At 38.7% G+C, this 144,179-nt stretch overlaps 1 protein-coding gene across 1 annotated transcript; it reads left to right on the forward strand.

The window, feature by feature from the left end:
- Positions 1–2,431: 2,431 nt before the first annotated feature.
- plpp4 (phospholipid phosphatase 4) lies at positions 2,432–120,377 on the forward strand (the record flags this gene model as incomplete). The annotated part of the gene is made up of 7 exons (XM_079436453.1): positions 2,432–2,520; positions 61,518–61,626; positions 78,131–78,221; positions 91,921–91,984; positions 93,884–94,008; positions 114,283–114,453; positions 120,166–120,377. 7 exons carry the CDS (start codon positions 2,432–2,434, stop codon positions 120,375–120,377), a joined length of 861 nt encoding a protein of 286 aa, XP_079292579.1.
- Between the last annotated feature and the right edge of the window lie 23,802 nt (positions 120,378–144,179).

The raw sequence follows: 144,179 nt of genomic DNA on the forward strand, positions 1-144,179 counted from the left end.
AAATGGGCTCAGGAGAGTGAAATGCAATAATCTGGGGGAGTAAAAAGCAGTGGAACTGACATTAGCCTTCACCAATTAAACATGAGGATACAAAATTATGCATGAACCTGATAAACGATCACATTCTAACATGTATTTTGCCACCACTGAAACTCTTCTGATGGAATCTTTGCAATAAAATGTCCCTGAGAAGTTCTTTGTCATTTGTGGCGAATCAGGAAGGAGACAGGCAGTCTGTTTTAACATTGCGTAAAATATTCATGAGGTTGTATGAAGTGGGAACAAAGCTGTGCTGTTGCCTGCAGGTTTAGTTCTCAGATCTGCTGGGCTTCTCCATCATTGTCTCCATGCAGTAGTTCCTGTACTTTCTTCTCTCACTAATAGGCAACATGAAGAAATGCACAGGGATGTGTGCTCTCCGCCTGCATCTGTTACAGTGCTCTATGGCCATTAGGAGCAACGGAAAACAGCAATCAAGACTGGTTTAAAAATGGTGTTAATATGGGGTTTTTGGTTGCAATAAATAAGGCAGAAAAATAGATCCACGCCACTTCTTTCTCTACACCCAGCAATCGTCACAACGCAATTAAAAGTGCCCCCCACTATGAAGAATAGGTTTTGGATAATGACTGGTGCGCTTGATTGACATCTGTTTTAGGCAATTAGCAAGGCTGTCCCAGACATTTCGTGCCAATGATTTGGTTTTTGTTCACCCATCCAGACAGCTGTAGCCTACTTTTGCGACTGTGTATAAGAAAATCTGCCATTTGAGCAGAAAGTGACGTTAAGCAAAATTCTATAAAATACTACTTAAAAAAATGTGCATTAACTCAGTTAACACAGTTCATTCTGTAGTCTCATGCCATCCAGTCTAGACCAAGGGAAGGTAAGCCTTGGAAGAGGCCACACATTTTTATTTTTTTCTTCTTTCTTTCGTGATCTCCAAATAAACACAGAACCCGACAGCAGCAGTACCTAGCACTTTACTTTTGCTGTAGATTAATAAAATGAAATGCACAAATTTTATAAATTAAAGTTACATTTAAAATGTAACCAGCAATTTATGTAATTAAATTATGAGTCTGTTATGTGTAATTAGCACAGTGAATTATCATTATAAAAAGATCGTTACCTGTTATTTGTTATTATTATTATTATTACAATTTGTTATTATTATCATATTAATTGTTGTTTTATTGATTTTTGGTAGCCTACCTAGAATTTTTTTTTTATTTTGTCGTGTGAGATCACAAGAAAACAGGAAAGAAAAATACATTAATAATGCATGTTCTTAGGGCTTCTACATCTTCACGCACATGTTTGGGAAAATCATGTCCAGGGGTGGGATTTGCTGATGAGTTTTAGGGATTCTGCTTCTATAACAAAACAAGGAACAAAAGATTGAAATGGCCTGAATATTGAGTGGTTTGGATTTTGGCTATGAGGATAAGTAGGGTAGTGAAGAGCCCTAAGTAAAAGTGCCCACTCAATTTTACCTATACACTTACTATAAGGTTTATGGCTAATACAGTATAATTTACTGTTATTACTACTTACACTGTTTACTACTGTTACTACTATTTCTTTTTGTATTTTTTTGCACATATTGGTAGCCTAAATGATGTATATTTCTAACCAGTCTAATCAGGACTTTTTTCGATGAACAATAAGAGTTCTGCTTTTTATTTTGTGAGTATGAATGCATATTTTAATGCAAAATTTGATGCAGTGTATAAATTAGCCCTATACTGTGCAATATCATGCATTCATTTGAAAGGATAAATACGGAGGACTGAAAATTAATTTCAGAACATTTATAATCACAGATATGGTAATACTTTAGCTGCAAGCTATTGCCATCTGAAATCGTTACTACAGAATGGTATTGCCACAGATCCTGGTACACTAACAGTCCAGATACTCAAATGCAAAATAGCTATTTGAAGATCCAAAAGAGTGAAACGAAAAACTCATTATCTGGCCGCATAGCCATGATAATGTAAATCTTAAGGAGAGAGGGAGGAAGAGAGAGCAAGAGAGAGAGAGAGAGAGAGAGAGAGAGAGAGAGAGAGAGAGAGAGAGAGAGAGCGCACTTCATCTCAGACACTTTCATCAGAGAGCATCACCTGGCTTAGATGCTGTTGTCTGGTTCGGTCCAGCTCACAGACGCGTCCGCGTTCACTCATCGCTCTACATTCTTCTTCTGCACCTTTAAAAATAACAAAACTCGCGAACTGTACATACTTCAACTGTAGTGCAACAAGGGGCATTTCAGCGTTACCGGGTATTTTCCAAATGAACACAAAGCGACAGACAGCTGTAGCTGCCAGACGCCAAAGTGTTGCGTATTTAGGACAATAGTGGACTACCACCGACTTCTCTGGTTTCTGCTTTTGGTTTCTTTCAGGCAAAATTCGATTGTGTGAACAAGATGAAGATGTCTCCCGCAGATCGACGGAAATACGTGCGCGATCTGGCGCTGGAGATTGCCATAAGAGTGCTGCTCTTCGGAGTTTTTGTGTAAGTAGGCTACCTGCATTCGCCAGACATGCATTCATATGCGTGCACATTATAATGCAATGTCATAAGCAAGATGTGCAATATATAGTGAAAAATACGACGCGGTAGTGGAAGCGTGGCTTAACCAAGACACCCATCCAATTAAACTGGTGTAATTGTAAATAAATAATAGTATTAAATATGCTTGTAAAAACAGCAGCATAATTATTTTGATATTGAGGTGTAGGACTTTTCTTTACATATATCCGATTGATAGGGTGTTTCAAAGTTTTGATTGTTTATCAAATGTAGCCTATCTTCAATAACCAAGGCGGTGACGAGGGTAATATTTTACTTGCAGATTGTATACACTTAGATTTTAAAGCATTCTTAATTCATTGATAATACTTTACAATACCTTATAAGCTTTGTAAAATTATTGTCGATTACCTACCACTTATTTAGTAGTAATGTAGTTAAAAAAATAAATGTGAAGTGTTTTAACAAAGATAACAGTTATTTATAAATATGTAACCATCTAAAGGATTACAATTTATATTATGAAATCATTATAATGCCCACATACAGGCTTCAAGTAAGTGTTACCAAGGAGATTTCTTGAAATGCACAGTACAAAGGCAATCACCAACATAACCTGCAGAAAGAATAAGATGAGAAATTCTGTCTATAGCAAGAGACAGCCTTGTGCTTTGTGTGCAAACAGGTTGTTGGGGTTCTTAATTCAAGGATTTCTGATAGGAAATGCATAAGCAACATTTATTATTATTATTTTTAATAAGGCTGTGTTACTATAGCAAGAGCTGATGTCCTATTTAAAGACCTACTGTTATAATATGTTGGCAATAATGAAATAAGATGGTTTGGGTGAAGTTTTTAAGAAATAACGCCTGAGACTTGCTGTAGTTTCATTTATCTTTTGGTAAATGTCCTTGGCTTCTGCCATGCTAAATAATTTTCAGTCCCTAGAACAGTACTGCCTGCTCACAGAAATATAATCAGCTGTGTTTTTCAGTTTATGCCATGGTTTGATTGAAATAGCTGCAGATAAATGTTCAGATAAAGCCAAGCAATGCATGCATGCCTCCTGGAATTTATTGTGATGTTGCAATTTGAAGAGGAAAATTTGGATGTGCTGTGCTGTAGTCACAAGGGGAATAAATGTGATGTCTTAGACTAGAAGAAATCTGGCCATCGGTCATCCTTAGTTACGACTTGGAACTTAATTCTGTCTTGAATAAAGAAGCATTACACAGAAATATAACATATTACCTAGAAAGATCAGAAAAAGGCAAGAGTTTCAGGGTTGAATAATGAGCAGCCGGGCTGCCTGATGTTGATGATGATTGCCAAGAGTATTTACTAAAGCAAACATCACTATTACTACTCATGACTCATCCTGCAACGTTTGTGTTATGGGCATGAATGACACCTTGAGGATTTTTTAAAAAAGAAGGAAAAACCAAAGTAATTTCCCGAAACCAGAAAACCATGTGACTTCAACCACCTAGCAACTACCTAGAACATACTAGCAACATAACACCTACTCAAACCACCCCAGCAACTGCAAAGCAATACCCTGATAACCACTCACAACCCTCTAGTTTTGTGAATGAATGAACAAATGAGGCATTTTATACAGCGCTTTATTGTGTATTGTTGTACACCCAAAGCGCTTTACAATCATATAGGGGGTCTCTCCTCAACCACCACCAGTGTGCAGCATCCACCTGGATGATGCGACGGCAGCCACCGCACAACGGCGCCAGTGCGCTCACCACACACCAGCTACAGGTGGAGAGGAGAGAGAGTCATTGAGCCAATCAAGTGGATGGGGATTATTGGGAGGCCATGAGTGACAAGGGCCATTGGAGGGAATTTGGCCACTCTTATTTTCTTTTAAGTTATTACTGTAATGTATTGATATTCAGCTTTGATTGTGGCATTCGTCATGTGTAACCCAACATAGTAAACGGTAGCACATTTGTACAATATCTGTTCTCTTTTCTACTATTCTGGCACTTGATTATTTTGTATCTGCCAGGTGTTGTCTGCTGCAACAGGAATCCAATGAAACTCATTGTATTTACAATATGAGTCCATGACTAGAAAAGCTGGCCTCCAAGCACAACATCTGCTGCCTGTCATGACCTGGCCCAGATTTGATGTGCCCTGAGATATCAGCCGTCAGGAGACGGCATGCCTTCTGAATGCTGATCGCGAGATATAATGTCCATAGTGAAAACGCTTTTTTATTTTATTATTTATTTATTTATTTTTTGAAGAGCAAGAAAGCATATTAAAGCATACATCTAAAGGAATAGTTACAAATTACAACCTCATGTCATTTCAAAACTGTAATTCCTTTTTTTTTTCTTTTTGGAAAACAAATCAAGATATATATATATAAAAAAAATCATCTGCTTATTATTATTATTATTATTCACACAATGATGTAATTTTTTTAGACACTATACTGTGTCTGTGTTTAACCGTATGAACAAAACAGTTTATCAAAACATTTGTCAAAATATATATAATCGTATTATTGTTATTATAATAATAATTGTTATTATTATTATTTTTAAGCAGAAAGAAAGTGATACAGGATTGTAACAACATACGGGGAAATGAGAATGTTTAAATTATTAAATGATGACAGAATTAATAAATGATGATGCAAAATTTCACTATACACAGTAAAAATAATAATAATAATAATAATTTAACCCATAAAACATTTCTGTAAGTCTGAATGATTATTTTTAGGTTGGTTAAGTGACGTTAAATAAAACTTTTTGACTTGAATAAAACCAGTTAATTTGGATGTTACAAATTAGGTTACCATTTTTTCAGTATAGGCTAGTATACCATCATAATTATGTACATGCTTACTATACATACTTTGAGAAACTTCAATAGGGAGCATCTCTGACACTATATGTTTCATGATCTTGGAATTGATCATGATCTTATTTATTACTGATTCTGCTATAATTGACCTAATATTGCATATTTAGACATAAAATCATTCCCCATAAGCTAAGGTTGATGTTGAAAACCATTATTCCACTGGTTGACATCTTCCACTGGTTGTTCTGACTAACGGGGCAGTGGGAAACAAGCCAGAATCTGTTCCAGCAGCCTTGCAAATGAAACACTGGAGTAAATCAATCTGGAACACGCAGATGAAAGTAGACCTGAGGGTTTGCTTGCCTGAGTTTAACCTGGTTGCAAATGTGTCTACAGTATGTCTTCTGCCTCTCTGGGCCAGAAACTCACACTTAATCAACACAGAACTTAGTTGTAATGTCTCTACAGACCTGAGTCTTTCGAAAGGGTACATTTATTCATTTCTGATGAGGAGGAGACTGCAGCCAGGGGTGTTGTGATTAGCTGTAGGCATCAGAGGTGTTACCACAGTGTGGCCCAGCCTTCTTTCCCCATGTGAAACTCATTTGTATAATAATCTAAAGCATGCCATTAGAACAGTGTCTTCAAGGTTTCACCTGCGCATTGTTCAATTCTCAAACAACCGCCAGAATGCCTCTGAAAGCAGGTATAAATAAACATGATAGAAAAAGTGTAGACTGTTAAACTTCACATAGCTGTCAATGGAAATACTTATTTCTCTGATCAAGTATGAGGTGGATGTGTTGCAGTTTTTATTGATTTTTAGATTTCCAAACATATGAATGGATTTGGATAGATCTTTGTGTCTTGCCTTGCCAAATATTTAGCCAAATTTGTAGCCAAACAAGCTCAAATTTTCAATTTTACCTACTATGCCCACAGTATACACACTTGCCCTTTGCTGAACTTTGTATTACGTTTTTGTTCGCTCAAGTAAAGTTGTGAATTCAGAAAAAGTGGTTTCCATTTTTAGGAAATGACATTTGGTTCCATTAACAGAATTGAATAATGGGTCTGCAAGAATATGCCATTGTACACATCATCCATTAGGACAGCATATTCTGGACACGGTTTCTCTCAGAGTAATCAATCTGACATTGCTCTGCCACTTTATGTTTTATAATCAATGTGATTCCACAGAGTCTCCAAACTTGTGTTGCATCGCACTCCTGTATTGCATGATTGACTAGCCATGGGTTGACAATCTGTCACGTTAGAGAGGCACCTTTTGCTTCATCCATTGTTTTCTAACAGCTTTCACACTGTTTTTCAAGTCAGTTTTTGTTTCTTTAATCGATGACATTTGCATCTGAATACCTAAATCATCCACTCTGCTTACCCAGGGACACTGGCTTTGGTACAACGTGTAGAGTAAATGTGTTGAAATACATTCTGTTCATTAGTGGGCTTAATGAGTCATGCAACTGTATGCTGCCATCTTGCTTGCCAGAACCATGTGACTAATATTTGAGTTATTGTAATAATAATGTATTGTTCAGAGTGTTTGGAACTAGTGTTGGGTCCAAGCCTATCTTGTCAAGTCTGAGTCCAAGTCTAAGTTAAGTTTAAGTCAGATACATTTATTAATGTCTTGTTATCTTAATTTTATGTAGTTACTTATATTTTATCTTTCATGTTACACACAACGTGGATTCGAGTCCAAAATATCCAAGTCTGTGTCGAGTCCACGGTCCACCCGAGAGCATCTGAGTCCAGTTTGTTCATATTTGCAGTCCGAGTCCAAGTACCTCAACTCTGTTTGAAACTAAGCTAGATCTTAAACATTAATCTTAAACATAAAAAAAAAAAAAAAAAAAACTTCTATTATAGTCACTATTGTTGTATATCTTTTTATTGTATACATACCAGTCAAACCTTTTTTGATTTCTGGATTCACAAGGTATGCAATAAGCCATGATCTGTTCTTGCAGGGTAGCCAGTCTGTTTCTCATTTTCTAGCTCCCTATTCTTTTCTTAAACGATTCTTAAATAAATTTATAGTGTATAAAATCTTACTTGGCATTTGTTAACGTGCAAATGAGACATAAACAGGATTTGTTTTCTCTCAGGCTTTCCCAAAATTAAATCTCAACAAGAGACAGATTCATGCTCCAAGACAAATGTGAAAGGTAGCATTTACATTGTCACTAGAGGAATACACAGGAAATAGAGAGAAATGAATGACTCTGTCCGGGCAGCATTTGCTATTTAATTAAATAATTATGAAACCCCACACCATGAGAGTGTGATTTTGCTTTTAAAACATAGCAGAAAATGGCATTTTAGACAAATGTTTTCCAGTAACTGAAAGCACGTGTTTGTGTGCTGTTTACAGTACTTTACAATAATAGAATCCATGTTGTCACCAGTTTGCATGAAGTTTCATGAAAAGTTTTCAGCTGGGCACTGGTCCTCCAGGACTAGAGTTGAAGAACACTGTATGTATGCTGTAGGCTTTAGTTTACGTCACATCCTAACCAAATCCTCATTTGCTACTTGTTGCTCCCAGTTGCATACTGTAAAACTTAAATATATAGTAGTCAACAATTTTGAAAGACTGTACATTTGTTTTATCAATTATTATTGTACATTGGAAAAATGATGGTCTCAAAGCGAACAAGACAAGATTAAAAGCCATAAAGTTCCAATTTTGAATTCATGGCGTCTTTTACCACAGAGAGTGTTTTTTGAGTGGTCTTGCATGAGTGGCTACTCTCAGTGTCCAGCCTCTGTGCTAAAGCCTTTCTGATTGAGTGGGTGTTTCATCACATCTATCAGCTTCACTGTTGCTCTGTTTATTCTCCATTCTATGTTTAAGATAACATATGCCATTTGACCTGTTGGGTAAGCGAGCATGGTAAAGTCCACCCTTACAAACTTCAAATAGGTGCTTGTTGAGAGGCTGTTCGGGTTGGACACATTGTACAATATTTCTTCCATCATAGCAATAATTATCAGTGAACCAGGAGATAAAGAGTGAGGATCTCAGTAAAAGCTACACTACAGAGCAGGAGACCAGTCTTCTTCACAAAGCTGCTGTTCTTGAGATGAGTTTTTAAGGAGTCTTTTTTTTCTTCATATCACAAGAGGTATTTTAGATTTTATTTTAGGTAATTTAGAGGTATTTTAGTTAAGAAAGTATTTTGTTGGCACCAATAGCCTTGTAGGCAGCGTTGAGTCACGGCTCATGGACCTTTCCCGATCCCATCCCCCTCTCTCTATCTCCCACTTCACTTCCTGTCATCTCTACACTGTCCTATCAAATTAAATTTGGCAAAAGTGCCAAAATTGAATCTTAAAAAAAAAAAAGAAAGTGTTTCATTATCTCTGGTACTCCATCATAACAATCTAATGAAATAATGCAAGGCTTTTCAGTATAATTTTTAGATCAGTGTTATTTCTGAAAGAATAGTTATTTCCCATTATTTACTCATTTCTGCCATAGACATTCTGTTGAATATGTTGGCTGCTCATTTCAGTATAATGAAAGTAAATGAGGACTGTGGCTGTCAAGTTCCAAAATGACAAAAAGCACCATTAGTGTTGTGTGTAACAGTGGTCAAAAGCTACTGTATATAAGTCATCTTAAAACATAAGATAGCTTTGTGTGATGAACAGCCTCACATTTAAGCTGATATTCACAACAAATCTTGAAATGAGACCTATCTTCATAGTTGTCATGAGATTTAATAAGAAAGTACGGTCACATTGCTGACTGTTCACTGGAGGACAAGATTGAATAACATTTTTATTGTTACTCGCTCAAAGCTATTGTCTAACTTTAGAAGGCTTGCAAAACAGCACGCAAATCATAATATTGGCTACTTTTACGGTATTTTTTTTATTCTTTCTAAATCTAGAAAGCCTCAGTCTCCATTAATTCTCCATTTGGAAGAAAAAAAAGTGGCATCCAGAATGACTTTAGGGCCAATAAATGACAGAATTAATATTTAGGGGTGAACTAATCCTTTAACACACAATCATTCTGCTCCCAAAAGAGTACTTATCTAAAAATCTGCTTGTGATGCTAAAGATGCAGTGCATTAGTGGGTTTGTGCCAGAGTTGGTCAAAAAGCGCAGCTCTCTCTATCTGAGGAGCCCCTTATCTGGCAAGTGAACGAGGGGACATTTCTTTTGCTCTCCAAATTGTCCATTATGCATTCGTGGAACCGGTGTTTTTGCTAAGAGAATGTAACTTTGGCTCATTCATACTGAATTCGTAAAGGGCTATTTTGTTAACAAAACACAATTAGGAATGCATTTTCCTTTTTTATTTACAAGGATCAATAAGGGGAAAAAAAGCATCCACCTTATTTTCCCCATAAGAGCGGGTGCGGCCATTTGTAAATTTAATGGGTCTGGCTTCTGGTGTCTGGTGCTTCCAGCTATTTTTAGCTTTACAAAACAGCTTGTTTTGCTGCTTGATATTGCAAACTGGTGTGTCTTACCATATTATTTGAATGTATTATCTTAATTATGAACACATTGGTTTGTAGTGCAAACAGTTTTACAGTTTACTGCACTTTGTTATAGTGGCTAATAAACAGGAAGTCTTACATATTCAAAGAAAACGACTTCCGGGGAATCACGTGACGTGCTCATGAACCTAGTCGCACTTGAGTAGCGCTCCATACGTTTGGCCTCTTTTTGCAGATTTTTTCGTTTTGTTTTAAGTTTTATTCATTGGTTGTGCTTTACCTGATGGCATGCAGTCGTAAACAGCAGGAGTTGTCTCCATCAGCTTCTCCGATTAAGAAGAAATCCAAGCCACCGACCGCGAGCGATATGATGGATAAGATGGCAAACACTGTTACACACTTTGAGGACATTCTAAGAACCGAGTTGACGGCGATGCGGAATGAGTTCGCTTCTCACGTGTCAGTTGTTCAGTCGCTATGCTCTAAACTGGATCTTCTTACAGGGGAGATGACAGAACAAAAGAAAGTTGTTGCAGATCACGATAGGCGCGCTCGCGCAACAGGCTGTGGACTTACAGGATCGCAATAGGCACAGCAATCTGCATCTGGTCGGATTGCCTGAAGGTTCCGAAAAGGACGACCCTATGGACTTTTTGAAAAGATCTCTACTGACGTGGCTCCCGTCTCTGGCGGGCAAAGAGATTGAAGTGGAGTGAGCGCATCGCGTGTACTCAAGGCTCTCCTCAGATCGTGCTAAACCACAGGTTTTCATATTTAAGCTGCTGTGGTACACGGACAGGGAGCTCATTCTGCGGGCCGCCAGACTTCATGCCCGGTGAAAACTTCCAACGGAACAACGCTGTCTTTCTTTCCAGATTTTTCTCTGGTCACCGCAAAAAGAAGAAGTGCATTTGCGCCAATTAGGAAGGAGATGAGAGATGCTCGCATCCAGAATTTTGTCCTTTATCCTGCAACGCTGAACGTCATTCTCAATCAAGGTGAACCTAAAATGCTACACTCCCCAGAAGAAGATTTTCTCAGATCCCATTCATCCACCAACTCTCAGTGAGTTTCAGCTGGTTATTTGCCGTTTAATCGGAGAAGAGATGCTCTAAATGGTTAGGTGACTGTCTCTTTCACTGTTCACTTTAATGTTCACTTCTTAATTCATAGTTCATTGTGCATACAGTATGATATTTTATTTGTTTTCGTTGTATTCTTCATCTCTCTTCTCTTTGTTTTTTTTGTTTTAGTTTTTTGTTTATAGAAATTGTTTATAGAAACTACCTAGTCAATATGTGACTATGGGGCCAATGTTTGTGCTACAGTAATGTGCATGTTTTTGTTGAAGCCATGGACCATGTTAAGGGGTGCTGGCAGATCAAGGTTTGTTCTTGGTTTGATCTGCCATATCTCATGGGAATGTGTTTATGTTTTTTTGAATGGTAATGGGGAGGGTGGGGGGTGATTTAATGGTTGACTCAACTGGTTTTATTTTCAAACTTGTATTTTGTCTTATTATGCAGTAATTCTGTTCGATACCTATGACTGACCTTAATATGCTGAGTTATAATATTAATGGGCTAAATGGCCCTCACAAACGTACAGGTTTTCTGGATTTTTTGCGAAGAAGAAAGATTGATATAGTGTTAGTTCAAGAATCCCATTTGAAAGAGGAGGATATAGTTTTATGAAGTGGTATCTCACTCATCTTCGGATACTAAAACCAAGGGTGTCCTAATATTGGTGCGGAAGACTTTAAATATTACTATTTTAGCTGTGATACAGATGGTAGAATAACATATAAAAACAATAGTGGAGAATAGGAATATTGTATTTCTCTCAGTTTATGCCCCTTGTACTCCTGACCCTACTTTTTTCTCTGTTTTGTCAACCTATCTCTTGAAATTTTCAGATTTTTAAATTGTATTGGGTGCAAATACGAATTCTGTAATGTCTCATATCCTAGATAGATCTGGACCAAAGGAATCACACTCTCAAGCTTTGTGTTCTGACAAACTTCGGCAATGTGTAACCTCATCCTCGTTGGTGGACAGTTGCCGTTTATTAAACCCTTCTGCTAAGTTTTTCACTTTCTTTTCCGTGAACTGACTATATTTTCATTTCTACTTCTTTATCTTCAGCTGTTCGTGATGCCGATATCTGTTCCTTATCTTTGTTGGATCATGATGGAAATTTGTGCAGATTATCTTTGATCCCTCGGTCATCTCGTGCCACTAGATGGAGATTTAACCCTAAATTGTTACAGGATGAAATCTTTTGCAGTCAATTCAGAAATAAATTAGCTGAGTTTATTGAAATTAACCAAGGTTCAGTGGATGATCCTCGAACACTTTGGAATGCAGTTAAAGGATTTATGAGGAATAACTCAATTTCATATACCTTTTTCCTTCAGAAAAACCTGCACAAAAAGATAGATGAACTGGAATCACAGCTCCAGAATCTGACTAGAGATAATCAGCGTTGTTTCTCAGACAATACACTATACACTAAAATCATGGCGGTTAGGTCCGAACTCAATTCATTACTGAGATCCTGGACAGAATTCCTGATCCAAAGATCCAGGCAGAATTGTTATTTTCAAGGGAGTAGACCAAGCCACCTTTTAGCCCTAAGATTACGCAACGATGAAAAGTTTGCTAATATTTCAGCTGTGAAATACCAATCTGGGCTCATTATGACAGACCCAAAAGACATTACTATAGCCTTTCACTCTTTTTACTCTAACCTCTATACTTCTTCTGCTGATGGTGACCCTGACTCTTTTGCATCTTTTCTGTCCAACCTTGATTTACCTAGACTGTCAGATTCAGATTCGGAATACCTGCCTGAACCGACCACTCTTCAGGAGCTGGAGTCAGCAATTCAATCTATGAACAAGGGGAAATCCCCAGGCATAGATGGCATTCCAATCGAATTGTATACTACTTTCTGGTCGGATTTAGGCCCCCTCATGTTAGATATGATACATTTTTCAGTTTCCCAAGGCTCATTTCACCCATCCATTAATATAGCTGTTATTTTCCTCTTGTTAAAAAAAGATAAAGATCCGACTTCCTGTTCTAGTTACTGGCCACTTTCTTTCATAGGGACTGATGTTAAATTATATGCTAAAGTACTATCTCGTCGTCTTTTGATGAATTTATGAATAGACTAGTTCATCATGACCAAACAGGATTCATTAAATCTCGCTCAGCTTCGGATAACTTACGCAGGTTATATCATATTATTAATTCAAAGAATAGTTTGTCCTCTCCTTGCTCAGTATTATCTCTAGATGCGATGAAAGCTTTTGAACTGATAGAATGGAACTATTTATGGCCGGTTCTACAGCATCTGGGTCTAAGATTGAGTTTCATAAATATGATAAAAGTTCTGTATGCCAATCCAGCAGCCACTGTTCTCACAGGTGCTGTTCACTCTAACCCATTCTTTATAAATCAAGGTACTTGTCAGGGTTGCCCGCTGTCTCCTTTTTTTTTTTAAAGGGGAAAGGGAAGTGGTGTGTGGCGGCTCATACTCTGAATTTGTGCTCTGCATTTAACCCATCCAAGTGTACACACAGTAGTGAACATACACCCGGAGCAGTGGGCAGCCGATGTTGCGGCGCCCGGGGAGCAGTTGGGGGTTCGGTGCCTTGCTCAAGGGTCTCACCTCAGTTGTGGTATCCGAGACTCGAACCCACGACCTTCAGGTTACAAGTCTAACTCTCTATCCATTAGGCCACAACTTATTTGTCCTATCCTTGGAACCCTTAGCTCAAGCGGTCTGACAATCTGAAACTATTTCTCCCATAAATATACGGAATACTCATCATCATATTTCTTTGTTTGCTGATGATATCTTATTATTTTTGGAGAAGCCGTCACATTCTATTCCTCATGTGCTGAATTTATTTGACCATTGTGGATCTCTCTCAGGGTTTAAAATTAATTGGAGTAAGTCATGTTTACTTCCCCTCAATTCTAAAATTTATTCCATGTCCCTTTCTATGTCTATTCCATTGGTTCAAAACTTTAAGTACTTGGGGATAGATGTTTGTCCTTCCCTGCAGGAAATCGTCTCAAAAAACTATAATGGTATTCTAGCCAAAGTATCCTCAGATTGGGAAAATTGGTCTCGTCTTCCTACTTCTTTTCAGGCCCGTATATCGGTGATTAAAATGATTGTTGTCCCACGTATCGATTTCTTTTCTTCCATGATTCCTCTCGCTCCACCGGTTGGCTACTGGAACAAACTAGATGCATGTGTTTCACTGTATATATGGGATGGGAAATGTCCTCGTATTAAACTGACTACCTTACAACGATGTAGATTACATGGAGGTCTTTCTTTCCCTAATTTTAGACTGTATGCTCAAGCCTTTTCCCTCAGCCCTTTAGCAGTTTGGTTTGATCCTGATGCTTCTGTGTCTTGGAGAGCAATTGAGGAATCTATTGTTTATCAGTATAAATTGATGCATCTTGTTTTTTCGGGAGTTCCGCTTAGGCTGTGTAAATCTCGGTTTGGTCTCATTGTAACCCACCTCCTCTCCACATGGAGGGATGTTGAAAGACGTTCACAACTAGCTACAAAATGGCATAGGCATTTAAATAGGCCTATTTTCCACAATAATAACCTTTTGTCAGGCAGTACTCCATTTCATTGTCTGAAATGAACTCATAGTAAAGTAAACACTCTGGGAGATATCTATGATAATAGTGGTTTAAAATCCTTCCAGAATCTTAAAACTCAATATAATCTGCCAGGCACCTCCTTTTTTATGTATTTGCGTATTAGATCGGCCCTACGGGCATATGGGGTGCCTTGGAGGTCTCAACTGCCTGTTCACCCTTTGCACAAAATAATCCTTCCTTCTGAGGAATCTCCCTCCTCTGCTTCAGTCATCTATCTCTTTCTTCTTGAGCATTCATACAAACCTTTATCTATTACTACTGTTTGGGCTAAGGATCTTAATGAGGATGTGCATGTTTTATTTTCCGATCAGGTATGGGGTATGTTTAAATTGTCTTCTAAAAACCCTTATCACCAAATGATTCATTGGAAATTTCTGCATAGGGTTTACTTGACTCCAATGAAACGTTTTTATATGAATCTGTTGTCTTCTTCTAAGTGTAATCTCGGTTCCCAAGGAGTTTTAGGCACGTTTTTGCATTTTTTGCCCCTCTCACCTTTTTGGACTCTTTTGGGCCTATCATATTTGTTGGGTACTGAGATATTTTTGACTCCATTTTTTCATGAATGACTTTTGGGACTTCACCTTGTCCGTCCAACAAAGATCTTTACTGTTAGCTGCTCTCACAGCAGCAAAAAAATGGCTGGTCAACCGTTGGAATGCTCCTCACACAGATGAACACACAGATGAACCTGGACGGTGTATTTGTTGGACATTATCTCGATGGAACTCTCTACTTCTCGTACACATGGATCTAACGTGAAAACTGTTAATTCATGGCATTCTTCTTTTCTAAAATCTTTGTAAAAATTATTTTATTGTTATTTTGTTTATCTATTAATATTAATTAATATCATTTTATTATTATTATTTATTTTATTTTTATTTTGGTGAGATGGGTTGGGTGGGTTCTAAATTTATACAGCTGATTTTTGCTTTGTACTACTGTTCCACAGAATAAAATTCAATAAACAGTTGTTAACAAAAAGAAAATGACTTCCGTGTTGAAAAATAATGTGGATATGTTTTAAAAGTTGTTTTAGCATAAGGTGTTGCTCCCTGAAAAAATCAAACTAAGGTGTCTAAAGATTCATTCGTTATAAAGGATATTTTAGTTATAGAGGGGCTCAGTTGCCTGTGGATTATGGGATGCTGTGGTTTTGAGGAATGGTTTTACAGTATGTGTCACTGACATGAAGTGGAGGTGAGCAGCAGGTTTGCATGGGGGATTGTGGGATTTACAGAAGAGCACAGCAAGCAGTGACAGTGTCACAAATTAGAAGTGCCAGTGTCAGTCAGTCTGTAAAGTGAAGGCAGTGACATCTCAAAAAATCACACATTGACATTTTGACATTTCTGAATGTTTTCCACACCAGTAAACATATAATATATTGTTATAAATACATAATCATAATCTCTTCAGAAATGCTACCTCGTCTGGTAGTAATAATAATTTGTTTCTTGCAAACATGCAGCTTTTCACTTCAAGTCAAGTCAAGTCACCTTTATTTATATAGCGCTTTTAACAATGTAAATTGTGTCAAAGCAACTGCACAATATCAAAAAAGGGAAATAGTGTCAATAATGTAAAAAGATTTTCAGGGCTGGATACGGACCGGATCGGGTGGCTACGGTGACTGGGGATATGTCCCCGGGGCTCATCCAGGTGTCCGGCCTCCGCCGACGATCAGGGCCACATACATCATCTCCCGGTGCCGATCCACCATCTGATCTGGACACGGACTGAGAAACAGAATAGAAACATACAAATATTAGCGTAGATACCATTCTTCTTATGATGTAACGAGTACATCATGTGTTATGGGGAGTGTTCCCGGTTCGGATGATCTAACAATCCAAACGGATTTGAATAATAGAAGTGTATTAGTGTGTTATGTGTAACCCAGGTTAAAGAAATGTGTCTTTAATCTAGATTTAAACTGACAGAGTGTGTCTGCCTCCCCGACAGTATTAGGTAGATTGTTCTAGAGTTTGGGTGCTAAATAGGAAAAGGATTTGCCGCCCGCAGTCGATTTTGATATTCTAGGTATTATCAAATGGCTTTGAGAAAGCAGCAGACGTGGAGGACTATAATGTGATAAGAGCTCGCTCAAGTACTGAGGAGCTAAGCCATTTAGGGCTTTATATGTAATTAACAAGATTTTAAAATCTATACGATGTTTGATGGGGAGCCAATGCAGTGTTAGCAGAACCGGGCTAATATGGTCGTACTTCCTGGTTCTAGTAAGGACTCTAGCTGCTGCATTTTGGACCAACTGTAATTTGTTGATCAAGCGTGCAGAACAACCACCCAATAAAGCATTACAATAATCTAACCTTGAGGTCATAAACGCATGAATTAGTATTTCTGCATTTGACGTTGCGAGCATAGGTCGCAATTTAGATATGTTTTTGAGATGGAAAAACGCAGTTTTACAGATGCTAGAAACATGGCTTTCAAATGAAAGATTGCTATCAAACAGCACACCTAGGTTCCTAACTGATGAAGAAGAATTGACAGAGCAGCCGTCAAGTGTTAGATATTGTTCTAGATTATTACATGTGGGGTTTTTAGGTCTGATAATTAACACCTCTGTTTTCTTCAGAATGTAGCAGTAAGAAGTTACTCGTCATCCAGTTTTTTATATCAACTATGCATTCCATTAGTTTCACAATTTGGTGTGTTTCACTGGGCCGCAAAGAAATATAGAGCTGAGTATCATCAGCATAACAGTGAAAACTAACACCATGTCTCCTGATAATATCTCCCAAGGGTAACATGTAAAGCGTGAAAAGTAACTGCCCTAGTACTGAGCCTTGAGGTACTCCGTACTGCACTTGTGATCGATATAATACCTCTTCATTCACTGCTACGAACTGATGGCGTTCAGATAAGTACGATTTGAACCATGCTAATGCACTTCCACTAATGCCAACAAAGTGTTTTAATCTATTTAAAAGAATGTTGTGGTCGATAGTGTCGAACGCAGTGCTAAGATCCAGTAGAACTAATAAAGAGATACAACTACGATCAGATGATAGAAGCAGGTCATTTGTAACTCTAATGAGAGCAGTTTCAGTACTATGATACGGTCTAAATCCTGACCGGAATTCCTCACAAATACTATTTTTATCTAACAAGGAATATAATTGCGAGGATACTACCTTTTCTAGTATCTTTGACAGAAAAGGGAGATTTGAGATCGGTCTGTAATTAATTAAATCTTTGGGATCAAGTTGTGTTTTTTTAATGAGAGGCTTAATAACAGCCAATTCGAAGGTTTTGGGACATCCTAATGACAGTGATGAATTAATAATAGCCAAAAGAGCATCTATGACTTCTGGAAGCAGTTCTTTTAGTAGTTTAGATGGAATAGGGTCTAACATACATGTTGTTTGTTTAGATGATTTAACAAATTTATAAAACTTCACACTTCACGTTAACCGATGACTAGAGTCTTGGTGATTTCTTGTGGATTATTGTAATGTTTTTATCAGCTGCTCAGACTCTCACAGCACTCATTCACTGCAGATGAGCCACTGGCGAGCAAGTGATGTAATGCTAAATTTATCCAAATCCATTATTTATCACAGCACCTTCAATAAAATATATCTGTGGAAAATGTAAATAAAAATTCTGAGGTTTCTCTTTTAAGTATAAATAATGTTTGCCTAGTTCTGATAAGATGCTGATAATATTCTGAAAAAGAAGGAGAGAATTAAGACACTTACTGTACTGAAGACTTTAAAAGCTTTATACAGTTGGTATGCTCCTTGTTGGAAAGGCTGTTCTAAAATATTGTTTATTTTGATCAAATTTTAAGACAGCATTTGATTTGTTAGGCATGAAGTGCCTATTTGTTAGGCATAAAGTTACGCATAAGGTTGGACAAATGTGTGTTCCAAATTGGCTTTTGCAATGGGAAGAAAGTGGTGACTAAGAACCTATTGTACTCTGTCAATGTCACTTTTCAGGATGAAGGTTAAAGTAAGATTGGAGTGGAATTGAATCAAGTTATCCTCCATCTGATATGAGACCACATGTGATGAAGAGGGCAATTATGTTGTCTCAATCAAGGAGAGTTCACACCAGAAACAGAGGAAACGTTTAATCAGACTCTAAAGTAGAGCTCTAACCCTACTGGCAAAGAGAAAATCACCTTAAACTGTGGAGCCATTTACATGACACCATTTTAAATTAAACATGTAAAACGTTATATGAGTTATGGCCATTCATTCACAAAACAGCAGCATTTTTGGGGCCTGAAAACACAATAATAATAAAAAATTGGATTTCAATGTGCAAGTTTTTGAAAAAATACATTTTTTTCTGTGTAAACTACAAAAACATTAATTTTTGAAAACGGTGATGTCATGTGCATCCATTCAGTTTTAGGTATGTGCACATCACAAACTACTGGTCTGGGATGCATAATACAACGTTTTAGTCATTTTTGCAGAAATGGGGATTGTTTTGACAGCGGCATTTGTCTGTACTTCACTTTTTAGTTTTTAGTACATTGTTGTTGTATAAATGTACTCTATAAAACCAGAATGCTTCATAGCTCTCACCCAAGGTCACACAGGATTTTTTACTTTTGGCAGGATTCGGATAGATAGTTATTTGCAAAAACTGTCTAATTTTGAATGACTATTAATGGGGAAAGACCATTTTTAGCCTGCAGGTTTAGTTACGATGTTATGATTTATAATAAAAGCTGAAATGTTCAGTGTTCAAATTTCAAAAAATAACTTTCAATTTTGATTCCATGGTGACTGCATTTGATTGGCTCTGTACTTGTACTCTGCACAGTGACAATAAATTTGAATCTAATCTAATCTAAACTTTAAGCCATTTGATGCACAAGGTCAAGCATACGTGATCAAGTCTGTCTCATTTAAAAAAATGCAACCATTACATTCCATTCCAAACTAATTACACCTCACAAGAAATAACAGTTTAATCAACTTTATAATGGCTGCTTTTCAGAAATGAGACATGATGATGCATGCAGCTAAATGTGACTTCTGGAGGGCGCAGACATTGAAATCACGGCTTTTGTATGTCTCCGTTATTCAGATCATTCCCACATGATTCAGATTATCAGCTCATTAGGAGAGCGCTCCATGAACTGAAAAACATGTTTCAGATAAAATATATAAGATGTGGTCCCCAGAGCCAGGACTGAAAACCGCTGAAGTTCCTTATTTAAAATACGACAGCAGTTTTTAGGCCACCCATATGGTTAGAGTCTTCTATGTGTGTGTACAATATTTATTTATTTTTATTTTTTTACATATTTTAAGTGTACAAAAACACTTATATTTTTGCATATGTTGAATAATGCATTACGTTTTGCTCCAAAAAGGCTGACAGATTAGTCCGTTGTAAAAAGTTTGGTTTGTGTGAATGCTGAAAACATCATGTTTGACTTTGCTGTCAGACTGTAAAATTTGCATTGTAACATGTCTGAATGTAACTGCTACAGTTAAAATGTATGTTACAGCATACGATACTATTGTGTTAGGGTCATGGAGAGCAGTGATAAAAACGATGCTGAATGTACAAAAATAATTGCAACTAATCATGTTTTCAGGCCTGAAAAAAAAAAAAAAATCAAATTGTTCAAATCAAGGTTAACAGTATTTTGGAGAAAACTCACTTGGTAATATTACTAATAGTAATATAGTACTTTTTGTTCCATGTGTTATTCTTGTAAATCACACTTCTGCTGTTGTTTATGCACTTAACAAATTACCAGCTTTGCTACCATGGGATACATAAAGGAAAAAGCAATGACTCAAGCACAGAAGCTTCATTTACAAGTGCTTCATTTACAAAAAGAGCAAACAAAAGAAAGCACAGGAGGCAAAAAGAAAAAAAAAACTTCAGAGGGCAATAACAATGTCAGCACACAGGACTAACTTGGCGACTGGTCTGGACTGGACTGGAATTGATGCAGGATCAAAAACAGGGTACTGACAGGACAAGACTGACAAAAACAAGAAAAAATAATGGAGGTTAAAATAGGGAAGGAACCAAACAGGGTAGTTGTCACGAATCCAGTCCGTAGACTTCCGTCTGCTCACCACCAAATGCCATCTTCTCTTTACATTGACTCTCAGGCCGTTTCTCAATATGCGTACTTGTCTGTACTTGTGTTCTTGTGGACTTGTGAAACGTCATCAGTCGCTGCCGAAGTACTGTTCCAATTCAAAGTTCACATCTAGCCAAGTCCAGTTCAAATCCCCGGATGTGTTCTTGATCCGCCCCTTTTACCGAGGATGCATCGAGAGGTGACTTGTGCGGACTTGATACGGGCCATAACCCAGAATTCAGTTCGTCCTCGAGAGTTCGTTCTTCTGAGTCGAACTTGGCAAGTCCAAACTCGAAAGGACGGAAGTCCAGACTCTGCGAACTTGGTATTGAGAAACGGCCTCACACTACACAGACTTTTACATGTCACTCCGGACTGTAGTCCCATGATCCACTGCACTGATTGCACACACACAGCTGAAGGCACTGATTGCACATACACGTTTTATAAGCCTTGGACTTCCTCATTCAGATCGCTGAGTATTGTTCTAGTGTTTAGCACTCTCCTAGTGATAGCTGCTTTACTGAGTCTAGTTTCCAGTTAGTCTAGTCATTTCGTTGCCTTGTTTCCTGCCTGTGTATCTTGGATTAACCCTTGTCTCGCCGTTCGGACTCTGAAAGTGATGTGACATACGGCCAAGTATGGTGCTACAGTTGACCCATACTCGGAATTCATGCTCTGCATTTAACCCATCCAAAGTTCACATACACATACATAAGTAGGAAGTGGCAAGGGCAACAGGAGCAGCTTCAGTTCATAGGGCTTTGTGAAAAGGCATCTAGTAAGTTAAGATTTGCATGTTTGCAAAGAAATGACAAAGAAAAACAGCTTTACCTTGTGTCATCTTTCTCTAAGACATTTAAATTTCACCTACCATCAAGCTAGTGGTGTGATCACGGCCTTGACATGTCAAATTAATCAATGAAGCACAGCAAGTGTGTGACTGTGGCCTTTTTGATTATGAGAACAACCTAGTATTTTTTGTTTCTACAGCCATTGTGGCAAAAAGCAAATGAAAACATTTACTGTGCAACTACAGAATGTTTTCTTTAGTAATTACCTGATAGGAGCACAACAGAATACAAAACTTTATAAAACAGTTTGATCAACTTTGGCTCAGAAACCACATTTGGGTTACTCCGAGTACGAAGGGGTTGAGGGAGTGCATTGTTTCAGTGACAGTGATTCAGACTACCCCAGAAGATACAACTACAAATAAACTACTCGACACAAAATAACCCAAGAGACTGAAGCCAGCTGAAATCAACCAAAAAAGCGATCACCCAGCATATAATTATTTTTTTTAATCAAATAGCAAGTCCTTGTCAATCGCAAGCGCAATTTAGCACATATGGACTAAAGTATAATAGTACTGTGTTCTCACATTTTAATTTGTTGTGTTGCATAATACAGCCTTACAGAATCATAGGCTTTTATGATGTGCAGCATCATTTAACAGATGTTCAACTGGCTAAATGATAGATAAATTGTGTCATTTTTGGGGGGAGAGAAAAAGTGTGAAAGTAGGCCATGTAGGTTGGTACTGTCATTATAAAAAGGGAAATAATCAGTTCAGGAGTCAATTCATCAATCAGTGGCTCATTAAAAGGACATTATTTTCATGCTACTATCCACTTTTTGGAGGCTTTTTTATTTGAGCCTTTTCTTTGAGTGCTTGCAATATTTTTATACAGGGCATATATACTTTACATAATGACTGCCTTTCCTATTTGATGAGCACTTGTCATTTGTTTCAGGGAGCATCAAGGAGCATGTAGACCAGAAGCAGTGCAGAAAAAGAGAAACACTTTTATGTATCAAAAGATATTAAATGGGATCAAAAATATTACTGCAATTTTAAATGCTCTATGAACACGACTGAAGTTTATGTTGTTAAAATGTCTTCAGCTGATCATTTTCTGGCTGAGAATGAATCCTAAAGTAGGATGCATGCTCAGCTTTGCATTGCAGCTGACAACACAACACATCCTAATATGCCAAGAAGTAGTAAGTTCTTCTTCATCTTGATTTGTTTAGGGCATGTCCCACTCTGCTTTTCACATAGTTACATAATGTTTCCCCCTTGCTTTGCTGTAAAAAATGTAGAGCAGTGCTACCCACTGAGAGCCATGCAGAAATATCTACTTTGCTATATATCACTTCCAGCTGACATAATTTGTGCTTCTAGATGAACAGAAATTCAGATCAAAACGTTTCACATATATTTGACACATATATTAAATGTGTGTCACTTTGTTTGACACTTGCATCTATGTGTGTCACATGGGGTAATTCAACATATGTCCAGGAGAAGCTGGCTTGTCTTTTGGTCTTTTTGAGACAGCTTATGGCGAGCAATTCATTTGCAGCTCTGACTACATGGTTCACTCACTCTCGTTCAACACTACTATAAACCCTATGCATACTAGTGGTAGAGTGATCGATTGGTGTAAATATCCAGTGACACGGTACAATTGCTGATTTATCATTTTTTAACCAGACATTTTTATACTTTTTTTGTCACGTCTGTTCAGACTTTCTGTTAACATTTCTTGTTTTCATGGTTTTTAGTCATGCTTATATTTTCATGTATTTGTTTTTATGTTGTCTCTGGCCTTGTTCCTGTTTTATGATTTCCATGTTCCCTTAGGTGATCTTGGGATTTTTTACTTCCAGAACCTGACTGTTGCACTCTATAGGAAATCAGTGTGCATTGTATACTTTACACATTTAATATGTATTATAGCATAGAGGGGGTGGGGGATGAAAGTTGTGTGTGTGAGTTCCTTCATCTGTGAGTCTCTCTGTACTAGGGTTGCCAATCAGGACGATTTATGTAAAAAAAATAAATAATAATAATTGTGTGTCATAAAGTGTATATGAAAAGATTATTTAATATGTAGTCTATGAATGATACATTATTAAATAACATTATTTATAATCTTAATACCAATCTAATAATAAAACATTTATGATCTCATAGCCTACCAAACTAATATCTAATGTCTAAATAATTCTATCATACACTACATGACTAAGGACCGAACACTACAAGACTTTAAAGTTGTTCTGATCACAACAAATTCACACAGAAATGTGCACACTGTTGCTAGGAGTCGCATGACAAATAAAAACAATATGTGTTCAAAAATCGGCTCAAGATATCAAAAAGAGTCTGTGACAATACACTACGGGATTTACTTTGGAATCTGTCAACTCAAATCTGCAGACTGGTTCTGACTTTTTAGAATTAGCATCAACTTGTAGTCGTGTAGTCTGTTCCAGCCTTAAGAATTTAATTTCTTCCCGCATAGTACTGGGTGATAATTTAATATTGAGTCACGATAAAAATTTACGATGAAAAGCTCTGGATAATTTTACTAGATATGAATTAATCTAACAGCAGAAATAAATGTGATGACAGCCAGACAGTGCTTATCATTAATAGGCTAACTCTGCATGTTCTGCGAGTCCCTGTGTGAATGAATGGCGTGGTTTCGTCTGATACACAAACGATGCCCTTGGTGTTTTTTAAAGTGAAAGTGGCGTGACATACGGCCAAGTATGGTGACCCATACTCGGAATTCGTGCTCTGCATTTAAACCATCCAAAGTGCACACCCGGAGCAGTGGGCAGCCATTTATGCTGTGGCGCCCGGGGATCAGTGCCTTGCTCAAGGGCACCTAAGTCATGGTATTGAGGGTGGAGAGAGTGCTGTACATACACTTCCCCCACCTACAATCCCTGCCAGCCCGAGACTCGAACCCGCAACCTTTGGGTTTCGAGTCCGACTCTCTAACCATTAGGCCACAACACTTTTTTTAGCATCTCAATATATGAGACAGGAACATATGAACTTCAATCCCCAGAGCTGCTCTAAGAGTCACTTCACAAGCTTTTTACCATTTCATTTGAGAAAAACTATCAAATACACACTAAGATAAAAGTAAAACTGAAAGACCCTTACAACAACCCGTCAAAATAAATGTCTGGTCTAATCTGAAGAAATTCTCACAGTAATAATCATAATATTTCTAAGACATATCATACAGCTAAGGTATTTTTTGCATTAATTTAATTTATACAGTACTGTTGAGCAGGGGCGTAGATTACGCGGGGGACGCGGGGGACGTGTCCCCCCCACTTTTTATAAAAAGTAAAGTCGTCCCCCGCACTTTTTCATTGGACAGTTGTGTTCTCAACATGTTGAGGTTTTAATGGAGCAATGTATATAAAAGCAGAATGATTTAAAATTCAAAAAGACAAGATCATTTATACATGACGTTTACGTTTCCATGGCAATCAGTCACTCAGTTTGTGACGTCACGACATGCCCAGGCTCGCGCCCGCGGTCCCGCGATGTATATCCATCATTCATTAGAGCTCGAGATGAGTTCAAAACTCTTCAATCCTTTTTTACGAAGAAGTCAAGCAGCGTAAGTTGGCATGTGGGATCCGAATAGTGTTGCACGGTGTTCAGTGACTCTGCCTATTGCTCTTGTTGAATAATTAGCCAGTTTTGATGTTCATTATATGGAGGGGAAAAAGCTGCCTGGACAAACATGCACTTATTTATTTTCAGTGTATTTTTCCGTAACTCTTTTGTAACGTATTTTATTTTAACACGCATTTAACTTATGTTATTAGAACCCTACAAATAAGAATAAAGATAATGTTGAACTGAGATTTTACAGCGTTTGCAGCATTGTGACACTCTGCCAATTCTACATGATGTATTTCAATCAAGTATGCAAGCACTGATCTGATACAGGACCAATCTTCATTTAGGGGTGCTCTGGCATTATTGCACTAATTTGACATTTTTGTCTGTTGTCAAGAATGAACAAGAAACAGTCAGCCTAGGTTTGTTAGTGCAGAATCTGGACGACACGCAAGAAAAACAAACTTAACAGGTGAGAAGAACTGATAGAGTGGTTTTTAACACCCGGCTGTTTTTATATTGTATAAAATCTATTAATACACAAGCGTTTGTAGGATTATATATGGACCAATCATAGAAAATAATTAGTCAAATATAGAAAAATAAAAAATAACATTAGTATGATGAACAACTTCTCAGCTCTCATTTTTAACTACAGTAGGTAATTATTAGCTTGCATATTGGTTGTTTATTAGTACTTAAGCACATATTAATTCTGTATTCTTCATGACCATATTCTGCATCCCATAATTATACCTAATACCTAAACTTAACAACTACAACGACTACCTTACAAGCTATTAATAAGCGGTAAATGAAGAGTTTATTGAGGCAAAAGTCATAGTTAATAGTGAATATGTGTTTATCATTCTAAAGTGTTAAATAATAATTTAGGATACAAATGATTGGTTATTGTCCAGCAGTGTACTTATTGTGTTATTTTCTTCTGTATGTCACTATTCCCTGTGTGTACATGTTTCAAACACTGCTTTATTTGCTGTAGACAGAGGCAGAAGTGCATTCACAGCTGAGAGTGAATGAGGCAGAAAGTTTCAGTGAGGCTTCAGAGGTAAAGATTATTTACAGCATTGTCTATGATAAGATATTTATTTTAACATAGACTAATCAGACTAATGTATAATAGAACAGAATAAAGGAGTATGTGAATGTGCAAGTATCCATTACTGTGTGCCATGTACTCTACATACAACACTCACAAAATACAATCTGAAATATGTAAACAATAGTACCCTTATAAGGACATCTTTGTAACTTATACTCAAAAAGGTGCACATTAGTACCTTAGAATACCAATAAGTACCGTAATGACTTTTGTACCGTTTGACTTATATTTCACTGCTGGTTATACTCTTTATAATGGTGTATGTGACAAATAAAAATCTTGAATCTAATGTACAACTATGAAACTTTTTGGGGTAAATAAGGTACAAAGATGTCCTTTTAAGGGTACTGTCCCAGTGACAAGCTGTTGTATTTCTTTATTTGTCTTTTTTCTCTCTTTCTTTCCTTCTGTTTTATAATCATATAATAATATAATCATAAAGCATATTAAGCAAAAAGGTATGATTAAAAATAAAACCTGTCAATTAGACAAGGGTTAACTGGAAAAAAAAAAAAAACAGGTATAACCCTAGACATTCCGTCCCCCCCACTTTTGAAATGATGGCTACGCCCCTGCTGTTGAGCAGCATCCTATGTGACAGAAAATAAAAATGCAATGTTTTGTTTAATTATCCCTGCTGAAAAAAACTAAACAAACAGAGATGTTTTCATTACATTTTAAAAGATTGATTAAATTGTTACAGTTTTATTAATTCATTTAATTAGACTGCCTTTCTGATTTACAACTGTAGACAAACAAGCTTCAGTTTATATTGTACAATTTACGTATATACTATACACTTTTTAAGTATTTCAGTCAATGGAGAGAATACGAAAATTTAATGTGATCTGAAATTATATTTTTATTTGATTTGATGTTATTGGCTAAAACACATTGGCTGAGCAAGTGCAGACCTGAGTAATTTTTTCATTCACATGAATCACAGTATAGTTCTATTGAAAATGAACCAAAACCAAAAGGTACTCACGGTTCAGTACTGTGGTTTACTCACCAGTCCACATGTCATTTTGCACCCAGTGGTGTGCTTAAATGGAGTGTTGATTGAGCAGAAACGAGTAGGTGTTTTCAATTCATTCAATTCAATCAGGCTAATGCAGTGGATTGTGGGATTGACGGTGGATCAGAGAAAGCACTGAAAGTGTCTGAGGACATCCAACAGTAGAGAAATGCTCATTTTTATGGAAATGAGGAACCACAAAAGGCTTTTTAGTCGGTACATGTTTGTTAAATATTGTAGTATAGGTGCTGTTTAGATTAAGTTTATATATATATATATTTATATTTACACTGTATCTTTATTTTGAGCATTCAGAAGCAAAGCAACATATATCTATATATATATATATACAGTGCCCTCCATAAGTACTGGAACAGTGAAGACAAAATTGCTCTGTTGGCTGTGGAGTCAAGACATTTGCAAATATGATTAAAAGAAGAATATGAGACAAAACTACAGAATGCCACATTTTATTATTAGCCGTTTCAACACATACATGTTTTAGCAAATAAAAAAATCAGCACTTTTAGAGTTCATCCCACTCATTGATGTGAGCATAAGTATTGGGACAGTTGAACATAAGGCAGATATATAAGATTAAAAGCTATTATTTAGTTGCAGATCCCTTGCACACAATCACAGCAGTGAGTCTGTGACCCATAGACATCACCAGACTCTTGGTCTCATCCTTTGAAATACTTTTCCCAGCCTTTAATGCAGCCAATTCCAATTGTTGCTTGTTTTGGGGAGTTTCTGCCTTTACTCTCCTCTTCAGCTGGTGAAATTCATGTTCAATCAGATTTAAATCTGCAGATTGACTTGGGCAATCTAAGACTTTCCATTTCTTTGCCCTTATAAATTCCTTGACTGAACTGGCAGGGTGTTTTGGGTCATTGTCCTGATGCAATATGAAGCACTTCCCAATTAATCTGGTGGCATTTTCTTGAATATTGGTAGTTAAGATGGTTTTGTACCCTTCCAAATTCATTCTGCTACTGTCATCATACATTAAGTCATCAGTAAAGTTGAGAGGGCCTGTTCCAGAGGAAGCCATGCATGCCCATGCCATGACACCACCTCCACCATGCTTTACAGATGAGGTTGTACTCTCAAAGTCAGCTCCCTCGTCTTCATCCTGGTTTGTGTGTGTCATCATCGAATGCAAGATTCAGAATACAGAAGTAATGGATATAACTGATACGACACATTCCCTGCTTTTAATATCTGAAGAATTAATGCAACAGGACACAGCTGATCACTTAGAAAGACCTGTGAGGCAACTCTTCCAATACTTATGCTCACATCAGATAGAGGGATGAAACTCTAAAAGTGCTGAACTTCTTAGCTGGTAAAACATCTATGTGTTGAATCACCCAATAATAAAATGTGACATTCTGTAGTTTTGTCTCATATTCATCTTTTAATCATATTTGTAAATGTCTCGACTCCACAGCCAACAGAGCAATTTTGTCTTTACTGTTCAATACTTTTGGAGGGCACTGTATATACACACACACATATATATATATATATATATATATATATATATATATATGAGATCGTATTGATCGTAGGCTACCGAAAAACAAAACAAAAAAACATAGCCTACAATTTCTAGAGACACCTTATGAGTGACACTGGGCAGTGCAGCAGTGCAAAAGCATTTTTACTGTTTCAGTCTAAACTGCCAGTGTGAAAGCTCCCTAAACTGATCTCTAAGCTGATCTCTAAGCTGATCTGGGCTCTCAATCAATTCAAACATCTCTTGTCCTTTGGAATCAGTCACTCAACCTTTCTCTGGCTATTGGGATCTCCATGAGTGAGGATGATTCTTGATGTAATAAATTAGCCAATTAATTAGTCCTCTGTAATTACACCGAGCTATTTTTATCATCTGTAGATTTTTTCTCTGAACTTTAGCTTCAAATTCAAACTCTGTTGACAGGCATGAAACATAAAATACCAAATCTAAATCATGGTTTTATCCTTTAATCTTGTAGCTTAACAGACGATAGTACAGCCTCTTTGTAATTATAACTTGTCTTCTCAAATGTGTCAGTTAAACAGCATCGAATGAGCAGTATTACTGTAATTAGCTCTCTACAGCTCCTATAAACAACACTTAATCACTTCACTAATACTTATGCCCAACTCAAAGTAGTAGTTTACTAAATTATATTATATAACTGACTAAATTTCCTTCCAACTAAATCTCATCCACAGCTGAGAAAATATTGTAATGTTTTTGGCATTTCTTCAATTCTCTTAATGGATTCACTTAAACTGTAAGGAACTGCTTCAAAATTAAAATATATGCTTAGCAAATGAAGGATGTGCATGTGTACTCCATCATTTTAGCTGCGAACAGATTGCCATTTTAGAGTTCACGGTTACGCTGTAAGAGACTACGATGTCAACAGTTCAACTGTGACCAATCATTAATCACGACAGGTTGAATTATGTTGTAATCAGTTTTGTTTAAGGCATCCAGTACATTACTTTTTCCAATAACAAATTATGTGCCTATGTACATAAACATTGTCCTAAAAAAGTAACATTATCCTCATTTCTGCATAATTTCTCTCTCAATATAGCCTTTAACTCTTTAGTCTATTTATTTAGTGCATTTCATGTACTTGACTTGGTACACACTTTGTAAAGTTGTTGAGATCTCTTCTAAAGCTTCACAGGAGACAAATATGAGACCCCCAGTTTATTTAGCTAAAGAGAAATATCTGAGCACAGCGTGTGATGTTGTTGAGATCTCTTTTAAAGCTTTAAAAGAAACAAATGTGAGAGAACCAGAGTCTGTAGCTAAAGAGAAATATCTGAGCACAGTGTTTGATGTTGTTGAGATCTCTCCTAAAGCTTTAAAAGAGACAAATGTGAGACCACTAGAGTCTTTAGACTAGGAGAAATATCTGAGCAGAGTGTGTGATGTTGTTGAGATCTCTCCTAAAGCTTTAAAAGAGAGAAATGTGAGACCACTAGAGTCTTTAGACTAGGAGAAATATCTGAGCACAGTGTGTGATGTTGTTGAGATCTCTCCTAAAGCTTTAAAAGAGACAAATGTGAGACCACTAGAGTCTTTAGACTAGGAGAAATATCTGAGCACAGTGTGTGATGTTGTTGAGATCTCTCCTAAAGCTTTAAAAGAGACAAATGTGAGACCACTAGAGTCTTTAGACTAGGAGAAATATCTGAGCAGTGTGTGATGTTGTTGAGATATCTTTTAAAGCTTTAAAGGAGACCATTTCGAGAGTGTTAGAGTTTTTGTCTCAGGTGAAAAGTTTGAGAAGCAGGAGACTCAAGCAAAAATCTTAATTCTAGGAGAAATATTTGAGATGTTAAAGAGATCTCACTTTTGATTTTTCTTTCCTATGGGTACTGCTCCATAAATCCCCTTTAGACATTAGAGAAAGTAGTCATTTTGAGTCAGTTTGGGTCTCTTCCTCACACAGCAAAATCTCCAGTGTTAAAATCCTAGTGTTGAGGACTTTTAGAGTAAAGTGTTAAAGTTGTGGTGTTGAATTTTATAGGATTAACAGCAGCTAGTGTAAACAGCACCCTCTGGCCGGAGTAAAAACAGAGAGTCACCCTTATTAACACTGTGGAGTGTTATTAGTCACATCCGGGACATTTGCTCATGTACGCGCCTGACTCATTTGAAATATTTTTCACAGGCACCATTTTATTTGCACGAGATGCGGAGCATATGAGGACGAAAAACTGCTAAATTAAGTGTTTAATCTTACTCATAAAATGGGTTTTGTAATGTCATATCGTTTTATAACAATATTTAACGTATTTGAGGTGTGCATAAACGACTTTTCCTTTCACTCGCGACGCTGAACAGAGGAGGACGTCGTTTCTTTTCTACAAGGGAAATCCGAAAGTAAGTGTTTTTATCTAATTTAAGATATGTATTTTATAACAGCATATTTGTCAGGATTGTGGACTGTTTTGTGTGTGTTTTGCTCCCCGTGTGACCCAGTTTCCCCGTGTTAATTGATCCCAGGTGTGTCTCCTTAGTTCCCTGATTATCCTATGTTTAAAAGCCCCAGTCCTTCTATGAATGTTTGTCGGTCGTTGAATTGTCTTCCCTGTCCGTGATGTGTTTCCTGTGCCTCCCATGCTCCTAGTTGGATTAAAGATTCTCGTGTTTGTGAATTCCTCGTCTCCTGGTCTCCGTGTTTCCGTGCTCCCGGGCAGAGTTGTGACAGAACGACCGACCTAATACAGATACCTCTACGTTTACCTTCCGTTTTGTTTTCCGTTTTACCCAGTGTTTTTCTTTCCGTTGTGACCCATGGATCCCTATGTCCGGCCCGAATTCCTCCTCCTCCTGCTGGAGCAGGGGGACCGGTCTCTCGAGGACCATACAAGACTGTTCCTGATGTTAGCTAACGCCACCAGCTACCCGGACGACGTGCTCTGCTCTTTCTATTATGGAAGCCTGAACACCGCGTGCAGAGCGCTGTCGTCCGAAGATGGTCCTCGAGAGGATTTCGCCGCTTTTGTGGAGTGGATTCTGGTGAGAAACGGATCGCCTCTCACAGTCTCCTCAGAGGAGGATCTCGCCAGAACCACTCCAGACCCAGAGCCCAGCCCACCATCTCCCCACGGTGCGGAGCACCAGCCCGAGCCCACCGATGACGGAGAGCCATTTCCCGCCGCGATCTGCGAGCCAGCGCGAAGCCGAGCGACTGAGCGGATGATCGCCCCGGAAGTAGAGCCCAACCCGTCAGACCAGGTGCGAGAGCCGGCGTCAGTGCCCATCACGAGGGAGCAAGCCGTGGACGGTGTGAGCGCGGAGTGGAGCTCCGCCCCCTGCACCGCGGCTGAGGGTGAGCTGAGGACAAATCTGGGACTGCTGGACAGAGAGGGGGCGTCCGACTTTCCAGTGCCGGCTACTCGCAAGTGCCCTCCAGTGCCTGCTCCTCGCAAGTGCCCTCCTGCATCTCCGCTGGTCCCGTCCAGCTCTCCTGCGTCCCCGCTGGTTCCGTCCAGCTCCGTGCTGCAAGAGCGCCCCCGAGAGTCTGCGCTGCCCGAGCGCCCTCCAGTGCCGGCTCCTCGCAAATGCCCTCCAGTGCCTGCTCCTCGAAGATCCACACCCTCCCACCCGCTCCTGCCTCCTCCACCGCTGTCGTCTGGCAGCCCCCCCGCTCGCCCTCAGCCCTCTATCTGTACGGTGCGAGCCCCGTGGGTCTGCCATCCTCCAGCGTCGCCGGGGCTGGAGTATCCCTTACCTCCGCCTCCAGCCTCCGAGGCCCGGACTCCGCCTCGGCCCGTAGACCCAGTGGCTCCACCTCGGCTCCTAGCTCCCTCGCCTCCACCGTCACCCCTCGATCCACCAGCTCCACCTTGGTCCTCAGTCGCTCCGGCTCCGCCGCGGATCTCCGGGTCTCCGCCTCCACCTCGGTCACCAGAGCCCTCGGCTCCACCCTGTCCCCCCGGATCCTCGGCATCCCCCTGGCTCGTTGGCTCTCCGTCTCCGCCTCGGGCTCCTCCACCACCTGCTCCGCCGCCGTTGGTCGGCCCCCTGGAGTCGGCGGCCATCCCTCCTCCATGGCTCCTCCCTCCGTCGGCTCCACCTTGGGCCATTTTCACGGCTGTGGCCTGGGTCCAGCTGAGCGCCTCCTGCTCCGGGTCCCTCCTGTCTCTTCCCTGGCTCCTCCCTCCTTCGTTGCCTCCTTGGTCTCTGTCGGCCGGCCCCCTCCTGGATGTCCGTCCTCCTCCTGAGCCGCCTCCCTAGTTCCCACCCGCCCCTCCCCTTTGGATGTTTCAACGGTGCGAGGACGCACCTTCCGGGAGGGGGGCGATATGACAGGATTGTGGACTGTTTTGTGTGTGTTTTGCTCCCCGTGTGACCCAGTTTCCCCGTGTTAATTGATCCCAGGTGTGTCTCCTTAGTTCCCTGATTATCCTATGTTTAAAAGCCCCAGTCCTTCTATGAATGTTTGTCGGTCGTTGAATTGTCTTCCCTGTCCGTGATGTGTTTCCTGTGCCTCCCATGCTCCTAGTTGGATTAAAGATTCTCGTGTTTGTGAATTCCTCGTCTCCTGGTCTCCGTGTTTCCGTGCTCCCGGGCAGAGTTGTGACAATATTGATTTATAGCTATATTTATGTGCTGTGCTCTGCTAAACTTTTTCTCAGAGAGCTATTTTCTTTCATTCGCGATGGGGAGCAGATTTGGAAGTTGGTTTTATCAAGGGAAACACCAAAAGTAATTGTTTGACCTCATTTACATCATGTATTTTATAAGATTATATTACTTTATGACGGTATTTCGGCACTGCCTCAGTGCAGTGAGATCAGCATGAAATTCAGGAATTGCGACCCATTTTCCAGTAAGACTGACTTTCCTTTTACAAAAAAAATATACACTTACAATGAGTTAAAGCTTAAAGGGATAGTTCACCCAAAAATGAAAATAATCATATACTCACCCTTGAGTTTGTCTAATGTCATATGTCCCTCTTTCTTTTTCGGGCCACAAAAGGAGATTAAAATATAATATCCCGATTGGGATATTCAGCTGTCAGTAAAAATGACAGCTGAAAGATGAACGTGATAACTTAAAGGTGCCATAGAATGAAAAACTGTCTTTACCCTGGCATATTTAAATAATAACAGTTCTGTACATGGAAATGACATACAGTGAGCCTCAAACACCATAGTTTCCTCCTTCATATGTAAATCACGTGATTAAAAAAGACCACTGAAAAACAGGCGAATCAGAACATAACACCGACTGTGACGCAACAGTCGGGATCACTACGCCCCCAACATTTGCATAAACCCACCCTTGTTCTAAGCCGGCCGAACCATCAGAAGCTCTGCAGGTATTGTAAATAAACAAGCGCTGACAACAGCGAAAATAACAAAATAAATTTTATGTTCCAGGCCGTGCAGGGGGTGTGAAGTGCAGGGATGGGTTGGTGTCTGTATTCAGAAAGGCACAGAAAGCAAATAACGCGAGCCACTAAAGGGACATGGTTAGCTCCTTGCTAGCGGTAGCCTGTGACAGTACATAAGATTTCACTCTCAGTAAGGAGAGATGAGGATGATGGCGAATGACTTACAGATCCTGAGCACCACTGACAAGCATCTGATCTTGTGAAATGTGTGGTAAGTACTGTTGCTCCATAATGTAAACATAGTTTGTGTGATCGCGTCTCTTGAAAGTGAAACTATAACGCGATCGATGGATCGTTCAAAAGCAGTTTCAATGCCTCGCATATTAATAACGGCTCCCTGATGCCCGCGTTTTATATACAGTATAATTACCCGACGATATAACTGCGAGAGAAAGTATTTAAATATATATTTTCCTCCCTGTGCTTCCTTCTTGCTGATGAGCCGTACTGTGAAACAGCCAATCAGAGCAGAGCTCATTATTATTCATGACCCTGCCAAATAAGACAATAACAGACCGTTTCATTCTAGGGAGAAATCCTAGGGTTGTAAATGGACATGTAAAATCGTTTCTGGAGATTTTTTGCCCTTACCTAAGCCACATACCTTCTGTGTAGATATCAGAGAACAATTTAAAAATACTGTATCAATGCATTCTATGGCACCTTTAAGTTATCTATATATTTACCTCAGAGAAAAAAGCACATAAATTGTATTTCATGTTGTGTTTTTATTAATCTTAATTGTTCACCACTTGTGTACTTTTCCTGGTCAAGTTAGACTGAACTACTTTGCTAATAGAGTCTCATGAACGCGTGCATTCATGCACAGAGACCAACAGTCAGGTCAGGATATTCTGCAAATAATATGTTCAGTTTGTTTCTCACCATACCCTATCGTATATACCCAGAACACTTTGAATATACGGCACATGGGACCACTCTGTGATACTTTTGCATGTTTTTTTTTAAAAGCTTGATGTTAATCGCCATACTGCCATTATATGAAGAAGCACGTGTGGGACATAAAAAAAAAAAAAAAAAGAAGCTTTTCATGTTCCGAAAAAGGAGGAAGATCACGGCATTAGAACAAGAAAAAAGGTAAATAAATGATGAAATCATTTAATTTTTTTTGGGTGAACTATCCCTTAAAACAAAAGGCCCTTTCATAGGAACCTATACCCGAACTAATTGTGGAACTTCCCACTTTTTGGCGTGTTCGCACTGCGGGAACTAGGAACTGTTTTAGTTCCCGGAACTCCGTTTGGAGGAACTAAATTAGCTCCTACTTCAGAGTAGGGTCTAAAACAGTTCCATAGGAACTATCGTGACATAATGGCGCTTTTCCACTGCATGGTACAGCACGGTACGTTTCCGTACAGCTCACTTTTGGGGGGTTTTCCACTGGGTACAGTACCTGGTACCTGGTACTTTTTTTTAGTACCACCTCGGTCGAGGTTCCAAGCGAGCCGTACTGTTACCAAAACATGACGTGTAAACTCTGCTGATCACTGATTGGAGGAGAAAATCGTCACTGCCTGCGTCATTCAACTTGCGGCACGAGACCCAACAGACTCGCTAGATTTAAATCAGCACAGGCAGCGAAGGATTGAATGCAACTGTTTTGAATGAGCGCACCTTTTTTAAACAACCAAAAAATGGCTGTTTCGTTGTCTGTTGAGGAAGTACAGACGATCCTCTCGTTAATAGCCGAGGAGCGGATCCAGCGAGAGCTTAATGGAGTGACGTGGGATTAAAAAGTTTTTCAGGAGTCATGGCAGTAGAGGCGGCGCAACTATAACGACACGTGAATAATCCCGCCCACTCGCAAAATCGTCCCAGTACTTTAGTACTGTACTTTTAGTTCTGGAACTAAAGTGGTGCGAAAGGGGCCAAATTGTTCACCTGAATTGTTCTTTACTTATACTCATGCCGTTCCAAAGACACTATGTATGACATCTATGCCATACAGGTTTGGAATCACATTAGGATAAAAAAAATAATGACAGAATTTTTGGGTAAAATGTTTTGAGTAAACTATTATTGTAATTGATACTTGTCTCTGATATTTCACCTGTTAATAGTTTTGATATGATTCTGCCCCCCACCCTCCCCCTATTTTACTGGAGCTCTTTTGTGATGCTGTAAGTGGGAGTGGATTTCTTGCTTGGCTGAAAACTGCAGAGATCCACATCTTGTCGTGCTGAAAAAAAGAAAGAGACTTCTCCAAGGAGGTTCAAACGCCATTGGCACAGACTTTGTTCAGTGAGCATTAACATACATTCAGCGTTGATGGTAATGAATGAGATGCTGTTGTTTAAGCAGATAAATGTAAGCACTACAAACCCAATGACATTCAGGATACATATGGATCAAAAAAGAATATGTATTTTTTGCCTTTGCATTGATTTGCTGACATTACGTTTTAATTGTTGTAAGAACATGTTCTTTACATTTATTAAAAAGATTTGCAATGTTTCAATTAAAATAAATAAATGTAGACATGCATTGTTTTGTGGATTTTTTAAATTTTTAAATTAAATTATTTTTTACCTGAGCACGGAGCACACAATTAACTCAATTTGAGTCAAATTTAACACTCCTGAAATGTATATATGACTCCCTCCATTGTGGAGTTAAAATAACACTTTCAAAAGTGTGAAATATGTACATTACTCACAGAGTACATTTTAACACCATAAGAGTTTAAATGTACTCCGTAAGTAATGTTTAGAAAGTGTTATTTTAACTTCACAATGGAGGGAGTCATATATACATTTCAGGAGTGTTAAAATTTGACTCAAATTGAGTTAAATGTACACTGGCTTTTTTGCTGTGCACACAAACCTACCATATTTATTCAGAATAGTGCATTAATCACATGGACTACTTTTATGGTTCTTATATATGGCCAATACCAGTTTTCTTCCACCATTACTCTAATTAATATGCCACCAAGTCGGACAGTCAAGGTTTACAAAAAACTTTTTTTGGTTTCTGTGTTCATATGGTCATTCTGTATACTATATGCTGGTAGATAACCCAGTTAATATAGGTATCTACTGTAGATGTAATAAGAAAAGTTACCTACTCTCAGTAAGGTGGTATGTGTATGTTTTGTTTTAGTTTTGGTCATGGTCACACCCAGTGTTGGGTGTAACTAGTGTTGTTTTCGAAACGAAATGTTATAACGTTATTTCGTCTCATTTAGTCGCGTTATTATTATTATTTTGCAGTATTTCTGTTTCCGGTGTCTCACTTCAGGGGCTGCATCAGGTCGCACTCCGCAGACGCAGGTGACGTCACTTCCTCAAGCCCCACTCGCGGCATTATTTACAAGACGATAACAAACAAAGTTAAGTCTGACACAGAGAAAGGGACCGATGGCCGGCCAACCGGGGTTCGTCTTTGGGAGATGTGTGTGTACTTCCAACATGTTTGGTTGGTAAAATAAATGTTGTAAATTCAAATCAGAGCGTCTTCCGTGTCTGGAATGGATGTATTCTTGAGTCTATAAGGTAACAATAATATAATAAGATAACCTTGTTTGAAATGGGTTTGGCTAAATAAAATTTTTGGTTTCGTCTATACTACTAGGTACTTATACTATATTGACTGGGTTAAATAGAATTGTATTACTAAAAAGAGACTAAAATACAATTTTCATTGACTAAAACTAGACTAAATGTCATCAGTTTTCATCGACTAAAACTAGACGAAAATAGTCATGGATAATTCTGACTAAAGACTAAAATGCTCAGACTTTTAGTTGACTGAAACTTGACTAGACTAAAAAGAGTATGAACGTGACTAAAACTAATAAAAACTAAAATGACAGCTTCACACAAAGACTAGACTAAAAATAAATTAAAACAGGCCGCCAAGAACAACACTAGGTGTAACGCGTTACTAAGTAACACGTTACTGTAATGAAATTACTTATCCACTGAAAAAGTAAAGTAAGGGATTGCGGTTCATTTTTAGGTAATTTAACTACAGTTACTTATAAAGTACTTGCGTTACATACAGTAAATAATTTCAACACTTCTAAAATCAATACTGAATTTGAAATCTAAATTTACTTTCTAAAGATAAAATTGAATGCAGTGGCTTTAACCTTCCGGGCGCCAGCGCGTTCACTTTCATATTTTCCTGATTCACAGAGAAACCTTAAATACTCAGATACATATAAGACTAAAATCAATAGAATCTAAAAAGCTTGAAGTGTGTAATTTTAAATGACCGAATTCAAATCAAAAACTAATATTTCTGATTATGTAGTCCCTATGAAAGTAAAGCGAGACCAGTCTTTCCCATATCTGAAAGCTTGGAATTTCTATGTTTAAATGAACGAATTAAAATCGAAAACGAGTATTCCTGATTATGTAATCCGTATGAAACTGAAGTACAGTCTTTCCCGTATCTGAGCTCATTATATGTAGTCACCTTCGCTCAAACGCCCTCACCTAGATACCAAAAAAATAAAGGGACATGATTGGGTGTCTTGTTGTTGTTGTTGTGGATGGTCTTTAAAACAGGTCTATTCATTTATACTGTTATCAGCACATGTTGAAGTATATTCGTCTCTTGTGTCTTAGAGAATATGCGCTGTTAATGCAGCGTTAGAAAACTCCATCAGTTTTTTTTTACTTTCACTTTCTGTATGACTGAAGTTTGCACAAAGTTTACACGTTGCTTTTGTGATATCCATTGGCTCGCCTTCATGGTTTAAAATAGAAAAATAATTAGAAAAATCATTTACGCACAATAAATAACAGAGCGGCATATGTATACACATTTTCCCCAGAACTTTCTCGCGACCCGGTAGGAATTCTTCCACGGTGGTTGGGGACCTCTGCTTTATATTACCTAAAACGGGGTTTCTAGAGTATGCAATTTTTTATGAGCAGACAAATATCTTTAGACAGGCAAGAGTGCTGTCATGTGTGACATGCTGTTGTCATCTCTGACATTTGTTTTGATGAGAATGAGAGTGCAAACAGTGCTAAATGTCATCAGAAGTGCACCGCATGGCCTGACATGAAAGCTAGGAAAATCTCAGACACATCTGTTCCTCTTCCTTTAGAACCACACCATCACAGGCTTTGAGATCTCTGAGGAATTGTCAGGGGTATTACAAATGCTGGTGCTGAAAGTGAAATCGAGCTCAGTCTGTGACAGATCTTTGTTATTCAAGGCTGATTTTCAGTGCTCTACACTGGAATTAGACTGTAACATGCAGCACAAATAAGAAAATCTCAGAAAGACAGAGTCTTAATAGCTTACTGAGTGTTAATAGCTCTCTTTGTTGTTAATGTATCTTTCGATAGTTGAGAAGTCTTTGTAATTCTACCTTCCTGGAAATTCCTCCCAGAAAGTGCATAAGTCATATATGTGTCATGATATCCACTCAAATGTTTTTATTTGGGAAAAAGTAAGACACTTTTTGTTTTTTCAGATTCATAAACTCTGCGTCAAGGTCATTTAAGTAATTGATGCCAAAAAAGGCATTATTTAAAAAAAAGTATTTGTGTAGTAACTGAACATGTATGAACACAGTTTATACGAATTTCAGTGGAGAAGATTGTCAGTGACAGTTTGGGTCTGTTCCTCACACAAAACCATAATATTTCTTCAGAATACTGCATTAATCACATGGACTACTTTTAGGTTCTTATATATGGCCAATACCAGTTTTCTTCCACCATTACTCTTTAATTATTATGTCACCAAGTCTGAAAGTCAAGGTTTACAAAAAACGTTTTTGTGTTAATATGGTCATTCTGTATACTGGTAGACAACCCAGTTAATATATAATCTACTGTAGATGTGATAAGAACACTTACTCACTCACTCACTGTTTGCACTTACACTCTCTAAGATAAAATAACGGAAGTAATATTAGATACTAGCAAGAATAGCAAGGAACAGCACAGCTGTCAGATGCGGTTTCACCTGGGTTTGTGTGGGCTGAGTTGAGTTGAGGATTCCACGCTTCCACTTGTACGTTTAGCCTGAAATGTGCAGTAGTTGTATTTCCATTGTTGACACTGAAATGTCAGGTACGTGCAGAATCAGGAAATTCATGAGAATTCCACCAGTTATGACTCCTCTTCCACTTTGAAATGCACATTCACCATATGCAGTCTTGTTACTGGAGTTGGTAGGTTTCACTTTTAGAAATTTTACTTCCGTAATGTGACACATTTTAAGTAAAACAGGATATTCATGAGAAAAAAAGTTTTATTGAATCATAACAGTTTGTAACCATGAATGTGTAAATTTGAGATCACATCTACTTTCATTCTAACTATAGACTGAATGTCTCATGCAGCTATAGGTCAGTCTGTGGCCTAGTTGAAATCAGCTATGTTTGACATACTGTAGCAAACCCAAAATTTATCATGAAAATCAATCTAGTTCTTAAAAATTCACCAGTTGATATTTTGACTGTTTTTATCCTTGATTTATAACATTGTTATTTCCGTGTGTATTTCTGTGAAGCTGCTTTAAAACAATTTTTATTGTATAAATAGCCATAAAAATAGAGGTCACTTGATTTACCATTTGTTCATTAACATACACTGTTAGTTTTGATATTACATTGAACAGCCAAAAAGAGGATTTGAATGGAGCCCTTTTCATGTATTTTTCAGATCAGTTGGAAACTGGAGTAATTTAGTATCCTAGCTTTTGTTGTTCAGTCTGCCAACTCCATCCATTTATTAAAGTGTAATCCTATACTTTTCTAGTTTGCTGTTGCCCATAACTTTGATGGGCCAAGCAATTAATATCATTGTGATAGAAATTTATCTGATGCCTGCTGAAAAGCAGAATAGTTAGTCACAAGAATATGTTGTGCTTTAGAAGTGGCAGCCCACAACACCTGGAATTATCTGTACTAAATCAGTAAATTGCTAATTATTCATTCAGTAAATTGTGAAGTAATTGTCTGCTTTGAGCTATGGGAACACTTTATTAGAACATCAGAAACATTATCAGAATGTATTTTTGAAACAGAATAAAGGGTTTTTATTCATATTTTGTCTGCTTGTTTGATCTATAAGCAAGGTAGAAATATTAAAGTGTGAAGTAAGATTTATTACATGTGTATTGAAGAACATTCATTAATAATTTTTCGACATTTATTTTACGTGTGGGTGTTCAATCACTGTATTCTGTCCCAGCTGCAGTCTGGCTTTCTATAAGATAATTGGGCAAGTTCTCAGATGGGTAGGAAAACATTACTGGCAACAAATGTCCAATAAAGTAAACAACTAAACAATGATACACATAAACAGTGTTGGGGAGTAACTAACGGAATTATGGAATTTAATTACAAAATAAATGTAACTGTAATCTGTTCTTTAATAAAGTAATTGAATTAGTTACCCTACTATTACATTTTAAATAGGGTAACTTGTAATCTGTAACCTATTACATTTCCAAAGTTACCTTCCCAACACTGCACATAAATGACCCTTGCAGCTGAAAAAAAAAACCACCATTGTACATGAGAGCTTGGAAATTAATGTAAGTCGCTCCGGTTACTAATGTAACCTCGGGAAGTAGCACGGAGGATGTAGTAGGAGGTATCACTCATTTAGTTTTGAAGCATCTGGAGGACACTAAGGCATATGCACGCCTCCTTTTTATTGATTTTAGTTAAGTTTTAATTCATTACAGCCTTATTTACTGTTGGATAAAGTAAAGAAGATGCAGGTAAATCCATTTATTATTAAGTGGTACTTTTCCTTTTTAACAAATAGAATACAACAGATAAAGGTTAATAGGACAATAGCGGATTCCAAATGTATTAGTACAGGAGCCCCACAAGGATGTGTGAGCTCCCCAGTCCTCTTCACAATTGTACACAAACTGTTGTGTGAGGAAAACCACCAACAATTATGTTGTAAAATTCAGTGATGACACAGCCATACTTAGTTTGTTATACAAAGACCAAGATATATCATCTTATCATGATGAAATTAAACTGTTTGTGGAGTGGTGTGATGCACACCATCGTGTTGTCAATGTGAAGAAAACCGAGGAGATGATTTTTGATCGTAAGTCAATTGGAGATCACAGTCCTGTTTTTGTTCATAATGTTCCTATTATGCAGGTGTCCTCTTACAAATACCTCGGTATTTATATTGAGTGTTCATTGACATGGAATGTCCACGTTGAAAGTCTGTGTTCCAAGTTACAACAGATACTGTATTTCTTGAGAAGGCTGAGACTCTATGGTGTTAACAGTAAGATCATGTGGTTGTTCTATCAAGCTGCACTGGAGAATGTGATTTGTTATGGTATTCATCTTTGGTATGGTAACTTGACAGTGCAGTTAAAGACTAAGCTTACACAGCTTATTCATTGTTTTATTAACAAAGTTCGGGAGGAGCATATTCAGATAATTAAGCTAATTAACACGAGAGGAGAACAATCAGTAATCAACCCAGTTAACAAGATAAGGGGCGTGTATATATATATATATATATACACAGCAGACTTACCTCTGTTCATTGGCAGTTTTCCAGCATCCCTCCGTCACCCCTTTTCTGCATTTACAACTATTCCTGTCCTAACCTGAAGGGGGGGTACTCTGGGTTCGGCCAAAATTCTGAGCTCGGATCCCTCCCCTTGGACAGCATGCCAAATATGCATAAACTTTATTCTATTTATTATATGCAAGTGTGAACTCGTGAAACAAGCGTGTGTTCAAAAAGTAAAGAAATACTTATATATTACTTAACTTGTCAACGGAGCGATCCAACCTCGTGACGTCACACGTGGTGGTACTGCAAGATGACGGTTGCCCTTGCTCTAAAAGCTATAACAAAACATCCTTTTTTTCTTTTAAATGGTTTCATTAATCGTGTTTGTTATATACTTTTTTAATTAATGTGGAAAATAATGACTGAATTACTAAATAATGAAAACGTGACTGACTGTTCCACTTCCACTTTAAGATGTTTTGTGAAGACAAAACAATCCGATGTACAATCCAGTCAAATCCTTTTTAAAACGTGTTTGTATGCTGGAAGTAGTCACATGACAGCAATTCTCACAAATGGTCCACAGTGATGAAATAACAATATATGCATGCATTCACATTAGATTATATATTGTATATAAACAGATACATAAAATAAATACTTAATGTGGTAGTGGCACAAACTCTGTCGGACGATTGCCCTCCAAACTGGAGTTGAATATTCCTTATATTGACATATTGATCTGTGGTGCTCATGTGGGAGATACTTGCCTGGCCTGTGTCTTTCTTCATCTATAATTTCTCTACTTTGTATCTCAGTCAGAGCTTTGGTGTTTGTAGAATGGTTGTGATGTGCATAATATAATTACGTTCCGCTGTAGCGCTGTTCAAAAACTGCATTTGACACTGGTGTTGTAATGTAAGCAAGTCTGTTTGTGAAGGGTCTGATGGCACAGATTAATCTTTTTGAATGTCTCAAAGCAACAACATTTTAATTGGGACAATATTTTCTGCATTGCCTGACATGCTGTGAGTAGCTTCAGCTGTGTCTCCATATGTGGATGCGTGTGGGCCTGCACCGCATGCCCATTTATTTATTTTTTATTACTGAAGGCTGATGGGGTGCTAGTGCATTGGGCAGAGCAATGCTGAATACATGCAGCAATGTGTCACCTTATCAGAAATAAAGAATGATATGACTGATACCAAAAGTCCTACAAAACCAAAAACCATACAGTAGTTTGTTCACCCAGGACGAAAATAAATATATATTGTGATTTACACATCCCCATGTAATTCTAAATGTATACTTGTTCTGTCAAACAGAAAAGAAGACATTTTGAAGAACTCTGGACTCCATTGATTTTAACTGTATGGACAAATTAACAACCTTGATGTCAGAGAGTCACCGCAGTCTCCACCAACGACACTCACCAGATCCCAGTCCCCTGATTTCTGATCACTGCCACCTGTCAGCACTAATCAGCAGTACTATATTCCTGCACTCCTCCCGTTCACTCACTGTCTGGTCTCAAACATTTACCTTTTGTCTACCTACCAGTTGCTCCTGTGTTCCTATCTCCGTTCTCCATTGCTCCTGTGCTCCACCGTCTCCACACTCCGCTGTTCCCTCTGGATCCCCTGGATAAAGAAACAAGGACATTAACACTCAGATAAGCCCCAAGAGATTTTCCCATTCCCATATGGCCTTTCCAACTCTCCGTCCGTCTTCCAGGGGTTTATGAACGAGGTGTTCCGGGAGTTCCTTCACCGGTTTGTCAATGTGTACACAGAAGATATCCTGATCTACTCCCGGAAACCTGGCCGAACATCATAATGTGATGCAGGTCCTACGCCAACTCCAGAAACACCACCTCAACCTGAAGCTCGAGAAGTGTGAGTTCCACCGCCCCACGATCCAGTTCCTCGGCTAAATCCTGCGGATGGGATCTAGATGGACCAGGGGAAGGTCCAAGCCATCCGGGACTGGCTCCAGCCTCAGTCAGTAAAGGAACGTCAACGATTCCTCGGCTTTGCAAATTTCTACCGGAGGTTGATTCTGAACTTCAGTCTCCTCTCAGCCCCCCTCATTTCCATGCTCCGTCAGAAACCCAAGTCTCTGTCCTGGAACTCCGAAGCCCGAGAAGCTCCAGGAGGCCTTCTGCAACTGTCTCTGTCTTCTGTCTCAATACCATGGAGAGCCTCCCCGACTCCACCCTTGCGCTTACTTCTCCAGAAAGCTTTCTCCAGTGGAGTGGAACTACGATATTGGAAATCGGGAGCTGCTCGCCATTAAACTGGTGCTGGAGGAATGGAGACACTGGCTGCAGGGAGCTCAACACTCCTTTACGGTCCTCACTGACCACAAAAACCTGGAATATCTCCGAAGTGCTAAGAGGTTAAATCCCCGGCAGGCTCGCTGAGCCCTCTTCTTCACCTGGTTCCAGTTTTCCATCACGTATCGACCCGGAGATAAGAATGTCAAGGCAGATTCCCTCTCACGTATCCATGCCCCCGACGAACCCTCCACACCTGACCCCATACTCCCTCCAGCCGTCCTTGTGAGCCCCATCTGGTGGGCCCTGGATGAACAGATCTGCATCGCCTCCATCACCGAACCCGCTCAGCTGGGAGGCCCAGAGGGCAAAACCTACGTACCCACCTCCTTGAGGATTCCCTTCTGGGCTCCCTGCATGCTTCCCCGGGCTCTGGACACCCAGGCAGCCAGCGTACTCTCTCGCTCCTCCAAGCTCGGTACGGGTGGCGCAGTATGGCCCGGGTTGTTTCCCAATACGTTCGTGGATGCTCAGTCTGCGCCATCTCCAAGACTCCACATCACTTACCCGCTGGAAAATTAGTCCCATTACACATTCCATGACGCCCCTGATCCCACGTCGGAGTCGACTTCATCACAGATGTCCCCAAGTCAGAAGGTTATACCTGCATACTCGTTGCAGTTGAGAGATTCTCCAAAGCCTGCAAGTTAATTCCCTTCTGGGGTTTACCTACAGCCCTCGAAACAGCAGAGGCCCTCTTCCATAATCTCTTCCGCACCTTCGGCATCCCGGAAGATGTCGTCACCGACCGTGGGCCACAGTTTGTCTCCCATGTCTGGAAGGCATTCTTCAAACTCCTCTATGTCACCGTCAGTTTCTCCTCAGGGTATCACCCCCCAAACTATTGGCCAGACTGAGTGGAAGATTCAGGAGATTGGGAGATATGTATTGCACTTACCTCTGTGTCCCGTGTCTATCTGCTGCTGACACGTGAGACATTTGTTTCATTGTTTTCAAGCAGTTTTAGCTCCTTATCTGATGTACATCTGAGAGAAATAGATCAGACAAGCATTCCAAGATTTCTATTAATTATAAGCAGAGATCGTCTTATTAAAGTGGAGGAGATTTAGTAAAACAACACTCAGATATTTCAGTATTTATACTACTCTGCTAGGGTGTGCATCCAGGTTTCCAGACTATTATATATGAGCGATACAGGGAGCATCACTGTGAAACTTTTAAGTAATTAAAAGTTTAAGTGATTTCAATGCAAAAAAAAGTCCATCACTTTTAGTTGATGCAATTAATTATCAGTGAATATCCCCCAGATTGCTATATTTTCTCATGCTCTACGATCGTTCAGAGCAGAGTGTCTCTCAAAGAGAATGGGTGCACAAAATATACACAACTCACTGTCTGTGCATTGCTTTGTTACTCGCAAAGCTTTGTGCTTTGCGTTTGCTTAGAATGACTTTTATTGACAGAGATTTAGAAATAAGATGCAATGATATTTATAACCAATATGCTTAAATTCTTTACAGCAGTTACCTATGTGATTTTGCTTAATTTTATAACAGTAAACGAATGAGAATAATACAGAAACATGCAAACAGCAATTAAAGGGCCAAGCCATGAACACCAGTTACTTTGACTCGTTATAGCATTATCAAGATTCTTTTTAGCAAAGTGGTTTAAAATAAATTGAGCAGAATCGCTTATAATTTAAAACAATTGATTTGAGCCTCTACAGTTCCCTTTCAGTGAGTCATGTTCGACGTAACGTCAGAGTGACTGACGTAATGAGATCCCATTACGTGACGTAATGAGATCACTCTGACGTTACGTCTCCGTTCCCTCCTTCAGGGAACGAGGGTTATGTACGTAACCGAGACGTTTTATATCAGAGTAAGAGATATAGCCATACATCTTTATAAGTGAAAATATGTCAAAACAAAACAAAACAAAAACAAAAAAACTCTCAGGTTAAGAGTCAAATATGTCAGCCATATTTTACTCCCACCATCCTTTGCAAACATGATCTTATAACTGCTAAATTCTGACTGGCCGATGGTGTCCTTGTTTCTCAAGATGCACAACTATCATCTGGACTATTACAGCAATACAGACAAATAAAATGTATGCCTGTTTTCAAGTCAACTGGACAAATCATTCTGTATTTAGAGCCTTTTTTCATTTAGCATTTAGAGACTTCATGATTCAGATTTTTTAACATTTTCTTTAAGATACCAAAGAAGTCAAAGTCAGCAACCATGGTTATTATTTCAGTTGCTTTATTCTGAACTGGTGAACTGCCTAAAAAATATATTTGCTAAAGTTTACACAATAAATCAAAATGGTGAGCAGACTGCTCCCTTTCGAGTTTGGTTCATTTGACATTGCATCAGTAGTTGAACGCTAAAGGGATGGTATAAAATCCCACTTTGTTAATAGCAAAGGTCCAGAAGCCATTGACCTTAGATAAAAGTGCTTCATGCAACGGAAAACTTCATAAGCTTAGTGACAAAGTGGCCATAAGAGCAATATACACAAACATTAGACTGTTGCAAACACATTGCAGAGTAATAAGATGGTGGACTTGCCGGCATCCTTAACTAAACCATACAGTCACTGCCAGCATTCATGCCAGCAATTGACTTCAGAGGCTGTATTTACAGCAGGCAAATTGGTGCCATAGACACTTTGGTGAGTGACCTATAATCTCAGATGATTATGTGATGTCAGCAGTTTGAGTGCTGCTTCATGCTTCCTGTTTATATCATAGAAATTCTCAGCTGAACACCACAACTGAATGACAGGAAAGCAGCAACTGTGTCTGTGCCTTAAACATCACAGATCTTAAAATAATGTCCAAATAGCAATAGGATGTAGGTCTAGTTCATAACTCTTACAAACACTTACAAAGTGAGTTTCTTAAAAGGGATGCCACCTGTGCTGGGCAAGAACATCAAGCAGTCCCAGTTGGCACACTGTCAAGGCTGTAGCCACGAGTCTGAGTGTTTCCTGATAATTTTTAAAGGCAGAAATTCAGTGGGAAAGAGGGAGCGCCCCTGTGAAAGGTGGGCTCGCATCAAAATAAAGTCCAGCTCCACATACTCCGAAGGGGATATGTGATGGTTTAATGCATTTTCTGAATGAACCATGATCAGTCAATCACCCAGATCATTTAACACGCACACTAATTTTAGAGGTGAGAGAGCTGTGTTCACACATTCCATGAATGTACACGGAATTTGCTCAGTTGTAGGGACTGTGAAGGAATCTCAATCTCAGAAATATTCATTATAAGGGCTATTTGCATACCTGTCAACACTCCCGTATTTCACACCCATCTCCCGCCCCCTACCGTTTTGTTATTTCTCCCGGGAAACTCCCGTAATTTGTATGGGCCAAATCTAGTTATATGAATAATCACATCAATATTTTATTCCAAGGTTTACAGTTGCCAAATCTTGTATGAAATTAATTATTATTTATTTTTATTTTAATAAAAAAAAAAAAAAAAAATATATATATATATATATATATATATATATATATATATATATATATATATATATATATAACCGTTCTAATATTTATTTATTAATTAAATATTAATTATTCTTTTTATTTTTATTCATAATTATTTATTATGTATATATGATACCCCCCGTAGTGTGAAGTAGGCATTATCCAGATACACTGAGATAATCAGTCCTCCAGCCAACCTACAAGAGGATCAGTGTGAACAGTTTGAGGGAGTTTTGAGGCAGGGAAACCGAGATAGGAATAATAGAGCACTTTACTGTCAAACGTCATTTCCTCATGTCAGGGACAGATGGCCAAGTGTCATAGCTGGCTCAGGCTCTATGCAAGGGGCTGAAGCAGGGCATATATCATATGAGTGACCGACTGAGCATTCTTTTTTGTACATGGCAGATTGTCGTTCTGAGGCAGGAGCTGTATATTGTGTCAAAAAGTGAACATGTCCTCTGTAAATGGTAGACCATTACTTTGAGACAGAGGGCTGCCTGGGGTGGGGATGGCGCAGTGGATAAGACACATGCCTTTGGTGTGAGAGACCTGGGTTCAAATCCACTGTGAGACACCAATGTGTCCCTGAGCAAGACACTTAACCCCTAGTTGCTCCAGAGGCGTGCGACCTCTGACATATATATAGCAATTGTAAGTCAAGCGTCAGCTAAATGAATAAATGTAAATGTAAATGCTTATATTGTGTAAATAAGTGAGGAATTAGAATGATTTGAGCTTGCCTGCTCTGAGGCAGGGAGTGGGGGACCTGTGCTGGCATGAGAACCCCTAGCTATACAGTAGTCTCTGCGCTCAGCTTGCAGCTCCACCACAGAGACACCATCTAGGCACCATCCACTGGTGAGTGCACCTCATCACCGAGCTGTAGATGGCTTCTTGAAGACAGTGTAGCTGTCTGATTTTATGGGAATGCCATTCAGTTACACCTTATACAGTGGATGAGCCCACCTCTAATTTGTGCGCTTGATTTTGGTAGAATCAAACAAACAAATTTAAACAATGAATTTAGTAAAATTTTACTATAAGGTTTCGTTAACGTAATTGAACTGCATAAGTTAACATGAACTAACAATGAACCATTGCATAGTAAAAGTTGGGCTGATCAAAAATGTTCAGTGCAGTGTCACAGACCCTCAGTCAGTTTGCTTACATGCACACCAACAAGATGGTTATAGTGAGAAAGCGGCATACACGTTTGCATTCACTGTGCTTGAGACATAACCTTGATGCCTATATGCAGTAAACACCTCCCATTTAACACTGTCCAAACTCATGATAACCACTACGCGTTCATTTATCATGGTCACATGATGTTTTTCTCCATGTGGAGTGTGAGTGTCAGCTGTTTAAGGTCTGTTTGCTCCTCCATAGTGTTTGTTTGTGTGTATTTAAGCAGCCCCTGCTCAAAAGACATGTTTTATGTGATCTGTTGAGGGTCCTGGCAGTATGTCAGCATCTGTGGCTGTGGCAGTGTGTCAGGAAACCAAGATTAGAGACAGAGCAAAACAGTGAGAGAAAGGAAGAGAGGTGTTCCCACCCTCCTACACATCCTTCTGTCTGTCTCACTGCTCAGTGTATCACAGTGCTGTATATTTATACTGTCCAAACTCATGATAACCACTTTAAGTTAATTTAGCCTGCTCTCATCTTCAATCCACTCTGTGAACACAAAAAACTACTGACAATCAAAAAGTGCTCCGTTCTGCCTCAGTCTAAGGATCCAGTAAACGGATGCATTTAAACAGTCAGTTCAAAACAGTGCTAATGAAGTGAAAATGCAACTGATTGCATCAGAGACAGCAGAGATAATAGTGTTAGTGATGGAAATTGGCTCTTTTTAGGGAACTGGATCATTTGGCTCAGCTCAGCAATAAGAACCGACTATTTCAACTCCCAAATGGCTCTTCGTTTCGTACCAAATATGGCTTTTATAATTTTGCCAAATTTAGGAGTGGTTTGACCTATGATTGTTATGTGTGCATAAATGTCACTTAAATTATAAATGTAATTGTAAAACAGAATACCAGAATTTTATATTTGGTTTAAAAACCTTATTTATTGATGCACGAACAAACCCTGTGTGTGTGCTCTTGGCTCACTGATCACAATAACATATCTGCATGAACGCATTTCAATATATTCACGTAGGAACCTTTGTGCACATTGTGTCATAAGGTAGGCCCGCTGTCTTTCAATGTGAAAACCCCTGGTTTACAGAGACTAGTACTTTCACAGAGATTGCTGTAATATCTCAAGATATTACTTCAATAATATTCTCCAGGGGGTAGAATAATTTTCTGCATGCCAGTGCATAAAAATCATTGACAGCATTTCATGGGTGTAACTTGACATTTTGGCTGGGGGACAGAGCAGAGCCAGCGTCAGGTCACCTACAAAGGGGGGGCATTTATACTTTTAGGAGAGGCTCAAATCACATTGAGTGGGTGGTGGGGACTTTGTTTTGGGTGGTAAGCGTGCCATCTGTGATGCAGTCACTGACACTCACGAATGCGTGCAATCGCTTTTGTATGCGCTCTGTTTTGAAATGATCATGTTCAGCAAGGAGGGAAAGGGGGGCAAAATAACTTGTTTGGGGGGCAATGCCCGCGAATACCACCCCCCCCCCCCCCTGGCACCGGCCCTGTTGGGGGACCATGTACCAGTTTGCAGATTTTCAGTTGAACAGATTTTTTTATCATAACGGTAAGATTAAAAGATTAAGATTTTTCTTAACATGTTTTCTGTAACCGATTTTCCCTCCAAATTGAAAAGAAATACAGGGTTGTAACATTTTCCAAACTACACTATCACATTCCATTTATAAAACTAATATGCAGCAGATAAAATAAGAACGGGCAAGTTAAAAGTGTCAGCCAGTTATTGCACAGTCCACAGTAAAGTATCATATAATAAATAGAGTACACTTCTGGTAAGAAGAAACTGTTCTGCTGTTTGTAGGCAAGAAGAGACTGCCCGATATAAGGGTTCCCAAGAATTTAAAACTGTGAACTCTTTCCACACAGTCTCAGTTTATGAAGATGGGAAGGGGTCAGCTCTGCACTTCCTGAAATCTAGGGTGTTTTTTTAGTTTTCTTTGTGGTTAGCGTCAAGTTGTTTGCAGAGCACCACAACATCAGTTTACGGGCCCTCGTGTCGGTAGGCATACTCATCGCCTCCAGAGATGTCCAAACCACTATAGTCTCATCTCCAAATTTTATAACGTGGAGTATGTAGAGGTACAGTCATATGTATAAAGGTAGTAAATTAGTGGACTCAGCACACATCACAATGGGGAGCCGGTGCTGAGAGTGAGGGTGGAGGAGAGATGGGGACCGAGCTTTGTGGCAATAGGAATTGGTCTGTAGTCATTTAGACTGTCTGCAGCAGGCTTCTTTGGGACCGTGATGATAGTGGGTGATTTAAAGCAGGGTGGAACGATGGTTTGTGACAGAGACAGATTGAAGCTGTTTTTGAAGAAAGCAGCAAGTTCAAATAGGCACAAGCCCTGAGTACCTTTTCAAGCAATCCATCAGGGCCTGCAGCTTTTCTCAGATTTACTGAATTCACTGAACACCTCTCTCACCTCATGTTCTTGTACAGTCAGTGTCTGGGTGCCTGTATCAGGAAGAGATGTGTGTTGGAGTGGAGACTTTACTTCAAAATGTGCGAAGAAATAGTTAAGCTCCTCTGCCAGTGATGCACTGGTGTTACAGCCAGTGGTAGTGCTGCTGTTGAAGTTTGTATTATGCTGCAACACCTGCCTTATGTTGTTGCCAGTGAAGTGGACCCCTATCTTCCTCACATAGACCAGCTTAGCATCTTTGATGTTTTTTTTTTAGGTTAGCTCCTGCAGTATTGTAGATAGCCCTGTCATCTGATTTGAAGAACATATCACAAGCTCTGAGGAGAGTATGGACTTGGAGTATGACGTCATCCAGGATTTCTTGTTTGGAAAGACTTGGAAGTACAGTCTTTAAACATGCCTGATTAAAGTCATCAACTATTTTATGGACTCCATCAGGATAGGCCCGATGATGTTCTCTAGCTCTCAGGTAGCTGAGAGCTGTGCTGATGTTAGCATCGGACGGAATGTTAACAGCAGTAATAACAACTGCTCTTGTGGTGGGTAAGAAAGTCCATAATGTGACTGTCAGAATCTCTATCAGGTGAACAGTGGTTCTCTATGATGTGTCTTTGTGAGCACCGATCGTTGTGTACAGACATGCAAAGTCCTCCACCACTGCTCTTGCTGGAAACTACAGAGTGGTCCCTGTGGTGTAGCGTGTTGTCTGCTAGCTGTACAGCAGCGTCAGGTATATATATATACAGTTCATTCAAGAGCAAACAATGCAAGATACATGTTTCAAATCACCTTTGTTGCTGAAATAATTACAGTAATACAGGCAATATTTGTCATGTAAGAAAATACACTTACATTACCTAACTTGCATAACTCCCATAAAATCCAAAATGTTTGTAAAAAATATTTATACAGTGTGTTACTGTATCAAAAGGTGTGATCATGAAGGTATAACATGGCCATAAGGTTTTGTGCTAGAACAGAGATTACTGTCAATGCAGTATGACATATGACTGATTCTATACTGTAACTGAACTTTTCAGATGAAGGGTGAGTTATAGTAATGTGCAGTCTATAAGACTATACAGTATCACATGGCATAATGTGATGTAAAATGCTGTATTTGATGCCATCTTATGCCATCATTCCTTCTTCTGATACATCTCTGATCACTTTCTCTCCCTTGTATCCTTCTGTATGTTCACAGATAGCAAAACACACAGTTTTATACTGTATCCCCCTACACTAACCCTTCTCCTAAACCCACCTTTACGAAAATAGTTTTTTTCTCACACACCTGTGTCCCTATGTCTTGTGTTCCCCTCCCTCTTGTGCCCATATTTGCTGTTTCCTGTTACTGTCCCCATTCAGTTCTATTAGTCCCAGCCTTGTTTCATTAATTATCTAGTTTTCCCCAGTGTTTATAAGTCCTGTTATTCCCTGCCTTTGTGTCCGGTCTTAATCGTCATTCTGTGTTTGTCTGATCCCTGTGCGCCATGTTTCCTGGTCTCTTCATTACAGTTTTTTACGTTCGCTTTGACATTTTTTTCAATACTTCTAACAATTTTCCTAAACTCTTAACGCACCAACACACATACAACACACAATTGATAAAACAGTTAATTTCGTGCTCAAAATCACACATTGCAAACTAAACTCCAACACTAGTTTTCAAATTACAATAATACACTAACACAATACACTACTTCTACAAAAACACTGCAAACATATCTCAAAATCAAATTATTATTCAAAAACACTAACACGTTCTCTTCCAACAGGAACATTTAGTCAATGATAGCACAATATCATAAAAACACTGACATTGTCAGTCCTGTGTCTTGTTTCCCCCTCCTCTCGTGTCTATATTTGGCCTTCCTGTTCCTGTCCTCGTTCCCTGTCATCTGTAGTTAATTAGTCCCTAATGTTTAATTTCTCCGCACCTGTTTCTGTTCTTCCTCTGTGATTTCCTTGTGTTCTTAAGCCCTGTGTTTCCCTGCCCCTGTGTCCGGTATTATCGTCATCTCGACTCGTCATCTCCATGTCTCCTGTGATCCCAGTGTTATCAATCAAATTCGGAAGTTTGTGAAGTTCCTCGCCTCCGCGTTTCCCTGCTCCAGAGTGGGCTCTGACAGAATACCGGACCCAAAAGTAAGCGGCGCTTCTCCATCCCTGTTTTGTTTTCCGTGTTTTGAAAAGTTTGTTCCTGTTTTTTCCCCTTCCACGGCGATGGAGTTTGCCGCCTGCCTCGGCGTTTCCCTGCTCCAGAGTGGGCTCTCACAGAATACCGGACCGAAAACTGTGTAAGCGGCGTCCCATGTTTTTTGTTTTCTGTGTTTTAGAAAGGTTTTTTGTTTTTCCTGTTTTTCCTCCGCGGCATGGACGCCGCCTCCCGCCTCGCCACCCTAATCCGTGAGGATTATTTGGTAATTCCCAATTACCACCATCCCGTGGACCTCCCAGACACTACCGGCCTGAGCTGGAGAGAGGGGATTTACTGGTGTCTGGGAAGCTTCCGGGCCCGAGCCAGCCCGCCGTCGACCGTGGCTCTCCCGAGCCCTCTGCAATTCGCGCTTCCAGAGCGCCCCCGCGAACCCGCGCTTCCAGAGCACCCCCACGAATCCGTGCTTCCAGAGCGCCCCCGCGAATCTGCGCTTCAAGAGCACCCTCCTGTGCCTGCTCCTTGCAGGTGCTCTCCTGCATCTCCGCTGGTCCCGTCCAGCTCTCCTGCGTCTCCGCTGGGGCCGTCGAGCTCTCCTACGTCTCCGCTGGTCCCGTCCAGCTCTCCTGCGTCTCCGCTGGGGCCGTCCAGCTCTCCAGCGTCTCCGCTGGTGCCGTCCAGCTCTCCTGCGTCTCTGCTGGTCCCGTCCAGCTCAGCTCCTCAAGAGCGCCCCCAAGTGTCTGCGCTTCAAGAGCGCCCCAAAGTGTCTGCGCTTCAAGAGTGCCCCCAAGTGCCGGCTCCTCCCACGTGCTCTCCTGCGTCTCCGCTAGTTCCGTCTAGCTCCGCGCTGCAAGAGCGCCCCCCAGAGTCCGCGCTGCAAATGCGCCCCACAAAGTCCGTTCCTCAGTGGCTCCCAGGGGGGAACTTCCCCAATAATTTTTTTTTGGGGGGGGCCTCCTGAATCCCCGGATCCGAAATGGCCGCCTGAGTCTCCTGATCAGCCATGGTCTCCCGAATCCCCGGATCCGCCATGGCCTCCTGTGTCTCCTGTCCCGCCATGGCCTCTTGAGTCCCCTGTCTCGCCATGGCCTCCTGAATCCCTGGATCCGCCATGGCCTCCCGAGTCCCCTGATCCGCCATGGCCTCCCGAGTCCCCTGATCCACCATGGCCTCCCGAGTCTCCTGATCCGCCATGGCCTCCCGAGTCTCCTGTCCCGCCATGGGTCCCGGAACGGGTCCCGCTCTGGAGGCCTGTAGCCCTGTCCCCTGATCCCTGGAGGCCTCCAGAGCGCCCCCCCCCCCCTCCCCATTGGATGGTATACGACGTGAGGACACGCATTCCGGAGGGGGGCGTAATGTCAGTCCTGTGTCTTGTTTCCCCCTCCTCTCGTGTCTATATTTGGCCTTCCTGTTCCTGTCCTCATTCCCTGTCATCTGTAGTTAATTAGTCCCTAGCCCTGTTTAATTTCTCCGCACCTGTTTCTGTTCTTCCTCTGTGATTTCCTTGTGTTCTTAAGCCCTGTGTTTCCCTGCCCCTGTGTCCGGAATTATCGTCATCATCTCCTGTGATCCCAGTGTTATCAATAAAGTTCGGAAGTTTGTGAAGTTCCTCGCCTCCGCTTTTCTGTGCTCCAGAGTGGGCTCTGACAGACATCAAATGGAATTACAGAAACTGCATTATTTTAGGTGTCAGGTCTGACCTTAATAGACAGTATATTGCATTGATCATAGATTGTGTTTTACACTACAGTTTCTTTTGAAGCCTCTCTACATTTTTGTCTTGTTGGGTTTAGTAAATGCATGTATTTTGTTTATTTTGCTGCAGAAAGGGGGGAAAGACAGAGATAGAATTGCTGCAGTAAAGGCTTTACTTGCAACAGGACATTAGAAAAACAAGAATGCAAGAAAACAAAAAAAAATGTACAATATAACTGTCTTTTATTATCTGAATATACAAACAGAAAACCCCACAGAAGAATAATAAAAAAACAGATAATAATAATCTAATCTGCCTGGTCTTCTGCGTTTGGCCACATGTTCTCATCCACATCACACCTGATATCTTCTCTGGCAAGGCATCTTGGGAAGAATCTTTTGGTATGCCTTATCCTTCCTGGTATTGTTGTGATGTCTTGGCATTCAGCATCCATTGCATCCTGGAGGGACATTTGACCCTGTCAAAAGGTGGTCAAAAACCTTCCATCTCCAGGCTGAGAAAAACTCCTCAATGGGGTTGAAGAAAGGGGAGTAAGGGGCAAGGAAAAGAGACATAATTCTCGAATGGGTGTCAAATCAGGCTCTGACTGCACTGGGAATGGTGGAATGCCACATTGTTGCATGTGATCACATATATTGGCAAGTGGTTTCCCACCTGTCCCCTTTCTTTGGCACCAGTCTTTGGTGCCGATCTTCTAATATCTCATATTTATGCAAGAGTACACTTTTCCACACAAGATCAGCCTAAAGAGGTCCTATTTTACTTTATATCATATGGTCATGCGATTGAAAGAGCCTTAACAGTGTGTTTCCTAGATGGGAATCAGCTGTAATTTATATATTTGCATAACTTCAATCAGTTGTTTCTCATTAGCAATGGAATAAAATACAGGGGACATATTTGCGTTTCAATTCACAATATGAACAGCTGTTCACTTTGACTTTAGCCTATAAGTTAGATTTAGAACATGATGTTATCTGTTCTGACATACAGTGTGAAAGCGTTTGAAAATTTGGCAGTAAAATGAAAGTGTTTTGGTCTTGGTTGAGCTTGTGTGTAAAATAAGTTCAAGCATTTTAAATTTGTGTTAACTGTATGCATTTTGTGTCAAAGCAACAAGAAATGTGTCAATTGTAAAGGATACTTTGTGATTGTGTATTGAGACAATTGAAAATACGCTGAAATGTTTAAAAAACATTGCATTTTTGATGATCTGTTGTGATATTAATACTGAGTTTTGACAGAGAGTTTTGAAGTTGCTTGTGAAAATAGTACCAAAGTGAATAAAAAAAGAACTGTAATTGTAATAATCCTATGAGATTTTTGGTTGCACAAGGAGTCTGACAACAGCCAGACTCCTTGTGCAACAGAATTGTTAGTTGAATTCTCTAATTAGCTTTTATTAATTAGCATATGGAATTGCATGCTTTTCCTTTTTTTTTCTTTACACTTTCTTACTGACAGTTGAAGAAAGCATTGACAATGATTGCTCCTCCAGAATAGACAGCTCCCTTGAAGAAGCAGACAGCTCTGCATAGCAGCCTCCTTCAAAATAGTTTGCCAGGATAACTGATAAACATTGCATTTTGGAAGTATTAATGTAGTGTTTGAAATTTCATCCCAAGGGTCATTGCTACAGGACTAAGTAAAGTAGCATACTGCATGACAGATTAATTAAGCACAATCTCTTGTAACAAGTAATTCTGAGCTAATGCTGCATGATTAACATCGCTCTTTTCAGTGTGTTCAGAAACATAAAAAAAAGCATTAAAGACAAAACCCAAAATAAGCTATTGCTAAACATTTTCTTGATTGTCATACACATTTTATTTCATTTGAAAATAACTGTTTAACTTAAAGGCTATTCACACTTGATTCCCCTTCAGGAACTCGAGCTGCGTCTGAAAACGATAGGGGAACACCTTCAGCGATATCAAGCTCTGAATCATATGTGTAATCAGACCAAACGATGGGCGAGATGTCAGAGGCGGGTGACGTCATGACCAGGAAGCTTAAAAGCACGTGAGGTGCAGCCGGCGTCAGCTTTCTGTCATTCAGCAAAGATCTCTGTGTGTGTCAGTCACGATCTATGTCTGTGAGCCTTATTTACTGTTGTCTGTCAAGTTACACCAAGCATTCAGCAACCAGAAACTCCAGCAATGTCTAAAGCAAGTGCTAAGACAGGTGATAGCAGATTGCTTTATAGACTGTGTGTTCCTCCCTGCCCACACTATATTACGAGCGGGGATATACACAGTTTGTGCGTGGTATGCTTGGGAGCGAAACACGCAGAGTCGGCTCTCAGGGAGCAGGCTCGGCGCTTCTCCTATCTTCCTCCGAGGAGGTTGATGTGGAGAGCGTTGAGAATTTGCCCCCTCAGTCCCCACAGTATGAGGAGTTATTGGAGGTAGTTACTCGTGCGGTTGCCAAATTAAACACCGACTGAACCGCCGAGAAACAGGCTGAACCGCAGAAAAGTAAACTCGATGAACGCTTTCTGCGTACTAAGCTGCTACCTCCGTGCTGGAGCCTGCCTTTTCTTTCCCGATCTACCATTCTCGGCCCGCTTATTCATCCCCGCCTCTGATTATTATGGAAATGTGGTTACAGAGCGATGCCCCGGGTAGAACAAACGCTCGCGAGCTATCTGTCTCCCTGTGCGGCACCGTCCCTGAAGGCTCCGATCTTGCCCTCCAAGCCGCTGCGCGCTACATCAGCGCTGGTGGGCAAGGGGTACACGGCAGCGGGTCAGGCTGGTGTGTGTCTGCACACTATGTCTGTGTTACAGGCGTACCAAGCCGACCTGCTAAAAGAGCTAGATGAAGGCGAGCAGTTTAATTCAGATGATATAACTGAACTTAGGAGAACTGCTGATTTAGCTCTCTGCGCCACCAAGGAGACCGCCCATGCCATTGCACACCAGAGGTTTAGTAGATTATTTAGCAATGTGGAAACTACTGCCAAATGTATCTCGTTGGGTCTTGCAGACCGCCGCCTTTCAAAAGAGTTTTTCTCACATTATTGGGCCCCAAGCAGGCTCTGGTATAAGAACAAGAAGTGAACACTCTCTTGAGGAAGGAGGCCATCGAGGTGGTCCCTCCTCTTGACAGATAGTCCGGGTTCTTCAGCTGGTACTTCATTGTTCCAAAGAAGGATGTGGGGTTGCGTCCGATTTTAGATCTGCAGCTATTGAACCGCTCAGTAATGCATCTGAAGTTCAAAATGCTCACTGTCAAACAGGTCGTGTCTCAGATCAGGTCCGAGGACTGGTTTGTCACGATAGATATAAAAGACGCTTACTTCCATGTATCCATCTTTCCCAGTCACAGGAAGTTCCTGAGGTTCGCTTTCAGGGGCAAAGCTTACCAATATCGGGTTCTTCCCTTCGGCCTAGCACTCTCACCCCGTACTTTCATGAAGTGTGTGGATGCTGCTCTGGCTCCTCTGCAACTCCAGGGCGTCCGCATACTAAATTACATCGACGATTGGTTGATTTTAGCTCAATCAGAGCAGATGGCAGTTCGTCATCGCAATGCCGTTCTCGCTCATATGAAAGAATTGGGGTTAAGACTAAATGCCAAGAAAAGTGTGCTTTCTCCATTAGAGAGGACCACTTATCTGGGCGTGGTGTGGGATTCGACCACGATGCAGGCACGTATATCCCCTGCTCAGATCGAGTCGATACTCACATCAATCAAGAGAGTAAAAGAGAGCCGGTCACTCAATGTCAAGCAGTTTCAAAAACTGCCGGGTCTGATGGCAGCTGCGTCCAACGTGCGGCCACCTTTGGGCTGCTGTACATGAGACCCCTACAGTGGTGGCTCAAGACCAAGGGGAAACCCACTTTGCATGATCAAGGTCACGCGGCGATGCCTACGTGCCTTAGACATGTGGAGGAAACCTTGGTTCTTGTCTCAGGGCCCGGTGCTGGGAGCTCCTTGTCGCTGCGTAACGCTAACAACGGACGCATCCCTCAGCGGTTAGGGAGTGGTCATGAGTGGCCACCCTGCCTGCAGTCTGTGGAGTGGTCGCCATCTCACATGGCACATCAACTGCCTGGAGATGCTGGCCGTGTTTCGAGCACTCAAACACTTTCTACCAGATCTGAGAGACCACCATGTGTTCTTTTATATCAACCACCAGGGAGGTCTGCGTTCGCACCACTTGTACAAGCTGGCGCACCAGATCCTTGTGTGGTCCCAAGGGAAACTCCTCTTGCTGAGAGCAGTTCATATTCCTGGGCATCTGAATATGGGAGCAGACATCCTGTCGAGGCAGGGGCCGAGGCCCAGGGAATGGATGCTTCACCCAGAAGTGGTGAAGCAGATATGGAGAGTTTTTGGCCAGGCTCACGTGGATCTGTTTGCGACTCGTCAGATATCGCACTGTCCCCTCTGGTTCTCTCTGACTCATACGAATATTTTACATGTGCATTTATGCATTTGGCAGATGCTTTCAACCAAAGCAACTTGAATTGCAAACATTTTATTGTTCTATGCATTCCCTGGGAATATCCACATCATTAGCTGCTAGCAGTCCCTAAATAGAGGAATAATAAAGTGTGTCATTAAGAAAGAAGAAAAAAAAAAAAAAGACCTAGAGTGCATGATTATGATCATAAAATGAAATAATATAATAAATATCAGTTTGCCGTGTCTAGCAACATAATGGAGAATTTTTGTACAGCTAAAATAACTGGAAACGACTGACACGGCAAGCATTGCACATCTATGTTCAAGTTAAATCTATGCTCGACTTAAATGCGATAAAACTAAAAATAAAAGAAAATAACTAAAAATATAATAAAATACTTAACTACATAATACTATTATTGTTAGAAATCGTAATAATATAACATAAAAATATAATACATTTATACATTTAAAATTGTAATTAAAACAATAAGTAAACAATAAATAAACAATAATCTCCTGGCCAGAGGAGAACTGGCCCCCCGACTGAGTCTGGTTTCTCCCAAGGTTTTTTTCTCCATTCTGTCACAGAGGGAGCTTTGGTTCCTTGCCGCTGTCGCCTCTGGTTTGCTCAATTAGGAACACTTAATTTCTAGTTATTATCGTCAGTTTGATTTTGCAGATACTATTTAAACTAAACTGAGCTAGACAATGGCATCTCTGAATTCAATAATGAAATGCCTTAACTTAAAATTGAGTGTTTAATCTTATTTCTATACATTACTGACACTCTATCAACCAATTTGATACTGTTAAGTGCTTTGACACAATCTGTATTGTTAAAAGCGCTGCTATATAAATAAAGGTGACTTGACTTGACTATGCCTACTCTTATGTTAAAAATAAAGTGGATAAGGCTTAGATCTCTTTTTCACGGTTGGTTCTTTCTCTGTGATGATCACTGAAACCCACTCATCCATACAAAACCACTCACTGGAAGTTTATGTGGATTACAATGAGTAAAATGTGTATAACAGGGTTCCTCAGTTAGGGCCACTATCCTGCAAATTCAAATCAAACTTACCTGCCTGTAATTTTCTAATAAATCTGAAGACCTTGTTTAGCTTGCTCATTGTCGGATTTAAGGAATCCTGCATGGACTCATTATCTCTGCCTTTATTTAGGTTCACAGAGTTCCTGGAGCCTTTTGAAAGATTTATTCAACCTGAGGAACTATGGCTATACAAGAACCCTCTGGTGGAATCAGACCACATCCCAAAGAGAGTCATGTTTGTAAGTATACATCATTCAGCACATTTCAAAACAAGCGTGCACTCATAATGGCTATAGTGATGAAATCTGTGAAATCCACACCTTTACAGAATTCATCATTCACAGGCCTTTGCATGTTGCAATGTTTTATTAAATATTATGGCTAATCTGATTATGCTTTCAGATACCAATAAGACTGCACCACTGCATAATCTGTTTTATTTACTAACCACTTATGTTGGTATACTTTAAAGGTGTATTAAAAGCCATTATCAAAGTATTTCATTATCCATTGTTATACAATACAATAAATAACACAAAAGTAACTATTAAAATGCCATACCAGACTTCCGGGTATGGCGGCAAGGTGAGCAGACGCGTTTTCCTCGTGCTCAATTGCTTTTCAATAAATCCTGCATAATATTCCAGAGAGAGGTCATATAAAGAGACAAAACTGTAAGCATAAGTGTAAATCACTTCAAACATGCCAAAAAATGCGGCTAAGGAGAAGAAAACGAGGGAGAGCTGCGAGGATGCAGGCCAGGAGCTAGCTGAAGGGGAGCCATGCTCACCGGAGCAGGCACACGCTGACGTGTCCGCGGACGCTGAACAAGTCATAAACATGGAAAATCCATCAACAAAGGACCTCATGCTTGCCATAACCTCATTCAAACAAGACTTTAACACAAAATATGGCCACAGCCATATCACCCTGCAGCCCAAGACCGGTTGCCCACTGAAGCTAAGCAGGGTTGAGCCTGGTCAGTACCTGGATGGGAGACCTCTGGTGAAAACTAGGTTGCTGCTGGAAGAGGTGTTAGTGAGGCCAGCAGGGGGTGCTCACCCTGTGGGGGTCCTCTGTGTGGGTCCTAACGCCCCGGTATAGTCACGGGGACACTATACTGTCAAAAAAGCACCGCCTTTCGGATGAGACGTTAAACCGAGGTCCTGACACTCTGTGGTCATTAAAAATCCCATGGCACTTCTCGTAAAGAGTAGGGGTGTAACCCCGGTGTCCTGGCCAAATTCCCTCTACTGGCCCTTGTCTATCATGGCCTCCTAATAATCCCCATACACTTGATTGGCTCTATGACTCTCTCTCCTCTCCACCTGTAGCTGGTGTGTGGTGAGCGCACTGGCGCCGTTGTCCTGTGGCTGCCGTCGCATCATCCAAGTGGATGCTGCACACTGGTGGTGGTTGAGGAGAGACCCCCCACATGATTGTAAAGCGCTTTGGGTGTACAGCAATACACAATAAAGCGCTATATAAATGCATCATTCATTCATTCAAAATTTACGGTGTACTGACGGAAATAAGAATTGTCCAAACGGACGTGAAAGACTGTAGTGGGCGTATCATGGAGGCCGAAATGCGAATATCTACGGCAGAAGACGAGATACAAAATCGAAAATCTTGAGAACAAGACAAAAAACCTCAATAACAAAGTCGAAGACTTAGAAAGGAGGAGTAGACGTAATAACCTGCGTGTACTGGGCATACCCGAGAAAGTAGAAGGCAATGATACCTGTTCCTTTATGGAAAAATGGATAGCGGATACTCTGAAGATAACGCCGCCGGTTTTGGAGAGAGCGCACCGGATAACAGCGAGCCAAAGTTCCACTACGTATCCGAGAACTATCATCATCAAGTGTTTAAACTACAAGGACAGAGAAAATATCTTGAAAGCTGCGCGGGTACAGAAAGAGGTGATGTACCAAAACAACAAAATAAGATTTCTTCCTGACCTGCCAACGGAGGTGTATAAGCAACAGAGGAGTTACGACGGCGTGAGGAAGCGGTTACGGGAACTCGGTCTGGATAAGCACCGGGTAATATACCCCGCACAGCTCCTGTTGACCAACGATAACCGCATTGTCGTCTTCAATACACCAGCGGACGTGAATAAGTACATCAAGAAACTGGAGCCAGTGACTGAGGATGACTAAATTAAGTGTGACTTGATGAGAACTTTTATTGAACTTAAAATCTCTTCAGATGTGGCTGCTGGAAACTAAGAGGTATGCAGGGCCTAATTCTGCTGGAAACGTGACATCGTACTACTTACAGACTTGATTCTCTTAAAATACTAATATAAAGTTTTAATAAGTCCTGTTTAAAGATATATTTTATTTAGTTTTTTCTTTTGGTTTCTTCTTAAAGTGCAATTAGGTGCTTCTTACGTGAGTGCTGAAAAGTACGTGCATGTAGTATGACACACATTTTATTTTCAGTTGATCTTATCTGGATTATTTTTTCTACATAGACAAGTAATTGAGCTGAGTTTTGGTTTACAGGAGAATAGTTCCTCAGTATAGTGTGGACCTATTCCCGATAATGGAGGGAAGTTATTTAGGGGTTTGGGGGAGCCTGTATGTTCTAGTGAGTCAGGCCTGGGTTCTGGGTGGGTCGCTCTCTTCCTTTTCGTTTTGGGTTTTATTTCAAATGGTACACTTTATAGGTTTTTATTGCTATTCTTGCACTAAGGTAATTTACCTCTCTTTATGTTAATTATGACATTATAACAAATGACAGACGTTTTGGTTGAATGTGTATCTTGGAATTGTAGAGGCCTACGTAAACTTACTAAAATAAAACAAGTAATGGGTAGAATAAAACAGATAAGAGCCAAAATTGTGTTCCTGCAGGAAACACAAGTTAGATCATGAGATAATCAAAATTAAGCGTAGATGGCCAGGTCAGGTATTGTCTTCAGCTTACTATTCGAATTCCAGAGGAGTTATAACTATGATACATAAGTCTATTCCTTTGCGCATTGATACAATAACTAAAGACCCCAAAGGTAGATTTTTGATTGTACAGGGAAACATTCTATCAACTCGGATTAATCTGGTTAATGTATATGGACCTAATGATGATAATGCAGATTTTTATAATGATTTATTTTTGAGAATCTCCACAATGCCCGGAAAACACATTATGACAGGTGATTTCAGAAATCAGATTTCAATTGTGTTTTGCAGCCCAGTAAGGACCGGTCATCTGGTATTGATAACACCCATGTAAGGTCAAGAAAAGCTTTACAACATTTTATAAAGGAACTTAACCTGGTGGATATATGGAGGGCTCAAAACCCAATAAAAAGGGAATATTCATGTTGGTCGAGTACTTCTAAAGGATACTCAAGAATAGATTACTTTCTGATATCAGCTGAACTAATTTCATGTATCAGAAATTGTCAATATAGTAGTATTCTTATTTCAGACCATGCTCTTGTATCTTTGAAATATGTTGAACCAAAGTTTTCTCATAATCGTACTAAATGGAGATTTCAAATACACTGGATGCAAGACAAAAGATTTCTTGAGTTCTTAGGGGAACAAATTGATTACTATTTTGAACATAACACCACCCAAACATCAGCTATAATCAGATGGGAAGCCTTTAAGGCCTTTATACGAGGACAAATTATAAGCTATACGAGTAGGAAGACAAAAGAGAAACAGGAGAAATATAAAACACTTGAAACAAAAATTCGCTTACTCGAGGAAAAATGTTTACAAGCAGGCCAACATACTGATAATGTTTTAAAAGAATTGCTATTGTTAAGAACCCAATATAATGAAAAAAAAACATGAAAAAGCAGCGGCCAATTTATTAAGATTAAAGCAGCAATTTTCCGATCAGGGAGAAAGACCAGGCAGACTTCTTGCTTGGCGTATAAAACAACAGGAATCAGAAAGAGCAATTACTAGTATTGAAGATGAAAATGGAAATATGACTGTAGATCCGATGGAAATTAATAAAGCGTTTAGAAACTTCTACGAAAAGCTATATTGCTCTGAATGTAAGGCCACGACTGATGCCCACTCCACGTTTTTTGATAATTTCAACATTCCTAAAATATCTGAGGAATTTAAAATTGAATTAGATGGTGAGATTACGGCAGATGAAATTATGGAGGCTATAAAGACTTTAAAAGGTGGTAAAACAGCAGGACCTGATGGCCTGCCCATCGACCTATTTAAATATTTCAGTGATAAAATGGTTAAGCCACTCCATGATATGTATATAGAATGTTATAGAGAGGCTTTGATCATTCTTTTACCAAAACCAGGAAAACCGAATACAAAGTGTGGAAATATGCGACCTATTAGTCTGATAAACACAGATACCAAAATAATATGTAAAATCTAATATGTAAAATCCGCTCGACGCGGAGAAGGCTTTCGATAGGATCGAATGGGCTTATCTCTTTGACGTTCTCATAAAATTCGGATTTGGAAACTCCTTTTTACATTGGATCAAATTATTACATTCCAACCCAGTGGCTGAAGTTTTAACCAATGCGATGATTTCTGAGCCATTTAATATTACAAGAGGTTGCCCTCAAGGCTCACCATTGTCCCCACTTTTATTCATTTTGGCTATAGAACCGCTAGCAATAACCGTAAGAGCTAACAACCACATACAAGGGATTAAAATGGGTGGCAAGGAACATAAAATAGCTTTATTCGCTGATGATGTAGTGTTATTCCTAAAACAATTAAACGCCTCTGTACCAGCACTTTTAGATCTGATCAATCAATTCGGAAATATATCGGGATATAAAGTGAACACATCAAAGTCATCGTTATTGCTGCTTAATAAAGATAGCTGTCCAAATACATCACATTTATTTACCTTGAAATTATCACCCAGCTTTACATATTTGGGTATCAAAATTGTTCCCCAATTAGAAAATATAATTTCTACAAATTATAATGTTATAATGGAATCAACATCTAAAGATCTGGAGAGATGGTTATCTTTTCCAATTTCATTGATAGGAAGGATAAATATATTGAAGATGAATATTTTGCCTAAATTCATGTATTTATTCCAAAATATCCCCTTGGCGCCACCAGCTGGAGTGTTCTCAAAGATTAACTCATTATTCAGGAAATTTATTTGGAACAAGAAATGTCCTCGAGTTCGTCTTTCTCTTCTTTATCTTCCATTTGACACTGGAGGATTAAAATGTCCCAACCTGTACTGGTACTATTTAGCTGCACAATTAAGAACAATAATGTTTTATTTTTCCTCTGGAAATAAACCATCCTGGGTGGATATGGAGTCATGTGGTTTTGCGTTGCCTTTAAACTTGTATATATATTCAGATAAGTTTAAACAACTGAAAACAGTCACCACGCACCCCATAGTTTGTAATATGATTGGAGTATGGTATGAAGTTAGAGAGTACATGAAAATAGCTGACTCTTTATCCCAGTATAGTCCCATTTGGGGCAACACATTATTCAAACCAGGCACGAAGGACTCAGGATTCCGGTTGTGGGTTGAAAAGGGATTAAGCAAAATTAGTGATCTTTTTGAGGAGGGAATGTTGATGTCGTTTGAGCAGATATCTACTAAGTATAATATTCCAAGAAAACATTTCTTTAAATACTTACAGATAAGGAGTTTGTTCTTTCTATGCAGAACCAATCATTAAACTTGCCAGTACTTTCTTCTTTGGAGGAATTAATTACTAAGAAATGCAATAATAAAGGATTAATATCAGTTTTTTACAACTGGCTTGTATCAGGGTCTACTGAATCAACAACCCCGAAAGTTGAATTATGGAAGATGGGATTGAATGAGGATATATCTGAGGATGAATGGAGACAAGTCGGTAAAAACTCTCAGAAACAGTTAGGTAGCATTAGCTTAAAACTACTTCACTGGTTGATGCAGACTTACATAACTCCTGTCAAACTAAATAGGTTTAATAAAAATATTCCTGATACATGCTTTAAATGCAGAGAGGCTCAGGGTTCATTTGTGCATTGTGTTTGGGAATGCAACATTATTAGAGACTTTTGGGTGGAAGTGATTAATATTACAAAGATAATTGTACCCTTGAATATTCCCCTAGATGCAAAAATGATTTTGCTACATTTATATCCAAAGAACCTTAAACTAAATCTTCAGCAGCGCAAATTCATAGATTATGCTATATTACAAGCTAAAACAATGATAGCTCTTAGCTGGAAAAGGCCTGATCCACCATTTATTGGAACTTGGATTAATGCCATGGCACAGTGTATGGCCATGGAAAAAATAACATATTTTATTAAAAACAAAATGGATGTATATGAAGAAATATGGAAGCCGTTTAACAACAATAATATTGGTCATTTATTACAGGAGGTGTAACTATGTATAGTGTTTTTTTTCGTTTTTTTTTTTTTTTCGTTTTGTTTTGTTGGAAAATTTAACTTTTATGTGTAAAGTACAGTAATGTATATTTGGTTTTTGGGTACCTTACAATATTTGTTTTGCATTTAAATTGTCTCTTGTATGAGAATTTTGTGTATTTCTATAGGGGAGAAGAGAGTGATGTTCTATTGTTGGGGTGGGAAATAACTGCGACGGAATGGAAATGTGTTTCTCTGTTACCTGTCTTGCATAATCAAAAACAATAAACACATTGTTCAAAACAAAAAAAAATGCCATACCAATACGTTTCCACCACACATTATTTATACAGAAGTGTCATGTGCAATTATATCTGTACATAGTGATGAAATCTGTGAAATCCACACACAGTATTCATCATTCACACAACTCTGCATGTTGCTATGTTTTATTAAATATTATGGCTAATTTCATCATACTTTCAGATACCAATAAGACTGCACCACTTTACCTCTGATAAACACATTTAGCATCTTGAAATCCAGCCTGGGAATATTTCACTCACTATGTGCTTTGGCTGTTTTAGATTTTTAAATAGTAAGTATTAACAAAATAGTAATATTTTGTATTCTCTTAAGGAAATTTTAGATGTGTTTTGCATGATTGTCTTTCTTTAATTATGAATTAATTGTCCAGCTTCTTTAATTGTGAAGTAATCTTCCATTTTACACACTGCTTTCATACACCTAATGATGAGTAGCTTCAGAGATGCACTTTTGTTATTTTGCACTGATTTGTTGGGTTTAGTATGTTCCTTATCAAAAGCTACTCTCGATGCTGCGTTTCAATAACACTTATGAGAACATTCTTTGTTCAACTGGCTGTCAAGTCAATATTATTTGTATAGCGCTTTTAACAATTCAAAAAGCTGGGTGGCTTTATATCAGCTTTACAGTATTTAGATGGGGAAATAGTTTGTTGAAATCAAGTAAATCTGCAGTTTAAATCTAGGCTAAAGCAGAATCAGATTGTGCAAAGGACTCATCTGGTTCCTGTGGTCTTGTCCCGATGGCCGTCTTGGAGACAGGGTCTTCACTGGGGATCAGTCTCTGGGGCTCATCTAGGTGTCCTGGCTGTAGAGGTCATCTCTAGCTGCTGATCCACCATCCGATCTAGATACAGTCTGTATCTGGGTGGCTATGGTGACCTCGGAATAAGAAAGAAACAGACTAATATTAGCGTAGATGCCATTCTTCTAACAATGTAACAAGTACATCAGGTGTTTTGGGAAGTGTTCCCGGTTCCGGTTGACCTAATTAATGCCGCCTAACAATCCTTTAACGGATTTGAATTATAGAAATGCGATATTATAGTGTATTATGTGTAAACCAGGTTAAAGAGATGGGTCTTTAATCTAGATTTAAACTGACAGAGTGTGTCTGCTTCCCGAACAGTATTAGGTAGATTGTTCCAGAGTTTGGGCGCTAAATAGGAGAACGATCTCCCGCCCGCAGTTGATTTTGATATTCTAGGTATTATCAAATGGCCAGAGTTTTGAGGTCGCAGCGGACGTGAAGGACTATAATGCGATAAGAGCTCACTCAAATACTGAGGTGCCAAACCATTCAGGGCTTTATAGGTAATTAGCAAGATCTTAAAATTTATACGATGTTTAATAGGGAGCCAGTGCAGTGTTGACAGAACCGGGCTAATTTGGTCATACTTCCTGGTTCTAGTAAAAACTCTAGCTGCTGCATTTTGAACCAGCTGGAGTTTGTTTATTAAACGTGCAGAGCAACCACCCAATAAAGCATTACAATAATCTAGCCTCAAGTAGGGATGGGCGATATATCGCATCTGGTTGCATGCGCATCTCGTCAGTAAAGCCGGTTCCTTGATTAGCGCTAAATCTCCATCACCTGTTTTCAAATGGAGCGGCATTTAATACACGGAGCCGTAGTTCACTGACAAGCTACGCAATTTGCGTTCATTGTCGAAGGCGATATATCTGTAATAATGAAAGCGATATTGCGTAGCTTGTCAGTGAACAACGGCTTTTTTTTTTGTTTTGCATTTAAATTGTCTCTTGTATGAGAATTTTGTGTATTTCTATAGGAGAGAAGAGAGTGATGTTCTATTGTTGGGGTGGGAAATAACTGCGACGGAATGGAAATGTGTTTCTCTGTTACCTGTCTTGCATAATCAAAAACAACAGCAACCACCCAATAAAGCATTACAATAATCTAGCCTCAAGTAGGGATGGGCGATATATCGCATCTGGTTGCATGCGCATCTCGTCAGTAAAGCCGGTTCCTTGATTAGCGCTAAATCTCCATCACCTGTTTTCAAATGGAGCGGCATTTAATACACGGAGCCGTAGTATTACTTTTTTGTTTGTTTTTGCTGTAAGAAATTGCTAGTCATCCAGTTGTATCAACTATACATTCCGTTAGTTTTGCAAATTGGTAAGTTTCATCAGGTCGCAAAGAAATATAGAGCTGGGTATCATCAGCATAACAGTGAAAGCTAACACAATGTTTCCTAATGATATATCCCATGGGTAACCTGTAAAGCGTGGGAAGTAAGGGGCCAAGTACTGAGCCTCGAGGTACTCCATACTGCACTTGTGATTGATATGATACCTCTTCATTTACTGCCACAAATTGATGGAGGTCAGATAAGTACGATTTGAACCATGCCAGTGCACTTCCTCTAATGACAACATAATTTTCTAATCTATTTAAAAGAATGTTGTGGTTAATAGTGTCAAATGCGGCGCTAAGATCCAGTAGCACTAATAGAGAGATACAACCACGATCAGATGATAAAAGCAGGTCGTTTGTAACTCTAATGAGAGCAGTCTCAGTACTATGATATGGTCTAAAACCTGACTGGAAATCCTCACATATATAATTTTTCTCTAAGAAGGAACATAGTTGTGATGATACTACCTTTTCTAATATCTTTGACAGAAAAGGGAGTTTCGAGATCGGTCTGTAATTAATTAATTATTTGCGGTCAAGTTGTGTTTTTTTAATGAGAGGCTTAATAACAGCCAGTTTGAAGGTTTTTGGGACATATCCTAATGACAATGATGAATTAATAATATTCAGAAGAGGATCTATTACTTCTGGAAGCACCTCTTTTAGGAGCTTTGATGGAACAGGATCTAAAATACAGGTTGTTGGTTTAGATGATTTAACAAGTTTATATAATTCTTCATTTCCAATAGAAGAGAAAGAGTGGAATTGTTCCTCAGGGGATCTATAGTTCACTATCTGATGCGATACTGTGGCTGACAGCTGCATGGTTACAATTTTATCTCTAATAGTTTCGATCTTGGGAGTAAAGTAGTTCATAAAGTCATTATTACTGTGCTGCAGGCTAATGTCTGCACCTGCACCTTTTGTTAATTTAGCCACTGTATTAAATAAATACTTGGGGTTGTGTTTGTTTTCTTCTAAATGAGACGTAAAGTAAGCAGATCTAGCAGTTTTTAATGCGTTTCTGTATGATAGGGTACTTTCCCGCCAAGCAATACGAAATACCTCTAATTTAGTTTTTCTCCAGCTGCGCTCCATTTTCCGGGCTACTCTCTTTACGGCCCGAATGTGCTCATTATACCATGGTTGGACTCTTTTCCTTAATCTTCCTAAAGCGTAAAGGATCAACCGTATCTAAAGTGCTAGAAAAGTGAGAGTCAATAGTTTCTGTTACATCATCAAGTTGTTCTGAGCTATTGGATATGCTGAGGAATTGAGATAAGTCTGGAAGATTATTTATAAAGTAGTCTTTTGTGGTAGAAGTGATTATTCTACCATATTTGTAACAAGGAGTTGGCTTTACAGCTTTAGCTATATGGAATATACACGAAACTAGATAATGATCTGAGATATCATCGCTCTGCTGCAGTATTTCAACGCCACTGACATCAATTCCATATGACAATATTAAATCTAGAGTATTATTTCTACAATGAGTAGGTCCTGAAACGTGTTGTTTAACACCAATGGAGTTTAGAATCTCTATAAATGCTGATCCCAACGAATCTCTTTCATTATCAACATGGATATTAAAATCACCAGCAATTAGGACTTTATCTGCAGCCAGCACTACCTCAGATAGAAAATTAGCAAATTCTTTAATAAAGTCTGTATGGTGCCCTGGTGGCCTGTATAGAGTAGCCAGTACAAACATCGCAGGGGATTTATCATTAACACTTGCTTCTTTGGATAACGTTATATGAAGCCCCATTACTTTGAACAAATTACACTTGAAACCCGACCTCTGAGAAATACTGAAAATATTGCTATAAATTGTGGCAACACCTCCCACCTTTACCTTTTGGACGCGATTCATGTTTGTACCTGTAATCTTGGGGGGTAGACTCGTTTAAAGTAATGTATTCATCTGGTTTTAGCCAGGTTTCTGTCCAACAAAGCACATCTACAGTGTGCTTTTGTAGAAAGGGATCTAATATTCAATAAGCCAAGCTTTATCATTTGTTTATCTGTATTATATCTGTTTTTTTATTTGTTGAACATCAGTTAAATTGTTACTCTTACTTTGGTTTGGATGTTTTCTGTATTTTCTAGTTTGGGGAACAGACACAGTCTCTATGTGATTTTTATAAATTTTAAAATTTCAGTAATATTTACATAGCTATTGTTATTATTACACTCAACAAATTATAAAAATTAATATTACTGTAATTTATAATTTATTAAAAAAAATCCACCATATGTTTTTTCAATTATTATTATATTATAATTATTATATATTTAATCAATTATTTTTATACATTTAAGATTTTACATTTATATGACATTTGAATAAACCTGTAACATTTCTTTGCAAAAACTCTTTAATTTAATTATATATATATATATATATATATATATATATATATATATATATATATATATATTTTTTTTTTTTTTTTTTAATTCACTAATGGTATAAATGGTATAATTCACCCTATACATGGTATAAAGTATACACTAGTATACCATGTATAGGGTGACCACCTGGCAATAGATCTGTTGTGGCACAGTAGATGTAATTTTGCTGGATAATGCGGGACACGTGTGAGACATATACATTTACTACATGTATGCTATGTAAATACTGATTTACATCCGTTGTCATATGCGCTTATTTATGTTTCTGAGCACGCACAAGTAAGCAAGAAAAAGCGCGTCTATTTTGTGTGAGATTGAAGAGAATCCACCTGCGAGGGAAGAGATTAATGCTCACGCATTTTGATGCGCCCTCGCATTACAATAATGCGCTCTGGACATTTGTCATTAAAATAACGCCATAGAATCCGCCTCAAACAAACAGTTAAAATAAGAAGAAAGTTGTTTTGATTTTTTAATTGGTTAAACTGAATGGAGAATATTGTGATTTTCCGTGTGCGCTTGATCATTTCCGTTGGTGGTGCTAGATCACTTAATGAGGTCCACTCGTCCTTTGCGCGAAAACTACGCTGCAAAAAGAATAAATAAAAAGCTTTCTTAAAAAGGCAAAAGAACGTAGGCCCTATGTACGTTTTCTTAATATGACAATTAAAAATCAACAGACTGATGAAAATGTGGGGCGTTTTCTCAATATGCTACGCGCCGGACAAGGGGTGAAAATGCTGTGAGGTAGGCCTAGAACACAAAGCGAGACGGGTGGTCACTCTAACCATGTACCAACTCACGAACCCCCTGCAATTCCCTCACTGCGAACCCCACTTTGGGAAACCCTGCATTAGAGCATGTAGCTAGATCGGAATAGTAAAAGGGACATTATTCACAAGCAGGACCAGAAACTTGTGTAATTTGTGCACAAAAGTTTTATTAACTAAAAGCTAACACACATAACTAATCTAAACAAACAAACATACAATCACTCATACATGGGGGAAGGGCAAGTGAGATTGGATGAATGAAGCCATTAGAGAAACAGGGAATGAAGCTATGAAAAGGAGTCAGTTAACCTTTGAGTGAAACCATCAGCGCCGTTTTACAATGGGCTCTACAGCTGATACTAAACCTCTGTTTCACTTAGTTAAATGTACGATACTTGCATTGCCTTGGTCGTTGACCGAGCTTCTGGATGCAGTCTTGGATGAAATGCTTGATGGTTTGGTGGTGTTGGAATTGCAATCACGTTCTTCCGGGTTTGAAGGGTGATGAACGCCAAAGATGTTATTTTGACTCCAGCTGGGAGAAAACGCTCCCAATCACCACGAAGGTGATGAGAGAAGAGCGCAGAGCTCGAGAGACATCAGCTGAAATTCAAGGATGTTTGATGAATGGAAAGACAAGGCCACAGCCTGGCACAAAACTTAGGGGTCCAGAAGAATTCTACCTCAGCATCCCCATCTTCTCAGGATCTAAAAGATGCTAGACTGGGAGGCGGTAACTGATGTGAGCCCTTTTAAGTTCTGTCGAGGTCAGACCTCTGAGGGGGTCGAAGAATCAACGGAGATCTACACTTTAGGAAGGAAAGTTTACAACTCTTTGTCTTCGAGCATGATAATTTGGGTATTGATGCAAAAACTTCTAAAGATTCTTAGAACACTAAGGCTGCATTTACACTGCAAGTCTTACCAAAAAAAAAAAAAAAAAGTACTACTGTTATTTAGCTGTTGGAGGAAAGGACCCCAGACCATAGAAAACTTGAGAGACTTTGCTGAATCTTGCATTCGATGATGAGACACACAAACCAGGATGAAGACGAGAGAGCTGACTTTGAGAGAAAAGCAAGCAATTTGGATGCTAAAAGAAAAGAGGAAGTGAGTTAGAGATCTAGCAAAAACAAAGGGCATGGAGAAATCAAGAGTTTGGAAACCACCAGCGACACCAGCAACCAACAACTACTTGATCGGCTGAGAAAACAACAGTAGTTGATGACAGACAAATCATAAAAGCTGTGAAAATTAATCCTAAGATACGTGTCTGTAAAATCACCAACAACTTCCAGAAAGCTGGGGTGATGCTCTGACAATCTACTGTCCTCAGGAGACTTTGACACAGAATTACAGATGCTACACAGCAAGATGCAAACCTCTGACCAGCACCAAACATAGAAAGGCAAGATTAGAGTTTGCAAAAAAGCACAAAGGTGAGCCAGAAGAGTTTTGGAACTGTGTTTATGGACCGATGAGACAAAGATGAACCTTTATCTAAGTGATGGGAAAGCAAAAATGTGGAGAAACAAAAGGGAACCGCAATGATCCCAAGCATACAGCCTCATCTGTAAAGCATGGTGGAGGTGGTGTCATGGCATGGGCATGCATGGCTGTCTCTGGAACAGGTCCTCTCAACTTTACTGATGACTTAATGTATGATGACAGTAGCAGAATGAATTTGGAAGGGTACAAAACCATCTTTCCCATCAATATTCAAGAAAATGCCACCAGATGCATTGGGAAGTGCTTCATATTGCATCAGGACAATGACCCAAAACACCCTGCCAGTTCAGTCAAGGAATTTATAAGGGCAAAGAAATGGAAAGTCTTAGATTGCCCAAGTCAATCTCCAGATTTAAATCTGATTGAACATGAATTTCACCAGCTGGAGAGGAGAGTAAAGGCAGAAACACCCAAAAACAAGCAACAATTGGAATTGGCTGCATTAAAGGCTGGGAAAAGCATTTCAAAGATGAGAGCAAGAGTCTGGTGATGTCTATGGGTCACAGACTCACTGCTGTGATTGTGTGCAAGGGATCTGCAACTAAATAATAGATTTTAATCTTTTATATCTGCCTTATGTTGAACTGTCCCAATACTTATGCTCACATCAATGAGTGGGATGAACTCTAAAAGTGCTGTCCTTTTTATTTGGTAAAACATGTATGTGTTGAAACGGCTAATAATAAAATGTGTCATTCTGTAGTTTTGTCTTATATTCATCTTTTAATCATATTTGCAAATGTCTTGACTCCACAGCCAACAGAGCAACTTTGTCTTTACTGTTCCAGTACTTATGGAGGGCACTGTATCTCAAAAGCTTAAAATGACGTCAGTCAATATTAGGAAGTTATGATGCTTTTCACTTTAGAATACCGATCCAAGTAATTAGTAGTTCCTTTAGAAGAATTTGATAATTCTTGAGTCATTACTAGTGGGTTACCATGTTCTTCATTTTAGAATTAATTATACATTATGCATAATTCACATTAATTATGAACCTGTGTACAATAGTACTTAGTAGTTCTCCAGGATGTATTAAAAAATAGTAGTTATTGATTAGCTAATAGTGAACTACCAGTTTCAACTGAGCGCTATTACTTACTAAATCAATAATCATAGTTTCTTGCTAGGTAATAATAGTTACTACAATGTTAATGGTGCATTAGTGACTTGTTCCTGTGTAGTTATTCATTAACAAAGGATCAGTATTTTAAAGTGTTACCCTTATTATTATTGTTAAAACAAACAAACAAACTCACCTATTTTGCTTATTGGTCATCATCACTGCATAATCTGTATCTTATTTACTAACCACTTCTGTTGGAATATTTTAATGGTATATTAAAAGTCGTTATAAAGGTATTTCATTATCCATTGTAATAAAATACAATAAATAACACAAAATTAACTACTAAAATATTAAAATGTCATACCTATATGTTTCCACCACACATTAATTATACAGAAGTGTCATGTGCAACTATATCATATACACATAAAGGAGAGGAAAAACACATCTTTATGTATTAAAGAGTTAGTTCACCCCAAAATACAAATTCTGTCATTAGTTACTCAACTTCATGTCGTTCCAAACCCATAAGACCTTCATTCATCTTCGGAACAGAAATTAAGATATTTTTTAAGAAATTGGAGAGCTATCTGACCCTCCATAGACAGCAACACAATTGAAATGTTCGCAGGTTCAGAAACGTAGTAAATACATCTGTTAAACCGCCCATGTGACATCAGTGACTCAGTTTCAGTTTTGCAATGCGAGAATACTTTTTTTGCCCAAAGAAAACAAAAATAACAATTTATTCAAACATTCTTCTCCAAAACAAACTTTATTCGTTACATCTTCCGCCAGTTTGACATAATAAGCGTTGTTTATGCTTAGGGGAAAGCATGCGTATGCATTGTGATACTCTCTAAAATGGCGGAAGTTGCATTGCTGTCTATGGAGGGTCAGATAGTTCTCTGATTTAATCAAAAACATCTTAATTTGTGTTCCGAAGATGAACTTACGGGTTTGGAACTACATGAGGGTGAGTAATTAATGACAGAATTTTCATTTTGGTGTGAACTAACCCTTTAAATTAATATAAATAGAAAAAAATGAATTACATTTATATTAAACATTGCACAACAACCTTTATTGTGACAGAGCCATAGGTGACGACATTATAGCACAGTAAGATCCAAAGTGTGGGGATCTTGCTTTCAAAGCTAGTTTGCAATCACTAGCCTTACTACCTTTAAGGGGGGAAAAGTACAGTACTGTAGTAAAGTATGGCTCTCATTTTAGAAGCCCAATAATAATGCAAAAAATTGGGAAGCTACAAATACCTTTTTTGTTGTTGTAGATGAAGTTCGACATAAATTTGTCTAAAATTAATTAAAATTGATGAAAGGAAAAGTGGTAAGAAACTGTTTGATCCATATTCATAGGTGTTTATTTTTAAATACAGTACTGCAAAGAGCAATAATTGAGATGTAAAATGTACAGGCATGATCTCACCCTTCTTTAGAATTACTTTAAGTCAAGAAATTTTTATGAAAAGCAGCCATCAGTTTAAGCAGTTTTGGGCTTTATGATGAGCATTATGATCATATAAAGATGTCTCTGCTCAGAGCTCCCTCTATATAAAATTTGTCCCCTTAACATTGTCCTCTATCGTAATGCAGTTGCCAGTGGATCATTTTTAGTGAATTTTTACCAGCAAACTTTGTACCATATTCCAGTAATAATTTTGACCAGCTTCAGCTGGTATCCCTCATTGTAGGGACTTTCTGTGGATGGGCCCATGAATGTCACAGTATAGCTTTAGAATCTTTTGTAAATATGTCTCTCAAAGGCCAAAAAACTGAATGGTCACTTTTGTTAAATTCCGTATTGACTAAACTGAAATTAACAGGAATTTCAAGTGAAAATTAAAACACTTTTTGTGCAATCTGTTTTGAGAAAGCAGTATCTGATGTCCATCGAAAGTGTGGAGGTTGAGAACATTTGTGTAGGAGCCTTAACTTATTTTGAAAATAATCTCAAGATACAAAGACATTCACATAACGAAGTGGCAGAAGAAGACTTTGCGTTTGTCAGGCCCATCAGCCTTTGGATAGAAAAGCAGTTTTTTTTTTATCATAATCATGTTGAGTTTATGTGAAATAGGATGCAGCAGAGATATTGTGTTCTTTTTTGTTTACAGGCAATTTCATTCCTCACCCCGCTGGCTGTGATATTTGTGGTGAAGATTATACAGAGGACAGACAAGACAGAAATTAAAGAGGCTTGTTTAGGTGAGTGCCCAATCCGTGGTGGTCAAAAGATATAGTCATTAACTAATTATATTGAAATCTTTACACAATGGATGTTTTTACAATTATTATAGAGGAATGTGTAGTATAAGATTATTGAAGATTATTCACAGCAATCTGGAATGCTTGGCTCTTATTGGTCAATTGTGGTATCCAACAGAATGATATCCACATATCAGACCTCTCACCCAGGTAACTAAAACAGGCTAATTTAATTTCTCCCATATCACTGCAGACTAACTTTCTTTTGTGTTGTTACAAATGCAGCTGGTGCCATCTTCATCTCAATTATTGATTATATTGAAAATGAAATTGGAGGACTTCAGCATTAATATTACTCTAATATTGTGGTACTGTTTGTGTTTTTTTTACTTCAACCCTGCTCCTGGGGACACACTTTCCTCCAGTGTTTACCTCCAACCCTAATCAAACACACCTGAAGTACCTACCCAAGCAGGTGTGCTGAAGTAGGTTGAAAATAAACTTTGCAGGACAGTGGTTCGGCAGGAGCAAGGTTGTAATGGATTATTATTATTTTTTTTATAGACAGAATGTTGTAAGATAACATACTGTACAGGTAAGTTTATATAACAGTTTTAGCCCTAATCAATATTTCACATAAGCCCGTTTCCACAGCAGGAACTTTCCCCAGGAACTAGAGACTTTGGGCCGCTACCCTGTGTGTTTCCACCGTAGGAAACAGAATCTTAATAAAGTTCCGGGTAAAAATGTGCGCCTCAGAAAGTCCCTGCTCGCGAGGTAGTAGGCTACTTTTTCAAAGGTCTGGAACTTTTGGGGGTGGGACTTGGGTGCTGAACATGCTGATTGGTTGAGTTCACACAGCATTGTATTTCAACCACCATAATATTCACATCATTTTTTTTTTCTCAATATTACTGTTATTGTGTCATGAAATGTAGTTTTAAAAGTATTTCAGGCGAGAGTGTGTTTAAAACTCAAATCTGCGGTTTATTTATAAAGACAGCGCCTATTTGAAAATGTGCTTTGCCGATTTCGGTGATGTGAGCTCCAAGCGATCAGCAGGCCCCCAGTGCTCAATTTTTCCAAGAGAGTGTCACGAATCTGGTTCATGGCCTTCCGTCCGACTGCCACAAGAGGTCGCCTCTCCATCCTATTGACTATCACACCACACAGACTGTTACATGTCACTCTGGACTACAGTTCCCATCTTCCAATGCACTGATTACCAGTGTTGGGTAAGTTACTTTCAAAAAGTAATTAATTACAGTTACTAATTACTTCATTAATATTGTATTTAAATTACTTTACTAATTACTCTCTCTGAAAAGTAACTTAGTTACTCAATAAGTAACTTAATTATTCAAATCGCTAATTAGGCTACATCTTAAAATCCATATAAACCTTAATAGAAATTAAACTCTTTATTCTTTAAATTTGAGTCAAACATAGAATAGTTTAGCCTTTTAGTCGTGGCCTAGTGGTTAGAGAGTCGGACTTGTAATCCAAAGGTTGCGGGTTCGATTCTCCGGCCGGCAGGAATTGTAGGTGGGGGAGTGAATGTCCAGCGCTCTTTCCACCCTCAATACCACGACTGAGGTGCCCTTGAGCAAGGCACCGAACCCCCAACTGCCCCCCGGGCGCTGCAGCATAAAAATGGCTGCCCACTGCTCCGGGTGTATGTTGACGGTGTGTGTGTGTGTTCACTGCTGTGTATGTGCACGTTGGATGGGTTAAATGCAGAGCACGAATTCCGAGTATGGGTCACCATACTTGGCTGAATGTCACTTCACTTTAGCTTTAAAATAACTTTAATACTTAAACTTTTTTATGTAACTTTCTTTGGATAACAAATAGAAATACTCAGTTTAGCAAGATGTTCAGGAAAAGCCCAACTAGTGAAATCCGTACAGGTTTATGTAAAAATAACACGTTAACCAATAAGAATAAATGACAGAAATGATCTTCTCTGCTGAATAAAGCCATGTCAGATCGCGCTGTTCTTATGAGGTAAATTCCTGATAGTAGTTCTTCTTTCAAAAATGATGAAAATTAGATGAATCTTGATTTTATTTTTTTGGTATCTAGGTGATATTAATAATTATTTCTCCAGAGGTGGCGGCACATGCTGCAGAACCTTCCGAAGCAGTGGTGCTCACTTCAGCTCCTTGCGTGGTGGTGGCGCACAGCAATGCACTTTCAGCCCGTCATGTCACGGTCGAAAGAACCGTAGATGAACGCTGTACCTCTCCGGTTAAGGAGGATGTTAATGAACTCGACCTGTTTCCTGATGTTACTACTGATATTGAACTGTCTGTCTTGCCAGTTTCTGTCATTGAATTGTCTGATTATCTGGTCTCAGTCAACGAACCTGATTTAGAACTTTCTGCCAGTCCTGTTTCAGTCCGTAAGTCTAATGTTGAGCCATCTGTCAGTCCTATGTCAAGTAATAGGTTTGAACACTTTGTCTGCCCTGTTTTAGTCAAGAAGTCTGTTGTTGAATCATTCGTCTTTCCAGTTCCTACTAATGAGTCTGAGGGGGAATTGTCAACCTGTCCAGTTCAAATCAATGGTTGTGATTTTGAATGATCTGGTTGTCCACTTTCAAGTAATGTGTTTGAAGTTTCTGTCAGTCCCATTGCTATCAATGAACCTGTTATCTGCCCCTCAGTCCAGTCATGATCCCAGAAACCTTAATTGAGCTCTTAACTCTGTCTGTCATGAGCCCAGAAACCATAAATACACTCTGTGTCTGTCCCGTTACCCCTGTAATTTCCAAAGAGACCATTAATGAACTGTCTGTCAGTCCAGTTTCAGTCAATGAGCCTGATTATGAACTGCCTGTCCGCTCAGTTGTCACCAGAGAAATTGTTAAGGAACTCTTTACATTTTCTGCCTAGGTCCTTGGGGCCATGAATGCTCTGTCTGTGCTATCTGTCTCTGCATTCTCTAGGTCTCAGTCTCTACCATGGTCTCGCCATGGGGGTCCTCTGCTCCATCTGCTCCGCCGTGGTGGTGTTCTGTCCTACTCTGGCGGTCTTCTGCTCCGCCGTAGTGGACCTCTTTCCTGCACTGGTGGTCTTCTGCTCAGCCTGTTCCGTCTACTCCAACCTGGTGGGCACCAGTTCCGTCGGCTCCGCTCTGGGTTCCTGCTCCATCTGCTCTGGTTCCCTGCTCCATCTTGGTGCTCTGCTCTGCCAGCTCGGCCTCAGTCCCCAGTCTCTCCACTTCCTCATGGACCTGGAACCTCCGTCCCTCCCCCTGTTCCACCTCCGCTCCTCCGCCCTCCTGTTTTGTATGGATTTTGGTGCGTCTGAAAGCCGCTCCTTCATCTGTCACAAATCCGTTTCATGGCCCTCTGGCTGACTGCCACAAGAGGTCGCCTCTCCATCATATTGACTATCACACCACACAGACTGTTACATGTCACTTCGGACTACAGTTCCATCCATTGCACCGATTACACATACACAGCTGCATGTACTGAGTACACACACACAGCTGAATTCAATCGCACTCTCTAAATAACCCATGAACTTCCTCTCTCACGGCTGAGTATTGTTGTGTAGTGTACAACAATACACAATAAAGCGCTATATAAATGCCTCATTCATTCATTCATTAGCTGCTTTACCGAGCCATTCCGTGTTTGTGTTTAGACTCTGGTATTGTTTAACGTATATCTCTCTCCTAGCAATAGCTACTTTACGGAGCCAGTTTTCTACCCTAGTTTCTCGTTCATAGTTCATGTTATTGGACTACCCCTCTTCTCCAGCCCTCTGGATATTGTTCACCGATCGAAGACCCCTTGCCTTAGGATTACTCTTTGTCTTGCCTGTGTTATACCTGTTTGCCATTGTTTGACTCTTGCCTTTTTCTGACCACGCCTTGGAATAAAGCTTGCAAATGGATCTGCACGTCTCACGTCTCATCACACCCCCGTAACAGAGAGCAGCCTCAACTCGGCTAGTCCTTCTGACATTTGCTGCTGGCCCTGATGTCTCTGTAGTGGTTAAACATACGATATAATTTGTTTTGGGTCAATTTTATTTATTTATTTATTAGTTTATTTAACAGGGACAATGCAGTATAACATTGCTACAATTTCAAGCAGCCGATGCTCCACATATAGGCTTCTAGCCAAAGGCTAATTTGCAGCCTCTAATCTAAAAGGTAATCTTTGGTCTTTATTCTATTAATCTATTAATATGTTAAAATGTAAATGAAAAGATGCAATACTGTTTGATATAATATGTCGTTTCATTGTACTGTATGTACATTCCCTGAACTACATTTTGCGGCTATTCATATGTTTAAATGAAAATGAAAAGAAGCAGTGGTGTTTGATATTATATTTCGTCTTATTGTAAATACAATGAGGAATATTGCAGTAGCCAAGGCGAGCTGACTGATGTTATCAAGTGTGCTGTTTGCAGAATTACCAAACTTGCGTTGTCTCGTCTGCAGGAGTTCACACTCCCGAGTCGAACTTGCGAAGTTCGAACTACTGAGAATGTAAGTCCGAAATTTGCATATTGGGTATTGAGAAACGAGCGCAGACCTACGTCACCAGACTATTTGCCTAATCTTCTCGGTACTTTAGACCACGATGGAAATGCAGACAGCAACAGGTCTGGGGGAAAAATGTTCAAAATTGTGGTGGAAAAGCGGCTAGAATTACAAATAATTATTTATTTGTTCAGTAGCTGTGTAATACATTATCCTTTACTTACATATCACAGCCACAGCCATATCACCCTGCAGCCCAAGACCGGTTGTCCAAAATGGCGGCGCACACAGTTGCTGCGGCTTAGTGCTCTACCAGTCAGTGTTTTATTTGGTTACGTGTTTATGTGTTTTGTTTTATCTTGTGCACTTTCTGTACTATGAATACCATCTTCAGCTGGAGTGAGCTTCTAAGAATTGGTTTAATTGGTGAGCTTCTAAGAATAAGTTTATCCACTCGCATAATATCCCGGTGGATATAGCAAGAACCCCCGGCTCACCATGGATTACCATCCCAGGGGTGCGGCGGCGCAGAGACAGGAAGCAGAAGCGGGGCGGCAGAGCCGGCGCGCTGGCTAGGCTAAGAAGGCACCCATTTAAACCACCACTTCCCAGCCTATTTCTCGCGAACGCCAGATCCCTCGCAAACAAGATGGATGAACTAAGGCTACAGATTGCTGCCAAAAATGCGGTAAGAGATAGTTGTGTACTGTTAATCACGGAGTCTTGGCTTCAACCATCTATTTCGGACTCGGCTATTGGGCTAGTAGGCTACACTGTACAGCGTCAGGACAGGACAGCGGACTCTGGTAAGAGCAGAGGAGGGGGGCTCTGTGTGTACATTAATAACAGCTGGTGTACAAACACAGTGACTGTAGACAGATACTGCTCCACGGACTTGGAGTATATTACTGTTAAATGCAGGCCCATCTATCTTCCGAGGGAGTTTACAGCAGTCATAATAACCGCTGTTTATATTCCACCGGACGCTAATGCTTTCTCGGCTGTTGGACTTTTACATGGGAGTATTAGTAGACAGCAGAGCATGCATCCTGACGCTGAGCTTATAGTAGCAGGGGATTTTAATCATGCGGACCTGAAAGCAGCACTCCCTAGATTCCACCAGCATGTTAAATGTGCTACTAGAGCAGTTAACACTCTGGACAAGGTCTACTCTAACATCAAGTTGGGCTATAGGGCGAGACCACTTCCACACCTGGCCCAGTCTGACCATGTGTCCCTGCTTCTGATCCCCGCATATGCCCCCCTCTGTAAAACTGCTTCTATCAGCACAAAAGTCATCAAAACTTGGCCTGATGGTGCCTCTCAACAGCTGCAGGACTGCTTTGACAGGACCAATTGGGAGGTGTTTGAACATAAGGACCTGGGAGTGTTCACAGACAGTGTGCTGTGCTATATAAAGACCTGTACAGACACTGTCACAGTGGACAAACGCATCCGGGTTTTTTCCAACCAGAAGCCCTGGATGACCCGGGAGGTCAAGCAGCTGCTCAGAGAGAGAAACATCGCTTTCAGGTCTGGAAATCGGGAGAAATACAGTGCTGCCCGAGCAAACCTGAAGAGAGGCATCAGAGAGGCCAAGCTGGATTATAGGAGGAGGATTGAGGACCATTTGGACAGCAACAATAGCAGGCAGGTGTGGCAGGGAGTCCAGCATCTCATTAATTTCAGGACTAATCCTGGAGCTGATGAGGGTGATGCCACACTGGCAGAGGAGCTAAACCTCTTCTTTGCACGCTTTGAGGTGGAGCCGCCAGAGACAGCCACGCCACACCTCAAGGCCTTGAGCAACTTAACTCTCACAGTTAACGAGAGGGAAGTTAGGCATACGCTGAGGTCCGTGAACCCAAGGAAGGCTGCTGGACCGGATGGCGTCCCTGGCCGGGTACTGAAAGACTGTGCGGATCAGCTGGCTGGAATTTTTACTAAGATCTTCAACCAGTCACTGGCCCTGTCCACTGTCCCACCGTGTCTGAAATCCTCCACCATAGTCCCATTACCAAAGAAATCTCACATCTCGAGTCTGAGTGACTACCGGCCAGTTGCACTCACACCAGTGGTAATGAAGTGCTTCGAAAAACTGGTGCGGAGTCACATTACATCATTCCTGCCTGCAAGCTTTGACACTTACCAGTTTGCCTACAGGGGAAACCGATCCACAGAGGACGCCGTGGCCACAGCCCTCCATGCTGCACTTTCCCATCTGGAGAAGCAGGGGAGCTACGTCCGGATGCTCTTTGTGGATTATAGCTCGGCGTTTAACACCATTCTTCCTGTCAAACTTGTGGACAAGCTTCAGGACTTAGGGCTTCCACACTCCACTTGCATGTGGATTAAACGCTTTCTGTCTGATCGCAGTCAAAGGGTCAGAGTGGGCCGATACACCTCTACAGCCCTCAGCCTTAGCACCAGCTCTCCACAGGGCTGTGTTCTGAGCCCTCTGCTCTACACTCTTTACACCTATGACTGTACCCCCGCTCACTATAGCAACACCATTGTGAAGTTTGCAGACGACACTACGGTGGTGGGACTCATATCAGGAGGGGATGAGTCATCTTATAGGGAAGAGGTGGAGCGGCTCTCATGGTGGTGTAAGGAGAATAATCTGCTCCTCAACACCATAAAGACCAAGGAGCTGATCATTGACTACAGGAGGAAGAAAACGGACATTACTCCACTTTTCATCAGTGGGGACTGTGTAGAGAGGGTAGCTGACTTCAGGTTTCTGGGAGTCCAGTTAGAGGAGGGCCTTACTTGGAGCACAAACACCTCTGAGCTGCTGAAAAAGGCCCAGCAGAGACTATACTTCCTTAGGGTGCTGAGGAAGAACAACATTACTCAGAGACTACTGGTGTCCTTCTATCGGTGCTCTGTAGAGAGCATCCTAACCTACTGCATTGGCGTATGGTTCATCAGCTGTACAGTGGCTCAGAGGAAAGCGCTCCAGAGGGTCATAAACATGGCACAGAAGATCGTAGGCTGCCCTCTCGCAACACTGGAAGATCTACACACTTCACACTGTATTAAGAAAGCCCAAAGTATCCTCAAAGACACATCACACCCTGGACATGATCTGTTTGAACTGTTACCATCAGGGAGACGATACAGGACAATTAGAGCCAGGACAAACAGACTAAAAAACAACAGCTTTTTTTTTTATCCAACAGCTATAACCACTCTCAATAATCAAAAACACTGTTTTCATGAGATGTGAAAAAAATAGACAGATGGTGAATGTGACTGTGTACAATTTTCTGTACCTTTTTTTTTTTTTTTTTTTATCTTATGAATGTATGTATGACTACAGTACTCTGACTGGCTGGTACTTTTAAATTTCGTTGTACATGCAAATGGTACAATGACAATAAACTTCTATTCAACTATTCACTGAAGCTAAGCAGGGTTGAGCCTGGTCAGTACCTGGATGGGAGACCTCCGGTGAAAAACTAGGTTGCTGTTGGAAGAGGTGTTAGTGAGGCCAGCAGGGGGTGCTCACCCTGTGGTCTGTGTGTGGGTCCTAACGCCCCGGTATAGTGACGGGGACACTATACTGTCAAAAAGCACCGTCTTTTGGATGAGACGTTAAACCGAGGTCCTGACTCTCTGTGGTCATTAAAAATCCCATGGCACTTCTCGTAAAGAGTAGGGGTGTAACCCCGGTGTCCTGGCCAAATTCCCTCTACTGGCCCTTGTCTATCATGGCCTCCTAATAATCCCCATACACTTGATTGGCTCAATGACTCTCTCTCCTCTCCACCTGTAACTGGTGTGTGGTGAGCGCACTGGCGCCGTTGTAGTGTGGCTGCCGTCGCAACATCCAAGTGGATGCTGCACACTGGTGGTGGTTGAGGAGAGACCCCCCCACATGATTGTAAAGCGATTTGGGTGTACAGCAATACACAATAAAGCACTATATAAATGCATCATTCATTCATTCATTCATACATTAATTATTTACTCATGTGGCAAGTAGACTCTGCTTTGTGTTTGGGTCCTGATCTTTTTGTTAGGTTGGGGTTACCTTTGTGACAACTGACTGCCTGTACATTATCTCTAAATTAGCATGGTGCATATACCAAACTCTGCTTCATTGACATGTCTTCAGTTATATTCTATTTTTGTGTCAGTGAATATTAGATTCATGTGCTCTTTTATAATAATCACAATGTTTACAATATTAACATGACAATAGTCATATAAGTAATAAACTTTCAATCTGTTTGTTTATTCCATGTTCCACACTGTAATCACTGTACTTTATTTTATATATATATATATATATATATATATATATATATATTAGTGCTATCAAAAATAGTGCGTTACGGCAGGCGATTGTTCTTTTTCAGTTAACATTAAAAATATTAAATGCAGGGGCAGGGCTAGGCTGGCCACCCCACTCACAACTGCTGATTCTGTCTCTTTTTTTCATGACAAGAACCATTGTTTATTTAAACACAGAACGTCTTTACGATCACATCAAACTGGAGACATTTTTCAGATGCGCGCTCCAACTTCACTTTAGTGGCAGGCACTGGTCAATGGAGTGAGAAAATGCTACTGCGTGCTCTTCAATTGAGCATGCACGAGGAGCCGGTGCACGCTGTACCTTGTATCATTTCATATAAAATCGCGAAATAAACTACGAGCATGCAATGTCGTAATTATGTCATCAGTTAAGTCAAGAAATAACAAAAAAGGCGATTAAAGCTGCCTTAAAACTGTGTGCATGTATGTATTTGTTATATGTGTCACATATTAAGAACATGTCTCTGAAATGCAGCGGTTGTCAAACTGTCCTGGAGCACCCCAGCACTGTCTCCCTCACCTAACACACTTGATTCAACTTTAAGAACCGTGTTATGGGAAGTGTTCCCGGTTCCGGTTGACCTAATTAATGCAGCCTAACAATCCTTTAATGGATTTGAATATTAGAAGTGTATTAGTGTGTTATGTGTACGCCATGTTAAAGAGATGGGTCTTTAATCTAGATTTAAACTGACAGAGTGTGTCTAGGTGTTAGTTAGATTGTTCCAGAGTTTGGGCACTAAATAGAAAAAGGATCTGCCGCCCACAGTTGATTTTTATATTCTAGGTTTTATCAAATGGCCAGAGTTTTGAGAACGTAGTGGACATGGAGGACTATAATGCGATAAGAGCTCGCTCAAGTACTGAGGAGCTAAACCATTCAGGGCTTTATAAATAATTAACAAGATTTTAAAATTTATACGATGTTTAATAGGGAGCCAGTGCAGTGTTGACAGAACCAGGCTAATGTGGCCGTACTTCCTGGTTCTAGTAAGAACTTTAGCTGCTGCATTTTGAACCAGCTGGAGTTTGTTTATTAAACGTGCAGAGCAACCACCCAATAATCTAGCCTCGAGGTCATGAATGCATGAATTAATGTTTCTGCATTTGACATTGAGAGCATAGGTCGTAATTTTGATATATTTTTAAGATGGAAAAATGCAGTTTTACAAATGCTAGAAACATGTTTTTTGAAGGAAAGATTGCTATCAAAAAGTACGCCTAGATTCCTAACTGATGACGAAGAATTTACAGAGCAGCTATCAAGTACTAGACAGTGATCTAGGTTATTACATGCAAACGTTTTTGGTCCAATAATTAACACCTCTGTTTTTTCAGAATTTAGCAGTAAGAAATTGCGTTTTACTATACATTCCGTTAGTTTTGCAAAGTGGTAAGTTTCATCAGATCGCAAAGAAATATAGAGCTGGGTATCATCAGCATAACAGTGAAAGCTAACACCATGTTTCCTAATGATATCTCCCAAGGGTAACATGTAAAGCGTGAAAAGTAATGGGCCAAGTACTGAGCCTTGAGGTACTCCATACTGCGCTTGTGATTGGTATGATACCTCTTCATTTACTGCCACAAATTGATGGCGGTCAGATAAGTATGATTTGAACCATGCCAGTGCACTTCCTCTAATGCCAACATAATTTTAGTCTATTTAGTCTATTTAAAAGAATGTTGTGGTTAATAGTGTCAAACGCAGTGCTAAGATCCAGTAGTACTAATAGAGAGATACAACCACGATCAGATGATAAAAGCAGGTTGTTTGTAACTCTAATGAGAGCAGTCGCAGTACTATGATATGGTCTAAAACCTGACTGGAAATCCTCACATATATCATTTTTCTCTAAGAAGGAAGATAGATGTGATGATACTACCTTTTATAATATCTTTGACAGAAAAGGGAGATTCGAGATCGGTCTGTTATTAATTAATTCTTTGAGGTCAAGTTGTGTTTTTTTAATGAGAGGCTTAATAACAGCCAATTTGAAGGTTTTTGGGACATATCCTAATGACAATGATGAGTTAATAATATTCAGAAGAGGATCTATTACTTCTGGAAGCACCTCTTTTAGGAGCTTAGATGGAACAGGGTCTAAAATACAGGTTGTTGGTTTAGATGATTTAACAAGTTTATATAATTCTTCATTTCCAATAGAAGAGAATGAGTGGAATTGTTCCTCAGGGGATCTATAGTTCACTATCTGATGCGATACTGTGGCTGACAGCTGCATGGTTACAATTTTATCTCTAATAGTTTCGATTTTGGAAGTAAAGTAGTTCATAAAGTCATTACTACTGTGCTGCTGGGTAATGTCTGCACCTGCTGATGTTATATTTTTTGTTAATTTAGCCGCTGTATTAAGTAAATACTTGGGGTTGTGTTTTTTTTCTTCTAAAAGAGACGTAAAGTAAGCAGATCTAGCGGTTTTTAATGCTTTTCTGTAGAATAGGGTACTTTCCCGCCAAGCAATACGAAATACCTCTAATTTAGTTTTTCTCCAGCTGCGCTCCATTTTCCGGGCTACTCTCTTTAAGGCCCGAGTGTGCTCATTATACCACGGTGTTGGACTCTTTTCCTTAATCTTCCTTAAGCATAAAGGAGCAACCGTATCTAAAGCGCTAGAAAAGTGAGAATCAATAGTTTCCGTTACATCATCAAGTTGTTCTGAGCTATTGCTGAGGAATTGAGATAAGTCAGGAAGATTATTTATAAAGTAGTCTTTTGTGGTAGAAGTGATGATTCTACCACATTTGTAACAAGTATTTGGCTTTACAGCTTTAGCTATATGGAATATACACGAAACTAGATAATGATCTGAGATATCATCGCTCTGCTGCAATATTTCAACGCCACTGACATCAATTCCATATGACAGTATTAAATCTAGAGTATGATTTCGACAATGAGTAGGTCCTGAAACGTGTTGTTTAACACCAATGGAGTTTAGATTGTCTATAAATGCTGATCCCAACGAATCTCTTTCATTAACAACATGGATATTAAAATCACCAGCAATTAGGACTTTATCTGCAGCCAGCACTACCTCAGATAGAAAATCAGCAAATTCTTTAATAAAGTCTATGCACCATACACCTATGTGTATGGTGCCCTGGTAGCCTGTATACATTAATCAGTACAAACATCGCAGGGGATTTATCATTAACACTTGTTTCTTTGGATAACGTTATATGAAGCCCCATTACTTCGAACGAATTATACTTGAATGATGGGAAGTCGTGGCCTAATGGTTAGAGAGTTGGACTTGTAATCCGAAGGTTGCGGGTTCGAGTCTCCGGCCGGCAGGAATTGTAGGTGGGGGGAGTGAATGTCCAGCGCTCTCTCCACCCTCAATACCACGACTGAGGTGCCCTTGAGCAAGGCACCGAACCCCCAACTGCTCCCCGGGCGCTGCAGCATAAAATGGCTGCCCACTGCTCCGGGTGTATGTTCACGGTGTGTGTGTGTTCACGGTGTGTGTGTGTGTTCACTGCTGTGTGTGTGCACGTTGGATGGGTTAAATGCAGAGCACGAATTCCGAGTATGGGTCACCATACTTGGCTGAATGTCACTTCACTTCACTTATTTGAAAGTGAAATAAGTCCCTTCAAAGTTGTGTTGAATTGAACTGAAACACAACTACTGAACTCTGTCAGGAGAGTTGGCTGCGCAGATGCTGGCAAGCTTTCACATTCCAATAACCAAATGCAGCTATGCCACAGCGACTAGCAATGAAGCAGTCTCCATTTAGGGAAAGACACAGGGTTCACCAAGATGGAAACTGAACAGTGGGAAAATACTTTATATGTAATCATTTGTTTGGGAATCACTGCATATGGAGCACTAAGCCAAATTACAAGGGTGCTATGATGAGTGCTAGGAGGTAGGAAGTAATGTCCTGGGTTCACCAAACCTGTGGAACACGAGCGCCACCTCAGGGAGGGGGAGGGCACTCATGCAAGCGTCACAATGCAAACACTCATGCAAACACTCATGCAAGCGTACATCATCTTCACAATCTCAAATGGATTGCCCTGCAAGGCCTGTAGGACGAGATAGAGATCCCAAGAGTGGATCAGGTGCAGTCTTGAAGGATTCAACCTCCTTGTACCTCTCAGGAATCTAACAATCAGGTCTTGCTTCCCCAGGTACTTTCCACCCATGGTGTCATGATTCGTTGCTATTACAGTACACTTTAAGACCGGAGGCAGACGCGCACCAATGTGAAGCCACATCTTTGTGGATCTTCACCTTGGGAATAACAACAAAAAGAAAATAGGCATCAATTCAAGGCATATAGCCGCCTAAATAGGTGTTTAGGGCTCCCGAAAGTGACTCCTAGTGTCAGTAATTTGACTCAACATCGAATTGACTGACAGATAGGGAACATTAATTTGCTATCACTCCCAAGTCATCTCTTTTACTCACTGATAAATTTGGATAAGGACAGTAGATTATGCTTATAGGTTTTAATTCAGAGAATGAGGGTTATTAATGCACAGGATTAATTATCTTTTTCTACTTACTCTCCATTATTTTGAAATTGTATGCATAGTTCAAATTCAGAGAACCCCAGTGCCATTAAAGTGTACCTGAAAAGTTTTAACAGTTAACAAGAAATTTCAGATGAAGCTTATGACAAAGAAATTGTGCACTGCAATTCTGCAACGAGATAAGTATTTGGCATCAGTTGCGAAGGCAACCTTTGCTGTTTAGGACATAATATAGAGGATGGTTTAAGGCTGATATCAGATTGGAAAAGTCACTTAACTGTGAATTTTGTCTAAGTAACAAAGTCATTATTTATCTGCCTGTCTCTTGTTTTATTTTGTTTTCTTTTTCTTTTCTGTTTTGCAGCGGTATCACTCGCACTAGCTTTGAATGGTGTCTTCACAAATACCATCAAGTTGATAGTTGGCAGGTAATGTACAAACATGATTTCTGTACTATTCCCAACAAAATTTTATGCCAGGATTGTTCTAGGCTCAATGCACACTGGAGGGTTAAAAATAGACACAGACACAGTGGTGCAGAATGCTGGGAAACATGTTATATTGATCTCATGTTATATTGCTCACCTCTGTCCACAGGGGAATCCCCTGAAATACCTGTTTTGATTCCAGAAGGAATTTGCTTTAAAATTAACATTCAGTGTTCTCTGAGCTGCATTTAGACACTTCACATTACTCACTCCCCTCTAAATACAAAACATAGTGAATAGTGGTATGTAGTAGAACATCCATCCATCCATACCTTGAAAATATCCGTTCATCCTTAAAACCTTCACACAGGGGAGTACCCTGAAAAAATGGTCAGCATATATACTGTATATATATATATATATATATATATATATATATATATATATATATATATATATATATATATATACACACATACACACATATATATATGAAAATAAATCTGCATTGTTCATCCTTTTGATCTTTCTTTAAAAGAATTAACAAAATTCTAACCTATTATTGAAGTAGAACAATTACTTCACAAAAACAATTGCTGTGTGTGTGTGTGTGGGGGGGGGGGGGGGGGGGGGGGGTTCATTGTGAAATAAATGCTTTCTCTAGTTCATGTTTGCCACAATTATTGGCTCCCAATTATTGCAATGTCCTTTTCCCAGGATAACAGCTCTGAGTTTTCTCCTGTAATGAGTTTGACTGGGACTGGGAACAGGTGACTGGGACTGCTATGGCAAAAGCTTCATTTTGTGCTGAGTGACCCATTTTTGTGTTGTTTTTGATTATTGTCCTGATGGAAGATCCAACCATGGCCCATTATAAAATTTCTAATAGAGGCAGTCAGGTTTTGATTTTTATCTGATGGTATTTGTTAGAATCCATGATGCTATGCATGTCCAGGGCCTCCAGGGCAGAAAAACATGCCCACAACATTAAAGATCCAGCAGTATATTTAATCGTGGACATGGGGTACTTTTTATCCCTATTTGTACTAAACCCATCTGATGGGTTTGCTGCCAAAAATATCCTTTTTTTTGTTTCATCAGACCATAGAAGCCAGTCCAATTTGGAGTTCCAGTCATGTCTGACAACTGAATATGCTAGAGTTTGTTTTTGAACGAGCGAGGAGAATTTTTCTTGAAACCCTCCCGAACAACATGTGGAACAACAGATGATATAGACCCACGTCCTCTTCCAGGCAGATTTGTATCATATTTAGTTGATTAGAACCTCTTAATTATTGCCTTGATGGTGGAAATGGGGATTTTCAATGCTTTAGCTCTTTTCTTACAGTCCCTTTTTTTGTGTGTGAAGCTCAACAATCTTGTTCTGCACATCAGAACTATATTCTTTGGTTTTACTCCTTGTGATGGATGATTAACAGAATTTGGCCTTTGTGTTCCTCATATTTATAATCATGGCTGGACAATTTCATGTTCCTAGTCACCCTGGTGTGCTAAAAATGTAAATATGGAAAATATTGGAAAATATATGGAAATATACTTCAGAGATATTTTACTCATAAGAATTTCTAAGGGTGCCAATAATTGTTGCCAACATGCATTGGAGAAAAACATTTATTTCACCATGAGATTTTCTTCCCAATTTCAATTGTTTCACTATAACGATTTTTTGAACTAAAGATCATAAGGATAATCAATGCAGATTTTTTTTCTCAGCTGTCTTTGCTCATATTTACCAAGGATGCCACTATTAGTGGAGGGCACTCTATATACATAAGTATAAAGTATATATGTATCCATACTGTATATAAAGACCTATTAGTATATCTGTCCTGTTATTTGTAATCATGCTTTTGCCACTGGTGTTGATCTTGATCACAGACCAAGGCCAGACTACTTCCACCGCTGTTTCCCTGACGGACAGATGAATGCAAAGATGCTGTGTACTGGAGAGCCAGACCTGGTGTCTGAGGGCCGGAAAAGTTTTCCCAGCAGCCATTCCTCCTGTAAGTGCCAGTGTATACACTTAACAAATTACCTTTGAACATGTTAGGTTTGTTTTCCAATAAAGAAACACAAACATTACTTGATCTGCTGCAATTATACAAATCATTTATTTGGCTAAACTTTCAAACCTGAACAGGGGAGAGAAGATTCAGTTATAACAAACAACATAATCTCCAATCAGCGACAAGCTACAGTGATGCTTCTCAGTTTGTCACAAAGGAATAGGTGTATTCCCAAAGAACCGTCACCTAACTGTGCATGGAAGGCAGTTATGGCCACCATTTAGACCTTAAGCATGGACAGGGATGATTCTGAAGAAATTCCATCACTGAAGCCACTAGGTAGTTAACTGTGTCCAACCTGTGTTCTCTGCACTATGATGTGAAAATTCTCCACTTCACGGCATACAATTCCTTTGTGATGGGAGCTCTAGAGTTTACGATGGTCTTTATGACCTCAGCTGAGAGACCAGAGTTCAAAAGGTGTACAGTGTACAGCCTTGCCTGCACGTCTGCACAATGGCATCCAGTCCAAAAGGAGTTGGATGTGTGAGGAGAACCAGAGCAGACAGTCTCTTGGGAGGCAAGCAGATCTACTTCCTGCTAATTAACTCCACCATCTTGGGATGGAGTCTTCATTCCCTGGGCTTTCATAAGGCAGAATGCGGTGTCCCTTAGGAAACAAAAAACCTTGGTTCTGAGCCATCACTTTATTTGTTCTCATGTACAAAAAGCCAAACGGTATCATGCTGCCATTAGACCCAACAGTCTCTGAAACTGTTTGGCAGTGATGGCCTGGCCTTGCTTAATCTTGAACACTGCTGGCAGGATCGAGTTGATACAAGCACAAGGCAATTGTGCCTGCATCGTAATCGAGTCCAAGATTAGTCCCAGGATGGTTGTCCTTTGCACTAAGAGAAACATGCTCTTTTTCGCATTTAGTCTCAACCCCAATAGCTTTATGTGGGTGAGGACAATATCTGGAAGTTGAACTGCCATCTCTTGAGACTAGGCTAAAATAAGCCAGTCGTCAATATAACTGAGTACATGGATACCCTGAAGTCTCAAAGCAGCCAGTGCTGCATCCATGCGTGATTGTGCATGGGGATAGTGCTAGGCCAAATGGAAGATCCCAATATTGGTACACTTCTCAAATATTTCTCCTAGACAGAAATTAAGTTACTTTTACATCAAATGGAGACTTAAGCTTGAGTCTCCTGCTTCTCACACAACTCTAACACTCTCACAATGGTCTCCTTTAAAGTATTAGAGGAGATCTTATCATCATCACCACACATTTTGCTCATATTTTTCTCCTTGCTGGCTGATCTGTAGATGTCTGCCTTCAGCAGCTCTGTTTGCAAAGATTCAATCCCCACGTAGGAGGGGACATTTTCCCAACCTTGCACAACATTCCCTAAAAGTTCTCTAAAGATGGCAAATATCCCGAACCTTTACAGATCATTAGGGACATTCCTAAAATGTCCTCTTTTGGTTATGAAATTGCTTCAGTTCAAAGTTCTTTATATGACTTTAGAGAGAGATTCCATTTGGGTTATTTTATGATCACATAAGAATGTTACAAAGAGCACAATTGGGATGTTAACAGTACGGAACTGCTCAATTCCGATTTTGCTCAGATCTGATTTTTCAGCTGTTCACATTGATGTTTTAAATGTTGCCAATATCAGATTTACAGTGTGAACAGATCATGGTTCTGAACTGACCCGGATGCGCAAAAGAACGATATGAACAGGGTTTCCAGGTTTTCACAACAAAATCCACACACAGCTTCTCAAAATGAGTCCAAAACTAGCCCAATCATGTTCTGGTGGGTAAATATTGCATTAGTGGTGTCGTGTCAACCCACATAGTTGAAAAACAACCCACAGAGGGAAAAAGTAGCCCAATTCTGCGGGAAAACTGTGGATTTGACAACACTTTTGCAGCGCGCTGTCATACGGTAATAAACATGAAGGAAATAAAGTAAGCAATTATGTCTTTATTTATCGTGTGATCTGCCGCAGAAGCCAGCGAAATTATGCACAGACAATATGAAAAATAAAGATGAGGAAGTGACAGAAGAGAGTTTTGAAACTTTTATGATAAAAACTCATGTTTTGCTTGTATATAGAGTTTTCACCGAGTTCAGACATATCAGTGTACTTCCACGGACTACCTTTTGCAATTGTTTTGATAACTTATGTAAAATCTTTGAAGTGACGCCCATGAGCACAGAACAAATGTCAAATGTTAACAGCACTGTCAGTTAACTCACTGGCCCCCCAGACCTGTACATCATCTTACATTTCATACAGTTGACTGTTGACAATATGATGCAGGGCAACAAGTCCATAAATGCAGTTATGCCCTAAAATTCAAGATATTGGTGCAAAAATCCCCCTGTATGTGTTTTTGTCTCATTTTTATATCATATGATAAGCGATATTCCTGCTCCACATGAGCAGGAAGACCAGTATTAAACTAGTGACGATTTTGTCCCGAAAATCACAAGTTTAAATGTGATTAATACAACAGTTCAGTAAATATGAAGTTGATATTGTGTTATATTTTAAACACAATATTATGTGTTTTTGCTCAGTTTTGAAGAATATAATTACCTTTAAAGCTATAGCAAAATTGTTGTGCATCTCCAAGCAACACAACAGTGTTTAGTTTCTGAAAATCCCGTTTTGAATGAATTGAGTGGACCAATAATTCAAAGACTCATTCATAGAGCCATTTACTTAATTCCTGAATCAATGAATCATCCATTGAATGAATGACTCATAAAGACATTTACCGCCGCCTGCTGGCAGATTTAGTTTCTTATTTAGAGTACCATTTCATTAAATAATAATAATAATAATAGTAATAATAATAAACAAAACTAATAATAAATATTTAATTAACATTAAAGGTATAGTTTACACCCCCCCCCCCCCCCCCCCCCAAAAAAAATACTTCTGTCATCATTTACTGACCCTAAAACCTTTCTTTTAATGGACTTTCATTGTATGAACAAAAAATACTAAGATATTTCTTAAATTATCTTCTTTTGTGTTCCATAGTTTGTTAGGTCGTTATAGCCTAAATGACTGTGTAATAAATTGTATGTTGAATCAAATAAATTATGTCTTTCTAAAGCTAAAGTTTGTAATGTGTACTTGATACTTTCTCATTTAACACAAAAATAGCTTTAAATAATCTTTTGTGGGTATTTTCAGTTAAATTTATTTCACGATTAATTAGATTAATCGAAACAGCATATAATTAATTAGGTTAAACATTTTAATCGACTGACAGCCTTATTATATATACTCTCACCAGCCACTTTATTAGGTACACCTGTTCAATTGCTTGGTAACACAAATTGCTAATCAGCCAATCACATGTCAGCAACTCAATGCATTTAGGCATCTAGATGTGGTGAAGACAACTTGCTGAAGTTCAAACCAAGCATCAGAATGGGGAAGAAAGGGGATTTAAGTGACTTGGAATGGTTGTTGGTGCCAGATGGCCTGGTCTGAGTATTTCAAAAACTGCTGATCTACTGGGATTTTCATGCACAACCATCTCTAGGGTCTACAGAGAATGGTCCGAAAATGAGAAATTATCCAGTGAGCGGCAGTTGTGTGGCGAAAATGCCTTGTTGATGTCAGAGGTCAGAGGAGAATGGGCAGACTGGTTAGAGATGATAGAAAGGCAACAGTAACTCAAATAACCACTCGTTACATCCAAGGTTTGCAGAATACCATCTCTGAACGCACAACACGTCGAACCCTGAAGCAGATGGGCTACAGCAGCAGAAGAACACACCAGGTGCCTCTCCTGTCAGCTAAGAACAGGAAACAGAGGCTACAATTCGCACAGGATCACCAAAATTGGACAATAGAAGATTGGAAAAACGTTGCCTGGTCTGATGAATCTCGATTTTTGCTGCGATATTCAGATGGTAGAGTCAGAATTTGGCGTAAAGAACATGAAAGCATGGATCCATCCTGCCTTGTCTCAACGGTTCAGGCTGCTGGTGGTGGTGGTGTAATGGTGTGGGGGATATTTTCTTGGCACACTTTGGGCCCCTTAGTACCAATTGAGCATCGTTTAAATGCCACAGCCTACCTGAGTATTGTTGCTGACCATGTCCATCCCTTTATGACTACAGTGTACCCATCTTCTGATGGCTACTTGCAGCAGGATAATGCACCATGTCACAAAGCTCAAATCATCTCAGACTGGTTTCTTGAACATGACAATGAGTTCACTTTCCTCAAATGGCCTCCACAGTCACCAGATCTCAATCCAATAGAGCACCTTTGGGATGTGGTGGAACGGGAGATTCGCATCATGGATGTGCAGCCGACAAATCAGCAGCAACTGCGTGATGCTATCGTGTCAATATGGACCAAAATCTCTGAGGAATGTTTCCAACACCTTGTTGAATCTATGCCACGAAGAATTAAGGCAGTTCTGAAGGCAAAAGCGGGTCCAACCCGGTACTAGCAAGATGTACCTAATAAAGTGGCCAGCGAGTGTGTATATATATATATATATATACACACACACAGTGTTGGGAGTAACACATTACAAAAGTAATGATATTACAGTAGTATATTACTTTTTACTGTAATGCAGTAATATAATTGTCTATGCGACAAATAAAAAAAGTCTTGATATAATGCACAAAATTTGGGTAATATTATTACTCGTTACAATCTCAGTAATGCATATTTTAACTAAAATAAAAAAAGTGGCAAATTTACCAACACCGCAAAACAGCACCAGAGAATAAATTCCGTGCGTAAAATAGTTTGTTTCCTGTTGCTGTAATTGGATGTTTGAGATGACTGCAGAGACGGATTCTATATTTATGAGACGGACACACTCCCGTTATTTTCAGTTCATCAGAGAAAAGGACAAAATGCATTAGGCTATAGTCAGGTGCAATCTATTTGCAGCACCAAACTCAACATGGAGAAATAGCACGAGTAACTGAAGAAACACCTGCACTGGTGCCACTAATACTAAGCTAACGGAGAGAGCTGCGGGGTCGGAGAAGAGAAAAAATGTGGCGGACCAGCGCTGACAAGCAACAGAAAGCTAAACATAACAAAATCTGTTTTTATTAAATCATAATCTATATATAAAAGGATGGAATCCTTGAAATATAGCCTATTTGACTTCAATAATTAACAGAATAACAAACCGAAAGAAAAAGAGAGTGAAATAGGCTATGCTGCTGAGTTTGGTTAATTTTTTTTTGGCGCGGTGCTCTACAAACAAGTTCACGGAAAGGAAACAGAGATGACAAAAAGTGCATCCTAAAATAAAAGTAAGCTCATTGCTTTGAATGATCTATGACCAAAAATCAGAATAAAATATAGTCAAACATATAGCTACACTGGTTCATTTAAATAGTTCGTAGTACAATCCGTTCAGCATGAGCTCAGGCCAAACGCATGTTTGCTCATGTGAAGAGGATGATTTTATTTTAATTATTTTTTTTATTTATTTATTTATTTTTGCGGAAAGTGCGTTAAATACAAAGCCTGGTTTACATAATAAATAATAGTTTAGCATTCAATTACATTTCGAATATGGAAACATTTAATTGGATTGTATGGAGCTTTGTGAGAACGACACCATTTGCTTTCGCTTTAAATTAATTAATTTTGCCTTGATTAGCAACTTATATTTTTCATTCTTGTTTTGTTCTGAATACTTTTCATAATAGCCTTTCGGCTAGCTATTGTGTTTATTGTTTTTAGCCTACATCATAACATTCCGCTTTATTTCTGAATAAATACTAAAGTTTGGGCTTATCTGTGTTTAACCTAAACTACAATGTAACATTTATGTAGACCTACATACCGGTATCTAAATGTGATTTTATAAATGTATGCTATAGTAGACCTACCACATCACCCTCCACCGGATGTAGCCTATGAGCATCAAAAAAACTAAATTTTGGCATTTTAGAATGTCTAGAGGATATTTTGATTAATCTGTGGATATTTTGATGAAAATAACACAAAAGTAACTAAAAGTAGTGTAACGCATTACAATTCAGAGACAGTAATATTGTAATGTAACTAATTACTTTCAAAAGACAGCAACTAGTAATACATAATGTATTACATTTTTGAAGTAACTTGCCTAACAGTGGTCAGCAGACTTCCTCATTATTGTGGTTTCAAAGAACAAGAGATACCCAGAATTTATACTGTAGGGATGATAATTTAATGAAACTCAGATGTAATATTCTAATATCTTGAGATACTGGATTTATGACTTTCATGAGCTGTAAGCTCTAATCATCAAAATTAAAATAAAATAAAATTGTAAAATGTTTTACTTTACATGTAATGAATCTAGAATATATGAAAGTTTCACTTTTTAAAATGTTACACGAAAAAAGAAAATCTGAGATGCACCTGTACTGTATGAGAAGCATCCGGTGTGTCCACATCATCGAATCTGGCCCCCCTTTAAAAAAATATTTGGACACCCCTGATGGTAAACTCTCTCAACAAAGAATAGTTCAAGGGAATATACTTTAACTGCAAGTGCTCAGGAAGCAGGAGAAACAACTACAATCTACAAACGAGAACAGACAGAGACTAAAGCCTTCTACAGACTGTGATTTCAGCAGTCTTATAAGATCATTACAAATCATGCTGTGCGACATGGATCTAATGCTGTATGCAGACTGTACGATGATGACACCTAGTGACTCGTAGGCTATGAGGCAAGTTACTATTGAAGAACAAAACGCCATCAGCATGCGCTAGTGGTAAACAAAAAGAGCATGATGAATCACAGTTTGGCAGTTGTACTTTTTATGTGTGCTGAAAAAAAGAGGAAGCTGCAGTTTCAAGTTTCAAGACCCCCTTGAGGCGGCGGTGCCCGCTCACGACCCTCCCGAGGCGGCGGTGCCCGCTCACGACCCCCTTGAGGCGGCGGTGCCCGCTCACGACCCTCCCGAGGCGGCGGTGCCCACTCACAAGGCTTCCGAGGCGGCGGTGCCCGCTCACAAGGCTTCCGAGGCGGCGGTGCCCGCTCGCGGTTCTTCCGGGGCGACAGTGCTCGCTCATAATCCACCCAAGCTCCGTGCCCTGCCGGCTCCACCCAAGCTCCGTGCCCTGCCGGATCCACCCTGGCATCCTGCTCGGCCTCTGTCTCCAGGTCCTCTGCCTCCACACGGGCCTGGCCCGCCATCCCTCCCCCTGTTTCACCGTTCCACCTCCCTCCGGACTGCTGGGGTTAGTGGAACGTCTGGAAGCCGTTCCTTAGAGGTGGGGTACTGTCATGAGGCCGGGCTGCAGGTTTTCCCTTCTCCACCAGAGGTCGCCATCTCCCTTCCTCTCGGACTCCACTCAGCTGATTACACACACTCGTCTCATTGCACACACCTGTCACACTCATTGCACCCACAGCTGTTCCCTATCTTCACGGACTATATAGTTTTCCCTCTCCCACCACTCGGCCTGGTCGCATTATTTGCATTCTGCTCTAGTCTGTTCATGTTCTGACTTTGTGTTTCCGTGTACTGCTAGTGTTCATGTTTTGTATCTGTTTAGTGTGCTGTGTTGGCACTTTTGTTATTTTCTTATATCAAAGCACCTCACCTGCATTTGGACCCTGACCTCGTCTTTTCGCGGCGCTCCTCTCAGCGTTCCGTGACAGAAAGAGCTTCTTGGCTCTCTGTAAGGCTTATTGCTAAAGCTATCATTGTCTCTGTGAGTTTTCACTGATGCTGCCTTCAAGTGCTAACAGAATGATTGTGAATTGGAATGTGGTAGTTAAAAGTTGCGTATGAAAGCAATGTGAGTCGATCGCTTGAAGTTGTCGAGCTCATAATCAGAAGTGGAACTTATAAAGTTTGTGATGGCATGAGACCAGCTATGTTGTTATTTTTATTCCGCTGTGCTCCCTGTCTGTGTAATTCATAAACGTGAATTTATTATGCACAGTATCATCAGATGACTGACTTTGAAACGGAGTAGTTTTCTGTAAAGATAACAGGCTTGTATTAATAGGGGAATGTTTAATTGCAAAGGCTAGCACTGCTAATGCATAGCTGGAGCTCTTGAAGCTACACCCTCTTCTCCCGGAGCAACAGCTCACTCCATTTAAAGCAACACACTCAAAACAGCGCGTTTTGGCTCACACCCTAAAAGTGGCAATTTTAACAAGCTGTAAAAATTTATCTGTGGGGTATATTGAGCTAAAACTTCACATATACGCTCTGGGGACATCAGAGACTTATTTTACATCTTGTAAAAAGGGGCCTAATAGGTCCCCTTTAACGGAAAGGTTGTTGTCCCTGTATGGGAAGGAGCTGTGTAAAACATCTTCAAAATTCTGTTTGCAATGTGCACTAGGAAAAACTAGACACATTATAACAAAAAAGTATGCCAGTCATTTATTAATGTTAATGATAAGCACAAAAAATTATTTTCAAAAATATTTATATGCTGTGTTATATTTTTAAGTTAGTAAGTGGTGTTAAACATTGCTTTGTGTTATATTTGTGTTATATGTCATGTGTTGTGGACCGGGTACTGTGGGCCATTCTGTCCAGTGCTGCTTTTTAGTCTCAAACTGCCCCAGTTCCCAAACGTAGTCTTGGAGTACCCCCAACAGTACACATTTTGTGTGTCTTCCTTATATGATGTACTCATTTCAGATCAGAAGGGGGAAAAAAGCATAATACCTTTTTAAATGGATGTCACTGAGAGAGAAGTTTCATTATGATGATTATACAGCTTATCACTTCATGATTCTACAGCTAATCTTCAACATATTTGCCAATAAGCATTCATTTTCATTTTAGCCATTACACTATGTTGATCATGTTGAGGTGATTAGATAAAGTTTCTAACGTTGATTTGCAGCCAAGATATTCTCTTAATATCCATTTATATTCAAAAATTATTCAGTAACCTTAATTTTGAGCCTGCAAGAAAAACCCCTCCGCTCTTTGATGATCTGATGATCTCATTAGTATCCTGTTTATTCTTGCAGGAATTCACATATTGCTGCATTAATATTTATGAAGCACAGTAATTGTGTTTGCTCTAATTCTTATTTTTGGAAATCAGTGCAAAGTTATAACTGTTTAAATCTGATGGGAGAACCAAGATATCTTAATTATTTACAATGATGATGGGCAAAACAGCTGCCTACTGAAAAGGAACAGAACCTCATCTACACAAACCCTGTTGTTATTTTATTTATTTATTTACATTTAATGAGCACTCTAGGTTTAATTTAGAGCTCTTGAGAAGGATGCCTAATTGCTTGGAAAAGTTAAGGATTTATATTATGAGGGTGTATCATAAAGGGGTGATGTTACTGTAAATTTTGAGTTCAAATCTATTGCTTATACATGCTGATGTTCTTATGTGGTTTTGTTTTAGAATTATTCAAAACAAAACTTGTTGTTTAAAAAATAAACAAACAAATAAATAAATAACATCCAAACCATCTTCTTATAATAATTATTATTTAACTGAAAGTTTCAAGGCTGCATTCGAAATCACTTCGACTTCGTTTGTTGAGCAACTTCAGAGTAAACTGTGGTTACTCCACCCCAAAATTGTCATTTTTGTCATTAATCCAGGCCCGGTGCCAGGACGCACAACTTGGGGGTGCATTTATATTTCTTGGTGGGGGCCGAATCGCGGGGTTGGGGAGGGGGTTGTGGTTGGTTTCAAGTAAACGCTCAAAATCCATTATTTGGGTAACACTTTACAATAATTCACTAACACTTTAATACATTAACTAACATTAACTAATGGAACCTTATTGTAAAATGTTTCAATTATTTGTTATTAAAGCATATACATATACATTTGTATTTGTTATGTGTTTTAATTGTAGTTAAATAATGTCTGAATTTATTATCTGTATAGGTCTTTTATTAAGTTTTAGTTTTATTTAATTTGAGTTATTTTAATACTTCAACAAGCTAAATATAAATGAAATGATGTATGTATATATATATATATATATATATATATACATATAGTTGTTGTTTTTTTGTGTTTGGCTTAGTGTTATGTTAGAATCATTATTATACTCATACCTTTTGTTCTTTAATATTTTGATTTGCTTTTAGCTTTATTTTTTGTTTTTCATTTAAATGTTAAGTTTGGAAATTTTGTTGTATGCATTTGTCATTTTTGTTTAATTTCTTTATTTTTAAAATATGTATAGGTAGTATTTATAAAGTTTTAGCTTTTAGTTTTGATCTGTTTTTAGTTGTTTAGTTCTAGTTTTAGTTGTTTAATACTACAGGGTGGGCCATTTATATGGATACACCGTAATAACATGGGAATGGTTGGTGATATTAAAGTCCTGTTTGTGGCACATTAGTATATGTGAGGGGGCAAACTCCTCAAGATGGGTGGTGACCATGGTGGCCATTTAGAAGTCGGCCATCTTGGATACAACTTTTGTTTTTTCAATAGGAAGAGGGCCATGTGACACATCAAACTTATTGGTAATGTCACAAGAAAAACAATGGTGTGCTTGGTTTCAATGTAAATTTATTCATTCATGAGTTATTTACAAGTTTCTGACCACTTATAAAATGTGTTCAATGTGCTGCCCATTGTGTTGGATTGTCAATGCAACCCTCTTCTCCCACTCTTCTAAGGGGGTCGATCTGAATTTCTGGAAACCTCAAGGCCACTGGATATTTGAAATTGCTACATGATGATGTGTTTCCCTCTTTATGCACTGAAGCTGGCACGTTCCCTGAGTTTTTCCATTGATGGTGTACCACCACATTATGGGTGCCAGGTCCGAGCATTCCTAGATGAACAGTTTCCTGGAAAGTGGATTGGTCGTCGTGGGCCAGTTGAATGGCCCCCAAGGTCTCCCGATCTGACCCCCTTAGACTTTTATCTTTGGGGTCATCTGAAGGCAATTGTCTATGGTGTGAAGATACGAGATGTGCAGCACCTGAAACTACGGATACTGGATGCCTGTGCTGGCATTTCTCCTGCGGTGTTGCTATCAGTGTGTGAAGAGTGGGAGAAGAGGGTTGCATTGACAATCCAACACAATGGGCAGCACATTGAACACATTTTATAAGTGGTCAGAAACTTGTAAATAACTCATGAACAAATAAAGTTACGTTGAAACCAAGCACACCATTGTTTTTCTTGTGACATTACCAATAAGTTTGATGTGTCACATGGCCCTCTTCCTATTTAAAAAACAAAAGTTGTATCCAAGATGGCCGACTTCTAAATGGCCACCATGGTCACCACCCATCTTGAGGAGTTTGCCCCCTCACATATACTAATGTGCCACAAACAGGACTTTAATATCACCAACCATTCCCATGTTATTACGGTGTATCCATATAAATGGCCCACCCTGTACAATTGATTGCTTCTGTTGTCCTCATTTGTAAGTCACTTTGGATCTGCTAAATGACTAAATAATAATAATAATAATAATATACGTTCACAAAAACACTTAAATTAAACAGAAAAGCAAGCAGGTGCATGATTTGACATGGCAGCCAATACAAATAATTAATAACCATTTCCGTACCTAAATCCTGCGGCTTGGTTGCAGAATCACATCACTCTGTGCTTCTGAAATTATTATTTTCATCTATATAGTGTAGTTATCTATCTCTTTGTCATACATGGTCGCTTATCAAGCATGAAAAACACAAGTTTTATTTACATTCTGAATATATTATCATATAAAGCATGCAAAGAGCGCTCCCTTTAATTTTTTTAAAAACTGTAACTCACAATGACCACACAATTAAACTTTTTTTTGTTAATGAAGTTATGAGCATGATAGAACTCGGCGCTGGATAAATCCGGTGAGTGCGTGGATTCCAACCTAAAAACCTCTGATTGGCCATTACGTTGTAGAAATCAACAAACATGTCTTTGATTGGCTACATTGCTCCCCTCTGTGAAAATGCATTGTAAAATCATTTGACACTTTCCAAAGAGTTTTTACTGCGCAAAGAAAACAAAAACAACGACTTTATTCAATAATTCGTCTCCTCTGCTTCAGCGTAGCGCCATTTTGGAGAGTATCTGCTGGACGCAAGCAGCGTACGCTGTTCTGTGTCAGCCGCATACCGGATACGCTGTGTTCATTCAAATCAAAGCGTAAACAAATGTAGAAGACGTATCCGTGCGGTGCGGCTGACACGCTGCTTTTCTGGGCATTGACAGTGTCATTTACTTGGCAGTCAATGGGACAGTTACAAACCTCCCGGTTTTCATCCAAAATATCTTAAATTGTGTTCCGAAGACGAAAAAAGATTTTACGGGTTTGGAACGGCATGGGGTTAAGCGATTAATGTCAAAATTTTCACTTTGGGGTGAAGTAACCCTTTAAGGTGCAAATACGCTAAAAAGTACAGTATATTTGTTAACACGTTTAATTATGTATAGCGAACAGCGAAGCTGCTGTAAACACACGTACATCTCCCATAGACTATACATTTCCAAAGTGGATTAAAATAAAACATATAGAGATGTCAAACACCTACAACAGTAAATATATATTTTAACAGGACAATCTTTGTTACTATTGCATAGGAGGAGCACATCACAACATGAAACAGACATCTGAGTGAGTGATGTGTGTGTGCCGTTATAGTAGAATTCACTGTTGTCAACACTGCTTTACATTAAATAAATGTAAGTAATGTTAATAAACAAATCTACACAAAGTAACTAAACATGAGTTATCTGTTTTATTTGTCCATTATTACTGTTGATAAATTGAGGAGCATTTGTGTTGGATAAAAAGTGAGTTAACATGATATATATTGTCGATGTCAGTCCTGTGTCTTGTTTCCTCCTCCTCTCGTGTCTCTGTTTGACCTTCCTGTCTCCCTGTAATTATCAGTTCATTCGTTCCAGGTGTTTGTGTTAATTATCTAGTTTAGTCTGCCCTTTATAAGCCCTGTGGTTCCCTGCTTTTGTGTCGGTCCTTGAATTGTCTTCCTGTCAGTTACGTGTGATCTTCTGGACATTAAAGACCCGTGTGTGAATCCCTCGTCTCCTGGCTTCCGTGTTTCCCGTGAAACGTGACAGAAGGACCGACCTTAACATGACTACGGCTGAAGACAGGCTTTGGTGCCTGCGGCAGGGTGGTTGACAATTGGTGAGTTATGTGGAGGAGTTCCTTGAGCTTTCCAACAAGGTGAGTTGGATGGACTAGGTTCGGTGTCTGTTTTTGGCTTGGGTTGGATGATGATGTCATCAGTAGCGATCTTCCCACGTCCTGTTTTTCCCTGATCGGGCTCATTAATCATGTCCTCAATGTAAACGGCATTAACTTCGAAGTCGAAGAATGTCAGGATGATCTTCATCCAACCCGAAAGCTACCCGGCCTCACCAGCTCACCTCTCGCCCGGATCCTCCACATGCCCTACCAAATGTTCCGGCCACCCAACTCTTCCCAGCACTGCCTCTGTCCTCAGCCCAGAGCGCCCCCGAGAACCCGCTTTTCAAGAGCGCCCCCGCGAATTCGTGATTCAAGAGCGCCCTCCTATGCCTGCTCCTCACAGGTGCATTCCTGCGTCTCTGCTGGTCCCGCCCAGCTCTCCTACTTCTCCGCTGGTCCCGTCCGGCTCTCCTGTGTCTCCGCTGGTTCCGTCCGGCTCTCCTGCGTCTCCGCTGGTCCCGTCCCGCTCTCCTGCGTCTCCGCTGGTCCCGTCCCGCTCTCCTGCGTCTCCGCTGGGGCCGTCCAGCTCTCCTGCGTCTCCGCTGGTGCCGTCCAGCTCAGCTCCTCCAGAGCGCCCCCAAGTGTCTGCGCTTCCAGAGCGCCCTCCCGTAACGGCTCCCCGCACGTGGCCTCCTGCGTCTCCGCTGGTGCCGTCCAGCTCAGCTCCTCCAGAGCGCCCCCAAGTGTCTGCGCTTCCAGAGCACCCCCAAGTGAAGTGAAGTGAAGTGACATTCAGCCAAGTATGGTGACCCATACTCGGAATTCGTGCTCTGCATTTAACCCATCCAACGTGCACACACACAGGCAGGTTGCAGTAATGTCATGTCCTGTGTCTTGTTTCCCGCTCCTCTCGTGTCTCTGTTTGACATTCCCCGTCTCCCTGTAATTATCAGTTCATTCGTTCCAGATGTTTGTGTTAATTATCTAGTTTAGTCTGCCCTTTATAAGCCCTGTGGTTCCCTGATTTTGTGTCGGTCCTTGAATTGTCTTCCTGTCTTCTGGACATTAAAGACCCGTGTGAATTCCTCGTCTCCTGGCTTCCGTGTTTCCCGTGAAATGTGACAGTCGAGTTACTGATGCTATGAGGTGTTTGTGCACCTGTCGCTCTTATCTTCTTTTTATTATTATTACTACAGAATGTTTAATTGCATTCAAGCTCAGGGAAAGATGGCTGTATCTTTAACAATGAACAATCATAACAAAAAACATAAATATAATGGGTTTGCATACATCATAGTATGAGAATATACATATATATACAGAAAAAAAGGCACAATTTCAAGGTTAAATATCTTTGAATAATCATAATATTCATCTGATCATAATGCATTAAAAGCATTGCTACTGTATTTATAAGCCTGAGGGATGAAACAAAGTGAAATTCAACAAGAAAAAGAGGAAAACAAAGGAGATTTAAACCGGTTTTACTTGTGGATGAAAACTTCTGAACATAAAATAAAGAAATTAACAACATATTCAAAAGACAACAATTTGGGGTTTTCATAATAAAATATAATATGTTTAAGGATAAAACTATGGGTCATATTAGTAGGGTTAAAAATATAAAAACAAATCAACCCAAAATGTATTGGTTTTACAATCACAATAAAAGGGCAGCTGTTTCTTCAACAAGACCACATAAACATCAAAATATTTACAGAAAGATGAATTAAACCTGTTGCACATATCTTTTAGGTTGTTGCGCTTGTAACGTCTTAAGTCACATAACGTCAGCATGGCAGATGAAGTCCGGATTGCATTCATACTTAACGAGATTTGGCTGTAGAGTAGGTACTCGTTTAGCACTCGATAAGTACGTATTGAAATTAAGTACCTACTCTTTGAGACCTACTCTTCGGAGAAGGCACTTCTTGTTTAATGATATTCATATATAGACATACCTGTATTTAAAAAAGTCATAAAAATATAAAATCAAATTGTTTTCTGCAAAATGCACCAGATTCTTGTTCTACATCTCCCCAAGCACCAATGAGGTGATTTTCATGTTGTTTTACTGTATCATTTTTTAATAGTTGCATACCAAAGTCAAGGCAAATGCTATTTACATTGCTATAGAGACATTTAAAAATTTCATAGAAATATAAAATCAAATTGTTTTCTGCAAACTCCAACAGATTCTTGTTCTGCATCTCCCCAAGTACCACTGTCATGAGTTTCATGTTTTACTGTATAATCTTTTAATAATTGCACACCAAAGTCAAGATAAATGCCATTTACAACCTCACCGTGTCACACATTTTAAAAATTCATACAAATATAAAATCAAATTGTTTTCTGCAAACTCCACCTTATTCTTGTTCTGCATCTCCCCAAGTACCACTGTGGTGATTTTCATGTTGTTTTACTGTATCATCTTTTAATAACTGCATATCAAAGCCATGACAAATGCTATTTTCATTGCTATGAAGACATTTAAAAAAATCATAAAAATATAAAATCAAATGGTTTTCTGCAAACTCCACCATATTCTTGTTCTGCATCTCTCCAAGTACCACTGTGGTTATTTTCATATTGTTTTCTGTATCATTTTTTAAAAATTAGATACCAAAATCAAAACAAATGCTATTTATTACCTCACTCTTGCGATACAGTGAGGTAGTAAATGGCATTTATCTTGAATTTGGTATGCAATTGTTAAAAATTGATACAGTAAAACACCATGCAAATCACCACAGTGGTACTTGGGGAGATGCAGAATAAGAATCTGTTGGAATTTACAGAAAACAATTTGATTTTATATTTTTTATGACTTTTTAAAAATATGTCTATACAGCAATGTAAATAGCATTTGTCATGACTTTGTTATGCAATTATAAAAAAATGATACAGTAAAACAACATGAAAATCACCGAGTGGTACTTCGGGAGATGCAGAACAAGAATCTGGTGGAAAAGTCAGAAAACAATTTGATTTTATATTTTTATGAATTTTTAAAATACAGGTATGTCTATATATGAATACCATTAAACAAGAAGTACCTATAAAGTGTTTTTTAATCAGCCAATTGTTATCGATTAATTGACTGTGGTTTCAGTTTGATAAGTGATCGGACCCACTCTTAAAAAAAAAAAAAAAAAGATTTGCAAAGGTTTCAAAGGTTCATGTCTACCATCACTACCACGCAAAGCCATATAGACGCGCAATGAAATTTTCGGTGTAGATGGCGTTACCGCGCTTCGCTGAAGCGCAGATGGCGTGACTGCAGTTTCATAGAGTGGAATACTGAATGGAGCGTCACAACGGCACAGTGATGACGGCTGGAGGAGAGTGAAACCTGAACACTGATTTACGCCAAGTAGAACAACGGTGCGGTGCTGCACAGCATATATTTTCGGCAGCCGATAATTCAGTGCATCCCTAGTAAATGGACTAAACAATTCTTCGAAGCACATCATTTGCCTCGATGATTTTTTGTATTCGAATTACTCTGGTTACTCGAGGAATCATTTCAGCCCTACTGTCAGATACATTGTTTACTACCTGGAGATGACTTGAAAAACACACCATGTATAAACCATGTATTTGTAGCAATCGTGCATGTATTGTCTGCCTTTTTTTTATTCAGCTTAGCCACAGCGATAGCTGGATGCCTTTGTCCATATTAGGGATTTCCTGCACGTCATAAAATGTTACTTCTATGACTCCGTTTTGGACTTTCCACAAGAGTGTACCCTCCGGCTTAGAATATGAATAAAACATACTTCATGAGAGTGTTCAGTGCTCCGTAATGTTCACATCAACTAATTTTGGATACGAACAAAAACTTGCCTGGAAAACTGTGGGAGACAAATTTACATTTTATTAAACGTGGGGGTGGCACGTCCCCCACGTATTCTACACCCATGCTTTGATGTCATTTACCAATCAGTGTGCGCAGTGCTGCTTCAAGTCAAACACACACCTAATCTGTATGCGTATTTGCATCGCTTTGACTGTTCTCTGTAGATCGCACCTCCTCACATTCCATGATTAGTCGATTATGTACAAAGCCTTCATATTATTGGTCAAACTACTTTTCGATCATTGCCTTCTGCAAGTATGAAAATAGGAAAACAAAGCAAAAACCTGGATGGTCACCCTATTCCAAACCCTAAGAGGGAGCTGAGGATCTAGCGGGAGAAGACCAAGATAAGGACGAGCCCATCTCATATCCCTCTGCTCCCTCCGTCTCGAATAATAATAATAATCTTTATTTTCTATAGCGCCATTAAATGTTGCATCTCAAAGTTTAGTTGACATAAAATAAATAAAGCATAAAAAAATACCATATAAAGATCATAAAATAAGCAAAAAAGGAAACATGCATTCAAATCACTTAAAAATAAAATAATATAAAATTAATATGAAAATTAAAATAAAAGCTTCCCTAAAGAAATTTGTTTTCAGGGGAGATTTAAAAATGTTAAGAGATTTTGCTTGCCTTATTTAAAAAAATAAAGAGTTCCAAAGTTTTAGTGATTAGTGAAGTGAAGTGACATTCAGCCAAGTATGGTGACCCATACTCGGAATTCGTGCTCTGCATTTAACCCATCCAACGTGCACACACACAGCAGTGAACACACACACCCCGTGAACACACACCCGGAGCAGTGGGCAGCCATTTATGCTGCTGCGCCCGGGGAGCAGTTGGGGTTTCGGTGCCTTGCTCAAGGGCACCTCAGTCGTGGTATTGAGGGTGGAGAGAGCACTGGACATTCACTCCCCCCACCTACAATTCCTGCCGGCCGGAGACTCGAACCCGCAACCTTCAGATTACAAGTCCGACTCTCTAACCATTAGGCCACGACTTCCCGCATTTTGGAGCTACAGAAGAAAAAGCCCTATCACCCATGAATCTTAAACAGATTGATGGAACAGTTAACAAACCAGTATCAGAAGAGCAAAGGTCACACACATTGGGGTATAGGGAGTTAAAAGCTCTGACAAATAAATAAAGCTCTGACCTAAATCCACCCATGATAACAAACTGCTTATGATCTATGAGGTAGGACTTAAACCAATTAAGTACAGTATCAGAGACCCCCAAAACAGTTTCTAAACGAGTAATTAAAAAAGAATGATCTACAGTGTCAAAAGCGGCACTGAGATCAAGAAGTATCAAAATTGAAAGACAGCAAGAATCTGAGGCAATTAGCAGATCATTAGTGACCTTGACCAATGCTGTTTCAATGTTATGGAATTTACGGAAGCCAGACTGCAAAGGCTCAAAAAGATTGTTTTCAGTTAAATGAGAAATTAACTGAGTAGCAACAACTCGCTCCAAAATTTTTGAAAGAAAAGTGAGATTGGAAATGGGACGAAAAAATTTAAGGTTTTCATAATCAATGTTTTTTTTTTTTTTTTTTTTTTTTTGGTAACCGCAGCTATTTTAAAAGCTGCAGGCACAACACCAGTACACAAATAGTCCTTTATAATACTGAAGACAACAGGACACAAAGAAACAAAACATCAGAATCAGAAAGAGCTTTATTGCCAAGTGTGTTTACACACAAGGAATTTGTCTTGGTGTTAGGAGCTTTTAGTACAGAAAGTACAAACATAGTGCAGACAACATATAATTAAAGTAATAGAAACCCTAATATTGACGATAATAGACAATAAATTATAAATAACAACAGTAACAAAAATAAAAATATACAGAAAAGAAAAATGTCCATAGACAGAACTGTGAATGTGCATATGTACAGAAGAAGGTTTGATGAGTTATTTACAGATGTACAGTATTGGGGTGTGTTATATGTTGGATATGGGCTGGGGGGAAAAAAAATGTTCTTGTGTCTTGCTGTTTTGGTGCTCCGTGATCTGTAGCGCCGGCCAGAGGGCAACAGTTCAAAGAGAGAGTGGGCTGGGTGTGAGGGGTCCAGAGTGACTTTCTTAGCCCTTTTCCTCACTCTGGAGGTGTAAAGATCTTGGAGGTTGGGTAGAGGGACACCTATAATCCTCTAAGCAGTCCTGACTGTCCGTTGTAGTCTTCTGATGTCTGTTTTGGTAGCTGAGCCAAACCAAACAGTTATAGATGAACACAGGACAGACTCGATGATGGCAGAGTATAACTGTTTCAGCAGCTCCTGTGGCAGGTTGAATTTCATTAGCTGGCGGAGGAAATACAGCCTCTGCTGGGCCTGAAACATGACTTTTATTGGTTTGTTTTATTGGTTGTATTCCCAGGTGTGTCTTGTTTCCGTGTTATGTTGATAGTGTCTCTGTGTATAAATAGCCCAGTGACTGAACATGAGTGAAACAAACTAGTTGGTATGGGATCAAGTAAGGAAGTGGCTGCTTTCAATTGAGAAACCTCCTTTTAAAGGGAATAGGAAACAAGTGTGCAAAAATAAAATAAAAATAATACCAGTGTAACATGGATTATTCACCGAAGAAGAACACGATAAAGTAGAGGCACAAAGACATTCGCGTACATTATCAGCACTCTAGACAGAATGTAACACATTACGTCCAAACACAAGACAGAGGAACACAGGCTAAGATCATAACACTCCTGCGACCTAGATTTCATGCACATGTGCATATGCACGCTTAGTGAATGGGACCCAGTGTTTTTATAAGGTCACAACTGTCAGTGTAAATGTGAAACCCTTGATTAGGAAAACTAATGTTGTGTGTTCTGCCATTGTTACTGAAATAATCACTTTTCAGAATCCAACATAAAATTCTGAATTAGCATATTGGATACCAAATTACTCGGTTTCATACTATCATCAGTTTTGCTGATACCTTTATCATTAATGCCACAACGCAAATCTCCAAATCTCTATTCAAGCTAATTTTTTATGGAAGTCACAGAAATCCAGGTTCTGTTAGAAAGATTAGAACATTTGGGGTGTTCTATAGTGATTCTGTTTTAGAAGGATGAGACAGCAGTTCTATTTAATATTGCTGCTCTCTAGGAGACAATTTAGATATAAAAGAGGTTTCTTATGTGATGTGTTGTTTCCTACTTTATATGGTTTCTTCCAGGCCTTTGCATTTACTTTTAACATTTTCTATTTCTGTTTCTTTCACCTTTTGTTTTAGTTGCTTTCTCTGGTCTGGGCTTTACTTCATTCTACTTGGCAGGCAAGTTGCAGTGCTTCACAGCTGCAGGACGCGGGCGCAGCTGGCGTCTCTGTGCCATGATCCTGCCCCTCTACAGTGCAATGATGATTGCCCTGTCCCGCACCTGCGACTACAAGCATCACTGGCAAGGTATTCCACAAAAGCATGCTAGTATTAGCCAATATGTGCGTGTCATCATCTGGCAGTCAGAGACATTACATTTTACATGTGTGTGTGTATTCTGAAATATCTGGATTTCTGCATTAATTCCTCATAAAATGTTTTTCATCTACGTCACAATTAAAGACAAACTGTGACCAGTGCTGACAAAATGAATCACAATGAGCAAATTTTAAAAAATGAGTTATTTTTAATTTCACATTCTCCATTAAAAGACCTTCAAAATGTATGATTTGTTGGAATCGGACGGAAAATGACTGAGCTACACCCGTTTGAAGTAGACAGGAGTCAGCAAACTCAATTCTGAGAAAAATGGAATTGGATGTCTTTAAAGAAGAGAACCTTCAGTGCTCGACCGGATTTATCATAAATAAAGTCGAACAGGCCAAAGACCTTGTCATCTGGGAAAACTCTGAAACAAACCTTCCCTGATCTTCTTTCCATTAGCGCAGTAATTCAATGATGTGTTTACTACACATGTCCAGCTAAGAAGATTCCCAGATCTCCACGAAAGTGACACTCGTGACCTCGCGTTTCTCTCCAAAAGAGAAATGCGCCTTGTTGCTCCCTAACAGACAAAGAGACGCAATGCTTTGCTCAAGTATTTTAAAAGGGACAGATTATACTAGTTTCTGCTATTGAAGCAATATACTCTGAGGCCGTTATTGATGGTGACAGTTTGGCTGTGCACCAAGGTGATTCTAGATGAAACACAGGCATTATTGATAACTCAGGGAAAAATCAGGCCAGTGAGATGTGTAGTAAACTTTAGAACCATTGTTCTAATTTTAGCTTTTAGGGAATCACTCTTAAGATTCGATATTTATATGATTAATTGATATTAATCAAAATGTCCAACTTATACCTTGTTAATGATACCTTATTAACGACTTGTCCAGCAAGCATTAAAATCTTTAGATGTTAGTTTCTTTGGAAGTTTGAGTCTTGATATCTGTTCACTGCTCGATCATGATGTTAAATGACTGAGAGCGCCGAGCGAGCTGAGCTTAAGCTTGAGCTTAAAACTTTTCTTTTCAACAACCCCCAACCAACTGAGACATACAGTTGGGTATCTGTCTTTAACGGGACGATTTGGGATCCACCCACGGGCGGCTGACCCAATCGGATTCTTCCTGTGGGGCGGAGCCCCGCCCTGCACAGCTTCTTTCCGTGCATACATTATCTTGTTTAGTTATTTAATCACATGCAGAAATTATTGACAGCGGATTTCTATTCGTATTGTAATCATACATTGATGAGAACAGACCATTTTCATCCACACCAGATTATTGCTGATGAAATCAGCTTTCATTACAAATCAAACATTAGGTATTTTGCATCCACACAAAATACATGTCGCGGGAAGGTCACTTTCGTGGAGATCTGGTGTTTTGCTTAGTTCGGACGTCGGCTGTAAAAACCGTCTTCCCTGCAGATAACATCATTGAATGACTGCGTTAATGGTCAGGGATCCGGGTGGGTTTGTGCCGGAGTTTCTCAAACTGACAAGGTCTTTGCCCTGGTCGACTTTATTTATAGTAAACCGCTTGGCGGTGCTGTCCTTTAAAGATATCCAGATGCTCTTCTGAGATAAGAAGGTTCAGGGGAGGAGATCGGCCAGCCAGTCATATGCTGGGAGTGGGCTTTGATTCCTGTTCAGGAATGTGTCGTCTTGAAATTAGGTGTGTGTGTGTTCTTGTTCCGACCAGTATCTACAATATATTTTAAAATGTAATTTATTCCTGTGATTTCAAAGCTGAATTTTTAGCATCATTACTCCAGTCACATGATCCTTCAGAAATCATTCTAATATTCTTATTTGCTGCTCAAAAATTGTATTATTAATATGTTAAAAACAGCTGAGTAAAATTGTTTTCAGGTTTCTTTGATGAATAGAAAGTTCAGAAGAACAGCATTTATCTGAAATAGAAATCTTTTGTAACATTACAAATTATTTTTTTCTTTATCATCTTCAGTCTTTTTCAGTCATCTCATTGTCATCTTTTTTCAGTCTTTATCATCACTTTTAATTTAGCAAGCATCCTTGCTAAATAATAGGATTCATTTCTATAATTTATTTCCAATAGATTTATACTGAATGGTTATAGTATATAAATGCTGATCTTTCAAACTCCATTGAATTTTTTGTTGATGCATTTCTGTCACAAATCTATCAATTTCTCTCTCAATATTACATCTATAACAAAATACATGGATTCTTGAGACTCAGACCTTTCCAACAATATGTATTTTGTCAAGATTATAAAACGTTTTGATTCTAAAAGACCGTAATACATTTTGTAATATGACACGCCCACTAAGGGGGAGGAGACCGCTAAAACATTTTGAAGTACAATTCCTATGGTAACGCAATGTCTGATTCCAAAATGGTATTCACAGGATGAATTTTGAGATTTTAAGCTTTCAAATGATATAACATATGATGATTTCTGAAACATGTGATAGGAATAAAGGCAAGGAAATCAAGACTTTTTGTGACAAAGGTCAGAACTCCTGTTATGATGTAGATTTATCACAGACTCTTGGTGCACTCTTGTCATAAATGAATCTATTACTGTTCCTACATCATTTGTAACAACAAAAAATGGTACAATATCTATTTAGGAGACTTAGACCTTTCCAATGATATATAGTTTGTCATGATTACATTAAGATTTAATGTAATATAGTGAAGTAAAGTTAGGCGTCCTGTATACGGGACAGTGACAGTTTAAACAAAAAAATAGGAAAGTATACTTTTAGTCTACTTTTTATGTACTTCTCAGAAATATACTTAAAATGACATTTAAGTATACTTGACTTATACTTAGAAAAAGTCTAAATATATTCAAGCTATACTTGTGCTCCTAGAATCCGTGTTTTCATTGTTATATGGTAGGGGGTGCTAGTACACATCTTCAGTACAGAATTTCCACACAAAAAAACAGTGAAGTGAAGAAGACATCAAAACAACAGAAGCTTCCACAGGATCATCAGACATAAAATAGCATCAAAACTGTAACGTTATGGAAAAAAATGTTGACCAATGAAGAGGTAATAATGACTGTCAAGCTTTGAGGTGTTGATTGACTCCATCTACGTTTTCTGAATCCAATTCATAGTCTTTTATCAGCTTTTTGTTCAAAATATTATTTCTTTAAATCTTATTTATGAAACTTACCCACATTCAAGTGTTTAAAAAAATAATGCATGAAGGTAGAATAAAATGTTTTTGTTTACAAGCAGATACCCTGTTCCTCCTTTTGATGTTTTGTATGTTCAGATATCCATATAACAAAATATATACAAATTAATACCTGAATAGGGACATAGTAGTATACTTAAAGTATGATGTAAAGTTCAGTTAAAGAACTATACTTGCAGTATAAAACTACTAAACTAGTAGTTTACTGAGACTATACTTCTAAGTATACTAAAAATGCTACTACAAGTATTTAATTAGTAAACTATCAGTATACCTATAAGTTCACTTTTAGTATAGTTGTAGTACAAGCTAAAAACATTTATGTAAACTAGTTGTGTACTGAAAGTTTACTACTGGTATACTTAAAGTATGCTTTAAAGTATATTTTATATACTAAAAAGTGGGCTAATTTAGTCCCAAGGAGTATTGAAATAGTAAAATGTTTTTGTTTACAATTTTTAAACAATATTTGTATACTTACTACATAAAATATACTTGAACTTTACTTAAGTATACTTAATAAAATTAATTTGAAGTATATTACTTTTTGGTAAGGGTAAAGCATCAGTAATTGTTTGCCAGCTTTAACATCATCTTTACAGCTCACAAAGTTGATCTACTCTCCTGTCTGATTTGTTTGTCAGACAAAATGGTGGATTCAGCACTATGATTTTGTCTCTATTTGGTTTATGCTATATTCTGGGCCGTACCTTCATAGACATCAAGGGGATGTATCCCCAATATTCAGATTAGTGGTCAGTCAATATAGGCTTGTAAATGACTATTTGTTCATGCTTTACCATTGGTCCCCACAATCTTGAATGTTTATTAACAATTTTAGCCTCATCTCACCATGTTCAGACACATGCAGAGTTGTTCTGTAATTTAGGGAAGAACCAAACATAATGGACATACACTAACACTAAGTTTAGGCAACATACTGCAAGTGTGATACCACAAAAATAAAGTATTATTACTTATTACATATTGCAATGTTCAACTTAATTCATTATTCAAAAATATCAATAAATATTCATAAACATATCAACATTTTAACTAACTTTAATTTGTTCAGCAAGATTCTATTTCAGGTTCCTCAAATCTGCATATTTTAGCTCAAACTTTGATCAGTCCTGGTGTACCTGTAGGTGTAGATGTGGACGTTAATAAAACACAATCTAATAGGTAGAAAATTAAATGTCATTGTTCATATCTGGTCGGAGCTCTATCCCTTCTAGCCACAACCAATGTAGGCCTTTCATAGCATCATGTTGTGCCCATCTGAAATGTAGGTCACCACATGCACTGACAATCTTTTCCTCCACCACAATTCTTAAATCTCAGTCGCACTCATACTGTATAAATGTGGTCCTTAAATCGTCAGTGGATTTTGAGTGTCTCATCACTGATATTAAGGTGAGACACTGTTTCTCACACAAAGCTATTATATGACTTTAGAATACCTCAAATATATGTACAAGTTATATAAAGTAATTTTTTGAGGACATTTTGTCATATTTGGAGCATTGTACCCATTCTCTTTTATTGTGGACAAAACAGAGTGTGCGTGTGAGCAGTAGCTCTTTTTGTGTTCCACAGACAAATTAAAGTATTTTTATGTCTGCCTGAACTATTCCTGTTCAGGAATTTAGCATTTTCAGAGACTACTATGTTTGAATATAGTATGGCATTTTGAAAAGCTACTGTTTACTATTTATAATATTTATTTATTTATTTTTTATTTGTGAATTTATGACTTTAAACTACAGAGAGAATAAAAAAGTGAAATCCCTGAAACGAATGACAGAACAAATTAGAGTTTTCCAGCATATATAAGCAGCTGGCCTAGAACAGGACTAATCTGAACAATAGTGGCATGGACCATTAAACTTGATGGGTCCAATCTGGTCCAAGTAAATACAAGCTGTGGACTCATACGAGCTTGCCCTGTAGCATGCTGATTTAATGAGTCTATCCTCAAAATTATTTTTCAGTGATTTTATTTTATTTTAGTCCTCACATTTTGGAAATGAAATAGTTTTGAGGTTTGGTTATACAGCTGTGTCAGTGTGCAGTCCAGCTCTTTTAACAACCCTCACAATGGTGGTGCTTAAATTAATGGCAGAAGCCATTAGGTGAATCCTGTTTGTTTAAGAATGCTATGTCAGTACCAAAACATTATCTTCTTTGGGCACTAAAAGACGCAGTTCGGTAGAGCCGCAATTAGATATAGTATAGCCTTAGGATAAATGATGTCTTTGTCTCCTATAAAGATTTGTTTGCTGTAAAATACAATCTAACCTCTTTGTGGTTTATTTGAATTGTTCACGGGAATAACAACAACAACAGAACTGAAACATAGTATAATATTAAAGACAGACAGCAACAAGCTATATGGATGAATGTATAGATGGACCAAAGTCCTACTTTCACTAAGGTTATGTCTTACTTAGTGAACTTTGATTTGTTCCTCACAGATGCTTTTGTTGGGGGATTGATCGGCCTCTTCTTTGCCTACATCTGTTATCGGCAGCACTACCCACCCATCCTGGATGTAGACTGCCACCTGCCATATGCTAGTCTGGTTGGAGCAACTGCTCACAACATGCCAACCTCCCAGGATCAACCTCTGCCCATGGATAATGCCACCAGTCTGCCTCTGGAGGGCATGACTGAGGGACCAGTATGACTAATAGAGACCCCCCAAGGCTCACACCTCTCTGACCCCCTACCACGCCAATGTGGTATGAACCACACTTGACAGACACTTCAACATTCCAATGAATTAGACAGATACACTTTGTTTCATTTTTTTCTCTCTCTTTCAATCATGAAGCAGAGTTACAGTTCCTGATTTCTGATCAGTTATACTTAATTAAATTACTGTATATCTGTATTGGCAAGTTGGAACCTTGGACAATATGTATAAAATTTGTTAGTGCAAGAATCTCTCTTTAAATAAAAGTACCATGGTAAGTAATAGTGAGAACCATGGTACACAGAAGTTGTAATTATTCAGTGCCATTATATATACTGAGGTACCTCTTCTATAAGACGTTTTTGTTTAGGTTTGCTATTACCCAAATAGCAGTGAAAGAAGTTAATCTTAGACTGAAAATCTTATTCTAAGAGGTTTCACTCATAAATATGTAAATCTTGGATTGAAATCCTAAATCAATTCGTTTAATTGTTTCCTCTATATGGTTTTGTGTTGATTCATTGGCAAGTGTGCATGCATGTTGACAGCCTAGTGTGCAGCAACTTTGCTATGTACCGTTGCTTTTCCACATATCGCATACCAGGCACAGAGGAATTAGAATGGCAGAACAGACTCACTAGCAAAAAATACCAAGGCATTATAATATTTTTTATGATAAAATCATGGGTTTTGGACACTGAAAGTTTCTTAATGACTCTGGTAATTATTCAGTGCCCATCTATCAAAGTAACATCTTATTCCTAATTTAACCCTCTGGTATAGGTTCCATGATTTTTTATTTATTTATTTATTTTTTTTAAATCACTACTTCATCAGAATGGACCGCCATAGGATATGAATGGGAAATAAGCAAAAATACAGAGATGTTTTTGTGTGTACAAACTACAAATCAGCCACTATACAGAAAAAAGGTGCACAGAAATTAAGGGGTGACTAAACTTAAGCAATTATGCCTGAAAACTGCTCAGTAACGAAGGAATACACAGCACTGAATGTACAAAAGTATTCATACCCCTCAATTTTTTTTTTATGTTTTGTTATGTTGCTGCCTTATGTTAAACTGCATTAAATTACTTTTTTTTTTTCTTTTTTTTTTACATCACTCTACTCTCCATACAAAGGAGTTTTCAAACTGTGGGTCACAGCCTAGGTCACAACAGAGTGAGAGTTGCAGAGTGGGACAGCCAAAAAAAAGTCACTTGGCTGCAGCTAAATTTGTGTTTCAATGACACATACTCACACAGTTCAGTCTAGGGCTGCCCAATATACCAACATTAATTACGAATTGCGATATTGCTTGATATATGCAAATGCCGCGATTTAAAACATGCGTTGTGTGTTTTGAAGCACAGGCGCGCACGACTTTTAAGTGAGGGTCTCAGAGCAACGGTTCATTATTAAAAGGCTTGTTCCGCATATATTATTAATGAGAAGAAACTCCCTCACTTCACTGCTCTGTATTCTGCATGAGATTGCATACGCCAGAAAATTCAAATGTTACGAAAACTGTTTCAGGCATCTTCATTAATTTTTATTGCTTGAACTCTGTATCTTTCCGAGAGATATAAGAGTTGTTTATGCATTTTGCTACTTACCAATAAAGAAACGGCCTGTAAAAAGATAAAAGTTAAAAAAGTAAAAAATAAAATAAAAAAAATAAAAAAATTCTACACGTTCAAAAATCTTTTGAAGATATGCTGAACATTTATTTAACCATCGCAAAAGTAAATTTCTGGCTGAAATAAATTTCGGTTTTTAGTATTTATTTAAATTGAGACACATCTGTCTATTATTTTTTCAATTATTTCAAAATTATTTTAATCTCCAAACTGTTTTAAATAGTTCTGCTTTGTCTCTTATGCTTTGCTAAAAAAAAAAAAAAAAAAATTAAGTGTTGGGTTGTGCTTTGTTCTCCCCTACACACGGAAGGATCATGAGAGCATGTTCCGTGCTGAAGCCCACGATGAGTTTAACAACACTTGCAGCGCGGATTACAGTTCATATACCATCGGAGTGAGAGTTTTTATTTACATATTTCATAGTCTCATTAACTAGTAAATTAAGAAATAAAATTGTGAATATTAGTAGTGAAATTTTACAGTTGTACTATAAAATAAAATAGTCGTTTTTCTTAAATACTTAATTTCTGCCATATTAAACTTTTAATTAAGATTAAGCTTACAGTTGTTTTTTTATCAAATATTTTGGTGGGTCTTGAAAAACTTGTCTAGGTGGGTTGTGGAATGGAAAAGTTTGGGAACCCCTGCCAAACACCATAATGACAAAGCAAAAATTGTCACAACGTCGTTAATTTATTTAAAATATAAAACTAAAATAAGTACATTGCATACTGTAGGTATTTATACCCCCATTTGCTGAAGCACCTTTACAACCTCAAGTCTTTTTGGGTATGATGCAACAAGCTTTACTCATCAGCATTTGGAAATTATCTGCCATTCTTCTCCACACCTCCTCACCTCTCAGGCTCTGTCAGGTTGGATGGGGGCAGATGCACATTTTCAGATTTCTCCAGAAATATTTGATTAAACCAAAATATTGGTTTAAACCCAGGCTCTGGCTGGGCCACTCAAGGACATTCACAGAGTTGTCTATAAGCCACTCTTGCTGCGTGCTTAGGGTCACTGTCCTGTTGGAAGGTGAACATTCTGCCCAGTCTGAGGTTTTGAATGCTATGGACAGGATTTTCATTAAGGCTATGTCAATATTTTGGTGCACTGAGCTTTTCTTCTACTCAGATGAGTCCTTTGGTCCCTGCCACTGAAAAACAGTCCCACAGCACTGGCTGCTACCAGCACACTTTACTTTTGGGGTGGTACTCTGCAGGTAATGAGCAGTGCCTGGTTTCCTTCAAACATGATGCTTGGAACTGAGGTTCATCTTTTGTTTCTCACAGTCTGAGGGTCCTTTTGATGCTTTTTTGCAAATTCCAAGTGTGTTTTCATGTGTCTTCACTGAGGAGAGGATTGAGTCTTGCCACACCGCCATAAAGCCCAGATGGAGCGTTGCAGTGATGTTTGTTCTTCTGTAGGTTTTTCCTATCTCCACATTTGATCAGGGAGCTCAACTAGAGTTACCATCAAGGTTCTTGGTCCAGGTCCAGGAGGCCAGCTCTAGGAAGAGTCCTGGTGGTTTTAAACTTTTTCCATTAAGGGTAATGGAGACTACATGCTTCTGTGAACCTTCAATGCAGCAGATTTCTTTTCTGAACCCTTCGGGGGGGGGGGGTGTCTCTCCTCTACCACCACCAATGTGCAGCATCCACTTGGATGATGCGACGGCAGCCACACTACAACGGCGCCAGTGCACTCACCACACACCAGTTACAGGTGGAGAGGAGAGAGAGTCGTAGAGCCAATCAAGTGGATGGGGATTATTAGGAGGCCATGATAGACATGGGCCAGTAGAGGGAATTTGGCCAGTACACCGGGGTTACACCCCTACTCTTTACGAGAAGTGCCATGGGATTTTTAATGACCACAGAGAGTCAGGACCTCGGTTTAACGTCTCATCTGAAAGACGGTGCTTTTTGACAGTATAGTGTCCCCGTCACTACACTGAGGCGTTAGGACCCACACAGAAACACCCTGCTGGCCTCACTAACACCTCTTCCAACAGCAACCTAGTTTTCACCAGAGGTCTCCCATCCAGCTACTGACCAGGCTCAACCCTGCTTAGCTTCAGTGGGCAACCGGTCTTAGGCTACAGGGTGATATGGCTGTGGCATATCACATATATGCAAACCTGTTTCTGAGCACTACAGGCATTTCTTGACCTCAGTGCTTGGTTTTTGCTCTGATATGCATTATCAGCTGTTAGACCTTTTAAAACGTGAAAAAAAAAATGAAGGGGTATGAATACTTTCGCAAGGAACTGTAAATGGCTATATAGGCATCTAGTGGCAACACCATGGTATTATAGATGATTTTCTTTATTTTTCTACAAGGTAGAACAAATCTACCTCCATTCAATGGATTTTAAATACTTTTGCTCCATTTTTAACTTAAATACTGCATGAATTGAAAAATATATAAAATTACTTTATTTATATGAAGAGTTCGTTTGCAAAAAACGATAACGAGAAATCCCGTTTTTTTTATTGCACATTCCAAGTAATATCAATTAAACTGCAGTTGGGTTGTTTTGATTAAGTAATAATTACTTAAACACATACAGGTAATTTACTAAATTAAAGTTCATTGAAAGTATGTTTTTTTTACACGTTAAAAGTTTGTTTAATAGCAAAAGCAGATAACTCCAACAGTCGTTTTTTGACAAAAGCAGATAACTCCACATTTCATGTGTTAGAGCAGGGGTGTCCAAACTCGGTCCTGGAGGGCCGGTGTCCTGCAGAGTTTAGCTCTAACTTGCCTCAACACACCTGCCTGGAAATTTCTAGTATGCCTAGTAAGAGCTTGATTAGCTTCAGGTGAGTTTAAATTAGGGTTAGAGCTAAACTCTGCAGGACACTGGCCCTCCAGGACCGAGTTTGGACACCCCTGTGTTAGAGTTTTAAAAAAACACTTGTGTAATCTTTGTAATTTTCTCAGATGACAATGTAGGTGCCTGACAAACGTTGCTGTTGTGATCATAGACTGGATGGATGTGATTACACGGAATACATGGAGCTTTTCCCTCACTATTGTAACGCGCTGTGAAGGCTCCATGAAAACATTTCAGCTTTTATTTTCTTTTTTCGCCCTAAAGATATCACAGGTTCATCAAGTTTGTTGAAATTATCCATCCTCGATCACTTTTAGTCAGCTTTGACAAAACTCCTCTCAGCTAGCACGTCTTTTCAAAGTGAAAGTAGCCTTGTCACCTGACCTGAATACAGTGCGCTGATTCGCTAAAATTAAATGATCGGCTTCAAAAACAACAAAGGCACTTGTCGGCTTCTGCAGTAAAACGTGAACTCGCGATGCCTTGAAAGTGGACAATACCGGCTTTTTTGACAAAATGTGTTTAGGGTTCAGATTGGGCTGTATGTGGAGAATAATGAGCTGCAATCGTTTTTTTGAAAGAGGCGTTTATTGGTTTTTTGCAAATGAACTCTTCATTTATTTTTAACATTTTATACGAAAATAGTCCATAGTTTAGATATGAATATTAATTAGTAACATGAAATACACCCAAAATGCTAAATATTAAAGATAAAAAATATTAAAATGAAATATAGTATATTCATTTTACACACAAAAAAACTATTACACGATTATGGCCTCCGGTCAGTTTTGACTGCAAACAACACAAGTGTGACTCCCAAATGAACAATACCAGAGGGTTAATGCCATTAGTGTATATGGTATTGCCAGAGTACCTTTTTTGTAAGGGTGACTCAAAAACTCAATAAGGTGAATTATATATTGTCAGAACAGCATGATTTGGTTCTGAAAAATTGAGAGAGAAAGATCTCTGTAATGTCTCTATTATAGGTTATATAATATATTCCCTCTCCAAAATATCTTGAAACCTCTAAAACAAGCTTATTTCTTTATTATATATTAGAAAATGGATAGATCTGATGATCAAACTCTGACTGAAAGAACCACATTTAAAGTTGGTGTAAAATGCAGACAGAAGGTCACACATTTTTTATGAGTGGTTCTAAATCCTGTTTCCACAGCATGCAGAAATCCAAAATGTGAAGTGTTGTCAGGTCTCCGGGAAAAGTATTGAGAAGTTATTTTAGTTTTTTGCACAGAACGCATTAATCAAGATATAGCAACATGACATTATTATATATACAGGAAAGAACTTATGACACATATAAAACAAGGAGAGAAAAGAAAAAAACTAAAAGAGCAAAAAAGGGTATAACAACACATAGATACAGTTTTATGCATAGGTACAGTGATAACTGATGCAATAGATTCATTTAATGTAATATCATAATAATTCTTGTTATTATTTAATTTAGAACCACTGTTCTAAATTAAAGTGGCTGTGTTGCTTGGCAACCGTAAAAAGTATACTGCTCCCATTTTATTTAAAGATGTCAACACTCGTAAGTTGCATCACATCCATGTGTGGTGCTATGCCAGTCACTTTATTATCATTAGTTATCCGAAATAAAATAAAATAATTTTATTTTATAGAGAATATCAAATGCCTTAATTTTGTTTTTCACTCTAAATTTATTTGTCATATATTTCTGACAAGTAAAGTCTCCAATCGTTTGTATATGGAGACGTAACATTTTTATTATTATTAGACTTTTTTTATATAATCTATTAAAATTAAAGTTTATTCACCAATTTAATTGCTGAAATGTAGCATTGATTTCAAAATTGCCTCTCAGATAACATGCGATTTTGACACTTCCAGTGTGTGAGTCAAACTATAGTCATGGGCAAACAAAAATCGGCACCCTTGGTAAATATGATCAAAGAAGGCTGTGAAAATTAATGTGCATTGTTAATCCTTTTGATCTTTTATTTTAAAAATTCACAAAAATCTAACCTGTCATTGGTTAATAAGAATTTAAAATGGGAGGAAATATCATTATGAAATACACTAACTGGCCACTTTATTAGGTACATCTTGCTAGTACCGGGTTGGACCCGCTTTTGCCTTCAGAACTACCTTAATTCTTCGTGGCTTAGATTCAACAAGGTGTTGGAAACATTCCTCAAAGATTTTGGTCCATATTGACATGATAGCATCACGCAGTTGCTGGAGATTTGTCTGCTGCACATCCATAATGCGAATCTCCCGTTCCACCACATCCCAAAGGTGCTCTATTGGATTGAGATCTGGTGACTTTGGAGGCCATTTGAGTAAAGTGAACTCATTGTCATGTTCAAGAAACCAGTCTGAGATGATTTGAGCTTTGTGACATGGTGCATTATCCTGCTGGAAGTAGCCATCAGAAGATTGGTACACTCTAGTCATAAAGGGATGGACGTGGTCAGCAATAATACTCAGGTAGGCTGTGGCATTTAAACGATGCTCAATTGGTACTAAGGGGCCCAAAGTGTGCAAAGAAAACATCCCCCACACCATTGCACCACCACCAGCAGCCTGAACCGTTGAGACAAGGCAGGATGGATCCATGCTTTCATGTTCTTTACACCAAGTTCTGACCCTACCATCTGAATGTTGCAGCAGAAATCGAGACTCATCAGACCAGGCAACGTTTTTCCAATCTTCTATTGTCCAATTTTGTAGGCTCCGTTTCCTGTTCTTAGCTGACAGGAGTGGCACCCGGTGTGGTCTTCTGCTGCTGTAGCCCATCTGCTTCAGGGTTCGACATGTTGTGCGTTCAGAGATGGTATTCTGCATACCTTGGTTGTAACAAGTGGTTATTTGAGTCACTGTTGCCTTTCTATCATCTCTAACCAGTCTGCCCATTGTCCTCTGACCTCTGACATCAACAAGGCATTTTCGTCCACACAACTGTCGCTCACTTGATATTTTCTCTTTTTCGGACCATTCTCTGTAAACCAGGGGTGTCCAAACTCAGCCCTGGAGGGCCGGTGTCCTGCAGAGTTTAGCTCTAACTTGTCACAACACACCTGCCTGGAAATTTCTAGTATTGCTAGTAAGAGCTTGATTAGCTTCAGGTGTGTTTAAATTAGGGTCTTTACACTCTTCGGTCTGCACACTAAGAGGGCTTCACACGACGACTGCCGCGACCGCTGCTGCGGTATAATAACCTTTTTTATACCAATCCAACAGATCACCATTTCAATTCAGCTGGACACACTTTCCTGTTTATCAACTAAAAATGGCCAAGCAAGTGCACACACTGACAAGATACGCGATACAGTACGAGACCAAACACGATTTCAGCACCTCTCAACACAGTAAACAAAATAAGCGTTTCCTAGCAACGGCAAATGCGCTAAACACTGAGACAAGTAAATACACTTACGAGCTGATTTTAAACTTCCGCTGATAGACTGCTTCTCTTAAAGACTATTTCATTACACTGCCTTCTGTTGGCGCTTGAACCCACTTTCCTGTTTATCAACTAAAAATGGCCAAGCAAGTGCACACACTGACAAGATACGCGATACAGTACGAGACCAAACGGTACGAGACCACAGTAAAAAAAAAAAAAAAATTCTTAAAGCCACTTCACTAATTTGTGAAGTTCAATTATGTTTTGCTGCACATCAGAAATATATTCTTTGTTTTTTCTCATTGTGATGGATGATTAAGGGAATTTGTTTTTATTTATATTTATATTTCTTTGAAACAGGAAGCCATGGCTGGACAATTTCATGTTCATAATCACCCTGGGGTGCTCAAAATTGTAAATATGAATGGGAATATATTTCAGAAATATTTTACTCATAAGAATTTCTAGGGGTGCCAATTATTGTGTCCAACGTGTATTTGAGAAAGATATTTATTTCATAATGATATTCCCCCCCCATTTTAAATTTTTATTATCCAATGAAAGCTTTTTGTGAATTTTCTAAATAAAAGATAAAAAGGATTAACAATGCAGATTCATTTTCACAGCCTTCTTTGATCATATTTACCAAGGTTGCCGATATTTTTGGCCATGACTGTATTGTTGCCCATCATATTGGGATGTCATGAGCCACTTCAAGTGTAGGTACAATATTCCAAGTCTAAAAATACCACCTGTCTGTGATAAAATCACAATAGCACAAAGTCTTTCATGGCTTACTGCTATAATATAAACATAATAGGTAACAATTTACAATAAGGGTACATGAATGTACTAATGCCTAAATTAATACTTAATTCATCAAATATTAATGATTATTAAAGTTGTTAACTAATAAATATCTCTCCTTGGGTCCTAAATTAATGAAGAGCTATCCTTAACTACAACTGGAGTCATTAGGATTCACGCATGAATAACGGCTGCCTTAACTGCAGGTGCATCTCAGTAAATTAGAATATGGTGAAAAAGTTTATTTTTTCTTGTAACTTATTTCAAAAAGTGAAACTTTCATATATTTTAGATTCATAACATGTAAAGTAAAACACTTAAAGTTTTTTTGTTTTAATTTTGATGATTAGAGCTCACAGCTCATGAAAGTCAAAAATCAGTATCTCAAAATATTAGAATATTTCCTAAGATCAATCAAAAAAAGGATTTGCAAAACGGAAAAGTTCAAGTTCTTTAAAGTATGTTCATTTATGCACTCAATACTTTGTCAGGGCTCCTTTAGCACAAACTGCAGCATCAGTGAGGAATGGCATGGAAGCGATGAGCCTGTGGCACTGCTGAGACACTATTGAGCCTTCAGCTCGTCTGTATTGTTGGATTGACTGTTTCTCATCTTTCTCTTGAAAATATCCCATAGATTCCATATGTGGTTCAGGTCAGGCATGTTAAATAAAAAGCAAAAATTACTTTTATCTGAAAAGAGGACTTTGGACCACTGAGCAACAGTCCAGTTCTTTTTCTACTTAGCCCAGGTAAGACGCTTCTGATGTTGTCTCTGTTTCACAAGTGGCTTGGTAGCCCTTTTCCTGAAGATGTCTGAGCGTGGTGACTCTTGATACACTGACTCCAGCTTCAGTTCACTCCTTGTGAAGCTCTTCCAAGTGTTTGAATCAACTTTGCTTGACAGTATTCTCAAGCTTGTGGTCATCCCTGTTGCTTGTGCACATTTTCCTACCCAATTTCTTCCTTCCAGTCAACTTTGCATTTAATATGCTTTGATACAGCACTCCTTGAACAGCCACCCCTTTCAGTAATGACCCTCTGTGACTTACCCTCTTTGTGGAGGGTGTCAATGATCGTCTTCTGGACCATTGCCAAGTTAGCAGTGTTCTCCATTATTGTGGTTTCAAAGAACAAGAGATACCCAGAATTTATACTGTATGGATGGTTATTTATTGAAACGCAAATGTAAATATTCTAATATTTTGAGATACTGATTTTTGACTTTCATTAGCTGTAAGCTCTAATCATCAAAATTAAAACAAAACAACTTTTGAAGTGTTTTACTTTACATGTAATGAATCTAAAATTTATGAAAGTTTCACTTTTTGAAATAAGTTACAAGAAAAAGAAAAAAAAAAAAAATTCACCATATTCTAATTTTCTGAGATGCACCTGTACATGTTAGTACATGTTTGATAGTTAATGCATCAATTAACATTTAAGAGTAAACTAAATCAAACAGCCTTTGGCTTTTAAAGAAATTAAAAGAATTTAATATTATAATTTGAGTTTTTGAAATTTGACATCTTGAGCTTTATGATTGATCTTGTCTGTTTTGTTGTTTCTTCCCTTTAAACTCACCCTGCTCAGATTTATAAACAGCTCAATAAAAATAAAACCTCAAAATCCACAAAAAAACATTTGTAGAAAAATCCTGAAGAAATGCCCATAAACAGTTCGCTGTCCATCCAGACGCAGACCGTGATGATCATGTACGTCCGCTCTCTGACTTCTTCAAAATCCACACCACATCTCTTAACCAGGCTAAATACTTGCTGTGTTAGTACGTGTGTATTTGATAGTAAGATATAAAATATATCATGAGCTGAGTTTAGTAGGTAGGTAGTTAACAGTGAATTAATTATGATTGGGCCCCCTAAAGTAAAGTCATGTCAAAATAATGCATTACAAGAGAGGATGTAGTTCACTTTGTGTCAGAATTATTGATTTATTACCCTCATAAAAATTCCACCCCCCTCCCATAACTGGACACCTGTTTGGACACCTGTTTGTACACCCCTAGCCCCCACCGTCTCTAAGCGGCCATTTTATTGACCTTATGGTGAACTTAAGAATTTATGACTGTATGTGTGTGTGTGTGTGTGTGTGGGACCAATGTTATGTGCTTTAAACTTTAAATGATGAATTTGTGTTAAATGGGTAAAGGGATATTTTATTAAAGTGTTTTCACATACACATCAAGAAAAAAAAACATCAAACATGTACGTAAAACGTACAAAGACTGTTTATTTCCCTACAAGTGTAGACTTAAAACAGGAAAAACGTAGAAAATAAAACCAAAAAAGCATTAGATACTATCTTTCCTATCTTAAACTAGTTGTTTGACAAAGTTAAATAGAAGAAGTGAGCGCGTTCGTTTAAACCTATTTTGCGGTTTTAAAAAGTTGTGAGTTTATAACAGGTACAAAGTTAGATAATATAGATTCGTTTTTATCTTACGATGGTACGTGTGTTTTTCCCTTACAAGTGGACACTAGTCTTGTTAAAACAGTTTTAGGAAAAACTAAAACAAATAAAAAAGCATTAGATACGCTATTTCCTATCATTAGAATTTAAAACTAGATCGTTTGACAAAGTTAAATAAATAGAAGAGTTGCGAGCACGTTCGTTTATCTATAACAAAAAAGAATCGGATGCGTTAGTTAAAACAATAAGATATTTATCAAAAAACTATGACTTGCTTTAAAAAAATAGTTTGACTTTATAACAGACATAAAGTTAAATAATATAGAGACGAGTTCTCTTACCGTGAAGTGAAATAAAAAATATCAGACCGTTAAAACACCAGCATAAGATAGCTGTAAAATCTTCTCACATTACAATTGAAAACCTAGTCTTTGTCCCAACTTAGAAAAGTTAAACAAATGTCTATCTTACGCAGCGTCCGTTTACACAACCTCACGCTTCTGTGTCAAAACTGAGAATGAGCTGCGGGCCGCTGTCAGGACACACCCACAGCACCGCCCTCTAACGCTGTAAGGACAAACCGGGCTGAAGATTTGCATGTTAAAGAAATTAAAGTAATGTTTTAACATTAGAACAAAGTTATTTATAAATATTTTACATTTCTCAATTAATGAAACCGTTCACCATTCATCATAAAGCTTTTCACTTTTGAAATTAGGTTAATCTATACAACTTTTCTTTTAAACATTCACCTCTAGGACACAGGGGAAAAATGTTGTTTTCAAAAACATTGTTTGAAAAATGTTCTTATTTTATTTAAGCGTCTTAATTCCTATAATAGACCTTTGATATCTGTCAAGCTTCTGCCGTGGTATAACCCAGACTTTTTTTCGTTTTAAAAATGAGGTTACACAAGCTTCTTCTAAACATTCACCTCTAACCCAGGAAAGTGTTGTTTTATTTTATTTTATTTTAGTTATTTACACTTAACACCTTTTATTTATTTACTCTTTGATATTGTCAATCTTAAAACTTCTAGGATGCTATGTCGGTTAAAATACACATGTGTGAGGACAAACTGAAATGTATACAGAGTAATAAAATCAGCACACCTCTCTGATTTTCTTGCCGTAAGACTTGTTATCAGTTGAAACAGACGTACAACCTCTAAACATTTACATCAACACACAATATGCAAAATATCACCGCTCATGCACCGCAATGAAACGAGAGAAGTTTGAAGATGGCGCGCAGAATCCTTGACGCTGTGCTATATCAGTTGCACGCGCAAATATCAGAATGAAAAGTGGTAAGAGAGGATTACACTTTGATTTTCTCACCGTAACACTTGCGTGTGTTATCTATCAATTGAAACAGAAGTGCGTAATTAAACCTCTAAAGTTTTACAACATGCACCTGCGAGCGCGCAGGGTCTGATGCGAACTTTGCCTAAAGTTCACTGATCAAAGCATCTCTATGACATCTATTTTATGACGTGCACCTGCGCGTGTGAACTCTGTCGAAGGTTTAGGCAAAAGTTCACTGTCCGGTCAAAGAAACTGTGACCTATTGAACCTTTTCATGACACATATCTGGTGAAGTTAGGTGTACTTGAGAATTGAGTATTTATAATGTATTTATAATCTATTCGAATGGTGGGGTTTAAATTAACGTTCAGGAAGTGATGAGATAGAAAAAGAAGGCGATAACCACAAACTTAAATACATGTCCCACAAAGATGACGATTTTAATAAGACGGTGCTGTAGGAAAACATTCTTTAATTTACTTCATTCACCTATTATTTCTTTGTTTCACTCATATATTTTTCAACCGTCAACACACACACACACGCAAATCTGAGTATGCTAAATTTTAAATACGAGCAAAATCATATATGTTGTTTTTATTTAAGAAATGTTTTCATTTTAATCTACACTGCAGATAGTATGTGTACTGTAAAAGAACAAATATACATTTCACTTAAAACTTCAGTAAAATAATTACACCGGCAGTTTTAAACATGATTAAAAAGTTTTAAACACTTTGTGTGTCACTAAAGTAAGTCATGATGTCAATTGTCTTTAAATTAAACTTTAGTTTATTCTTCAATTTCTTTAAAATAGCTTGATGATAATGTGTCCCAAGTGGTTTTCTCACGAGTAGATAACTCTTTGGATGTCTTTGTGACAAACATAATTTTTTACTTCAGAAAAGTTTTCGAAACGTATGACTGAACTTTTACACATTTGACAGACCTACGTTTCAAATTATTTACCCGAGGCGTTTAACACCCAGACGGGTTACATGTTATTTTCTAACGTTCGTGGGAACCTTTATCGGTGTAAATTTCTCACCTAGAACGCAAAACTTGTAAATCTTTTGGATTGTGTATGTTTTTAGGTGAAGACAGCACTTTGCGAAAGACACCTCTTTAAGTCTTGCTGTTTTAACCTTAAACCTATTACAGCTGAAGCAAATCAAACTATTGCACTGAAAGCTGCACAGTCATTTAAGTTTGAACATGTTAAAATGTCCGCACTCTTGTAAAGACACATAAAACACACACACACACACACACACACACACACTAAAACAAAACCCTATACAGTTAAACATTTAGACTATTATGATGTGTATTTATGTTTTCATCTCTACAAGATGATGAAAAGCAGCATGATTAAACAATGATATAACTTTTGTTTTAACAAATACGTTTTTAGATCTTCCAAACCTAAAACCACAATGTTCTAAAGCAAGGATTAGAAGCGGTCAAATCATCCTCTGATTAACGCAAGACACTTACAGACATTTTTCTTTATGAATTTGACCTATATTAGACTGAAAATTACTTAAGGTTGTCTGCAACAAAAGTATAAGGTCCCGCAAATGCTTCTCAGAATCTTTACAACAGATTAGACTTTCTTTCTCAATTTAAAAACGGTATTATTAACCGCAGAGTTTAAATGTAGCATTTGTTCACAGTATAATGTTCTATTAAAATAAAAACAACTGGTCTATATAGGTTTATTTGACTAAGATTTGATCAAATAACTGATATAAGAAACATGCAAATATTTGATAAGTCCATCTTATCACACCACAACCTGACGTGTCTGATGGTTTATGATAAGATCTTACTGATACAGATGTGTTAAGTGTCTGTAAAATAGTTTAAAAAGTCATCTTTTTAGCTTCCACGTAGGATTTGTGTCCACGCTCGAGTGGTTTTTGTGTAACAGAATCCTGAGACAAATGAAAACAGAATGTGTGAAAGGCTTTACTCTTTAAGATATTTGTAATGACAGACTAAAAGCTTTATAAAACAATCGTGCGTATGCATTTCTCTCGTACATGTATACAGTAACCGATGAATACACAAAACACCATTAATACATAACCTTCCTGACTCCATTGTCAGGAAGGCCCAGCAGAGGCTGTACTTTCTTCGCCAGCTGAGGAAGTTCAACCTGCCACAGGACTTACAGAAACAGTTCTACTCTGCCATCATTGAATCCATCCTCTGCACCTCAATAACTGTCTGGTTCAGTTCATACCAAATCTGACCTCAGAAGACTACGGAGGGTAGTCCGCACTGCTGAGCGAATCATTGGTACAACCCTCCCCACTCTCCAAGAGCTGTACTTATCCAGAGTGAGCAAAAAGGCTGCTAAAATCACTCTGGACCCCTCACATCCAGCACACTCCCTCTTTGAACTTTTACCATCTGGTCGACGCTACAGAGCTCTGAGCACCAGAACGACCAGACACAGGAACAGTTTCTTCCCTCAGTCAATACATCTCATGAACACTCAATAAATAAACGTAGAACACACAACTAATACATTAGCCATTCACCAAACTCACTTATTTTATTTTCTCATTTCTAATTGCACATACTTGACCTGTACATACATAGTCGCCTATATTATATATTATATATTGTGTTATTTATTTATTTTTTTTGCTGCTTTGTACACTGGTTATTGGCTATTTCCTGTTATTTTGTTTCATTACCTGTGTCCTGTCCTGTTACTGTCCTTCTGTTGCACTGTGGAGCTTCTGTCACTACAACAAATTCCTTGTATGTGTAAACATACTTGCCCAATAAAACTCATTCTGATTCTGATAAATTCAGTGTGATTCTATCATATCAATCAATAATAAAAGATTTAATTTATATACCATATCTGACTTTCTCTTCAAAACACAATAAACTTTCTTACGACTTTTTAAAATGTGTTGAACAACCGGTTTTGGGGGAAAACCGTATAGTGTTGTGTTTCTAATTTAGGATGGTTGTAGTTAATCACGTCTTTATCTAAAACATTTTTTATTCAAACTCTCTTACGCACACACACACACACACACACACACACACAGAGCTTTCCCGGACAGCTGCAAATTGGCAACAAATTATTTTCTTTGTTTTATCATTCAGCTGTAGCTAAAACCCTATAACGGAGTTATTTTATGCATTATCGCAACTATAGATGCTGAAAGTGCTCATTAACCTGTTTAACTCTAAAAATGTGAACAATGTCACTAACGACTAGTTTAACAAACAATGGTACGCTTATAAAACAAGTCTGGAAGCGATTTGAAGTATTCTAACAACAAGTTCAACCGCTTCAGAAAATAGCACCGCAGTAAACTCTGGATGTGATAACGAACGCCTTATCAGATGTTCAACATATTATTACAAGGCCTTGCTTATAGTTTATGATGAAGGTAGAAAAATATAAGAACACAACCAAATCCTAACACTATTTCACGAAATAACGCAACAACGGGTGCTCCGTTTCAACATATAACTTACACGTCAAATCTGTTTTACCCTAAGTATATCGTATTCTTCTTATATATATCTATATATATATATATAGATATATATATATATTTGTTTAGGCTAAATAGCTACGTTTTAACAATTCTTTTTGTTTTTACAAAGATGTTATATTGAACGCGTGTAACTAATACCTCCTTCAAACGTTGCGGCCTTTCAGGTCAGCGAACCACAATACCCAGCATACACCTCAGACTACAAACGTGGCCGTCGGGGATCCATATCCCAAAATGCTTGTGCGTGACAGCGCTCTAAACCGTAGGACTTCTGATTATACGGGCGCACAGATATAAAAAGACACGCATTTCCACACTTTTTGTGAAGTACACGCACCTTTCCGTGTTGTGATGATGTAAACCCTTTTTGTGGTCTCTGTTAGCGACGTGAAGTCCAATACATTTCTGCGAAACGATTCTTTCCCACAGTTCGGTTCAGTGATTCGGTTCAAATAACCAATTCTTTGTCTCATTAAGTCGTCTCGCTGTAATCAAAACGGGTGTGAAAGGTGGGATAACATATTAACGTGATGTTTTGGTACGTGTCTTACACAACCGTGCGTTACTTAACGTTTTTATTAAGTTTTAATATAAAAGGTAATAGTCTGTTAACAATTTTGATGCTTTTATTATGAAATCGTACAAAGAACCACTAAAGTACGCACTGTTTGTTAACACGGAATAGTCAAAATAATAACCTACTACGAGGTTTATTTACAGCATGCCGAATGTAATACAGTTAAACAGAAACATTACAACATTTCAAACTTGTTAAACAACAGCTTCAGTACATTCCTCTTATGAAAACGATTAAAATCGAATGCTGTCAAACAGAACGTTGTCTGCAAGTTCCCGACGTGTAAATTACCAACAAGTTCTCAATATTCTCAATATGAAAATATGTTCAAAACGCATAAACATCCATCACGCATATAGTTTGTGCGTCGATTTAACACGTTCTGTACATACGATCAAAAACACGACCGACAGACAGACAAAACCTCAACGATAGCTGAGATGGATCAGGAGGGAGGACAAAATTATTATTATTCGTCACAATAACATACCGGGTCCGAGAAATTTGATACCCTTACTACAGATTTTCGCGACATTCTTTATTCTAGTTGTTATTTTCCTCTTATTCAATCATAAACCTGCAAGAGTTAAATTAATTGACAACATTTGAACAAATTCTCTAAGTGAAAAAATGAAATCCTGTGTTTTACGTTCAGATTTGTCTGATCGTTTTGCGATATTGCATCATTCTGTAATTCGGGTTAACGGGGTTAAATTCTCAAAAGAAATACAACAACGATTAAACGACAGTCCTTCTACATGACACCGCTTAAGACTAAACAACACTAAAGGACTTCTTTCTGGTCTGTCTACGATGCGTGCGTTCACAAGACAACCCGTGCACGAAAAACGGGGGTTTGTGTCTTTCTGTTAGCTACATACGACTATTTCACTTCAAACTTTTCTAACTATTACGCTTGAAGCTACGCGTTTCACAGTACATACGCAGATACGTGTTTCTTTTTCGCATGTCTCTAAACAATAGTTAGGTAAATGACTTACATACAGCTGATACGTCATTTTAAGTAAAAGGTGGGACGATTTATGTCTTTTTTATTTTGACCACACCAATGCTTTGATACCCACGTTTTCGACGTCTGTCTTTTAAGCCTGACCCCAGAAAACAGATGTCTCAAAATTTAGTTCTTCTTTTTATGAAAACGTGCGGTAAACAGTTTTTGTCCTCATCTGCAGTATACCGATGCGTTTTAACACGACATAAATCCCAATAGTTAGTTAGCAAACACGACTGTTTATTACTGAGATAAGTCACATCAGAGCTGCATTCTAGTTTATATTCAACATTTTTCATCTACCTACATGTTTAACGGCGCTACTGTTCTAGGTCTCCTCACGCCGTTGTGAGATATAAACCGCAAACTTTTTTCATAGCGTTAAGCTTTGAAACCATAACAATTTTTACGTTTCCATGACTTTGCGCGCTCTTTCTGCTTGAATTTGTTTACCGCAGTTTCACCATCCTTATCTTATTTTCCCCCGCCTAATTGTATTTGTTAGGCCTTACGCTTGCTAGTTTTGTGCTGTTCATATAATTCGATATTTCTGCTATTTTTTATTCAATAAATATACCCTCTTCACTGATTCTGTCGATCCATGTATATAACGTTTTGATTGTTTTTGGTAGCTCCGCCGTCTGCACTTTCAAACCTGGTAGCAACGCCGTAACTGAGTTTGTCAGGCCAGTCATCGACGGTTTTAGATTTCGGAACCGCCCTCAACCTGTTGGCTGGTGTACAGGGTGGGTGGGGTTGTCGCCAGGAATTCCTAAACATCGGTCACGGCTAAGATAAGTTTTTTTGTTTGTTTGTTATCAATTTAATAAGAAAGGATCTTGTATCTTATACCTGATACAATATTGTGAATGAAGAGGGTATATTTATTGAATAAAAAATAGCAGAAATATCGAATTATATGAACAGCACAAAACTAGCAAGCGTAAGGCCTAACAAATACAATTAGGCGGGGGAAAATAAGATAAGGATGGTGAAACTGCGGTAAACAAATTCAAGCAGAAAGAGCGCGCAAAGTCATGGAAACGTAAAAATTGTTATGGTTTCAAAGCTTAACGCTATGAAAAAAGTTTGCGGTTTATATCTCACAACGGCGTGAGGAGACCTAGAACAGTAGCGCCGTTAAACATGTAGGTAGATGAAAAATGTTGAATATAAACTAGAATGCAGCTCTGATGTGACTTATCTCAGTAATAAACAGTCGTGTTTGCTAACTAACTATTGGGATTTATGTCGTGTTAAAACGCATCGGTATACTGCAGATGAGGACAAAAACTGTTTACCGCACGTTTTCATAAAAAGAAGAACTAAATTTTGAGACATCTGTTTTCTGGGGTCAGGCTTAAAAGACAGACGTCGAAAACGTGGGTATCAAAGCATTGGTGTGGTCAAAATAAAAAAGACATAAATCGTCCCACCTTTTACTTAAAATGACGTATCAGCTGTATGTAAGTCATTTACCTAACTATTGTTTAGAGACATGCGAAAAAGAAACACGTATCTGCGTATGTACTGTGAAACGCGTAGCTTCAAGCGTAATAGTTAGAAAAGTTTGAAGTGAAATAGTCGTATGTAGCTAACAGAAAGACACAAACCCCCGTTTTTCGTGCACGGGTTGTCTTGTGAACGCACGCATCGTAGACAGACCAGAAAGAAGTCCTTTAGTGTTGTTTAGTCTTAAGCGGTGTCATGTAGAAGGACTGTCGTTTAATCGTTGTTGTATTTCTTTTGAGAATTTAACCCCGTTAACCCGAATTACAGAATGATGCAATATCGCAAAACGATCAGACAAATCTGAACGTAAAACACAGGATTTCATTTTTTCACTTAGAGAATTTGTTCAAATGTTGTCAATTAATTTAACTCTTGCAGGTTTATGATTGAATAAGAGGAAAATAACAACTAGAATAAAGAATGTCGCGAAAATCTGTAGTAAGGGTATCAAATTTCTCGGACCCGGTATGTTATTGTGACGAATAATAATAATTTTGTCCTCCCTCCTGATCCATCTCAGCTATCGTTGAGGTTTTGTCTGTCTGTCGGTCGTGTTTTTGATCGTATGTACAGAACGTGTTAAATCGACGCACAAACTATATGCGTGATGGATGTTTATGCGTTTTGAACATATTTTCATATTGAGAATATTGAGAACTTGTTGGTAATTTACACGTCGGGAACTTGCAGACAACGTTCTGTTTGACAGCATTCGATTTTAATCGTTTTCATAAGAGGAATGTACTGAAGCTGTTGTTTAACAAGTTTGAAATGTTGTAATGTTTCTGTTTAACTGTATTACATTCGGCATGCTGTAAATAAACCTCGTAGTAGGTTATTATTTTGACTATTCCGTGTTAACAAACAGTGCGTACTTTAGTGGTTCTTTGTACGATTTCATAATAAAAGCATCAAAATTGTTAACAGACTATTACCTTTTATATTAAAACTTAATAAAAACGTTAAGTAACGCACGGTTGTGTAAGACACGTACCAAAACATCACGTTAATATGTTATCCCACCTTTCACACCCGTTTTGATTACAGCGAGACGACTTAATGAGACAAAGAATTGGTTATTTGAACCGAATCACTGAACCGAACTGTGGGAAAGAATCGTTTCGCAGAAATGTATTGGACTTCACGTCGCTAACAGAGACCACAAAAAGGGTTTACATCATCACAACACGGAAAGGTGCGTGTACTTCACAAAAAGTGTGGAAATGCGTGTCTTTTTATATCTGTGCGCCCGTATAATCAGAAGTCCTACGGTTTAGAGCGCTGTCACGCACAAGCATTTTGGGATATGGATCCCCGACGGCCACGTTTGTAGTCTGAGGTGTATGCTGGGTATTGTGGTTCGCTGACCTGAAAGGCCGCAACGTTTGAAGGAGGTATTAGTTACACGCGTTCAATATAACATCTTTGTAAAAACAAAAAGAATTGTTAAAACGTAGCTATTTAGCCTAAACAAATATATATATATATCTATATATATATATATAGATATATATAAGAAGAATACGATATACTTAGGGTAAAACAGATTTGACGTGTAAGTTATATGTTGAAACGGAGCACCCGTTGTTGCGTTATTTCGTGAAATAGTGTTAGGATTTGGTTGTGTTCTTATATTTTTCTACCTTCATCATAAACTATAAGCAAGGCCTTGTAATAATATGTTGAACATCTGATAAGGCGTTCGTTATCACATCCAGAGTTTACTGCGGTGCTATTTTCTGAAGCGGTTGAACTTGTTGTTAGAATACTTCAAATCGCTTCCAGACTTGTTTTATAAGCGTACCATTGTTTGTTAAACTAGTCGTTAGTGACATTGTTCACATTTTTAGAGTTAAACAGGTTAATGAGCACTTTCAGCATCTATAGTTGCGATAATGCATAAAATAACTCCGTTATAGGGTTTTAGCTACAGCTGAATGATAAAACAAAGAAAATAATTTGTTGCCAATTTGCAGCTGTCCGGGAAAGCTCTGTGTGTGTGTGTGTGTGTGTGTGTGTGTGCGTAAGAGAGTTTGAATAAAAAATGTTTTAGATAAAGACGTGATTAACTACAACCATCCTAAATTAGAAACACAACACTATACGGTTTTCCCCCAAAACCGGTTGTTCAACACATTTTAAAAAGTCGTAAGAAAGTTTATTGTGTTTTGAAGAGAAAGTCAGATATGGTATATAAATTAAATCTTTTATTATTGATTGATATGATAGAATCACACTGAATTTATCAGAATCAGAATGAGTTTTATTGGGCAAGTATGTTTACACATACAAGGAATTTGTTGTAGTGACAGAAGCTCCACAGTGCAACAGAAGGACAGTAACAGGACAGGACACAGGTAATGAAACAAAATAACAGGAAATAGCCAATAACCAGTGTACAAAGCAGCAAAAAAAATAAATAAATAACACAATATATAATATATAATATAGGCGACTATGTATGTACAGGTCAAGTATGTGCAATTAGAAATGAGAAAATAAAATAAGTGAGTTTGGTGAATGGCTAATGTATTAGTTGTGTGTTCTACGTTTATTTATTGAGTGTTCATGAGATGTATTGACTGAGGGAAGAAACTGTTCCTGTGTCTGGTCGTTCTGGTGCTCAGAGCTCTGTAGCGTCGACCAGATGGTAAAAGTTCAAAGAGGGAGTGTGCTGGATGTGAGGGGTCCAGAGTGATTTTAGCAGCCTTTTTGCTCACTCTGGATAAGTACAGCTCTTGGAGAGTGGGGAGGGTTGTACCAATGATTCGCTCAGCAGTGCGGACTACCCTCCGTAGTCTTCTGAGGTCAGATTTGGTATGAACTGAACCAGACAGTTATTGAGGTGCAGAGGATGGATTCAATGATGGCAGAGTAGAACTGTTTCTGTAAGTCCTGTGGCAGGTTGAACTTCCTCAGCTGGCGAAGAAAGTACAGCCTCTGCTGGGCCTTCCTGACAATGGAGTCAGGAAGGTTATGTATTAATGGTGTTTTGTGTATTCATCGGTTACTGTATACATGTACGAGAGAAATGCATACGCACGATTGTTTTATAAAGCTTTTAGTCTGTCATTACAAATATCTTAAAGAGTAAAGCCTTTCACACATTCTGTTTTCATTTGTCTCAGGATTCTGTTACACAAAAACCACTCGAGCGTGGACACAAATCCTACGTGGAAGCTAAAAAGATGACTTTTTAAACTATTTTACAGACACTTAACACATCTGTATCAGTAAGATCTTATCATAAACCATCAGACACGTCAGGTTGTGGTGTGATAAGATGGACTTATCAAATATTTGCATGTTTCTTATATCAGTTATTTGATCAAATCTTAGTCAAATAAACCTATATAGACCAGTTGTTTTTATTTTAATAGAACATTATACTGTGAACAAATGCTACATTTAAACTCTGCGGTTAATAATACCGTTTTTAAATTGAGAAAGAAAGTCTAATCTGTTGTAAAGATTCTGAGAAGCATTTGCGGGACCTTATACTTTTGTTGCAGACAACCTTAAGTAATTTTCAGTCTAATATAGGTCAAATTCATAAAGAAAAATGTCTGTAAGTGTCTTGCGTTAATCAGAGGATGATTTGACCGCTTCTAATCCTTGCTTTAGAACATTGTGGTTTTAGGTTTGGAAGATCTAAAAACGTATTTGTTAAAACAAAAGTTATATCATTGTTTAATCATGCTGCTTTTCATCATCTTGTAGAGATGAAAACATAAATACACATCATAATAGTCTAAATGTTTAACTGTATAGGGTTTTGTTTTAGTGTGTGTGTGTGTGTGTGTGTGTGTGTGTTTTATGTGTCTTTACAAGAGTGCGGACATTTTAACATGTTCAAACTTAAATGACTGTGCAGCTTTCAGTGCAATAGTTTGATTTGCTTCAGCTGTAATAGGTTTAAGGTTAAAACAGCAAGACTTAAAGAGGTGTCTTTCGCAAAGTGCTGTCTTCACCTAAAAACATACACAATCCAAAAGATTTACAAGTTTTGCGTTCTAGGTGAGAAATTTACACCGATAAAGGTTCCCACGAACGTTAGAAAATAACATGTAACCCGTCTGGGTGTTAAACGCCTCGGGTAAATAATTTGAAACGTAGGTCTGTCAAATGTGTAAAAGTTCAGTCATACGTTTCGAAAACTTTTCTGAAGTAAAAAATTATGTTTGTCACAAAGACATCCAAAGAGTTATCTACTCGTGAGAAAACCACTTGGGACACATTATCATCAAGCTATTTTAAAGAAATTGAAGAATAAACTAAAGTTTAATTTAAAGACAATTGACATCATGACTTACTTTAGTGACACACAAAGTGTTTAAAACTTTTTAATCATGTTTAAAACTGCCGGTGTAATTATTTTACTGAAGTTTTAAGTGAAATGTATATTTGTTCTTTTACAGTACACATACTATCTGCAGTGTAGATTAAAATGAAAACATTTCTTAAATAAAAACAACATATATGATTTTGCTCGTATTTAAAATTTAGCATACTCAGATTTGCGTGTGTGTGTGTGTTGACGGTTGAAAAATATATGAGTGAAACAAAGAAATAATAGGTGAATGAAGTAAATTAAAGAATGTTTTCCTACAGCACCGTCTTATTAAAATCGTCATCTTTGTGGGACATGTATTTAAGTTTGTGGTTATCGCCTTCTTTTTCTATCTCATCACTTCCTGAACGTTAATTTAAACCCCACCATTCGAATAGAT

Source organism: Barbus barbus (assembly GCF_936440315.1).
Source record: "Barbus barbus genome assembly, chromosome: 16".
NCBI classification, from domain to species: domain Eukaryota; kingdom Metazoa; phylum Chordata; class Actinopteri; order Cypriniformes; family Cyprinidae; genus Barbus; species Barbus barbus.